Source organism: Dermacentor silvarum, chromosome 8, assembly GCF_013339745.2.
Source record: "Dermacentor silvarum isolate Dsil-2018 chromosome 8, BIME_Dsil_1.4, whole genome shotgun sequence".
NCBI classification, from domain to species: Eukaryota; Metazoa; Arthropoda; class Arachnida; order Ixodida; family Ixodidae; genus Dermacentor; species Dermacentor silvarum.
Window position 1 is genome coordinate 153,103,989 of NC_051161.1, and position 139,999 is coordinate 153,243,987.

The 139,999-nt window shown below is 47.9% G+C and overlaps 1 protein-coding gene and 1 long non-coding RNA gene across 2 annotated transcripts; one reads left to right on the top strand and one right to left on the bottom strand.

Moving 5' to 3' along the window:
• The first annotated feature begins 9,936 nt into the window (after positions 1-9,936).
• Positions 9,937-91,675, top strand: LOC119461772 (serine/arginine repetitive matrix protein 2). Its single transcript, XM_037723150.2, is given in 16 exon segments — positions 9,937-11,678; positions 22,882-23,011; positions 25,836-25,997; positions 32,957-33,036; positions 35,391-35,439; positions 41,632-41,723; positions 44,123-44,200; positions 48,711-48,804; positions 52,292-53,047; positions 53,049-53,183; positions 65,915-65,994; positions 69,611-69,655; positions 74,096-74,506; positions 81,612-81,902; positions 86,825-87,013; positions 91,317-91,675. Coding segments are annotated over 16 exon segments (4,368 nt in total). The 5' UTR covers positions 9,937-10,148; the 3' UTR covers positions 91,563-91,675.
• A 24,703-nt stretch (positions 91,676-116,378) lies between these two features.
• LOC125947440 (uncharacterized) lies at positions 116,379-119,998 on the bottom strand. Its single transcript, XR_007468300.1, has 4 exons — positions 119,666-119,998; positions 118,405-118,607; positions 117,864-118,024; positions 116,379-116,604 (listed from the first exon to the last, which is right to left on the bottom strand). It is a non-coding gene; the product is annotated as an uncharacterized LOC125947440 (long non-coding RNA).
• Positions 119,999-139,999: the final 20,001 nt, after the last annotated feature.

Consider the following 139,999-nt stretch of genomic DNA (forward strand, 5'->3'; position numbering starts at 1 on the left):
CTTTGTGTTCTGTCATATCGTTAAAGTACCACACGTTTTACATAACGAACTCTACGTGCAGCTGCGCAAAGTACCGCTTGCTGCCTATTGGCTATAGGGTGCCTGCGGAGAGGGCATCGTAATGGCGGACGCCGTAGCAGACGACGCGGTTGTCTCCACCCTCCACGGCGGCGGAGGGGGCGCACGCATCGAGGAACACTAAACAAACGCTATGGCTAAAGCACGGTGGCTAGAGTTAAGCTACAGTGCCTTATAAGTATATTCTAGGTAGAGTGTACTAGAAAAAAAATGTCACAGTTTCGCCCTAAGGGCGAAGCAATGAATGCGATAGCTACACAGCAATGTCATACGAAGTAAGGTGAGCGGCCTTGGTAGCAATATGAATTGTAGTAAACATGAGCTGATTAAGTAAGCAGGTGTGCTGCGGCGTAAGTAGACCGACACGAAGAGAGACTCGATGACCACGAGAAGGCGCGTGTGAAACGGTGGTGTTGATGAGAAGCGCTTACCGTGGGCAGCGCGTGCGAAGGGACACACCTGTAGTGCTGCACTGCCGATCTGGGCAGCATTGCATGTGTAGCGTGCGTTGGAAAATGTGGCCCGACTATTACTAACTGAATGAACAAGCGTGGTGTGAGCGCGCACCAACAAACATGAATAGATCACACTGAATGACTGCAGCCAACGACGGTCAAAACGCTGGCAGCGAGCGCATACGCCGCGCAGCGGGCGAACGTACGTGCGGTCTATCGCTTCAACGGAAATTGAGCGGCGAATGCACGGCGCATAAAGGTCAGAGCCGTGTGGAGATAAGAGACGGTGCGGTCGAACGAACGACGAGCGCGGTTGTTGGCAGCGTTGAAGTGCCCCCCCCCCCCCCCCCCCCCGCTCCCTCCGGCGCTGGCTTCCCGCTTCCTTGCTTGCGCGTGGGAGAGATAAGAGACTGTGCGGACGAGCGACGAGCGCGGTTGTTGGCAGAGAAGTGCCCCCCCCTGCTCCCTTCGGCGCTGGCTTTCCGCTTCCTTGCTTGCGCGTGGGTGATTGAAGATTGAGTGCGTTCGCTCTCCGTGGTAGCGCGCGTCCCCGCACGCTTCCGCTGGGGCATACGGCGCGCGGCGAAGATTTTATCTCTACGGAACCTCACGGCGACGGTGACGGCAGAAATCCGGTTGAAGTGTCCATATTGTTACGGAGAGGAAAACACAACAGGAAAACGTATTTACAGTATATTACAAGGCGATCAAGCGTCAACCATATGGCGGAGAGCGCGCGCCCGATCATCAGCGTCTTCTTCATCGATGTTGGCGTGAATCATATCGTGACATGACCCCCGGCTGCTAAAGCACCGTCACGGTGCTTGCAATGATCCAGGCGAGTGGTAAGGTTTCAGGCGGGATACGTGAACAACGTCAGTAGGTGATGAAACGGTTGGCGAGGAAGACTCGAGCGGGCCAATCTCATACGTGACGTCTGTTACACGACGTAATACACGGTAGGGTCCGGAGTACCGCGAAAGCATTTTTTCTGAGAGTCCAACACGCCGAGTCGGAGTCCACAGAAGCACAAGGGCACCCGGAGTATAGATAGCGTCGCGATGACGGGAGTCGTAGCGGTGCTTCTGGTGGCCTTGCGATGTAGTAAGGCGACGGCGAGCAATTTGACGTGCCTCATCAGCTCTAGAAATGGCATCACGAGCGTACTCAGTTGGCAAATGGACGGCATCGGGGAGGATAGTGTCAAAAGGTAACGTTGGGTCGCGGCCAAACAGAAGATAAAAGGGTGAGAAACCAGCAGTATCATGACGGGAGGAATTGTAAGCGAATGTAACGAAGGGCAACGCAACATCCCAGTCTTGATGGTCAGATGAGACATACATAGAAAGCATGTCAGTAAGCGTCCGGTTGAAGCGCTCAGTCAAGCCGTTAGTTTGCGGGTGGTAAGCCGTCGTAAATTTGTGTTTGGTGGCGCAGGAGCGAAGCAGGTCATCGATAACTCTGGAGAGAAAGTAACGGCCACGGTCAGTGAGGAGTTGACAAGGGGCTCCGTGATGTAAGATGACATCGTGTAGTAGGAAATCTGCAACGTCCGTAGCACAGCTGGTAGGGAGAGCGCGTGTAATTGCGTAGCGGGTGGAGTGGTCCGTAGCAACGGCAATCCATTTGTTTCCAGCAGTAGAGGTCGGGAAATAACCGAGGAGGTCAAGGCCAACTCGGAAGAAGGGGTCAGCTGGGACGTCAAGGGGCTGAAGGAGGCCAGCAGGAGGCTTAGGTGGTTTCTTTCGGCGTTGGCAGGGTTCACAAGCAGCTACGTAGCGACGAACGGAGCGGTAAAGACCGGACCAAAAGAAGCGACGCCGAACGCGATCGTAGGTCCGGGAGACTCCAAGGTGACCAGCGGTCGGGACGTCATGTAGCTGGCCGAGAACGCTCAATCGCAGATGCGTAGGAACGACGAGCAACAGTTCGCGTCCGTCCGGGTGGACGTTGTAGCGATATAACGTGTCATCTTTAAGCACGAAGAGGCGAAGGGAAGGATCGGGCGTGGCGGAATCCAGCTTCTGAATAAGCTCACTTAAAATGGGATCACGGCGCTGTTCATCACGGATGTGGCTTAAAGCGGAGAGCGAGAGTACACATGCAGGCATGTCATCCGAGGCTTCAGGCGGATCCACGGGATTGCGGGACAAACAGTCAGCATCCCGGTGCAATCGGCCAGATTTATAAGAAACAGAGTAAGTGTATTCTTGGAGCCGGAGTGCCCAGCGACCAAGACGCCCAGTGGGATCCTTAAGCGACGAAAGCCAGCAAAGTGCGTGGTGATCGGTAGTCACAGTGAAATGCTGGCCATGTAATAGGGGCGGAATTTGCCCACCGCCCAAACGAGAGCAAGACACTCCCGTTCTGTAATAGAGTAGTTCTGTTCGGCTAAGGAGAGGAGACGGCTGGCATAGGCGACAACACGGGCATGCCCATTCTGATGCTGGACTAAAACAGCGCCGATTCCGTAGCCGCTGGCATCGGTGCGGAGTTCTGTTGGAGCGGAGCTGTCGAAATGAGCCAGGACAGGTGGTGTAGTGAGCGACGTGATGAGGGTAGAGAAGGCGGCAGCCTGTGCAGCACCCCAAATGAACGAGACGCCTTTCTTCAGTAAGTTTGTGAGAGGGCGTGCGATTTCCGCGAAATTCCTCACAAAACGACGGAAGTAGGAGCACAGTCCCAGAAAGCTACGAACTTCCTTTGTGCAAGTCGGAACGGGGAACTGCTGCACAGCTCGAACTTTGTCAGGGTCGGGGCGAACACCGGTTGAGTCGACGAGATGACCGAGCATGATAAGTTGCTGACGTCCGAAATGGCACTTAGATGAATTAAGTTGCAGGCCGGCTTTGCGAAAAACAGAAAGGATAGAAGAAAGGCGGTCGAGATGCGTTTCAAAGTTCGGGGAAAATACAATGACGTCATCAAGATAACACAGGCAAATGGACCATTTAAAACCGTGTAAGAGAGTGTCCATCATGCGTTCGAAGGTGGCCGGGGCGTTGCATAAGCCGAAAGGCATGACTTTAAACTGATAAAGGCCGTCAGGGGTAACAAAAGCGGTCTTCTCACGGTCCATGTCATCAACGGCTATCTGCCAGTACCCTGACCGAAGGTCGATGGAAGAAAAATACTTGGCGCCGTGAAGGCAATCCAGGGCGTCGTCTATGCGTGGGAGCGGGTACACGTCTTTTTTGGTGATCTTGTTGAGATGCCGGTAGTCCACGCAAAATCGCCAACTGTCATCTTTCTTTTTAACAAGAACCACAGGAGAAGCCCAAGGGCTGCAGGATGGCTCGATTATATTTTTGGCAAGCATCTTGTCGACCTCCCTTTGAATGATGTGGCGCTCAGCTGGAGAGACGCGGTATGGCCGTCGGTGGATCGGATGGGCATCGCCAGTGTTTATGCGGTGCTTGACAGCGCAGGTGTGACCCAGAGGACGGTCGCAAAGGTCAAAGACGTCCCTATAAGAGAAGAGGAGGCGAAGGAGATCGTCAGCGTGATGGGGCGAAAGGTCTGGAGCAATCATTTTCTTCAGGTCGGGAGGAGACAGATCTGGCGAAGAAGACGGGATATCAGTGGTGTGCGACCGACCAGCATCAGGAGGAGACAAGGTCGAGATAACGTAATCGTAGGAGGGCGTCAGCATAGCGAGTGAAATGCCTTGTGGGAGCACTTGTGAACACAGTCCGAAATTAATCACAGGAAGACAAGTAAGATTGTCCCGTAGAGTGATAACAGTGTGAGGCAAACCAACACTGTGCGTCAACAGAACGGCGGTGATGGGAGCGAGCACATAATCACCGTCGGGGACTGGTGGAGAGGGCGTCACAGCAACACAAGTAACGGCTTGTGGCGGCAAACGGACGTGCTCAGCAGAACAGAGCCGACTCTTGAATGGTCCGGGTGGATCAATCACACTTGGTAGGTCAAGCTGTACAGTACCAGCGGAACAATCGATGAGGGCGGAGTGGGCGGACAAAAAGTCAAGACCGAGGATGACGTCATTGGAACAGCAGACGAGGACGGTGAACAAAACAGAAGTTTGACGGCCGGCAACACTGACACGTGCGGTACAAAGGCCAGCTACGGGAGACGTACCACCGTCGGCCACACGGACAACACGTGATGGGGCAGGGGTCATAACTTTCTTCAACTGCCGGCGGAGGTGAGAACTCATAACAGAAATATGGGCGCCAGTGTCAATCAAAGCAGTAACAGGTAGGCCATCCACTTCAACGTCGATCAAGTTCTGATTGGTAGGGAGCGTCAACAGAGGAATTGGAGAGCAGGTCGGAATAGCAGCATCACCTCCAGGAGCTGCAGCCGTTAGTTTCCCGAAGGAAAACGCCGGGAGTAAGACGGGGACGGGGAACGGCGTGGTGGGGGTGACCGAGAAGGTCGGCGTCGTGGGGAGGGCGAGCGGCTGTAATGGGCGGTAGTAGTAGTGGTCTCGGCAGATGTTTCCTGGTCAGGTTGGCTTGGTACCTGGTGCTGGCTTCGGGGTGGGTAGCGGAAGCTGGATGAGTTGGGTCGAGAAGACGAGGGCCAAGGACTTCGGCAATATCGTGAAATGTGTCCAACACGTCCACATCGAAAGCAAATGGGCTTGTCGTCAGGCGTCCGCCACGCATTCGGGTCGCGATAATTCGGAGTGGTGTAACGGCGTTGGAGAGGGTTGAAGGTGGCCGAAGGGTAACTGTCAGGGTGGTTCACAGAGCAGATGGTTTGAAGGCCCACGTTTGCCAGTTCTTGACGAACAACGGATTGTATAAGGGATATCGTAGGTGGGGCATCACAGGTCTCTCCTCGCATTAAATGTGCGGGCGATGCGGCTTCAATTTCGCGTCGAACGATTCGGGTGATGGTCTCCGATGTTAAAGGCTGAGTCGGCATACGAACATCCTCACACGTTGATGTCGCTGCCGTGTTCGGAAGGCGGGCGAATTGGTGGGCGATACGTCGGCTTTTAGCATCTTCGAAGCGTCGGCATTCAGTAATAATCTCGTTGACTGTCGAAGAGTTTTTAAACACGATCAGGTTAAACGCATCGTCCGCGATCCCTTTCAGCAGGTGCGCAACCTTATCGGCTTCTGTCATCTTGGCGTCAACCTTCCGGCAAAGGGTCAGCACATCCTGAATATACGTCAAGTACGACTCAGTAGGCGTCTGCACACGCGAGGCAAGCTCTTGCTTGGCAGCACGCTGGCAGCCTGCAGGTTGGCCAAACAACTCGCGAAGTTTAGTCTTGCATACGCTCCAGCTTGTGAGCTCCTCTTCGTTGTTGTCGAACCAGGCCTTCGCCGTGCCCTTTAGATAAAATGTGACATTCGCCAACATCATGGTCGGGTCCCACCTGTAATGTGCGCTTACGCATTCGTAGAGTCGAATCCATTTGTCGACGTCGTCGCCAGCAGTGCCGGAAAAGGTCCCAGGGTCACGGGGTGGAGCCAGGACGACGGTTGGCATGGCGGCTGCCGCTGACGCAGTTTCACCGCTGGTGGACATGCCTAGAGTGGCGACTTGGCGGCCGCTGCGGAGCTCCGTCTTGCGTTATACCCCCAGCACTTCCACCAAGATGTTACGGAGAGGAAAACACAACAGGAAAACGTATTTACAGTATATTTACAAGGCGATCAAGCGTCAACCATATGGCGGAGAGCGCGCGCCCGATCATCAGCGTCTTCTTCATCGATGTTGGCGTGAATCATATCGTGACAATATAATTGCTACGCAATAATATGGTTGAGTGGGACGAGCCGCTGGGGCGGCGCATGCTTTGCAGTGAGGCGCCCGACGTGGAAAAATACTGTGGCGGCGCTGCGATCGAACTGGATTGGGCCGCATCAAGGTCGCGCCGTTGGAAACTGCTGGCGATACTGCTCGGCAGGGTCATTCGCACTACTTCGCGCGCTGGTATTTGCGTTCAGACCTCTCAAATGGTGTTCATAATCGAATATGACCTTTATATATGTCTTAAGAATAAATGCCTTTCTTTCTCTTCATTTTATTTTTTAATGCCGCTCGGTGATTGCCCGTGCATTGCGGCCGCAGTGTCGGCTTTCATTCTACTATATGTTATTGTACGGTTCCTTTGGAGAACAAATATTTTTCTCGTTCTTCAAGCAGCATGTATCTCTCGTGTGTATTGTTCCGCATATAGTTTTTCATCAGTAGGTCTTGCGAAACGCAAACGGAGAAACATATGTAACCTTCCTGCTCGCCGCTTCAAACAAGTAAAGCATATCTGCCCCATCCGGCACCTTGCACTCAGATTTATTTCTTCTTTTGGGGTTTTTTTACGTGCCAAAACCAGTTCTGATTATAAGGCACGCCGTAGTGGAGGGCTCCAGATTAATTTTGACCACCTGGGGTTCATTAACGTCTACTACAATGCAAGCACACGGGCTTCTTGCATTTCGCCTCCATCGAAATGCGGCCGCCGCGGCCGGGATTCGATTCCGCGAACTCGTCCTCAGCAGCGCAACGCCTTAGCTAACTGAGCCCCCGCGGCGGGTACTCAGATTTACGGGAAGCATTGTTATTGAAAAAAAAAAAAAACTGCAGCGCAACATTCTATTCAAGTTTCCGCCTTAGTCGAATAACAGAATGCGGAGTAATTGGTAGGGGGTCATTTATCGCGGTCGGTGTCATTCTGGTGTCATTCTGGAAATTCATTTCAAGTGGATGCGTTTTGCAACGTCACCGGCTACAATTCGTAAATTGCGATATATGTCGTAAAGTAATTAACTAAGCAGTTCATTAATCAATTTTGTTAATAAGTGGAATAGGTGTTTCGATGCTCGTGCTACTAATGTCCGCCTCTTCGAATAACCCAGCTCATCAATGAGCTCATCAATGATTTTTAAAAAATTCCCTAAACCTTAATTTCGAACACCCGGTATAGTGGATACGGCGTTGCGCTGCTAAACTGGAGCTCGCGGGTTCAATCCGTCGCGGAATTCGATGGGAACAAATGGAAAACACTCGTGTACTTCTATTTAGGTGCACGTTAAAAAGCCCCGGGTGGGGAAATATATATCATACTCATATCGTGGTTTTGCCACGTGAAACCCACAAATTTGTTTGAACTAAAAAAAAGAAAAGACAGGTGGCTGCGTTCTTCGTCTTTTTTCTAGGAGTGTAAACAAAATAAATTATTCTCGAGTCTGATTTCCGAGAAAAACATGTTACGCTTATCCTATATTTGATACATAAATGTAATGCCATTCCCAAATGTCTGTCAGCTCAACTGAGCAGCTTGTATATTATAAACGGCTGCTTTCAGTTATTCGACGCACTATCATAACGACAACAATGAAGCAATTAAAAAAAACGGCGTACCTCACATACACGTACAGATATGTGTAGATCTGCTGCGTTCGTTCAAGAAGATAAGTGTGGTACCACATGGGGCACCCAGTTTTAATTGGTTGCAAAGATGGTGAGACTGTCAAAAAAAGTTTTCCTTGCCTGAATCAAGTTAGCAGATTTACAGGCTGCCCCAAAACGGGGCATTTATATTGAATGACAGCTTATTACACTTATTAGCAGGGCTTATTCGCAGCTTATTAGCCGGACTTATTAACACCTCTGTGTTAATTCTCTCAGGAAGTGCGCCTCTGCGCAACAGCCACAACTCTCCAGCAGCACAATCATTCGGAATAACAATCCGCACTTGCATCGGTCACTCACCTTTGAGACTGCAATAGTGCGGTTATGCGTTACATTCGTACGGAAACGACTGTCGTACAGCATATCAATAACACTTGCTTATATATATAGTTTTAATTGCCTGCTATGAATATTATTTCTGCGAATGAGAGTTTTATGTGCAGTATTCACTAATACGTGTGTTTCGTATGCAAACGTGCACGGTCGGGAGTTCTCACTGTACCATTTGTATCATTCTCAATGTACCCTTTGATTTAATTACGTAGAAATACATCGGTCATTCGTCGCGCCACGCAGCTAATAAACCTGGTTTATTTCACTTTAATATTGTTTTCTTCGATCATTGTTCCTGATCAATATCCACCGACAAGAAGCGCGCGTAAAATGACACGCTATCAATAATAAAATTTTCGTACGTAGCTTCATATGTTGCAGAGATGCCAGTTGCTCTTAGAAGACAGCGTTAAAAACAATGGTTCACTTGGCTAAAGCTACCTTTGGTACCCGCCGTCAAGAGTTATGGGCGCACCAAAGCAACTAAAACATAAAAAAAAAATGTACTACACAGATGTTCTGCGAGAAAAACTGGGCGCCGCCAGCATCCGCGTAGCGAACGCGCGCTCGCTAGCAGACGACGCGCTTGACAACGACAGCAAAACTGAAGACGACGCGTTGTATAATCCATGCCTCAAATATATATGTTTGGCAAGATGGTGTGAACATAAATTTGCAGTTGAAATAAAGCACTATTTTAAGAGCGTACTATGCGCAATCGGCCTCGGCGCCCGCAGCGAAAGTACGTTGAATATGCCGCGGAGCGCGTCTCCGCCCCAATCCAGTTCGCTCGCAGCGCCCTCGCACAATTTTTCCACACGCGGCGCCTCAGCGGGAAAGCGCCGTTCGGCCCACTCGACCATTATCTAGTACACTCTAATTCTAGGCACTGTAGTGTAGCTAGAGTGTACTAAAATGGGGGAGTGGGTCCAGCGGACGCCTTAGCAAGCGCCGAGGGTGAAGCAAGCGCCGAGGGCTGTTTCGGCAGCGCTCATTGGCTGAGGTGAGCTCGCGGGCTGAGTAGCTGTCGTCTGCTCGACGCACCGTCGTTGTTGCGTCGTTTGCGTTCTTTCTGCCGCTCTTTTTCCATTTTGTTTACTATAAATCGGTGGGGAATAATGTCAGTGTTACTGCCACCGAGTATCCGCCTGTTGAAGCTCCATGCACCACGGTAGGGTCTCCGACGCGACAAGTGTCCGGCCGGCGAGCGGAGCCGCTAATTCGGGAGAGAGCGACGGTGGCGCCACCTGGATTTTCAATAAAAAATGCCTCAGCGCAGAGTCCTCGTTGGACCCACTCCATAGAATAAAGAACCAACTTTACCAACTGAACCAACTTTACATATAATAAAGAACCAACCAACTTTGCCCACTCCCCCAATCTAGTACACTCTAGTGTAGCTATGGATGTGCTATGGATCTAGCCACCGTAGCTATGGCGACAGGTGTAATCAAAAAGCAAACTGGATGTTTATGACGTATTTTTGCCTTCAAAAAATTGCTTCCACCGCATTTAACAAGCAAAAGCATGGCCTTTAAGATATGCATTTTAAATCTAGAGGGCGTCACATTTCAGAATGTGGATTTGGATACCACTCATCACAAAGGCTATCGAAAAAACTGCAACGCGTTGTGGCCGAGTTAGTGCGGGGGCCTCGAAGCCGTAAGTAGCCGATCCAACTCCGCAAGCGCTGCGCCATGTTGTTTCAGCGGTGTATGTGTGTGATGCGTTCTATCGAATTTTGGGCATAGAAGACCAACAAAACGGCCGTTTTCGTCGTTCGTACTGTGCTCCAGGCGCTCATTCCGCTCACTCAACGGTCAGTGAAGGTGAAGAACTGTAGGCTCTTCGGAATTAGGAGTTACACGTTTGTGAAATAACGCCATGCCTCCGCGCAAAAATATTGCGCGCCGGGGTCGTAAGTCGGCGACTCAGGGCAGATGTGCGGGAACGCCAGCAGCGTCCGCATCCGGCACAGCGGAGCAGCTGGAAAGCAGCAAGCTAACAGCTGCGGTGGTAGTCGTGGAGAAGCTATCAGATTCTGTGGTTGCCCAAAAGACGCCGGCGTTGCCACGCAAGGCGCCCGCCGAGGCTTGCGCCGCCATTGAGCCCAGTGCCAAGAAGAGCAAGCTCTCGGCCGCCCCGGCTGCAGAGCCTGAACCTGTGCCTGAACCTGTGCCCGAACCGACGGAACCGGAAGACGGGACAGCCTACGACGACGTATCAGAAGACGAAGAAGCCGAAATCGAGGAGGAAGACGCCACGTGCGAAGCGCTGGTTCTTGACGTCGACGACGACGAGGGCGGGTCGCCGGGGCCTAGCGACGATCAGAAGGCGGACGACGAGGACCACAAGAGTGGCGCAGAGGAGGACTCCATGCCTGCCGAAGCTGAGAAGAACGCCGAGGAGGACGTCGAGGAGAACGCGGATGGTGCCGCCGACGCGGATACCTCTGCGGACGCGGAGGAAGTGTGCGACGAGGCGGCACCAGACGACGAGGAGTGCGGTGTCCAGGACGAGAGCGCGGAGAACATGAACGGCGAGGAATACGCGGAATTGGACGAAGAGGAGATTGTCGAGGAAGAGGACGGCGAAGAGGAGGTCGCCGAAGTCATCGAGGAGGAGGGAGAGGAAGAGAACGCCGCGGGTGGTGGCGAAGATGGCGTGGAAGAAGTAGACGGCGCTGAACATTGGGAAGAAGCAGCCGAAGGCGCGGACGAAGAAGTCGAGGAGGGCGCAGAATATTACGAGGAGGGCGAAGGCACAACCCAGGATGGGGAGTGGGACGAAGAGGTGGAATGCCTAGACGCTGACGATGCGGAGGTCGTAGATGACGTGTACGATGCCGAAGGTGCTGAGGGCGAAGGCGGCGAAACGTACGCTGGCGAGGAAGAGGGACAGGAAGGCGACGACGCAGAGTGTGCCGAAGATGGACAGGGTGACGGGGATCACGTGATGGATGCGCCCGCAGTACACGATGAGACAGCTCGTGACACTCCAGCAGTGTTGCGTGACACTCCACGTGACGGAGCACCGACAGAAGGTGCTGGTGAGAATGAAGCTGAAAGCTCTTGCGTGTGCAACAATATCGAGGAGCAGGAAGGTGAGGGCGCAATGGAAGACGGGGATGGAGAGGCGCCGACAGACGAGACAGTGGCAGCTGATGACGGTGCCGAGGGTGAGAGTGCCAAGTGTGAAACGGCAACATCTGAGCCTACTTCTGTTTCAGAGGAGACAACCGTGGAGATAACACAGCTGTCGGAGCTGTGCCCCACTGTGGTCTTCGAGCAGCCCGAGACCATCACTGAATCATTTCGCGACAGCATCCAGAGATCGGTACAGCTATTCATTGAGCGGCTGCTGCGTGATGCTAAAGAGTTGGGCCCAGTGGCACAGCATACAATGGCCGACCAGGTGAGTGTTGTTGGAGCTTCCGTGTGCAAGCGTACCTTTCTGGACAGAATTTGGGGCATTTTAAGAGTTGGTAAAGGGCCTTCGAACAGAAGGTATTGTTAAGCAGCTTAAAGGAGTACTGGTAGAACATTTGTCTTGTATTTATTACTTTATTGGATTGCCGTAAAACCCAGTAATTACGCTATAAAGCTTCAATTCACCGAGACTGCAACATATAAGCTCTATACATTTTAATGTGACACGTTCAAAATGTGGGCCAAGAGCAGCGGGGCTGAGGACGTGAAAAAGGCAACCCATACACCACTGAAACCTAGTATGACGGTCTCGTGGTACCAGATGAAACTTACGTGTACACGCACGCTAGGGCCATGCTGCAAAAAGTCGTCCTTTCAGTACTACTCGACGAGAGAAGAAAAGAAAGCATGTCTTCCTGCATTTCCAGGAGAACCTTTTTGGCAGTGTTCGGTGACACAGGCATTGTATGGCCTTCAACCACCATACCCTGCCGCCTCCATTTTTGCTGACGTCGATGAGTCTGCTTTTTCACATCTGTAGCCGTGCACTGCGTATGACGCGTGTTTTGAACAGGTAGCACAAAAATTGCTGTAATTATTTGGGGTGCTCTCGAGGAAGCGAGGCTTCATACTGTGGAGTCGAGAGCTACTTTAACAGGCAAGAAAAGCGGCACACAAACTTTGTGTTAGTGCTCATTTAATCTGTTAGAACATGAGCTGGGCTCACAATAGCCGACTCGGTACCCCATGCTTTATTGAGAAAACTGAAATGAGGCCAGCAGCAAAGCTACTGTAGTGCTGGCACAATAGTCGCTCCTGCCCATATGTTCTGTGCTCCGCTGTGCCACTGAACAGCGGCACTTTATGGTATTGGTTGAAGGTTTCACCTGTTCCAGTCAAGAGCAGCATGGTACTTGCGTAGGGATACCATTGACATTTTGTAGCTGCTGCTTCAGGCAATTTGGCTGCAAACTTGTTTCTTCAATTAGTTTGGTAAGGTAAAAGTTAAAGCAATTAGGGTGCCATCAATGAATCCAACCCTAATGCCATGAATTTGAAAAAAAAAAAAAAAAACCTTGCTTGGGGGGGGGGGGGGGAGCTGAACTCATTTACTTTGGCATGTTGAGAATTTGGGCTTGCATGGCACTGCGAGCCGTTGGTTGTACTCATAAGCATTGCCTCAAGATATATCTCTTGTGAAATCACAGGCTTGGACATGAGCATTGCTGTGAAACTTGGACTTCCCCTTAGTTCGCTATTATTCGTGTGAAAGCCTTATGTGGCTTATGAGGTAGAAAATCCGGCGTTGGCGTGACTACGATGGTCCAAATTGAGCCACTCGGGGCATTTGATGACGTCACTTAAGGCAAAGTTAATTAAGGCAGGTTTAATTGAGATAGTTCTTTACAGCACTCGAACCCACAATTGTTGATGTTAAGGTGAAGTTAATTAAGGCACATGTAATTAAGATAGAGTTAACGCACTCGAACCCATGACCTTTGGTTGGAGTTGTACCCACGACTTTGGTGTTAATGCACCATTAATTAAGGTAGAGTTAATTATGGTACATGTTTAATTAAGATAGAGTTAATTAAGGCACTCGAACCCACTTTCTTTGGTGGGGGACGAACCCTCGACCTTTGGTGGTTGCAATGCTTTCGCATTCATCCACTTAGGGATAACTAGGCCCCTTGAATTTTGTAGTGCTTCTACAAAGACATACTTGCTGCCATTGGGTGCAGACATACACAAAAACAATAAGGCTCTTAATAATTTTATTAATGCAAAAAGCATCCTTTGCCAACTTCAGCTGTTTTGAGTCTATCTATCCATCTAGCCTCTTACGCCGACCTAGCGGCCTAAGCTGTCTACTTGCTTGGGCAGCTAGGTATGTGCTCTTGGTCGTGATGCTGTCATTGTTCCATTGTCGTCATTCCAGCCTCGTAATCTTACTCTCATCATGGCGTTGTCATCACGCCTTCTACCCTGACCCAGTTGCCGAAGTTGTCTAATAGCTTGTGCCTGTAGGTATGAGCTCTTGGTCGTAATGCCGTCATGGTCGTTACTTCGCCATCATTCCAGCTTTCTCATCTGACACCCGTCATGCCGTTGCTGTCATGCCATCGTCATACAGTCGTCATGCATTCGTTGTCACACTGCCATAATGATGCCGTCGTGGTCATTCAATAATCGTCATTCCAGCTTCATGACCTCTCGTCATGCTGTCGTCGTCAAGCCTTCTACTCTGACCTAATGGTCCAAATAGCTTAGGTCACTAGGTATGCGATCAGGGTTGTGATGCTGTTGTGGCCATTGCATCGTCGTCATTCCAGCTCTGTCTTCAGACTCTCGTCATGCTGTTGGCCATCATCGTCATCAGTCGGCATCATGTCGTCATCGTGCAGTCGTTTTATCATTGTCATACTTCAGTAACGTCATACCGTTGCCGTCATGCCATTGTCCTCATATCACCTTCGTCGTTTCGTTGACATCAGCCTTTCTTCATTATTGTATTGTAATTATACTGTCGTAATTCAATTGTGATTCTGGTGCCCTCGTCTTGTCGTCATCATCAGTTGCTGTAATGCCTCCATTGTCAAACCTCTGTCGAGATGTCACTGTGGTCGTGCCGCCATCGTCACTCCAGCTATGTCGTCCGACTCTCGTCATGTCGTCAGGGCATCGTCGTCATACAGGCTTCGTGGTACAGTCATGCCATTGTTATTATGTGATCATCATCTCATTGTCCTCATGCAGTTGTCTGGCCGTTGTCGTCACTGCATCGTTGGCGTACACTCGTCATGCAATCGTCGTCATACCATTATCGTCACGCTGTCATTTCACCATCGCCATCACTTCAGTATCGTCATGCCATTGTCTTCATGCCGGCGTTCTCATACCACCTTCATCGATCCATCGACGTCATTCCTTGTTCATCTTTCTATTGTAATCGTATTTTCTTCATTCAATCATGATTATGTCATTGCCATTGCATTGTCGCACTGAAGCTATCATGCATCCGTTGTCATATCGACGTCGTCATGACGTCTTGGTTGTGCAATGGTCGTCATTCTTGCTTCTTCATCCAGTTTTCGTCATACCACCATCGTCATAATTTAAAAATTCATACCTCATTGTCGTTGTTATATGCCTTTGTCGTTCCATCGATATCATTCCAGCTTCATTCCATCATCACTGTGTTATTGTCAAACAGTCGTCATGCCTCCATGCCCATGGGTGACCTTGGCAATCGAGTGCCTTAGCAAAGTGGGACAATATCGGAGTATGTGGCATATAGGCATAGTAACAAATGTTTTGTTATTACCACTACAAGGGTTAAATAAACGGGACTTCAGGAATATAGTCTGTCGCTACATAGTTCGATTGCTATTCGCATCACCGTCGACAGCCATTGCGAGACGAGTTCTGCCATAATTTTCATGTGGCAGCAGCTTACCTTTACTACTCAGAGAAGTTTATTTCATACTAGTATTAATTAATTTTTGCTTATAGGTACAGTAAGTGAGAATGGTTAATGAAGCTGGACTGTTGAGGTGCTTGAATTGTGAAATTTCTGAATCGAATTCATATATTAAAAAAAATTGCCTTAGAATATGGAAGCGAATATCAAATATATTCTCTTTACTAAAAGTGAAATATGAAGCTTGTGTGGGAGTCTGCTTGTTAAAAAACAAAAAGGAATAGGCTCGTTTACATTATTTTTTCAAGTACTGCTGTTGACAAGTGGACATCCAGTCAATTGAGGAGCTTGCATATGAGAAAAGTGATTGTATCTGCTGCTCCATTAGAGTGACAGTAATGAAACACAGAAATGTCACATGACCAGATGTTTAACGAGCAGTGCACATTGTTTTAAAGGGGCCCGGAACCACTTTCAATCGAAGTCAAGAAATGCATTTCAAGTTAGACAACAGTCGGCAATACTAAAATAGTCGTACTTCCTGAAGTACATAATTATTCTTGAAATTCGAAAGCAAATTTTTGCTTACTTCAGCCTGTTTATTAAACTATGTCAATATGCACAGTAACAGTAGGCAGAAGATCACTGATCCAAACACCCTTCTTGATTGATGTCAACTATTGGCCAATAGCAGCCGTGTATGGGAATCTGCTATACGACGATATATAGTAGCTGGAAAAGGCTTCAGTTGAAAACAGAGTGTTTGAGAGAAGTGACTTCACGCTACGCTTGTGAGCTCCATGCGTCGCGCACGACGGCAAAACTTAAGCTGAGGTGTTCACAGCAGCATATGTAATCCGTGGACTGTTTTTCTGCCAAGCCCGACGGGTGGTTCAGGGCCCCTTTAGAGGAACGCAAACATGTCTGTCCAAATTGTGATGCACTTCGCTTTAATCGAGAAGGCTAATTTTTTAGTCTGCCCGGAGGCCAGTCTTATTAAATTACTGGAAATTATTGCACAGAAGTTAGCTACTTCATGCATTTGCATAGCAACTGATGCCTCTCCGCAAGAAGCGCAGCTTACAAAGCTGCAACAGAATCATTTACTAATCTTTCTCCCGGTAGACTCCTATAATGGTTATCATTAATATTTGCACATAAACAAATATTCAACAGCTTTAACTAGAGAATTATAAAATTGATTCTGATTTGAATAACAGAGTGATTCACATTTGAAATTTTATATATTTGTACACGCATGCTGGATTTTATGGCTGAAAAGGGCATTTTGATAAAGAATTTTGTGGAACAACAGTGCACTCTGCCAAACTTTGAGCTTTCTTATCTCCTATATAATTCTTCCGAATTACTGATCAGTTGCGTAATGTTCTTCCCAGGCGATTAGTGACATTGTTAAATAATGAATTATCCAAGCAGTTACTTACTGTGGTATCCATAGCGTGGTACTCTAGATTAATTTTGACCTCCTGAGGTTCTTTAACATGCACTCAATGCGGGGCAAACGGGCGTTTTTGCATTTCGCACATATTCATATGTGGCCGCCGCAGCTGGGACTCTCGTACCTGTGACCTTGTGCTTAGCAATGCAATGCAAAGCCTCGGCGACGGGTTGTGTAATCTCATGCACTTCATATCCGCCCCCTTTAGCAATCTACTGAAGAGTTGTACGATCCACCACAGATCATTTTTAATAATTCTCTTATATAAATTCCTACAGGGCTCTCACGGGTGTTATTGCAAAGGGGAAACAAAGCAAGTACATCAAATGCTAAGGTAATATGCACTGCAGGTGCTTGACATATGTATATTAAAACTGTAAGCCCATACCACAATAAAGCAAACAGATAAAAATAACCTGTCAATTGAACAATTCTCAGCGGTGCAAATATATGCTTGCAGTAAATGTTATGAGACACATAGATTAAAAAAAAGAGATGGAGAACAAACAAAAATGAAAGAAGAGTTGAGAAGATCTTAGGAAAGTTGCCGAAGTTAAGGAGCCCATTAGATACGCCATATAGCTCACTACATATGCTGAGATACGTAGCTGAGAACAAGGACCGCACAAAGAGCGATGGAACGAAAAATGTTAGGCCTAACATTAAGAGACAGGAAGAGAGCGGTGTGGATCAGAGAGCAAACGGGGATAGCCAATATTCTAGTTGACATTAAGCGAAAGAAATGGAGCTGGGTAGGCCATGTAATACGTAGGATGGATAACCGGTGGACCATTAGGGTTACAGAATGCATAGCAAGAGAAGGGAAGTGCAGTGGAGGTCGGCAGAAAACCAGATGGGATGATGAAGTTAGGAAATTTGCAGGTGCAAGTTGGAATACGCTAGCGCAAGACAGGGGTAATCGGAGATCGCAGGGAGTGGCCTTCGTCCTGCAGTGAACATAAATATAGGCTGATGATGACGTAGCTGATTGGTGAGCTCTGTTGGCTAATGCTGCGATACGTGTGGCTGCTTCAACGTGTAGATATGTTGGAGTGTACTTGGCAGTATTTTTGAGCCTGACTACGGGACAAGACGAAGCGATCTACTGATGTGCTCACTATCCCTGCACCTATGGTTGTGCCGTCACCTAAGCTGTGACCAGCGCCTCGAGAAGAGTTGGCAGTGCTGCAAGGGGCTCTTTTTTTTTTTATCCTGCATCCATGTGGCAAGTACTCCAGCATAGTGCGTCATGCTGAGCAGAGGAATGCTGTGCATAGCTTATGCAGAATGCCAGTTCTCCATTTTCTATCATTGCCTGAAGTGGATTGCAGGTAGCTGCAGTCCTGGATATATCTGGGACATTGGCGTTGTCAGTGTCATATCTGGGACAGAACGTCGTTGCCACAACTGCAGCTGGAGTATAATAATGCAGTAGAAACACACCTGGCTATAAATATAATGCAAGTATGCGCGCACATTGCTGCACCCAAAGCAGAGGAGAAGAAAATACATTTATTGTAAAAAGAAAGAAAAAAAACAAGCAGGTGTCTTTGCTTGTGCGGGGCTGTTCAGTCTGTTTGGCGCAAACTATTTTCGGGTCACACTATCCCATGCGTAGGAGAGATGTATGACACGCTGCATGTGCTGTGTGCAGCTGCAACCGCGTAGCATTGCTAGCATTTCAGTACAGATGGCTGCATAAAGACTCGCTTCCTGCTTATTAACCCCTTTAACATTGGCTATGAAGTATCACACATGCCGTGTGCGTGGCCTTTGTTTATGGTTATTTGTGCCCCTAATGCATTTTAGGCAATCTTCTGCTATCGGGTTCACTATGTAATGCTCTACAGTAATGAACACCGAAAAGTATGAAAAAATATGTTTTACTTACAATATCAAGCAGGAATTATAATTTCGGACCCCTATCTGCCAGTCACAAGTTGATTTTTATGTGGAAAAGCAAGAAACACTCTGAGGTGTAAACAGCGGCACTTCACTTTTTATGCTCCAGCCAATAGTTATTTTTTTTTGCACTGTACACTATGGGCTCTGGCGACAGGTTTTGTTGGCCAGGGTTTGGTGGAATGGGAAATGTGCTCATGTCCTGCTTTTGCGCAAAGGTTCTACAAATGTCAACCAAACATAGATAAATTAAACGAACCATCAAGTGAACGCATAGTACCGTCTATTGACATTTCTAAACTTTACAGCGTATATTGGCTGCTGCCGCGTCTACAAACAGTTTTAAAACAAACAATACCTCTCGCCTGGCTAATCACCGGCTTTAGCAATATGACTCTTGTTCTTCTGCCCAGTGGTTCTTTGGCTGTGGCCACCAATGGGTTAAGAGTTCCGACACAAAAATTTTTATCGCGTTTCTCTTGCTTTATTGGTAGTGATGGTACAGTGCCAGAATTCCTTAAAGATGTGACCAATCATGATTTACACCATCTTTTAAAGTGACTAGTTCAAAACGTGTACCAATAGGCTCCGTACAGTGAACAGAGGGCGCTACAACCGAATACGGCAAAACGTCGTGCAGCGCCAATGGTGGTAGGAATGTGAAACACTGAGACGGCCGCTCCGAGCCCCGCAGCAGCGACTGAACGTGTTTCAACACGCGCGTGACGTTCAATATGTCGCGTGTGTTGTTTTGCCGCTTTAAGCCGATAAGCTGTATTGAAAATTACTTTCGTGCGTCTATACTCGACAAAGGAGACAAGCTGTATGTGGCGGGTCACGTTTACGACGTGAAGGACACCGACAGCGCCGACTTGAGGGCGCCGTCGGTCACTCTCAGCAAGGGAAACAAGTGTACAACGTTTCCTTGCAGGTAGGGAGAACATGCATGCATTTGTATATCAGCAAGTGGTTTTGACGCATAAGCGAAAGCGCACACGCTACCACGACTTATTGGCGGAAAATCTGCGGTGCAATTTTAACAAAGACGAAGAACACACAAACAGGACGGGAGCTTGCGGCGCATTGCAACTAGCTCAAACCAAGATTATGCTACCGCGACGTTTTTTGAATGAGAACAGTCCCAAATTGAAAAACGTCGTTTCTGCTACGTTGCCAGGTATTCCGGTGCGTGGTCACAGAAATGTCCAACTGCAGTTCTGCTATTTACAGTATTTCGTTCATTTCGTGGCCGAACGTGCGCAGAAACGCATTTTTGCTAATCTATAAATGAAGCATTTCTAGGTGTTGATTTTTCCTTTATTGGCTACTCCGCCGTTCACGAAGTGTTTGGAGCAGATCCTGCTCGTCTGCTTCGGCATCCACGGCGAGCCGTCATTCTCGCCGAAGAAAAGAAGAGGAGCATGATTGTGAATACTACGCAGTTCATACTGACGACACAGTGCCCTATGCATGCGGCCGCAAGCAAGAGCGCACATGCAGTAACCGAATGACTTCTTCACGAGACGGTAAACGAGGCAAACACGCCACAATGCGCTGACGAGAGAGAGCAGTCTCACAGCGAGCGCCACTTGGTGAAGGCATTTGAAGTTTAGATGTTACACGTACCATCACTACCCCGAAAATCAACGCAAACCGAGTTTACTTACTTCGCTGAAAGTATCACAGAAAAATGCAACTTAACAGTTATTACCGGACTGCAAGCAATCAACAAAGATTCGCATGCAGCCTACAAGAGCATTTGAGACGCAAATTCGCACGCAAAATTTCGCGCTACGCGAGCTTGCTGTGCAAAACGTGCTCCATGCACTTCCAACCACGCTAAGCACACAAATGCAGTTGCAGAACCTCAAGCAGCTAGACCTGGCTAGACCTTAAAGCATATAGTTACATTGACACTAGGAAAACGCTGTTTTCACAATTACTTAACTCTTCGAACAGCAACAATCCATCTTTTTCGTCGTTCTTGCTCCCACGGGCGGCCAGGAAATCGGTATACAATTTCACGCCAGGCTGGCCTTCATGGCTGTAGCAGTTTTTTACGCAGCAGTACCGGCACTTCGTCCTTTTCCGTACGCTTTCAGTCGATGGATTCGAATTAGTCGAGCTGAAGGATGACATTGTCTCAACGCCAGAAAAGACCGAACAGCACCATCGACGCCGCGCCTACGAATACCCCCGCGCGCTTTGGCCGTCTCATTATTGTTGGCGGCGCTGCGACAGATGGCGCAGCAATCGCAGCAAACTTCACTGTACGGAGCCTATACAACGTGGATTCTTGGCGAATGACAGGGGTAACTCTACAACTGCGATTGTTCGGCTAGATTGGAGTATAATGACCAGCACATGTATGTGTAAACTTTGCGTTTCTGACTTCAGATGTTCTTGCAGCATTATTTATGAGACGAAACTTTTTTTCTAAATTTCCATGAAAGCACATTTGTCTAAACACACAGAAGCAGTAAGTTTTTGCACACACATATGATCATTGCGAATTGTTGCCCTGATTATGCAATATTTTGTAAAAATGCCTTCATTTGTAAACTCACAAAGCCGTTTGAAGCTGGAAGAACATGGGAATGGAGAAATTGTTGTGCTTTACATCTACTAAACGAATTTCGACGATGCTTGTTGCATTTAAAAGATGTTAATTTCACTGAATGTTGTGAGCAGATTTTTTTATTTAAGCTGCAAATTTTTTTCCAAGAATTGTCAGAATTTAAAAAAACCTGAGAAAAATGTAAATTGTAAAACATAAAATGTAAATTGGCAGTAAGCTAATAATGTTACAGCTCTTTAAACCCAAGCTCTTCGAACGTCTCAGGAGGACAAAACTGATATTGTGTGCACCGTTCTGAATTATACCAACAATAAGCAAATTTAGTATTTCAGCTAGACTCGCATAGAAGCTGCCACAATTTTATGTAAGCTGTAAACTAATTACATTGTGTTTGTTCACTTTAGATGAACGCACTGCTAATTGTATCTGTTTTGGTCCAGCATAGATATGGAGTTTTTGCATCATTTTATTTTCATTTTTCAATTTTTGCAATAATTGGGGCCCTAGATCAAGATTTCATGTTCATCAGTTGGTAGAATTGAGATTTCTCTCTCGAACGCAACAAATTTCATTCAGATATGTCCAGCGGTTGCCTCATGACAGTATTTCCGCGAATCACATGTAAATTTATCTACTTTAATGCAAACAGACTTTTCAAAGATCTCCTGTGGTGAATATTGTGATTCTGTCACATGAGCTAGATTACTTGAAAAGATTGATGCTACTTAGGAAAAATTGTGACATTACATAATTAAGAAATTTCACTCAGTAATTATATTAACATTATAGCATATGTTCAACTTGTAAACTTCAAGGAATATGTCGGCGTGGAGATGCATTGATGTCCCAGTTAGCTCTTATCAACACTGTTTTCCACAGTGGTCGGTGCTTCTTTAAAATGAGTTGGCAAGAAATTTTATGGTTATGGGCTGAAAAATTATCAAATTCCTTTAGCAAGCAAAAAGCTATTGTGGACTGTTGGGTTTGCCCACTCCTGGAAACAGCTTTAATGCCAAAAATTTTATGTGGTTGACTGAACTGTGGTTCTTGTAATGAATGTGAGCTTGTGGACAGAGTGTTCTGACTTTTTGATGGGCAAGTGGCACCGACTGCTGTGTGCCAACAACCGTGGTGAACCACACCATGTGCGTGTTGTGCAGACAGTCTACTGCCAACTTTAAGGCACTACAGAGCAGTATTGCTTATTGCAATTGCAATTATACAGACGCTCAGGGCGCATTTGCACCAATGCTGTCGTCCTGCTATCACTGGCGCATGCACGGTCTGTGCGTGGAGGGTTAAAAGGTCTCCATAGTTGCGCAGTGCGTTTGGCTCCAAACGCAACAAAGCCAAGTGGCTCCGCCTGGCTCCACTTAATTGGCTCCGCCGGAGCCAGGGTGCAGCATTTTGGTTTCCACTGGTTGGTATGAGCTCTCTGTGCACACAGATTAGTGTTCCCGCTGAGCAGCTGTGTGCATACCACACCATGGTGCATACATGTCTGAAGGGAACGGACAGTAAATGTCAATCTAAATTTATGTATTCCTTTCTTTTGATGCTGACGTATGCCAGAGGCGCTCCTTCAGTCTTATCCCATGCACCATCGATGTGTGACGCCTGCAACGTCGCCGGAACGCCAGCGTTCTGAGACATCATTGTGATGCTAAACTGTGCTGTCGCTTTGAAAGCTTCGCCTTCGGGTGAAAAGGGAAAATTTGTAGTTTTTAGCTCGAAATGTTGGTTATGCCAGTTAGTATTGCCATTTTTTTTTGGCTTGGCATAGTTTAAGGCTTGGTCGAGTCCGCTTCTGTCTTTGCACCTCGTTGCAGGGTGAGAAGGTGGCATATGGCTGCAGCCTCTGCAACGTCCAGATTGACCAGCCCGAGCAGTTTGACTGCCACGTTGAGAGTGCGCGGCACATGAAGCGCCTTCGTTGGATGTACTTCATGGGTCTCAACAGTGAGTCGACTCTCCTCTGTTATGGGCACTACCTACTGACTTCCATGTTTGTGGCAGCCAGTGTTGCTGCTAGAGCTCAAGTGGTCATTCGTGTTTGTACGTGCCTCATAGTTTGCAGGAAATTTTCTAGTTGTGCAACAAGTTTTATTTATTTCGAGATACTGGAGACCAGTTGGCCTTAAGAGGAAAGCACATGTCAAAACAATCCCATCAGTCCTTTTATCGCTATTGGGGATGCCAGCAGGGTCTTGCAGGACATCACCAGAGTAAACGCTGTTGATTGGTCGGTTGATGAGGGAAAGTAATTGGCCTGTAATACACTTATCGGACCCATCCTGGAATACGAAAACACTGCTTGGTTTCCGTACACAAAAAACACTGCAGTGCTATGTGCCCCAGTAAAGCCACGAATTCAAAAAACAATCCCATCAGTCCTTTTATCGCTATTGGGGATGCCAGCAGGGTCTTGCAGGACATCACCAGAGTAAACGCTGTTGATTGGTCGGTTGATGAGGGATGATAGCACCAGTGTGACGGCAGCCAGCTGCATTCTGAGAGATAAGAGGGGGTGAGGGTGGTTGGGGAAGGAGCTTGCCAATGTGCGCCACTGATCGTGCCTTGGCTGTGGTACGCCAGTGGGACGTCAAAGATTGCAAAGCAGTTTCTCACCTTTCACCAATTATAGGTCAGTCAAAGTTTTTGAAACTTGCCATGTTCAGTATTTGGCATGCTTGAGTACAATGTAGTAAATTTTTACTGATGAAGATGGAACTACCCACGAGCAGACGGCTTCAAATCTAAAATGTGATAGTGAGCTGGCGCATGAACGTCAATGTGGTGTGTGTTTGCTTTAAGTTTAGCAAAGAGAGGCTGAAAGGCATTTTTTTAGATGAGGGACACTAAAGAGAAACACTAAATCAGTTCAAAATTGATAAAGTGATCTTGAAGAACCCTGCTTTCATTGATTTTGCCGTAATAAGTAGATTATTACTAACATGACGGTCAAAGTTTTGTTTTTGAATTTCGTGCCGGAGCCGTGGAGCTGGTACGCCAGTGGGACGTCAAAGATTGCAAAGCAGTTTCTCACATTTCACCAATTATAGTTCAGTCAAAGTTTTTGAAACTTGCCATGTTCAGTATTTGGCATGCTTGAGTACAATGTAGTAAATTTTTACTGATGAAGATGGAACTAGCCACGAGCAGACGGCTTCAAATCTAAAATGTGATAGTGAGCTGGCGCATGAACGTCAATGTGGTGTCCCCACCCATCTTTCATTTTTGCATCTTTTTTTTCTGTCTTATTTAAGTGTGGTAAAAGTGGCTGTTTTGGTATTGTAAAAGGCTAATTTACTAACAGAGTTTTTCAGTTTAGTGTCTCTTTGAGATGGATAAAGGGCTCTAAACCACCTCTGACATCTTGAACACAGTTTTAAACCTGTTTTCTAAAGCTTTTGATTGGGTGTCACATAACCAAACTTATTCTGAAACTTCAATTTACCCTGGGCAAGGGACAAATTCTTGACTAGATCACCAACTTCCTTACAGACAGATCAATTCATAGAACTCAATCATGTGAAATCCTTTGTTGTACCGGTGACCTCTGGTGTACCAGAAGGTAATGTTTTGGCACCTGTATTATTCTTACTTTTTGTGAACAATCTGCCTTCATCTGTTAATGTTGGATGCAGGTTGTGTGCAGACGACTGCATCCTGTACAAAGAAATCAATTCTCATGATGACCACATCACCACATTGAAACTGCCTGAGGCAGTTTCAATGTGGGGCAGAGATTGGCAAATGCACATCTACAAAAAAAGTCTGCTCTGTTATCCATAACTACAAAATAACATGCATACAACCTTAATTGCACTATTAATTCAACTACCCTGTCTAAAGTTAAGGAGCACAAATACCTTGGCGTCATATTGTCACAAGACGTACGATGGGATTCTCATATTCAATACATCACATCATCGGCACTAAAAAGACTGCTCTTTCTAAAAAGACGATTACAGCTAGCACCACCAGACACAAAGTAATTGGCCTGTAATACACTTATTGGACCCATCCTGGAATACGAAAACACTGCTTGGTTTCCGTACACAAAAAACACTGCAGTGCTATGTGCCCCAGTAAAGCCACGAATTCAAAAAACAATCCCATCAGTCCTTTTATCGCTATTGGGGATGCCAGCAGGGTCTTGCAGGACATCACCAGAGTAAACGCTGTTGATTGGTCGGTTGATGAGGGATGATAGCACCAGTGTGATGGCAGCCAGCTGCATTCTGAGAGATAAGAGGGGGTGAGGGTGGTTGGGGAAGGAGCTTGCCAATGTGCGCCACTGATCGTGCCATAACGCTTCCATTTAGTCGACGCCGTGCAGACGGCAGTTAGGGGTGGACAATGGAAAAGCCTTTCTTCTGGTGTGTTGATATGAGCTGTAGTTTTCACAGCACTGCGCGGAGTTGGTGAGAATGGGTGGTGAGGAGGAGGTGGTGCCTATGTGAAGGGCAAGCAGGAAACCACCGCGGTGGCTGCTTAGCCGTACATCAAACACCTCTAACTTTGCTGTTACGGCATCATTAAAAAAAAGTTCATTGCAACTGTACGTTCCTGGCGGACTGGTACACAGCTACCATTGCACAACACATTTTCGAGCTGGGGGGGGGGGGCTTTTAAGATGTGATGGATGCGGTAAACAAAATTTTTTACAAGAGGTTCGAATGTGCTACCTAGTATACCAACGTCGAGATATTCAAAGTGTCCCATGCTGGTTTTCCACGAGTGCCACTCTCAAGATGTTGCAATGCTACTGGTCGTGCAGAGGACCTGAGCCAGTTCTTCTGCCGCGTGTGCCACATTTCAATGCCCTGCCGGGACCACTTGATCGGACACCTGCGCAGTGAAAGACACGTGTGCCTTAGCAAGGCGCTCAATGTGCATCCGGGCTATACAGAGTACCTGCTGCTCCAGCACTTCACCAGAGGTGAGTCAGCCTTGGCTCGGTGCATTCGGTGTCACCGCTCTCGTTGCGTCATGCCCTCTCTTTTCACCTTTGCAAACGATAACTAGACTCGGGTGTCCTTAACATGCTGAACCTAGAAGTGCAGTGGAAGAAAAAAAACCCTCGGTGGGGCTTCTAACTAAGGACACACTGCTTGAACACTAAATGTTTTTTTCAAGCCTTTAAATAAACAACTGGTAGGAACGTGAGGATTTATGGCCGTTGTAATGGCTTAAAGTAAAGTGGAATATGACAGCACTACATTAAAGGAACCCTGCAATAACTTTTGGAAGCCATCATTTTTGCTCCGTTTCTGTACCCAACGAGTCGGGAGAAGCTTACCACAAATAAAAATGAAAATTGTACTTGCAAATGGAAGTTGTTCGTTCAAGAAGCGCTAGGAACGTGAGCAAGTGAAAGCCTACTCTCAAATTGGATTTTGGTGCCTTTTACTAGTGCATTCCTTTCTCCCGATGACGTTCTACCGTGTAAGCTAGTTGCCGGCGATTACATCACAGTTGTCTTGAAAAGTTGGTGTGCCACAGTGTCGAATGCCTTGGCACACAAACTCATAGCTGACTTTGAAGTGTGGGCACGCAAGACTGACGGCTCTTTTTTTTTACACAGGACTTGTAACAGCACATGAGCTTCAACTATGCATTATAGTATTATTATCCAAACCTCGCAGCCTCTATCGTGTGATGTCTTCCAGTGATGAAAAATAGCTGCGTTATGACACAGTCATCAATAGCACATGTTTTCTCAGACACATTGCAGGGCCCCTTTAACGGCATGAAAGTTAGCCCAAGTATTATAAATGCTGTCATACCTTTAGTAAAAATCACATGCAGTTTCGTAAATGAATTTCCAGCACATCTTGCACAAGCTCTAGTTATAATTAACATTTACAATGCACTGCATAATGGGCAACAGCTCTCGCAAAGTAACTGCTACTGATGACTTGCCTAAACTGGATTTTACTCCCATGCAGATGATCTCCTGACACCGATTACTTTTTTAACACTGACACGCAGAGCAAGACGTTGCTTTTGTTGTTGTTGGCACTCGGACGGACCTACAATTCTAGCAATGCTTGAAAGTCATCCTCCTGTGAGGGCAGGCATTGGTCTTTATCACTGGCTTTTGCCATTGTTTGGAGCTGATTGTTTGAAGGGTGAATTCATTACCAGTGAAGCCACCCTTGTTCGAATTGTGGCATGGGTCGTCAAAGCTTTCGTTCTGCATTACAGTTTTTGATTTGTGGTAGGTCTCCACAAACAGTTCTCGATCCAGAAAGCACGCTTTTTTTCTACGTTGCACTTGTATGTCAGAATGAGAAGCTCCTTCGCATGGTTTGGTTTCCACTGGGGGCAAATGGTAAGGTGTCTATATTGGCAGTTTTGTGGTACAGTAAAACCTCGTTAATTTGGACTTCATGAGATTAGAACAAATGTTTGAAATAAGCAAAGGTTGAATTATCGAATGTGTCAAAGAAACAAACATGCTTACTACATCAGCGTGCCTTTATTTACTGAAGAAATCTGCAGCCCCCACTTCTACTTAGTACAAAATTAGTGCAGACGCTGCAACTCTCGTCATCTCGCGACTCATTAGCCGCTTGCAGATTTAAAGCGCATGCCCCGCTCCAGTCTAACCGAGTCAGTGATACGGCCTTCGAGATGAGCAAGTGACTGGCGCACCGATCTCGGAAGCTACGAAGATGGTCTCAAGCTTTCAAGGCACAACTCCATACAGCATGGAACAGCATGCCGCGGGGTGTGCACTGGCACGTACGCCGGTGGAATATTTATGCCACGACGGTGCACAATTGTCCGTGCAACACCGCATGTATTAGGCCTGTTTCAATGATTTAGAATGACCTCTAAGTCCTTCCATCATGGGAGAGATTGCCGCTGGAGCGTTCTTGTTGACGACGCCCGAGTCGGCGAGAACGCTCCACCACACGCTGCTGCCACGCATCAATGGCTACTATGCAGTTACCAGGAGATCACGGTTCAGCGGCAGATCACGGTTCAGTGGCACTTCACTTATGCATTGCCGATTGCTGATAAAGGTTCGCGGTGGTGTTTTACTTTTCGAACATCACATTTTGTTCGCCCTAGCGACACAGATAATGTAATCTTACAGCTCTTGTGTGGCTGATCCATAGAGCTTTATACAATTATTACTGGAGGGAATTGTGGCGCTAGTGTCTATGGGAGCTGGAGACGGGGCATTTCAGCCTGCACGAGAATGATGGGTGGTGGTACTTGGATGTGCCTAAAACTTCATCCTTCTGGCATTAAATGGATTTGTGGCATTGCAAATGGACCATTTTTAAGAAAGTGTTGCGCTATAAATAATTCAATAAACCCTAATAAAATTGTCTGACGTAGGATTTGAACACAAGGCCTCTGGCACGAAGCCGGATATTGAAACCATTACTCCACGGACGCATGGACAACTGGAACCACTCCAATTAGCACTGATTCTGCGTGCTTGCGGAGACTAATAACCCTCTGTATTTAAAACAAATAGTATAAATTGCTTTAAAATTTAGGCCAGTTTAGACCTAGATAAAGAGTAATAAACAAGGCCATAAGAAGGCCTGAAACCCCAAGACTGTACTATACCCATCGTTTTCATCGTGGCTGTACGATCTCAGTGCCAGGGTTCCCTCTAGTAATTGTAGGAAACACTGGGACCGACGCGCAGTTGTCATGCCGAGACCTTGGCAGAATGGCAGCATGCCGCATAGTTTGTGACGTTTACGCTTGCGGCCAACTAGAATGCTTCACTCTCGTGAAGAATACAGTGAAGTCCCGCTGGTAGTAAAATACATCACAAGCTCCCGGATGAAAACCGGTGGCTGCGCTGGCAGTTTCGAAATGACAGGCGATTGCAACCGGGCACCGTTTTGGGAAAGCTACACGATGCTACATTTCGTTTTGTAAGGAAGTTTGCTGCTATGTGCGGGAACGCACCAGAAAGAAAAATGACAATGAAAATCTGGTTTTTGGACGGAAGTGCTGCAGAATTGTAACTGCTGGTGCCAGCTTCAGTGCGGTTAATTTTTGAGCGTTTTTCGGGGCGTGTCCATATATAATGAACTACTGATATAACAACCAGTTTTCGCACAACTGTCAACTTCGTTATAAACGGGTTTGACTCTATATGAATGAGGAGAAGTAAAACAGAGGGGCTAAATGTTTGTTAATCACCTATTTTCCAGACCTATTTTCCAGACGCCCGATTTTTCGGACGTGCCTGATCATTCGGACGCATTCGCGGCACTGCCACGCACCCCATGGAGTCAATGTACTAAACGTCTGAAATTTCGGATGCAACAAACGTTTGCCGTCAGATTTTTCGGACTTTTTGCCACGACCACAGTTTCGAAACGGCATTAATCGAAACCACCACAATTTTGATTGTCTCGCCACCTCGAACCGGCGCTCTCGCACGCAGATCCGCTGGCAGCCGTAGCCACCACCGCGTCAACGCTAGGCCTAGCTGCTTCGACGTTCGCTACCAAGCTTCTTGCTGTTCGGTGTCGTGTATTTGTGTAATCCTCGCCTGTAGCTTCAAAGCTCGGAAAGCACGACGCGTTGCAGAATGCCGGTTCCCGAAAGTCAGCTTTGCCTCAACACAGCAGTGTTACGCGGTGAAGCACACCGTGAGTGGAAAGGGGCAATTGTCATGGGACACGGTATGTATTGCTTAATTATACACGCGTGCACCCGGCGTCTCCTATCACAGTAGGAGCACCGATATGCCTAATAAGTGTACTGGCAGACCTTCAGAGCTATTTTGGACGTGATTGCGGCTATTTGAGCCCTTGGGGGCTGTAAAAGGAATATATTCATTTTAACACTGCCTGACATTTCAGACGTTTTCGCGTCCCCCTAGGGAGTCTATATATAATCATCAGTTGCACTTTCAAGGGAAAATGAGACCTGCTCCTCGAAGAGACGGAACGTTTGTTCAGTGAAATTTTGAACAACACTTTGCAATGTGGTGAACGCGGTTTAAATCATGCATACTGGACCTCAAGGACGTGCGATGTAATGTTATCACATTTCTTTTGCATTTACCACTAAATTGCCCCTGAATTTCTTTTGCCAGTGGGCTGGTCGGCAACAGATGGTCCGTCCAATGCCATGTAGCTGCCGGGTTTGACACCAGCGTGGGGGCCGCAGGAAAATTGCGCTTTATCAAAGTCAGATTTCACCATGTTTGTGCGTGCACGATGCCCTAAATGAAAACATAATTGCTGCTCACCAAAACTGCTGCAGATGAATTTGTTGTCGCTCCCGACGCAACCATGGATGGGGAACACGTATTTCGCCAAAGCGAATAATGCGAGATGGTAAGCAGGGTAAACACCAGTGAAGCATTCCAGCTCTCCTTTTGTTTCCCCATGATTTGCGCTGATGGCTATAGCGATGCTGACTTAGCCACTTAGCTTCTATTAAATGTTAGCACCTCTTCTGCGTCGAATATTTGCTGCGCTCGGCACGTTTGAAGAGTCATGTGGATTAGCCGGCGTACTGCCAGATAGTCCAAATTTAGGAAACTTCAATGCCAATAAATACTTCCTATGTTTGCTGGTACCTGAGGGCGAGTTCAAATGATCTGATTTTCTGAACAAACGAAGGCCAAATAAACAAGGTTTTACTGTACAATGTACTTTTGCTCACAAGCAACTCCTGGAAGGAGCAATTTTTTTGCTGGCGCGCTGACTTTGGCATGTAAGCATGCTGAATTCTGTTAATCTGTATTCAAGTGGTAACATGTGTGGGTTCTGAAATTAGATCCATGGCAGCTGCATTTGGCTTGGAGGCGGAGGCACGGACAATGCATTTTTTTGTGCCGGCGTTTGAGCTTGTGGAAATTGCCATGAAGGTGACTACAGTCACATTTATTAGAGAAGCACCAGTAGCGGAGCAGCCCGCCGTACCACGTGTCCTTCTCCACGAACTGGCTTGCATTCTTAGCTCGAGGCTCTCTTCATCTTCCTCGGTCCTCTGGTGAGCCTTGTACTGCGGCCAATAGTTGCGCTGCTACAAGCTCATTGCTGCTGTTTTGTCCAGGAATTCAGTACAAGGTGTCACATTAAAAGCTGCCGTGGCTTTCTTGGTGCTGGACCATGAGAGGTGTCAGGGTGTTAATGTGTGGGCGTCTTGGTTCGGTGCTTTCAATGTGGTGTCGCCAAGTTCTTATCACTGTCATTGTGGAAGCAAAACCACGATTCTTGCTTGACTGACTAATGTCCTTCCAACCGGTTGTCAACCCATACCTATTGTCAGCCAGCTTTGGGGTGTAAAAGCTCAATGAGAACATGTTTCTTTTTTTGTGTGACACATTAGCCTCACAGGTCGTCATGCAGTGAAACATTTACGATGCTTGTGTGCTCAAGTAGGTGTCGATTGGCCAGAAGTATGTTTTTGCAAGGGCTGCGTAAGTGAATAGTAAGTTTGAGATCATTACTGCTGTTTCTTGTTTTGTCGCTTCTTCACAGATGATTGGTAATTCATTTCAGGTCGTCTGAACAGAGGGAATTCGTGCTTTGTCGTTTTGCTAAATTGATGTCCTTGAAATATTTCAAACTTTAAGCTTTTTATTTTTCCACGGTCATATTGTTCATTGGCACAGCTGGCTTAGTCAATTTAGTACATTAGTGAGGCTAGTTTCTATGCAGCTGGTTTTCATCTTACAAAGAAGTCAATGAATGTTTTCAAATTGTTATCCAATTAGGGCTGTTGTGCTCTTGAGTAAATGCTGTGTCAAGTTTATTTTATGGATTCTGAATGTTTTCGGCTTTGGTCCTTGTTGCATCACGATTCAAGCTTCTGAAAATGGGTTCAGTCCACGTTATAGTGACTCACCAATGCTGGCCGCATGCACCATCGCCACTCAGGCAGTAAATGCCACACCCTTATGCAGGGCTGCTTCTGTTGTCTCTGAGTCTCTTTCGTTTGATACACAAAGCATTGTAAGGGTGCAGTTATACACGGCATCTGACGTGGCAGTGATGAATTGCTCATCCTGTTACCAGTGCAAACCACTAATGGATTGCTGATATCCTGTCAGCATTGAATAAGTATGCCACTGTGCATAGGTTTGCGGCTGTGTTCCATTTGTTCTTGCTTCCTCTGGTGTGGCTTTCTTGTGTCCTGCTGAAACTCTATGGTTGTCTCGCAGAAGGATGCGAGGTGATCTTGATCATGTACCTACCATGCTGAAGGGTGAGCCGACATTGATTGACACCTTGTCTCTCTGAGAAAATAAAAATAAACATTGAGCCATCATCACTTCATCTTACTGGCAAGCAAGGCCAGATGCTTTCATCCTATGTAGCAGGGGCTTCCAGATAGCTGTATGCTTGCTGGTGGTCAACGCAAGCCCTTGGAGTTGGCCATCGCAACTGCAGTGTCGTCTGCCCCCAGCCACCACGGATCTAAACCTGCAAGTTAGGCATCATCGAGGAGGCAAGACACGGCACAAGAGCTTAACCGCCAGTATTGGGGAACGGGTGCGGGCTCTGGGTCCCTAACAACCAATGTGGAGCCAATGACACGAGGTCGTCGAGGCACTGTGCGGTCCATCGTCTTGCTGGGAAGCCACCACAGGCGGCATCGTTGAGGACATCGGAACAGAGGGAGGCCACGAGCTGCAGCAGGGTCTCGGGTGCCTGAAAGGTGTTTTCCTGAAAGGTGCTTTCCCCCTGGAAACAAGCCCCACGGTCCTTTAGGTTCCGTGGGTGCCTTTCCTGGATGTAGACTCCGTAAGAAACCTTCACCGACAGCCCTGGCGGGGAGCAAGCCTCATTACCCCCCTCTGCCGTGGTGACCGTGTGCCGCGACTGCGCCTTGCCGCACAGACGACTGTCGTCTGCGGGGAGCTGATGGATCTCCTCCTCCTGCTTTTGTTTCCAACAGCCAAGGTGGAAAGCATGCTCCAGTCGCTCCAGCAGCCTGCCGCCAGAAGTCAGCAGGCGGCCACCACCGATCAGGGGAAGGTAAAGCATGCCACTCACGTGTTTCGGGGAGGGGTGGGTTTTCGAGAGCTGCGATCGTCACCCGTTGATCTCGAGAGCGCGGCCCGGCGCTGCGCGCCATGTGTTGGCAGCCTCTTCCTGGTCCTGGGTGATTGCAGTGCTCCTTGCTCTTCACAGTCGTCTCTATTGCTGTCTCAAAGTGTGCGCACATTGAAAACCAAACTGCATGGCCCCCTCTTCCTAGTGTTAATCTAAAGCGAGAGATACTATCTGAATAAACCGCTCGTTAGAAAATGATGCGATAAATGACTTTTGCACCCTTTCTCTAGATTGTCTGTTCACTTTCATGTATTGTCGGTGTTTTTGGATGATACTGTTAGCGTGCCACTCTCGTGTTCTTGGCTGTACCAGTTCTAGCACCAGTCACGCAGTAAGATATCTGGGCAGTACCTTGAATTACAGAAATATTTTAGAAAAAGTTATGCTGCCTTACATAGTTTATCAGACATAATATCCACAATTAGTTTATCATACATAATATCCACAATGTGTAATGACGCCTTTAGTGGTACATTTATTTTACCACATGAAAAGGTTAATGAGTAGCCTGTAGGGATTTGCTTGCTTGCATAAAAAGAGCTAAATAAACCTGTGGCAGCAGTTGAGATATTAGCACTACTTTGTGAGTTTGTGCTTTTTGTTATCTTTTTCTGCATTTATTCTGCTTAGCTATTAACCAAAGCATTTTTAAAGGAAGTCTTTTAAGAGTGCCCGGCGTGTCGGAACAATGTCACCCAGTGTGTGAATTATTGGTCTCGTTACTGAAAAATTGAAGTGCGTGACAAACTTGTATGGGAAGGCATTGAACATTCGTGATGTGAAGTCACTGCGGAGATTTTTCTAATAGCCATGGATGCCCGAAGATTCAAGATGGCATACAGCAGACACTGGCCTCCTGTCATCTGGGTACCAAGGCCATGTGCAACACAAACCAGCCAATCATCTCGGGAACTATTTAATTAGAAGCTATGGAAGTGTGACACCAGACCTTGCCCTCTGCTTTCAAGCTGCTGTTTGCTGATCATCCTCATCCAAAAGGCCATTCCCCAATGGAGCTGCATCACCAGGCTTCTCTTCTATGGACAGTGATTCGGCTAGTCGTCAGTGTTCATCAACACTGTTTACTCGTTATTGGCATTACTGTGGCATTTCTCCTTTACCAAGTGCCCTCCTGTGCTCAACGTGGAGAACTGGACCCCTTGGTTTCGTCATACAGTTTTCCTTTCGAACCACCTGAAGCATCCTCACTTCATGGACAGTGCCTGTTCATCAGTTGGGGAGTTTTACCTTCAGACAATGAAGCCTGCATTGCATACCACCATTGTGAAGTACAGCAAATGCCTGTGCATCGGCCAGCCACCATCAATGTCCATTTTCTGGAACAAGCCTTCGAATTTGAGACGAGTGAAGAGCGTGTTGCCGTTCCAAAAGCAAAGAGGTCTCCAAAGCAACTCATGGTCAACCACCAGGAACTGTCACAGGCAGCATCATCAGCTCTTGAATTGGAGGAGTACCACTAGTGACGGGACACTACAGACCACATCCGAAATGTTTCCGTAAGCCTCGCATCGACTGGCCCTCGAAACCATTCATCGAGAGGACTATTCCGCGGAGTTCCAGCAGAAATTATCTTCAGCCTAGTGTGCTGTGCATGTCTTCTGGCCACAACCAGCTTGGTACGACTTCACCTGGTGTCTTAGTACACGCCTACTAGACCTTTGCTACAAACTGTGCCCTTTTGTAGCCCTGCTAAATCTCTGGAGCAACACCGTGCTTTGTATCTGCTGGTTGTGCATCTTGGACACCCTGTGCATCTCGGAACCATCTCACCTCAACATTTACTGTGGTCATCTTTTGCCTCCTTCTGGATCTTCACTGCGAATAGTGTTCAGCCTAAATCAGTGTTTTGTGTGGCAGATGCTGCGATGCAGTCACACTTGGCCAACCTGTCCCCGATTCGTGGAACAACCATGGCCTACTCATTACCATGTCCAGGAACACTCATAAGCAACTTTGGAAAGACTTGACAGTGGGTTATTAGGGACAGCATGAGAGAGTTTATGGTCAGATTGTGTTGGTGTCATACTGTCTCGGTTTTTTTGCTTTAGGAGAGCGCTTCACTTGTTTTTTGTTTGTTTTTTCTTCCAGTGTTATTTTGGTTAAGTATTGTGCTAATTAGGCACAGCGCTTTATAATCTGTACCTGTACCATAAGCAGCAGATGTTGCACACATGTTGTAATAAGAAAGGTGCAAGGTACACTTCTTTCTTTTCTTTATTGTTAACCTTTTCTTGGACTGAATTTTCTAAAACCAGGACCAGAGAGGAGCGGATACGCAGCCGGATACGAGCGGGGTGAATGCAGGCAAGTTCCATTGTTTGTACAACCTCCAGCGAGAATGTCACCGTAGTGAACCTGTCTAGTCTTACCCATGTTTCTACAACTGTTTGGATCGTGTACAATTTAAATACAGACAAGTTAGTTGAGCATATTCTCTTGTTTCTACATTCACCAGTATGTCTAGTAGCAGCACAATTTCGGCTTGTATGTTTAACCCTTTAACTGCCACTACCGAGATAACTCGTGAAACCACCCACGCTCACCCCCTGCTACTCCCGAGTATACTTGTGTTGCTTTTTAAACTCACTCCCTGCCACTCCCGAGACTCCCGAGCGTTCCATGTCCCGCCATTTATGGAGAGGTCCCCTAAACACATAGAACTTGTAAATTAAATTTTACACAACAGATGGAGCGCACGTGTTTACACCCGCGTCGCTTTGTGTCGGCAGAGCGCAGGAGCCATGGTGAGTCAGCGCGCCACGTGTGTCCGTGCTTTGACGGATGAAGAAATTCAAGAACTGCTGATGAATATCTTTACATGTCCTGTGGAGTATCATAGTGCATTACTAGCATGAAATTTCCACTGAACCAACTTGAAAAAAATACCCGGCAGGGGGTGAGGAGCAGTCAGAAAAAAACCCGGCAGTGAAAGGGTTAAAGTTAGAGCTGTACAGTCTTTTGTGACCAGATAAAAATAGGTACGAGGTCATGCCCTCGTGTTATTATGTGCCATGTACATTGTAATTTAGCTCTAGTTTTTAGCATTAGTTCTTTAGCTGCATTGTGCAATTTTACTGCTGACCTGGGGCCGTATTCTGTAACGCTTCGGTTTTCGAAGGATTCGGTTTGCGTGCAGCGATTGGTCGCCGCCTGGGTGACGCCATCGCCTCAGGGCGCGAACGCATTTTTTGATGACATCACGCACATGTCAATCACGCGGAAACCGAATTTGTTGTCTGCTACGAAGCGAAGCCGCGCGCGCTGCTTCGGTCTGATCCGAAGCGCGGTGTGCCGTGTGCAGAGCCTGTGCGTGCCGTGTGCATGGGCGAGATCGCGGCACTCGGAGCAAAATGACGGCGTGTGCGGTGCCTGTGGCGCCTGTTATCGTGCTTTTAGCGAGCCTCCGTGATAGACAGCGACAACCTCGACATCGACAAGACGCCTTTGAGATGACAGACGAGGGATTCCGGCGACAATTCAGATTATCAAAAGAGACAGCGCTCCGACTGTGCGAGGAACTTGAGTGTGTATTTTGGCCGCAACGCGAAGTTAGCGTACGACGTCCCACCTAGCGGCATAAATGGGTCAACCGAAGTAAACAAAATTCGTTAAGTCACTCACCGCCAGTACAACTCACAGCACGTTTCATGATGAAAAACGTAAACCTCATCAATACCATGAACAAATTATTTTTATTTACCAAGAAGCGCTCGTAAATTGCTATATTTTTACTCGGTTTGTGACGTTCACTGCCACAAAACGAAACCTTCGCGCCGATTGGTCTCTGTCCTTTCACTTGTTTTCATTACGTCAACGGACCGCCCCAACGTGACGCCACCGCCAAACCGAATCCTTCGAAAACCGAAGCGTTACAGAATACGGCCCCTGGTCAGCACTAAAGTCACTCAAACCTGGAAAGTACCGCAACTGCCGGAGCGCGTGCAGGCAACACTGTGCTGTTGTTGCCAGATGTGGTCCAACGCGTCTCTCGGGCGACAGCAGCCCAGCTATGTAGCTTCGCTTTGAGCGGTTTGTATTATCGCAAATCGGCACATTTCATTGTCCTTTACATAAAAGATGCGATGGTGCATCTACTGTGCGTGCGAAGCTGTACGGATAAGTATGATCGGAAGACTTTTACAGGCGCCAGATTGCATGAAGCGAGACCAGCGACAGGACGGGTGCTCAAGTGGCCTCCTTTCTTTAGTTTTCTTTCGCGATAAGTTTTGTGCTCGCTGGGAAGCTATTCAAGGCGTATACTAAATTGCTTAACAACAACATTACTCGTGTTTTAAGCATTTTACAGTAAAACCCCGTTGATGCGGTCACGGCTGATACGAATTCGTAACATTCCCCGGCCGAAATACATTGCTCACAATAAGCAAAAAAAAATGCGTTGCCGCGCCGCTGTGGATCATACGAATGCATGAGCAACAGCAGCCGCGGCCTAGCCAGCCGAGCGACTGGCACAGCCAAGCTGGCATGGTGAGATCTGGGCGGGATCCATAGTCCACGTCACGTGGCTGCGAAATCTCTCATTGGTCCCCACGTCGAGCGGACTGGACCAAATCACAGTCTAGCTGATGCTTTGACTAATGAGAAAGTGGACGAGGACCGCTGCAACAAAGATGACTGCGGTAGCAGCCCCGACGACTTTAACGCTCCCTGCACTGGACGTGCCGAGGTGTTCAGTGGCGTACGAAAACATTCGTAAGATCACGTGCGCGTACTTTTACGCCTTCCAGAAGGTGATTCTTAAAGATTTGGCCAAGAAGGTAACGCGCACGGATAGTAGAACCCCGTTGATACGCTTTTCAAGGGACTGCGAAAAAAATAAAGTCGCAGTTTTGCCCAAAAGGTGAAGCAACGATTGTGATAGCAAATTAGTAGACAGCTGTACAAAGTAAGGATAGTAGCTTTGCTGGCCGTATAATCTTCTAAACATTCGCTTACTATCTCTCGCATAGGTAAACTGAACACATCTCGCTCGATGACCGCAGAAACTCACAGCCAAAATGCTGGAGTGAGGAAGCGCGGCTGCAGCAGCGAGCGAATTGCCCTTCGCGCTGTCTCTCGCTTCAACGGGAACTAAACGTCGGAAGCACAGCACATACGAAGCTACCGGCACTATGCACACTTTGTCAACATCGCAGATCGTTTTGACAATGAGGCCTGCACGGGCGCGCCCTTTGTGCACGTTGCAGGTCGGTGCACGTTAAGCGAAACACAGTTTTGCAACAAAACTGTGTTTCGCTTAGCTAGATAAAATATACGTTAGGTGTACTCGGAAAGTGAAGCATTGAACTGTGCGCCACCCGTTCTAAATGCGAAACGCACCCGATGATCGTGTGTCATGCAGGATTTTTTAGGCTGACTAGGCATCAAGCGCTGCCACGCATTGTTTATAAGTGTAGATGTAATCGCTTTCAAACGTCGCTACTGGCTTACCCGCTCTCGAAACTATTGATACAAATTGACTTCAACGAAAATAAACAGTCCCTGACTGCAGTACAAGAAAAGGGATGTTAAAACAGAGTTATCCATGTCACGTTCCCGTTGTTTTAAACAGTAATAAACAACAATAAACAATATTCAAGAAGAAGTATTCAAGCTCTTAGACTGGGAAGGCTTAGGAGTGAGGATCAACGGCAAATATCTCAGCAACCTTCAATTTGCAGATGACATTGTCCTATTCAGCAACAATGGAGACGAATTACAACAAATGATTGAAGACCTTAATCGAGAAAGTGTAAGAATTGGGTTGAAGATGAATATGCAGAAGACAAAGATAATGTTGAATAGCCTGGCAAGGGAACAAGAATTCAGGATCGCCAGTCAGCCTCTAGAGTCTGTAAAGGAGTACATTTATCTAGGTCAATTACTCACAGGGGACCCTGATCACGAGAAAGAAATTTACAGAATAAAATTGGGTTGGAGTGCATACGGCAGGCATTACCAAATCCTGACTGGGAGCTTACCACTGTCTTTGAAAAGAAAAGTGTACAATCATTGCATTCTACCGGTGCTAACATATGGGGCAGAAACTTGGAGGTTAACGAAGAAGCTTGAGAACAAGTTAAGGACCGCACAAAGAGCGATGGAACGAAAAATCTTAGGACTAACGTTAAGAGACAGGAAGAGAGCGGTGTGGATCAGAGAACAAACGGGAATAGCTGATATTCTAGTTGACATTAAGCGGAAGAAATGGAGCTGGGCAGGCCATGTAATGCGTAGGATGGATAACCGGTGGACCATTAGGGTTACAGAATGGATACCAAGAGAAGGGAAGCGCAGTCGAGGTCGGCAGAAAACCAGATGGGATGATGAAGTTAGGAAATTTGCAGGCGCAAGTTGGAATACGCTAGCGCAAGACAGGGGTAATTGGAGATCGCAGGGAGAGGCCTTCGTCCTGCAGTGGACATAAAATATAGGCTGATGATGATGATGAAACAACACACAAGAAAATATATTTTAATATTCGACATTCACAGGTTGATTGGCCTTTATTGCAGTGATTGTCTCTACATTGTTATTTTTGACACAGCGGCCCGCATTCCGACGCTCTTCTAGCCACATTTTGCTCGGATCTGCATATTTCTGAGCATCTCCTCGCTTTGTTTGCGCAAGGAAACCACAGTCTTAAAAGCAAATGTGCAAAGAAGCTTCTAGATTACATTATCATCTGATTATTATCTGATCACAAATCGGGCCTCTTAGTTCCCTTTCTTCTAGATCACATTATGGCATTTAGGCAGTTCGATAATACCTCAATGCTTCTCAACTTTGCGGTATCATAAAATTTACCTAGTGGGAGTGAAGTTGTCGTGCTTTATTCGGTGCAACTAGATAGCATGGCACTTGCTGTCGCTCTTTCCACTTAATTGGTATCGCAAAAAGCGCTTTGCCGGACTTCCGGCAGTTGCTGCATCTGAAAGTGCAGCACCTGGGCATTTCCTTTCATTTTGTTTAAGTCTACGAAAGTTGCATATGCCCTAAATTACACAAAATGTAAGATCTGACCTCGTCAATGGCTCATACGTTCAGCGTGTGTGAGCAATGCCTTTGTCTGCTTGTCCACTCCGGCGCAGCGCGGACTATCGATGGCGGAAAGTGATCACCTGACGGCAACGGACCAATTGGTGGTGCGACAGCGAAGAGAAAAGGGCTGCGGTACTTTCCAGGCTCCAGTGACTTTAGTCAGCACGAGATAGGCCCATTTTGTGATGTGGTTTAGTGTAGAATGCATGTAGCGGACCGTAGTTACTGCAGAAAGTAATTTTTTCCCATTTGCTGCTGTACTTCATCATGTAGGAGTGGTCACCTCTGTGGTTGTTGCTTGTGTGACAGTTGCAGAATTGCAAGGATGGGCATTTGATGACACATGGGTGTACCATGCCATTGAGTGGAATAAGTTTGTGCAATATTATTATTGCGTTTCATTCATTTGTTGACATCCATGTCACAACTGTTTTCTGTGTTATCTTTCTTGCGAGTCGTTTTCAAATTTTACAGAAAGTCTGCAATATAATTTTAAAAAATAACATCACTGTGTGCTTGCCCGTTTGAATGGCAGCACTGTCAGTCACGTTTTAAAGAACGAAGCCCGCATACTCATCAAAAAAGAAGAAATTGATTGGCCACACTGTCCAGTGTACGTCAGCACCTTCATTGTGAAGATTGAACTTGTCCTCGTTCGTAAATGATAACAGTTAGGCTGGCTTCGAACAGAGATGCAAACACACTCGTTAGATTTCAACAAGCATGCTGTCTTCGTTCTTTAGAAATACGATTGAGAGCACTGCAATCCAGACGAGTAAGTGAGCAGTGACGTCAATTATTTTCTTATATTTTGTGGCCTTCTTTCAGAACTCTGAAAAAAGTCTCGCATGAAAGGTAACGACACAGAAGCAACTTCATTGGGTGTTTCTGAGCACGCTGTACAACCTTTCAAATGCAAATAATGCTCTAAAACGAATGTTTAAAGGTTTGCATAAAAAACAGCTAATTAACTATGTGCTCGCACCTCAAAAAAAGTCTGCATAACTCAAGATGATTACTAACAATATGCCATAGGTCTCGCTTGTCTAAGCTGTACCATTTCACTTTTAATGTTTGGTCCTAGTTATGTAAAACAGTATTAGGCATGAAAAACTATAACCATAAGGTAAAACCAAAATAAAACTTTTAAAAATGTTAAGAGTTCCTTTCTGAAATAAACTACCATCTATGTGTTAGTGCCTTTTCGTGTTTGTTTTGCACTGTCTGTTTATATAAGTATAAATCTGTACCAGCTAGCTCAGATGTGATCCCTCATGCTGAAGACGTCCCCCAGTATATCCCTCATAAAGAACAGTAAATGTCACCTTTGTTTATTGGCTCGAATGAGCTACGTGCAGTTCCGTCTAACAGTGGGTGACCGTGCACAACTGCAGTAGTGGTATTGTGTAGGCAGTGCGATGCAGTGCTCACACAAGTTTATCTCTTGCGGCTGGGCAGGCGGTGGACAGCAGCAGCAGGTCAGCCAGGTGTTCCCGTACCGCTGTGACATGTGCCAGGTCTTGGTGCATCACGAGAGCCAGCTCGAGACGGTGAGTGCATGTTTGTGCAGAAGCAGTGGGCATTGCTGGGATGAGGTTTAGAAATGTGGTGTCACCCGAGGGGCTATGTGGTGACAGTGATGGCAAGGTCTGGCGTGGCGCTCGAAGTCCTCGGACGATGTTTGAACTGTACACGAGTCCCTCATGTTGGCACGATGCAGCGCACAAGGCAACTGCTGCTGAGCAAAAGGAACAATGCCGTGGCCAGTGGCTTTGCAAATGTCTCAGCAAATGAGGCTGGCGAGAAACCAACGGTGTTAGTCAGCATCCAGTGAAATATTAGATAACGTTAGCTTGATGTTTACTGGTTGTTCTGCTCGGAGCAGTGCACACGCTCAGCAGCTCGGCAGGACCGCTGGTGTGCTTGATTGTACGCGAGCACGCAATGCTTACGCCAGCAGTGAAAGGCAGGACGCCGTCCTGGCTCCGCCACCGAGGCAATTGATCGGAGCGTTGACGGTGCGGCCACTTCGCTTCAGCGTTTTTTGCAGCCGAACACACACCATGTCTCTGAAGACCCTCTAACTCTGGGGTGCATAGCAAGACAGTAATACCCCTGTCAAGCGGACAAGTTAAGTGCACTTACGGAGAGTGTCACTCGGCTTAAGTGCACTTTGTCAAATCTAAACGTCGCAAGTGGAGTGTCACTCGCTGCAGAGTGTACTCCGGTCAAAGTGCGTTCACAGAACGCACTTTGCTGGCCGAGTGCGTAGCCTCGTCGCCAGCGTTTTCAATGGTATAAAATGTAATGCATAAAAAAAGGACATAGAAGTTCATTTTAGTGGTTGAACACCTCTTGCACACAAATAATAGCCTAAAACGCGTTCATATTCTGTTCGAGCAGGATCAAATGCCGCCTCGTCGCACGCCGCTATGTCGCTCTGGATTGGCTAGGCATTTTTCTTGGCCGGCATTGACTTGCCACACTCTTGAATAAAAAATATTTTCGTTTTTTGTTGAAAAAACATAGATTAAGTTTGTTTTAATTAATGATACAGCGTAAGACAATCACTTTTTAGAAGTACTTTTCATTTAATCTACGTTTTCACAAAACGCGCTCCTAGTCTGTTAAGACGACAGTGCGAATTCGCCTTGAGCATCTGTACAATCGCCATCGCGATAAGCAAGTTGGTAGGCATTCATTATGTGATTTGTACAGTGCTCGCGAGAAAGCTGAGACAACAGGAAAAGAAGAGCATAGGACAAGCGCTTGTCCTGTGAACCTCATTTCCTGCTGTTTCTATATTGCTTTTTCTTTTCTTTTTTTTCGTTAGTGCTGCGTAGATCCGGAGATGAAAGCATTGTTGGAAGTTGAACTTCTTGTGATCATGTCCGTCTTCACTTTACCATCGCGCTAGAGAGGCTGAAAATAGGATGATACCAAATAAATTGAGGGGGAAGAATAAGTAATAAATTCTGAGGTTTTACTTGCCAGAACCACAATATGATTACGAGACACGTGGTAGTGGGGGACTCCGACTCCGGATTATGTTCAGCTACCTGGGCTTCTTTCATCATCATAATCAGTCTATTTTTAAGTCCACTGCAGGACGAAGGCATCTCCCTGCGATCTCCAATTACCCCTGTCTTGCGCTAGCGTATTGCAACTTGCGCCTGCAAATTTCCTAACTTCATCATCCCACCTGGTTTTCTGCCGTCCTCGACTGCGCTTCCCTTCTCTTGGTATCCATTCTTTAACCCTAATGGTCCACCGGTTATCCATCCTACGCTTCACGGGCTTCTTTAACATGCACCTAAATCTAAGTACACAGAGGCATTTTGCATTTTGCTCCCATCGAAATGCAGACGCTGGAGCCGGTATCTGTAGCTGTTGAGCCATTAACTCGTCAAGCTGGTCCAATTATGTTTTACTTGAGGTATGTCACCACCTCTCCAAATGCCCCTTTTTGTTTTTAATCTATATCTCATTTAGTGTCTGTATTCTGTGGGATGACTTCCACTTGTGAAAGAATGGGGAAAAATTTGCTACTAATGTAGTCAAGTGAGTGACCAGTGCGGGGAGCTAGGACGTTTGCCACCTGATAGCGTCGTATATGTTACATTGAGATAGGTTTATTTGCAATGAAGGTGCCAGTGGTCGCATAGGAAGAAAGTGGAAAAAAATTGGGTATTAAAAAAAAAAAGAAGCTAGAATGCCATACAAAAGCATTTGTTTGCACTTCGATAATTGCCTGTAACTTTGGAACAATGCAACATAATTATTTCTGCAGCACATTTACGAGTGCTGCGATGTGCTTAAAATGCCAGAAATTAAAAAAAGCTGCACTAATTTTGCAAAACAAGCTTATTTTCAAAGTTGGTCCCGTACGTCAATTTGCGTGTGGATTCCATTTGTTCTCTGAACTGAAGTATTTTTGGCTCTGGTGCAGCACTTCAAGGGTAAGAAGCATCGAACTAAGCTTGAAGAATTGGTGAAGCAAGGAAAACTGCAGCAAGCCACCGACAGTGTAAGTTCTGTGCTCTTTGGCTCTTATTTCTCTGGTAAGCACTTCCAAAAGCTTTTAAGTGTGAACTATTTCTTGGCCTACATACAGTTAAACCTGCTTATAACGAACCTCCATATAACGAATTCCTGGATATAACGAAGTTTTTGATTCCCCGCCGTTACTCCATAGAAGCACATGTATTTGAGACCTCTACGTAACGAAGTGGCAGCGGGAGACCCCCTCGATATAACGAATTTCCCCCTCCGACCACCTAGAGATTCCGCCCCAAATTTTGTCATTTTTGCGCGAGCAGCAACCGGAAGCACCTTCTCCGCCGCGGTGGAATGCGAAGCGAGCGCACGTGTGCATGCGTGCGTGTGCTAGGCGGCCCTGGATCCCTCGACCCGGCGATCTTGCCGCCGCGGGCGTGACCTTTCCCCCTCCCTTCATTCAAATCTGATCCTGCCGCTTGCTGCAGCTGGCCTAGCCCGCCAAGCCGGCACTCTCTCCTTTTCCAGCTGATGTTGCCGACGCACTGGTACACGCTGTGGCACATCAGACTCGATGAGCGCGGACATGCGCTGTCAAACGCTGGCGGCGTGTGGAAGCGCCGCTGGAGAAGCGAGCGAAGTGACCTTCGTGCTGTTGTCTATCGCTTCAACGCAAACTGAGCGCCAAGAACACACAGCACGCAGAAAGCTACGAGCCGCCGACGCACCTACACTGCTAGACTCTGCTCCAATGCAGATCGCTTTCAAGATACGGCCTGCGCGACCGCGCGCCGCCCCGCTATCCCTCCCCCCTCGCTCCCTCGCAGGTGCCTCGAGCGCAACGGAAGAAGGCACGCTTCCTCCCTGCTTTTCTTGCGCACGCGAGATTAGACGCGGTCGTCGGCTCCCCTCGCACGTTTTCACTCGCACATACAGCATATGGCGCGCGGCGACTGCGTTATCGCCCTTGGACTTTAGGGTACGGCCACGCTAGCAGCATAAACACGCAGCAAAAACGCGCGGCATCGCGTCATGCCGCGCGCGGCAAAAGCAGCAGGAATCGGGGGGTCTTGCGGCGCGCCGCGCGAAATGGGTTCTGCGGCAAATGCCGCGTGCCGCGAGGTGAAGAACCAATCAAGAGCGACGAGGGTGACGTCACGGAGCCATCACAACCGGAACGCCGCCGGTCCGCGCCGGGTCTACAATCGACGATCGTCGTCTCTCGCATGAAACAACGAGCTACGGTGTCTGTAAACGAGCGCTCGCGGTGTTGCTCGCCCGTTCGGAGAGCGCGGGAGATCTTATCGCGCTGCCGCGCGGCGAGACGCGCGTGCCACGGTGGCCTCGAGGCAAGGCGCTGACGCGCGGCAACTTGCCGCTTTGCTGCATGACGCGCGCGTTTTTGCCGCTAGCGTGGCCGTACCCTTATATACGGAATATCTATGAGCCAAAACCAGTTTTAGGGCCACAAAGCGTCATGAACACCATCTTTATATAGCAAATACGGATGGATCTCAAGGGCCATACTTTTGCTGGCGGAAACCGAAAATACGTCATAGTTGTCGCCCCCGGCGCTTTGGGCAGCCAATGCCATCGTCAAGCCACCAAGCCAAGCGACATGAAAAGTCAAAATGGCCGCTCGGGCCGGCGCGGGGTGCCAGTTCGCAACGTATGATGCGGGAACGGTCCCACAGTTGCGACGCAACAGTGGGGTTACCAATGCATTGAGTTCTATGGGAGCTGTGCCGGGACCGGTCGAAAACGACGTAACAGCCGGGAAAACGCAGCCCCCGGGAACGTAACAGCGAGGTTCTACTGTAACACTATACGACGCTACGACGCCATCGTGACGCTCGCTCTTCGTTTCCGATGCCTCGCGCTTGTGCGAAACGGCACGCGTCCATGCATCCGGTACCTGGTGTGACATTCCGAGGATGAGTGCTTCGACGAAAACGGGTGCGCGTTACAATTGAGGGCGCGTTAGAATCGAGCTAAATACGGTAAACGTTTATTTTTCGAATTTTCGTGCCGAACCTGCATATATCGAAATCCTCTTTATAACGATTTTTTTCGGGAATTTGTCAATTTCGTTATATCCAGATTCAACTGTACCAACAAAACCGTTTCCAAACTCAAGTAGAATGGCTCACACTTAAAAAAGACCCTCTGTTTGCAGTAGCGCGTTTTGAGCCCATGCTACCCACACTCAACCGCCCATTGTCTTAACCATTATGCTATGTGCACAGGCCTTGAATGTGTGAATGAATTTGAGCCATATGCACCAGTGGCTCATAATAAAAGCACAGTTGCAATGACGTAGGATCACGTAGCGGTTTATCGTAAAAGGTGCAGGCATGGTTACGTAGTGTGGGGGCTGCATATAGCAAACAAAGACATAGCAAATGCAGTTGTGGAGATGAAGCATCCTACGTAGTTTCTTGTAAAACAAAAAGTGCTGGTGTGCTGATGTAGTGTTGCGTTGCTTGCTTTGCACTGCAGTCACTCCTAGAAAAGGTCCCTATGGGTCACAGTCGCTCGTAAAAAATGAGAAGAGATGGCACATACAGGGGCAGTCATGTAGTGTCTCGTAGTGGTTTCTCGTACCACAGAATGCAGTCAGGGTGGCGTAGTGTCGTGCCACTCACTTTGTGCTGCAGTGGCGCAGTACAGCTAGGAGCATCACGCAACATAGGGCCTCGTAAGTGACCACCACATTCTGCCGAAGAAGGAAAGAAAGAAGAATGCAGAACAAATGAATAAAAAGTTTTCACATTACATTTGTGTCTTTGTAGTAGTATTCAGAAATGCTAGTCATCGTAGATGGAAATCCTAGTCATCGTAGAACGCAGGAAAATACACTTTCACGAGAATTTTGTGGCGAAATTAGCCAGCACAGACAGGAAATGCACTGAAAAACGAATGTTTACTGTTAAAATTCTCTTGGCCTGCTATGGTGAGCCTTCCAGAACTGCATTGCCGACAGCAGAAAGCGCGCCCCATGCGTTGGCTGGTGATAGTGACACTGGCACTGCTGTGGAGTGGTATTCTCGATCACTTTCAGATGGGATAGCAAGATTATTGTGAGATTTCATGTGAGTTGGCACCAGATGTGTCAGCGTCTACGAGCAAAAGCATTGTTGCAGTGCTAAGCACACTGTCTTGGTGTCTGGAGCACTGTTCCCAGCTTGCATGGAACACTTGCCCGTACATGCCGAGCAAAACGGAGCAAAATGTCCGATGTGGTCTCGCACTGTTTCAAAGTGTGACGATACAACGGTGGCCCCTCATTTCCTGACGTCGCACAGTCCATGCCTCAATGGCTATTGCTGTCGATGGAAGGGGTTTAGAAGCATCGACTTCAAGTTGAAATTTCTAACTTAAAATGTTCGCTGAGAGCCCAGTTTTTCTTTCTTGTTTCATTTTTAGAGCGTAGCTCTTAGGTGCCCGTTCCTGCGTTGAGCGTCGGCGTAGCCGAGCGAACGAGCACAGCATGAAAGAGTGAATGCGGAGCGCAGTGGGCAACGAAAGGCAGTGATAGAAAAAAGAGAGCTCAAGGAGGAAAGTGGAGGGGGAGGGTATGGTGAAAGCGTGAGAAGAAAAGCGTAGTGCTGCATAACACGGGCGATGACTGCTACGAGATGGCACCAGAGTAGTGCGCCGTCATCTGTGTACCGATGGTGCGCATCGAATGTGTCCAGTCATATCGTATGTGGAAACAAAGCGCAGCATGAGCGGAGGTCTGCCTGAGGCGGCTGCTGGTGAATCGCGCCCATGCGTCACCCACGCGCTGCCTCTCGCGGTCTCCCGATTGGTGAGGCAGTCATGCCACACTTCGCTCCGTTTGCAACGTGCCGTATGAGACAGATTGTCCGTGCCAGCCAATATATTGTGAAGTGAAAACACATATAGAGCTGCATTCAAATTTCGCATTAGGGAGCTTTTTTTTTTCTTTTTCTTTTTTTTTGTATAACCATATCGGCCCTCTACTCTCAATTGCAATGATAAACCGAGAATAGTCAAGACGACCATGTATTATGGCCCCTTTAACCTTGTCTGCATTGCTCAAAAGTGGTCCTTTGGGAAAATATTAACTGGTACGTTTTCAATTCGGCTACTATACGTAGTCCTGAGATTCTTATTAAGTGTACATGGCCTCGAGTATCGATTTCAATTCCACAATTCGAGCATATGTCTTAAATTAGGAAGTTGACTGATTTTTATTAATAAGTGGTTATTATACAGCTGCTGATCTTCACCTCTGTTAGTATTGTGTTGACAAGAAAAAGGTAGTATCGCCCCTGCACATGTCTTTAAAATGTTTTGATATCAAAAATTGAACATAACATTTATGGGTTTTTTTCTTTTCCCAATTGAAACACATGGTATCAAGGCAGCGCTTGTATCCTGGAAAATTCAGTAATGCTCTGCAGTCGCTTCAGCTGGGAAGATTGTCAGAATGTGTCACAGTCTCAGCCACATGCGGTCTTAGACACATAAACCACTTTCTGAAGATCAGCTACCAATTTTGCTGTGTTGTGCAGGGTGAAGGCGCTGCCAAGGGTTCCAAGGATGCTGGCAAGCATGTACATGCCAGCACTGACAGCTCAAGCACGAGCAAGCAGACCAGCGGGAAAGGTGAGCTTGTGAAACACCCCAACTGTTGTATGTATACAGTAGACGTCAATTAATTCAACCCTGTTTAATTAGTTTTCTCGGTTGGTTCGATCCCGACCCAAGGTCCCGGCTGCCACCAAAACTTTTCTTACAGTAATACCTCAACTCGAGTGGTAAAAACCTGAAAAAATTTTGAGATAAGCGGATTTTCGAGATAGGCAAAGTTGCGGGAATTGTAGTGAAAAGTCTAGTTTTTTCTCAAAGTTCACCACTACTCACCCGCTTTTCACTAAAAGCTGGCTCTTCGTAAAGGTTTCAAAGACAAAATAAAAACATGGAGCTTGGGCAGTGCTCACAATGCTCCGCCTACTGAATGTCATGGTGGCAAGCAATTCAAATTTGATTTTGAATGTTTTGAACTTAACTTCATTTTAATCACAATTTCTGAGACTTGAACAAAACATAGTCATTATGTTCGCTCATACGAGTGCGTCGGCAGCGTGCACATTGGCTAAGCGATGGATGCCGCTCTCCGAACTCGCATTAAAAAGATTCCGAATGTAACGAGCTTCGACCACGATGGCAACACACCGTGAGGGTATGCAGCTCGGGAGGCAGATGACCTGTTCCAGTCAGATGTCGGTACTCGGGCCGGCAAACTAGTTGCCTGAAGCCACGTCACCGACAGAGACCAATCGGAGCATGTGTTTGTCCCCAGCAAGCAGCAGCGAGCGGGCTCATCGCGGCACCCTGCGACGCAGCATTTGCAGCTGCATAGCTCCACGCAACTGTACTGGCTAACTGCAGTGCCTATAGCCCGTACTGTGCAGTGTTTGCAATGTGCACAACAGGGCTGGAGTGCGGGCTTGCGCTCATGTGCTTCGGTCTGGCCGCGCTGTGAGTTGCGGACCGGCTTTGTTCTGCACCCGCTAGACTGCCGAATAGTAGCCACATCCAAATTGTACATTTTGAAGCTCTTCAATAGCTCAATATGAAACGATGTTCGCCAAGGTGTCTAACCAGGAACAGCCAAGAGTGAGCATCCGCTGGCAAGGTTTTGTGAAGTCTGACCTTAAGTACTTCGTTGTGCAAGGCTAGATGAGTGTACAGTAGAACCCTGCTGTTACATTCCTGGGTGCTGCGTTTTCCCGGCTGTTACGTCGTTTTCGGCCGGTCCCGGCACAGCTCCCATAGAACCCAATGCATTGGTAATCCCACTGTTGCGTCGCAACTGTGAGACCGTTCCCGCATCATTCGTTGCGAACTGCCACCCCGCACAGGCCCGAGCGACCATTTTGACTTTTCGTGTCGCTTGGCTTGGTTGCTTGACGGTGGCATTGGCTGCCCAAAGTGCCGGGGGTGACACTTATGACGTATTTTCGGTTTCCACCAACAAAAGTATGGCCCTTGAGATCTGTATTTGCTATCTACAGATGGTGTCTGTGATGCGGTGCAGCCCTAAAATTGGTTTTGGCTCATAGATGTTCCAAGGGCGATAACGCCGTCGCCTCGCGCCGTATGCTGTATGTGTGAGTGAAAGCGTGCGAGGGGAGTCGACGACCTCATCTAAATCTCACCCGAGAAAGAAAGAAAAGCAGGGAGGAAGCACGCCTTCTTCTGTTGTGTTCGAGGCACCGGCGAGGAGGGGATGATAGCGGGCAGCTTTGTGCTCTGGCATCAACTGCGTACTGCGCGGCGGCGCGCAGTCATGTGGGCCGTATCTTGAAAGCGATCTGCGTTGGGGCCAGAGTCTACGCAGTGTAGGTGTGTCTGCGGCTCATAGCTTTGTGCGTGCTGTGTGTTCTCGGCGCTCAGTTTGCGTTGAAGCGATAGACAACAGCACGAAGGTCACTTCGCTCGCTTGTGCAGCGGCGCTTAAATTCCTCACACCGCGCTCATCGAGTGTGATGTGTTCATGTTTGCCTGTGGGCGCTGACACCATGCTTGTTAATATAGTTAATAAGCGAAGGTTTACAAGTTTATACGGACGATAAAACTAGTATTCTTACTTTGTATAGCTGTCTACTATTGCAATCGATACTTCGGCTGTCGGGTGAAACTACGACTTTCTTTCACACGTAATAATTAAAATAATATGGTGTGCAGTTCAGCACCACTCCCATTTCTCAATTCTGCCTGTTTCCCAGCTCTTACGTTTTTTTTTTTTTTTTTTTTTACGGTCCCGTGAAAAACGCATCAGCGAGGTTCTACGAAACTAATTGAAAATAGCAAGACCCGACGGCTACGATACCGATAAGCAGTGAAGCTAAGTCTCCTTCCTACGCGGGCAGGCGCGGTCAAGTGTGAGCAGACGATTGTCAGCTTCTTTCGGAACTACACAATTCTTACTGAAATTCAAAATGCAGATTTCACTTTTCCCTGTTTGGTAAACTGTGTCAATAAAATAATATACATAGTAACAGCAGGAAGAACTGCGCTGATCTAAACACCCTTGTTGATTGATGTCAGCTATCGGCCAATAGCAACGCTCTGGGGGAATCTGCCTGCTGATGTCAGTAGCAAGCCGCCGGTAGCCCCAAAACAGGTGACGAGAAGGCCTCTGTCGAAAAGTAAGTGTTGTGCTCCACTTGTGAGCCTCAGGCACAGTGCGTGAGTGCAAAATTTGGCTAACATGTTCACAGCAGTGTATGCTTTTCACAGAATGTCTTTTTTTCACCAAGACGGAGGGGAGGGGTGGTTCAGGGCCTCTTTAGCTGGACCATCAGCAGGGCATTTTACCACAAAATCTGTGGATGTATTTCTCTATAAACTTGTGCAAAATCTTTTCTAAATCAATTCACTGCTTCACTTCAGTTCCATAATAGGGAAACATGCTCCAACATGAATGTAATTATTTAGTAATACTTTGCCAATTTATCTAAAATCAGACAACAATTTGCCATGCAAATAATGTTCACATTTTTATGGGATCCAGCTTATGTGACAAAATTGCATCATCAACAAGGAAGGTTTGAAAAATCTTCTTTCCGCAAGTGCATGCTTGCACACACACACATCCCTATCTGTGAGCAAGAACGAGGGGAACGGCGGGGCTCGATGTTTTCTCAAGTAACAACCATATGAAACAATCAGACAATGAAACCAAGGAAAGCGCAGAGGAAAAATGGCTGCACAATTGTGGATGTGGCTTCCCCAAGTGGGAACTTGCCTCTCCTAATTTCCCCTTTTCTGTTTCATGAATAAGATTTTTATAGCAAAACTTTACCTATAAATAATTAGTTCTACACTTCATAAGAGAACCGTTAATTTCCCTCACATTTTCCTAGGAATCATTGTCTGTTTGCTTCATAGTCTTGTTAATTACGCGCTAATGTCAGTGTTTGTGTGCACAGATACTAGCCACATTATTGCTCGTCTGGTTTTTCAATAAAATCACTTACTTCGTGTATTTTAAACAATATTTTTTCTGCTTGTAGAAGTCTTTTGTCATCCTTCTGAGAATGTTCTTGTAGCTGTCATGTCCCAGGTTCTACAATTACTTCTGCAGGAACAGCAAGCAAAGCGACAGACAAGGACCGAAAGGGTGGCCATCACTCGAGAGATCGGCATTCGAGGGACCACTCCCGCAGCGACTCACGGAGGGGTCGGAGCAGTTCGAGGGACCGGAAGGCCCATACCAGTTCCAGGGACAGCGCTTCCAGAAGGGGTGACCGCAACCGCAGTGCCGCTCATGGTAGCTCCGGCCGTAGCCATTCCAGAGACGGTGCATCATCGAGGAAACCATCTGGTCGAAGCACTTCAGATGCCCACAAGGATGGCGTTAAAGGGAGCAGCAGAACTTCCAAGAGCGATGCCAAGGACTCGGGAAAGCCAGCTTCACAGGGGGAAGCGAAGCCCCACGACACCAAGAAGGACGCACCCGAAGGGGGCCCGGCTGAAGATGGCACCAAAGTCGAAGGCACTGAGGAATCTACGCCTGCTGGTGCAGTGGACAGCACCGGAGAAACCAAAGAAGATGCCACTGTCGTCAGTGGCAACAATGCGGCTGCAGCATCAGAAGCCAAAGGTGCTTCGACCAATGCCGAAGCCAAAGGTGAACCAAAGACCGACTCTGAAGGCACCACCACGAAAGACCAAAAAGAGGTAAGAAGTGAGGACTCCAAGAAAGACCGGGAGGGCAACTCCGGCGACCGTTCGAGAACAAGGCGTAGGCGGCTGTCGCGCAGCCGTAGCCGCAGTCATTCCAGAGGCCGGCCCAGAGCTGGACTTGGGCCGAGGCCGGCCCCGAGCCTAAGAGACCCGAAAGCATGACGTGCGCCGGGACTCTCCGCCACGCAGACACGTGCGGCGAGATTCTTCGCCAGTGCGGAGAAGGCCCGAAATCCACAGCGAGTCATCCCGAGGCTCCAGACGGTCAAGGTCCCGTTCCAGGGATAGAGGTATGATGCGCTTGTTTTGGGACACTGGCATCAGCACAGCTAATTCTACTCCACTGAATATACATCCCTGAGCACACATCTGCTATAAAGAGAGCCAGGGGTCCAACGCCTTTTTCATGCAAGTCGTGCGCCTTTGTAGCCTGGGTACAGAAAAACTTGTTCTATTGTCATCTTTTAATGACAGGGGTCATTACACTGGCTCTGAGAGCAGCCAATGGCATAAAGACTGTTTTGCTTTTGCATGTAACTATAATATGCAGCAGTTTTTAGACCCATTTTCATTTATAATATGTGTGCATTTATGGCTTGTATGGCTAAATATAATTAACTTAACTGTCTTGATCCTGCTAAAGGCTGAAATTTTCATGCACAGTGAATAAGAAATGATGAACATTAGTGTCATAAGATATACAATCTATGGAATACTTCGAATGCCACCCATTGCAAGCTGATGATCGCAGCGTGTAGTTCACGTGGTTGGCGGTCGTGTCTGCAAAGTGTTATGCTGCTGCATGCTGCAAAAAGCAGCTGAATATTCAAACACAAGACCACACGCTGTTATTTTGAAGAGAAGCACTCCAGCCACGAGCACGGTGTCATCCCACGCAGTGCATCATTGCAGGTGCTTCTATGGGTAGCCTTATATCTGCATTCCGCACTTTTCGTAGTCTTTTGCACCCATTGACTGTTTGAAACTTGTCCATCTGTGCACTCGTCAAATTGCACGCTACGAAGCAGCTTCGCGGCAGCAAAGTGAACAGATCCTCTTATCCTGTGCAAATCATGTCTCCATCACCATTGTGCAGAGGCTAGGACAGAGCAACTGAAGAGATGTGAGATAAACAAGCAGATCTTGAAATGTCATCAAGAGGGAACGATGAGGACGGAGGGAATGGCAACAAAAGGCGGTGCATATTTTGGAAAGTGCAAAAGCATGCGACAGGCACGCATCATGCTGGATACGCAGCGACGAACTTCGCCGAGCGTCGTGCAAGTTTGCCGTGACCCTCCAGATTTCAGAATCTTTGCCAGGTGGCAAATCACGCCGAACCTGACAATGAAACGGCGCTGACGGCGCCTGTCTTTACTACGCGTGGAACGGTGATCGAGTCACACGATGCACGGTCTTTTCGTCTGTCGCGCAGGCTGGCCTTACGATAACCCGCCTGCCTTAAAGTAGGGAAGTAGGAGTGAGTTGTGTATTATTGGAGAAAAACTGGATAGGAAATCTTCCTATGCAATAAATAAAAGATTGCCACAAAACAGAGGTCCGCTATTAAACTGAGAACCTTGCGGTATTCAGTACAACAGATTATCACTAATTATTAAGTCAGTGGGTAAAGAAGCACTCGATTCTATTCAACAGAAATTCTGTTCATAAAAAAATATTTTCGAGACCTTCATAACTGAGCTGGAATCGGAGCTGGCGTACTAATTTTGTGTTCCCTTTGTTATGTTGTGTTGTTGCTGGAGCGAGTAGGACACACGGCCAGCGAAGTTGAGGGCAGAAGTGGAATTGTGTTTATTCACAATGTACAGATTCAAGGTTCGTTACATCGGTGGCGCGAGCTTTCCTTTAATTTGAAGGACGTCACGTAGGTGGCAGGAGAACGAGAAGCAATGCGCATATACAGTAAAATCTCGGTGATACGAATTTCACAGGGTCACGTGAAATATTCGTAACACCCAAAATTCGTATCATCAAAACATACACAAAACTTTTAAAAATGAATTTATTTTTAGCAGCAAAAGCTCCTAATAGTGGAACTCCATTAACACATTCCTCGCTGCTGCGTTTTCCCGACTGCTACGTTGCGTTTTCGCGGTCCCGACCTAAATCCAGGGTGCGCACAGGTCCTTGAAATCCTTGAAAACCCTTGAAATTGAAAGTTCCATTTTCAAGGCCTTGAAAGTCCTGGAATTTCTTTTCTGTCCTTGAGAACGCTTGAATTCTTAGGGTTTTCATGGGGTCCAACTGTGCGACTCACATTATATGGCGGTTGAGGGTGGTCTTGGCAAGCTTCATTGCTTTCCGCAACGCCGGGACCACGAAGTAAACTTCCTGCGCGAGGAAGAGGCGAGCGCACGTCTGCCGCACAATTTTTTTTTCCCTCTGGCTTGCTTCGACTTCGGGGTTGGCCAAAAGCCATAAGTTGCTGGCCACAATGAGGCTAGAGCCTCTCGATCTCCTCTGAAAAAATACAAGTTGTGCCATCATGCTTATTTGTAACGAAAAAGTAGTTACAACAATCTGAACAGTTGAATTTGGTAGTGTTGTTTGCTTTTTCCCCTGTTTCGGTTGTGGTGCACACAGTTCAGAATAATGCCTGGGAAATGTAAATTCCAAAGCGCCTGGCTCGGCAACGACGATTACAAACTTTGGGTTGCGCCGGATACATCGGACCCTGTAGCATAGCCATGGCGTGCTCGCAGTAAAGCCAGATCTCTGTAGAGAATCTGAATGGTTTGTCATACATTTCACAGCGCATTATATATGACACAGTGGACAGGGCAGGTGGAATTTTGAATGTTCCGATAACAAAAGAACTCAGAATAGCCGTGTCCGCAGCGAGGCAGCATTACGGTGCACACTTGGAAACCGAAACGTAATGTTACTAGGAAAACTCAAAGCACACAAAAAGGCGCACAATCATGGAAGAAGTTGAAGGGTTGCAGACGAAGAAAAAGAAGCTTGAGGCAGTTGTTGCCGATTTAACAGCCTCTGCAGATGGATATGCAGAAAAGGCTGAGAAAACTGGTGACATCACGAATGTGGTAAAATCAAACAGCTTGAGAAAGACCGCAAAAGCGAAAGCTGAAGAACTGAGCAGAAAAGAAACTGAAAGACCTGCCCTGGAGCTTCAAAATTTCATCTAGTCGAATGAAACTGTATGTGCACTAAGTGAAATCACTTTCCTTTGTTCTGTCCAATAAAATGTAACGTGTGTGAACTACCGTAATAAATATTAAAATTTTTGAAAGGCCCTTGAAAAGTCCTTGAATTTTTTTCTTGGAAACCTGTACAAACCCTGTAAATCCCATCGACTTCCATGTATTAAGTTCCCCTTGATACGTCGCCAATCTGTAATGTTCCTGCATCTTACGTTGCGTTTGAATGTGGAAGTCATGTAAATTTAACGGTGCTGCCAGTTGTACATTGGAACAAGAGACCGGTGTGTTGCAGATATGGCGTGGCCACGCTGGCACCGTATCTTGAAAGCAATCTGCACGTGCGCAAAGTGCGCACCCACGTGGGCCTCATCTTCAAAACGATCTGCGATGTTGACAAAGTGTGCCTAGTGCTGGATAGCTTCATATGCGCTGTGCTTTCGGCGTTTAGTTCGCATTGAAGTGAGACAGAGCACGAAGGTCAATTCGCTTGCTGTTGCTGCTGCGCTTCCTCGCTCCAGTGTTTTGACAGAGTTTCCGCGGTCATCGATCAAGATCTGTTCATGTTTACCTGTGTGCGCGTGTCACCGTGCTTGTTAATTGACTAAGCGAATGTTTCCAAGTTTATACGGCCGATAAAACTACTATCCTTACTTCGTGTAGCCGTCTGCGCATTTGCTGTCGCAATTGTTGCTTTCCTTTTTGGGTGAAACTGCAACCTCTTTTTTTTTTTGTGGTCCCTTGAAAATCGTATCACCGGGATTCTACTATCCCTGTGTGTTTTCTTGTTGCCCAAATTGTCAACGATCGCCTTCTGGAAGGCGTAAAAGTGCACGCACGTGATCTCGCGAATGTTTTCGCACTCCACTGAATGCCTCGTCACGTCGACTACAGTGAGCGTTTTGGCCATCGTGGCTGCTGCCGCGGTCGTTGCTGCAGTGGTCCTCTTCTTCTTCCTCGTTGGTCAAAGCATCAGGCTGTGATGCGGTCCGGTCCGCTCAACGGTGGGACCAATGAGAGATTGCGCAGCCGCGTGACGTAGCCGGTTGCTTGACGACTATGGATACCGCCCAGATCCTGCTATGCTGGCTTGTCTGTTGGCTGTCGCTCCGTTGGCTCGGCCGCCGCCGCCGCCCTTGTTGCTCAGCCATTCGTATGGTCCGCAGCGGCACGGCAACACGTTCAAAACAGCCGATGTTTTTCGTATTGTGAGCAATGAATTTCGGCCGGGCAATGTTGCGAATTCGTATCACACCGAAATTTGTACCAGTCGTGATCGTATAACTGGCGTTTTACTGTATAACACGCCCTTTTTTTTTTAACGAGAATCGGCTTTCTAGCTAACAAATGAGTTTACATAAAGTTGATTTGATAGTTATTGCAAGTTAGGAAAATTTTAAGCGACGTTTACTCAAGTTACGTGAAGCCACATCTCAAACGGGGGTATTGCACGGAAGGTTTGATCCTTCTTCTGGAGTGAGTGTGTGGTTTGAGGTAAACCTGACCGAGGTTGAATCTGCTGAGCTGGAACTGTCCTTGGCTGTACATTGAAGTACTTGTCTCAGCTATGTCGTAGTCCTCTGGTGAAGCTTTAGTAACGGTCTGTTCCGCAGCTCTTGGTCGTGAATGGATGTGGTTTCTGAAGAGGATGCCTCCGGTGTCTGTCTTTACCACGTATCTATGCAAGGTTCTGGACTGACGTTGACCACCGTGGCTCCAGTTTTCATTGTGGTAAAGCCACACATGCTGACCTGGAATTAGTGGTGGGAGATTTGGTATGTGGCGGTCACCATGCTTGGTGCTGTTCCTTTTTTTGCCTTTGCTGGAGTAGCGTATGGTGAAGTGCGATTGGGAAGCTTGGTGTCAGGACCACGGTGTTAGAAGTAGAGGTGGAACGACGGAGCGCCACCGCCGCGCACTCACTGCGTCGAACTTCGGTACCTCCGCTCCATCACACCGCGAGATGGCAGGATCGATTGGTGGCCGACATTCGGGGAAGCCGGCCCCTATTGCAAATTTGTAGACAAGCGGTTGCTGTCTAGTAGAAGCAGTTTTCACCACGTTGCGCCCTTCTTTTCATTCTTTTTTTGCGAGGACAAGCTGTGCTATTCGTGTTAGCAAGCCGTGAAATAGGCAAGAAGTGGTTTGTGCCACGGTGCAAATCTGGCTGCAAGACCTGCACTGAAAAAGTGTCGCTTTTTGCTGCACCCCGAGAGGACCGCCTGAAGACGTGGCGCCATGCGATTTCATGCAAGGAGGGAGAAGAGAGAGAGAGAAACTTGGTGGGAAAGGCAGGGAGGTTAACCCAAAAAGATTCTGGTTTGCTACCCTGCACTGGGGGAATGGGAAATGAAAGACGGAAAGAATAGGGGAAGAGAAAAAGCAGGCACGAAAAAAAAATTCAAGGAAAAAAAGAAAGAGGAGGTTGGAAACGTCTGTGAGAAAGTACTTCGAGCCAAGGTACAAGACAAAGACGTGGGAAGCAGTCTACAAATTGCACATTCTTGTGAGTGCAGCACGAAAAGCACCTCTGACAAAAGACGCCGTGCCGACGAAGTTTCCCCGACTGCCCTGCTCACTTGACAAAGACAGAAAAAAAAGAAAGGCGCCTGCGGACCATTCACACCCTCCTACCACGAAACGTAGCCGTGTCAGACTGGAAAATTCTCTCCCCATGCGAGAGCTACGCTTTTTCCGTTTATCGGCATGGCCACTGCTTCTAGCCCTCATAACCGTGGCGCTCCCGGTTTTCATAATCGTTGATATCATCGACTGCGCGAGCTCATACTTCGAGTCTTGCAAAATTTGCAGCTTCGTCTCGAGAGACACAGCTTCGTGCTTCGTCGGTGCACCTCCCGCTGCTTCCGTGGCGCATTTCCCCACTCGCTGAGAGCGTAGGCGGCGCAGGTGCCGCTCGCTTATCGCTTTCTTCTCCCTCCTCTCTGGATGCTTGCACGACCACCGGCACCGTGGACGCGAAGTAGCTGGCGCCAACTTGGCTCCGTGGCTTGATGCGCTGCGCGGTAATGGAGGCAGATACGAACTCACGTAGGGCAACTTAGGAATGCGAATTTCACAATTATTCTGCATGAAAAACGCTGTTCAGAAACAAAATTTCAATCGTTATATCCGATATGCGATGAATAACATATCGTTATATGTAGGTTTTTTCTCCTAGCCCTAATGCATAAGTGGACACTCTTATGTCGACTCATCGTTATAACCGATATATCGTTATATGTGGTATCGTTATAAGTGGACTGCACTGTACAATAGAACCTCGCTAATTCGACCCTCGTTAATTCAAGAAATTGATAATTTGGACTAGTCCTCTGGTCCCGGCCGGCGTATGCATTGTTCAATGCAATCAATCTCTCGTTAATTCGGACGTATTAAGCCGCACATCGGTTAACTTTCGAAGCTCGGCGAGATAGAAGCAGCGCATATGTGTGATGCAAAAGAGCAAAAACAGCACTAGCGTCCAACCAAAACAAGGCGGCGGCTGCATCGCCAAAGTCATAGTGGAATTCGTCCGTGAATGACAGCAATGCCGGAACGCTTCGTGCCTATTTGTGTCTTTAAAGCCTGTATTCTTGCGTGTACCGCCTCGCATAACACCGCGTTGGCCGCGGGCTTTCATAATTGTGTAGTCGTCATCCACGATCGCGTCGATAGCAGCTTCTGTTTTCTCCGCAGCGGTTGCGGCGAGCAGTAGTTTCATTTTTACTCGGTACACGCGTCGGCCGCGTGCCTAAAAAAACTGCGGAGTCGCCATCGATGATCGCATAGATAGCGATCGCGGTTTCGTCTGCAGTTGTTGCAGCGAATGGTAGTTTCGTTCAGACTCGGTCCGTGTGTCGGGCGCATGCCTTCAGCACCGCAAACTCGCCATTCATAATCGTGTCGATAGCAGCTGTGGTTTTCTCCGCAGCAGTTGCGACAAACGGTTGTTTCGTTTTGACTCGGTGCAAAGCTGTCGAGAATGAAGAGCATCAGCTACATCGCGATAGTACAAAGCATGTCGCAAATGAAGGCGCGCACAGCGACTTTGCTGCGAAGAGAGTCGCGAGGCCTCTATTGCTGCTGCGAGAGCCAATGAGTCACGAGATGACGCAAATTTCAGCTTCCGCTCGGCTTTTGTGCAAAATAGCAACAGTAGTTGCTCACTCATTCACTAAATACAGTTAAACCTGCTTATAACGAACCTGCATATAACGAGTTCCTGGACATAACGAAGTTTTTCTATTCCCCGCCATTACTCCATAGAAGCACACGTATTTGAGACCTCTATGTAACGAAGTGGCAGCGGGAGACCCCCTCGAAATAATGAATTTTCCCTGCCGACAACCTAGAGATTTCACCCCAAATTGTCATTTTTGCACGAGCAGCAACTGGAAGCACCTTCTCCGCCGCGTCAGAATGCAAAGCAGCGGCGTTGCGCTTGGCGCGCTCGAATTCACAGTGATTGCGAGGCGAGAGCGAGCGCATGTGTGCGTGCATGCGAGCGTGCACGAGGCAGGCCTGCATCCCTCGACCCGGCGGTCTTGCCGCCGCGAGAGTGACCTTGGCCCCTCCCTTCATTCACACCTGATCCCGCCGCTTGCTGCAGCTTGCCTAGCCCGCCAAGCCGGCACTCTTATTTTCCAGTTGATGTTGCCGAAGGAAAAAAAATCTTTTTTTTTTTTTTTCAACGCACTGGCAGTGCCACCCTTTGGTTACTGCGCAAGTCTCTTCACTAACCTGACACTAGGTGACACTATACGACGCTACGACGCCATCGCGTCGCTCGCTCTTCGTTTCCGACGCCTCGTGCTTGTGCGAAACAACACGCATCCAATACCTGGTGTGATATTCCAAGGATGAGTGCTTTGACGAAAACGGGTGCGCGTTACAATCGAGGGCACGTTAGAATCGAGTAAGTGCTGTAAGCATTTATTTTTCGAATTTTCGTGCCGAACCTGCATATAACGAAATCCTCTTTATAACGAAGTTTTTCAGGAATTTGTCAATTTCGTTATATCCAGGTTTAACTGTAAAAGCCGTTGATGTAGTAAGCATTTGCCTAATGTTTTCTGCATGCCCTCGATAATTTGACATTTGGTTAATTCTGAAATTTTTTTTCGGTCCCGTGAAATTCGAATTAACAAGCTTTTACTGTACGCCGAAGTTTTATTTGTCATTTCCAATAGCGACAGTCAAAAGGCAGATACAGGGGACTAAAGGCCACACATTCGCAGCCGACCACTTCGATGCAACAAGAAGAAAAAGTGGCAGCAGATGCTGAGCAGACTGTTGCTAGAAACGCGGTTGAAAGTGGCGGCACCACTGGCAGCACCACTGGCAGCAAAATACGACGTATGGTAGCCATTTCACACTTACATGTAGCGCCCACCGACGCCGCAGCACGGAGCGCTTCGTTCGGCGCTCTCAGCTGGTGCCTTGGCGCCGGCTGTCAAAGGAGAAAATAAAAGAAGCGCAGCGCGTGCTCGAAGCGCAAGCTCGGCACGCGCAGTGCGTTCCAAAAGCCAGCCACGCTGGTTGCCGCAGCCCCGTCGCTCGGCTCGCCGCCTTCGCCCTTCTGAGTAGGGACGACGGCACGGCTCGTACAGCCGCCGTCACGTCTCTCCTACATTGGTGACCCGGGAGAACGTGCGTTTCACCAAGCGACACGATGCCATGGCTCACTGGCCGAAGCCGCAGTTCGACCCACCACTGCCGCCGTTCTCGTCCAGCTACGTCGGCGCATGGTTCGCTCAGTTTGAGGCGGCTCTGGAGCTTAACCACATCTGGATTCAGGAGTTCAAGCACGCGGTACTCCTCGACGTCCTGCCGCTTGCTCTCCAGCTCCACCTCGGCGTTCCATCGCCTGGCCCGCGACCGTACGACGAACTGCGGCAGCGCGTGCTCGACTTCTTCGGTGCTGTCTACCACCCTCTTCCAGAGGTAGACCGCGCGGTGCGCGAGTCATCTCTGCCGGCGCCCTCACCGCCAGCACCAGACGCGTCTGCTCCTGCGCCCGTTAGCCACCATCAGGATAGCCTTCCTCCCTCGACTTGCCCCGATACCGTCTCGGCGACCACCCGATGCGCTACCGCAGAGTCCCCGGCCTCCGGCTCTCTCCAGGGTTCTCTGTCGTGCGAGTACGCGCATCATGGCGTCGCCGAGGGTATCGTCACGACCATGACACCGGCCACGTCATCGCCTTTCTCGCCCCCAACGATGGCAGGCGACAGTGGAGACATCGCCGACCCAACGCCGGCTACCGTGCCCCACGCCATCGGGTCTGTCTCCAACGCCATCGCTCCTGCAACAATGGCACCCGACCCTTCCACGCGGTCTGCTGAGCCGGTCTCCGAGGCGGCGCGCGAGCTCGGTACCGCGCCGATCCCACTGCCTCCGACTCTGCTGGCTACCACCACCGCGGACACGGGTCACGACCTTCACTGCATCCCACGTCAGGCGTCCTCAACGAACCACCGGACGCTCCTGCAGGCCTTGACCCTCCTTTGCCCGGTCAGCTCGTGGCTCACTCGCGACGTATTCCGTCGCGATGTACCCCGCCAGGCTGCGCCGCGTCCACCTGCACTGCTCGCGTCGTGGTCCGCTCAGCACTTCAACTCCATCGGTCGTGCGCGCACCCTACGCGCCACGTAACGGTGCGGCACGTAATACGCCGCCGACAACGCTCGCGCGGGTACCGCCGGCGCACCATTCGCCTCACAGGCCTCCCCGTTCCTCCTTCAAGTCGCATGGGCCGATCACTATATCGTCGGTTGGAGGCGCCCCTCCCAACAGCGTCCGTTCAGCGAGTCCCTCGACCCTTGCGGAGCTCCCAGTGCCGCCCGCCTGAATGGTGGCAGTGACCCGATGCCTTCACGTTGACGACTCGGACTGGCCACGGACATTTTTCAATCAGGACTCAACTGGCTCGCCATTTCGACGTTCCGTCTGGGCGGGGGGCCCTGTAGCGCCCACCGACGCCGCAGCGCGGAGCGCTTCGTTCGGCGCTCTCAGCTGGTGCCTTGGCGCCGGCTGTCAAAGAAGGAGAAAATAAAAGAAGCGCAGCGCGTGCTCGAAGCGCAAGCTCGGCACGCGCAGTGTCGTTCGAAAAGCCAGCCACGCTGGTCGCCGCAGCCCCGTCGCTCGGCTCGCCGCCTTCGCCCTTCTGAGTAGGGACGACGGCACGGCTCGTACAGCCGCCGTCACGTCCCTCCTACATACATGCACTCTCGATTGCGGGAGAGCCAGCAATTTTTTTTGTTGCAGTTTCACTTGTAGATTCAGTTGCTGGTTCCTTGGATGTTCCTGGTTATAGTGAGTTCCATTTGAGTTATTTCTGATTTTGTGTGGCTTCTACTTTAACTTTCGACTCTTCAAGCTCTTTTATGTACCTCTTAGAAATTTCTGCTGCCTTGCACACGGTTATTGCTGTCAAACCTCCATATAATGAACCTCGATTTAACGAAATTCGCGATGTAACGAACTAGTACTTTCATTTCCCGATCTTAGTTCTATTGAAAACTGTGCATTTAAAAAAAATTTAACCAAATAATTTTGTGACATGGTTTCGATTTAACGAAGTTTTCGGCCATTTCAAGCATGTACTTGGCGCCTTTATGGCTAGTTAATGTAGCAAAGAGCTATAAAAATGTTGGCCAAAACCGAAGTTATTTCAAACGTCCTTCTGCATGAAAAGTTTGAGTGGTCAAAACGACGTCTCCTTTCCTAAAGCAAGCGCTTTAGGAGAGGAGACGGCAGAGGAAACAGTAGTTGGCAGTACTTTTACGATAAAGGGACTTTAGTTTATAGTCCAACTTAACGCGAGCACGCGCGCACGCTGCGTCACGTTGGCGAAAACGACCCCGCACCGACGCAGCCAACGTAACCGGCGGCTTCCCACGGGCCTGGCGCCGAATTGACTCCTGACCCATTCGCGCGCGTTGGTCGCGCCGACTGCGCCGACCCACAATGCCATTTCGCGCGAAGAAATAAAGGCACCCACGCCGCTTCGCCGACGGCCACAGACAAGCCATTCAAAGCGGCGCACGGGCTTGGGATTGTTCTGCGCATGCTCCGAAGATAACAGCCGACGGCGCGCACGTTTGAGTATTGACTCTTTTCCCGGCACTCCCGTGGCCGCTGCCATGTTTAATCACGTGGTAACGCGTCCATTGCTTGCCTCAGCTGCCTCCGTTGCCTCCGTGTTTACTGTAGCGGCGCAGCAAACCTTCGTTTCGACTCATATCATAGACGGTGACTGTGTGGACGACACGAAGCTTTGGCCACAGCTTTAGAGGGCATGCAAGTGCTTTCAGAGCTCATTACGCCTTGTCGAAAATGCGCGAGCAGTTGTACTAAAAGCGGGGCTAGAAATGTATTCCAAGCTGTCCAAACTTTCCGCTTATGAATTAAATTGGGATCAGTGTGCTCTATTTGGCAAACATTTTGAAGCAGCGAGCTTGTCATTTTTCTGACTCAATAAAGATGAAACTTGTGGCCACTATGTGATTGTTTATTTCAGAATCGCACGCGGGTGTGCTCTGCTGTGATAGGTTTTTTCTTGCTGCGTACAAAGCTTGGAATGCAAATGTTCTGCACTTTGTCTTAGCTTGTAGCAAAGACGTATTTATCGCTAGTCCCTCGCTTATTCTGTGGGCCGTCGCGAAACGTTCAGCTTCCAATATTCGTGTCTTGTCGGTGTAGTCGCCGTCACTTATGCATCGGCACATTGATTTAAGTTAGCGCTCATTCACTTATTATTGATACGTTGGTGATAGCGTGAACGTAAGTTCGTGTGCGAGTAGAGGTAGATGTGTGTAGATAATGTGCGAGAAACTTACTATGCCAGTAAGTGGCGCTACTTCCTTTTGTAACGAGCGGTACTCACTCCTAAGCGCCAACATTTCGGAGTTGAAGTCCTTTCTTTGGAGGTTAGCTATACAGCGCTGGCGCATGAATTATCTTTTTTTTTTTTTTTTGTCCTCGAGGAAAGCCGTACATCGCGAAGGGCGGGCAACACAGGCAGTCCTTATGTAGCAGCGGCGACACAGGTTGATTCCGTTCCTTATATATTCCTTATATTCGCATTCTTTATATGCGAATCACTATTTTTGGAGCTAACTACCGCACACGTCTTTTCTTTATCGTTACACATTTTGCAGCATGAATCGGGCACAGTGCACTAGTGAACACTCAGTTGCATTTCCGACAGCTGATCGCACAGAAGCAGGGCAGAAGCAGTAACGGTTTCGTATTCTTGCGCATTCTCTGAGGCAACTTATGGCACGCCACCGAAAGCTCCGTCTCGTTACTCTAGAGCAAACTGCTCCGTGAAAAGGGTCAATAGAGGAGATAGCGTTTCGGCTGGCGCAGCGCAACCGGCATAGCGTGACTGGCCGCAAACGATGTTGGCCCGCGCGCCGATAACATCGGACTATAAACGGGCCTTATACGTCGCTACGATGCTATCGGTAAGCGGTAAGAATCGAGTAAATACGGTAAGCGTTTCTTTTTCGAATTTTCGTGCCGAACCTGTATATAACGAAATCCTCTTTATAACAAAGTTTTTCGGGAATTTGTCAGTTATATCCAGGTTTAACTGTAGATTTAGGTGTACATTGAAGAACCGCAGGGGGCGTCGCGTCCCCCTCTACAGCAAGCCTGGTAATCAGATTTGTGTTTTGGCACAAGAATTCCTGAATTAAATTTTTTATGTGATACACACACATCCATGGAGAGAGCTCTATTTTGAAAAGAAAGTCAAGGTTGCTGTTGACCAGTTCAGTTTCTGTCCTGAATCTGATTTTGTAACTCAATTGTGCTATGGCGTCTTGTTCTTCCAGGACCGAGGGGGTCTTCGCCTGGGACGTACAACTGTCACACCTGCAACATGGTGCTGCACTCGCATCAGGAGTACCACGAGGTGAGTGTGGGACCGCAGTGACAACGGTGGCGATAAGATAGAGAAAGCATAGAGCTCGTACTTACAACACTGTAAAGAAATCTAGCCTTAATAGACAGCCTCAGAATAGCATGTGGGCCCTTACCTACATTCCACGTGAGCAGTTTGCATAATGTTACGCATGCCCACCATACGGGAATGCAAGTGGGAAGAGAACAAAGCAGGGTGTTGTGCCATGTGGTTCCTCGTGTGAAACCAGTTTAAAGCAAGGCAAACTACTAGCCACAACATGTTTTCTGTGTCGATGCATCTTGTGAGGCCTATGGATGCCAGAATCGCCAAACGATCTCTGAAATTGGGTGGGCTGGCTTCTGGTAACTTGTTATTCAGGTTGATTTCAGAGGAAGCAGAAGCTTACCTCACCATTTAATGGTAATCAACCATAGAAAAAGCACAGTCATCACATTAATTTTAAGCTGACGCAGAAAGCCACAGATACTGTTATGTTTGACACTGATTTCTAGCATGCATAAACGCTATGTATGCGAAACTCATAAAACAATAGATGTTACTATATCCTAGTAGCTCATAGTGTATATGAGCCACAGTAACATAACATACAAAGTGTGTGCAGCAAAAAAGAATGTTATTTCCTCACGTACACAAGACCTTCAAGTCTGTTTGCAAGTGCTCTTCTAAAACTGTCTTGTGTCTTGTGGGCACCACTGGTACAGTACTTCATTCAGCATGGGTTTGAAGGGACATTGATTTGTCTATACGGTTAAACCTGCTTATAACGAACCTCCATATAACGAATTCCTGGATATAACGAAGTTTCTCTATTCCCCCCTGTTACTCCATAGAAGCACACGTATTTGAGACCTCTATGTAACGAAGTGGCAGCGGGAGACCCCCTCGAAATAACAAATTTTCCCCGCCGACAACTTAGAGATTTCGCCCCAAATTTTGTCATTTTTGCGCGAGCAGCAACCGGAAGCACCTTCTCCGCCGCGACGGAATGCGAAGTGGCGGTGTTGTGCTTGGCGCGCTCGAATTCACGGAGACTGCAAGGCGAGAGCGAGCGCACGTGTGCGTGCATGCGAGCGTGCGCGAGGCGGGCCTGCATCCCTCGACCCGGCGATCTTGCCGCCGCGGGCGTGACCTTTCCCGCTCCCTTCATTCAAACCTGATTCCCCCGCTTGCTGCACCTCCTATGCACTTCGAGCCTAGCTCCCGTAGCTTCGACCATGTGCTGTAATACTTGTGCTTAGGCTTTAGTCTACCAATTTAGTTAAACAGCGAATGTTTACAAGCTTATACGGCCGATAAAACTACTATCCTCTGTATAGCTGTCTGCTAATTTGCTTTCACAATCAATGCTTCGCCTTTCGGGCAAAACTGGGACTTTTTTGTTCATCGCAACTTTAGTGTATTGGGAGTAAATCTTGAGCGATAGTTTTATTTCTGTATGAAACTATGAGGTGTGCGGTACTGTAAAGGATTTTTTTTCCTCTCTTTTGGTCACAGAAAACGGGTGCGCGTTACAATCGAGGGCGCGTTAGAATTGAGTAAATACGGTAGGTGTTTCTTTTTCAAAGTTTCGTGCCGAACCTGCATATAACGAAATCCTCTTTATAACGAAGTTTTACGGGAAATTGTCAATTTCGTTATATCTAGTTTAACTGGACTAGCAATTTGCCATATGAGCTTCAGGCAACCTTCTAGTTTCTTATTAATTGCCAATTCATGGTATGGCAATGTTTAGATTCATTCAGACTGATTTCTACCATGTTACATTTCACAGAACGTCACCGAACGAAAACCTTTAAATGAATCATTAATGGGGGCTACAGTGGAACACTGTTCATACATTCCTCACTGTTGCATTTTTCCAGGTGTTTTCATGGTACGGACCTAAATCCCATTGACTCCCATTTATTATGTTCCCCTAGGATATGTCACCACTCTGTAATATTCCTGCATCTTACGTTGCATTTAAACCCGTTGGTCACGTAAATTTATTGGTGCAGTACGTTGCAACAAGGGACCAGTGTTTGCAATAAGCAACCAAAGTTGCACATGCCTGGTGCCGCACTAGCGTATCGGGAGAAAGCACGCACAGAGCAGTTAGCGAAACATGTGAAGAACTGTGCAATGGTGAAAACTTACCGGGAACCATGCAAATTGGGCCAGATCCACCGAGCGCAGGGCTACATTTATTTTGGAGCTGGCAAGGGACTTGTATTCGTTGCATAATCGCCAGTTCTCTTTAGTCAGCTTTGCCGCAATAGGTGTTATGTGGTAAAGTGTGTGCAGTATATTGGAGTGAAGCATATGCATAGTTAAAAAAGGGACCACCATCGCAGAATATTGTACATGCCCTTTAAAGCACGCGCACTAGCGTTCTCTCCGGTCACACTGTGAGCGCCGAGACATCTAATAACCGTACTGGCAGCCATTCGTGGCAATTTGTGGCCTTCCTCACCGTTATGTTTTCCCAGCTGTTGCGTTTTTTTTTTTGTTTTTTTTTCGTGGTCCCTTGAAAAACGGGTCAGCGGCGTTCTACTGTATTATGTTGAAATGTAGTCAAAATCTAATGGCTTTTATACTTCCATATGCTGAATAATGAAATTAATTCGTGGATTAGTACTGCATGTAAAATGCACTTTTTAGAAGTAGCATTGCACAGCTAGGTAGCAGCACAGCCGGACCACAAGGGACGATAAAATAACTCCGAGTGCTTTCTTTGTGAAGTCATTTCAGATGTTCGAGAAATGATGTTCTGCCCATCGCATGTTATTCCCGCTACTGTTATATTAACTGCAGCACCCGATTTTGTTGTAATGATCATAGTGTGGAACTCTACAAATAATTTGAGTTCAAGTTATCGAGATTCGACTGTATCAGAAATGAACAAAAAGACTAGTAATAGCATTTTGCACAGTTGGTTTCTCCTAAAATATTTTTTGCAGTCATGCGCATCATTATAGCCCATGTTTCATGCTTGCTATATGTATACATAATATTATTTGCAAAGTTTTTTGTAGCTGTGTGTCATGTTTTTACAGTTTGTGTCTACTTGTGCAACTAGTGCCTGTTTCGAGATATTCATCTTCAAACTCTTCTCACAGAACGCATTTGTTTTCTTAGTTTTGTCCCGCATTGTGTGAGGAAAGTGCATTGGGAAGCAATATTTCGGAAGTAATAGTTTAAAAAGTGGCGCTATTCGAGGACTCCTACTTAGGGGGTGTTCGTTTAGCCCCTTGCATTATGCAGTTAGAATGTGTGCTCTTAGAAAGCTAATTGAGAAATTTATTTAATTAGTTAATGAGTGGTTATTATACATTAGCTCACTTCTGCCATTGTTAGTAGTTTGTTTGAGAAAAACACATTATCTCCCGTTCATTGTCTTCACAAAAGTTTAATCTTGGCAATTGAGGCAGGCAGTTAGATGCTGGCAGTATTGGTAAATCGTGAGAGTGCTGGAAAACACACCATTGACTGAGCGCATGCCACAGTTGCCGTTGTTTTAACGCGGTGATCGGAGACAATGCTGTGTGGTCTGTGTGTTTATTTCTTTCTCGAAGGTGCGTGACTAATGATGTTCATTTTCATTCTCTCCTGCCACTCGGAGCAGCACTTTGCCTCTCGGGCACATCGCCTTGCTCTTGGCCTGCATGGGGTAAGTTTCAGGGAACACTGTCCTCTGCTAATTTCCATCAGTTACACATCTTTCCATTTATTCTTTATTTTTTATTCTTTGTTAGAGCTATACTTCGTACCTACACAAGCTTAAAATGACGAAAAAGGTTTTTGAAAAGGAAGCATGTCTGATGAGAAAACAAATTTATATAAGATTAAGAATGGTTGGAGCGTGCACGGCAGTCATTACCGAGTTAACACTGGCAGCTTATTGCTATAGGAAAAGTGTATGGTCATTGCATTCTACCGGCGTTAACATATTGCACGGAGACCTTCAGGTTAACAAATAGGCTTGAGAAGTCAAGAAGGGTGCAGGGCACGATGGAATGAGAAATGCAAGGCGTGCCGTCAGAAGACAGGAAGTTAGTGGTGTGAATCAGAGACCATACGGGGGTAGCCAATATTCTAGTTGACATTAGAAGAGAAAAATGGAGCTGGGCAGGCCATGTAATGCGTAGGACGGATAACCAGTAGACAATTATAGTTGCAGAAAGGGTGCCGAGCGAAGGGAAACACAGTCGAGGACAGCAGAAAACTAGATGCAGTTACAAAGTTGGGAAATTTTCAGGCAAAACTTGGAATCAGCTAGCGCAACGCAGGGATAATTGGAGATCGCTGGGAGAGGCCTTCGTCCTGCAGTGGACATAAATGTAGGCTGATGACGACGATGAGCAGGCATTGCAGTGAAAGCTACACAAGTAGTACGTCCTACAACACGTGCTGTATTACTTCAGAAAATAGTGTTGCTGTTCCAGAGAGTACGCGCTTGTTTTTCAGCTTTCTCGAGTCGATGAGGTGCCCTTGCACAGGCGCCACTCAAGACCAAAGAGTGTGCATATACTTCCAATGTGTCACATCGATTTGGTTGATCGCGGTATATTCGCAGTCACTGTCACGATGTTGTTTTGTTGACATGTTAACTCCACATTAACGGTCCTTCCCGTTGAGCTTTCTTACAGTTCTTTATTTTGTAAAGCTTGATGCGCGTGTAACAGGTAAACAATGCTTAAAACATAGTACCGCAGAAGTTTTCGGAGCGTGAAAACCAGCAAAATGTGTTTCCCTCGAGCTTCGCTAGTTACCTGGATTGGGATATCTATGCTGGTGCAGCACAGAGGATGGCACATGGAGACACCTTCGATTGTTGTCACCGGAGTGATACCCTGATAGGGTTCAAGGCTAGGCATACAATAATAACGCGTTACGTGTATGTTACAATGTTCAGGCATGACTTCCCTCCTATTTCGATTGCATGAGTTGTGGCAGCGCCTCTAGGCCCATCGCCATTCGATACTGCGGCTATATCGAAGCTCAAGCTTAAGAATTTTTCCAATCGCAAAAACTTGTCGAGACCTCTCAGGGGAAAGTGAAAGCTTGCCGCTCGTCATCAACGGCACGTTCGCTGTGCACCCTCCGGTGCGCTCCCATGTATGCCAGCATGGCACCGGATGATAGATGGCTCTGTGATCACAAAATGGCAGTGTCCTCAATAAAATAATCAATATACAGTAGAACCCCGCTGATGCGTTTTTCACGGGACCGTGAAAAAAAAAAAACGTAAGAGCCGGGAAACGTGAGAGTCGAGAAACAGGAAAATTTGAGAGTAGTGTTGAACTGCACACAATTTTATTTTAATTTTTACGTGTGAAAAAAAAAAAGTCGTAGTTTCGCCCAAAGCCAAAGCATCGATTGCGATGGCAAGTTAGTTGACAGCTATACAAAGTAAGGATAGTAGTTTTATCGTACGTATAAACTTGTAAACATTCGCTTATTAACTATATTCACAAGCACGGTGTCAGCACGCACAGGCAAACATGAACACATCCCACTCGATGAGCGCACACACGCACTGTCAAATGCTGCCGTGAGGAAGTGCAGCAGCAGCTGCAAGCGATGTGACCTTTGTGCTGTCTTCTATCGCTTCAACGCAAACTGAGCGCCGAGAACACACAGCACGCACAAAGCTACGAGCCGCTGACGCACCTACACTGCCTAGACTCTGCCCCCAACGCAGATCGCTTTCAAGATACGGCCTGCGCAGTACGCAGTTGATGCCAGAGTAACACGCCACCTGCTATCCCTCCCTCACCCTCGCTCCCTTGCCGGTGCCTCGGGCGCGACAGAGGAAGGCGTGCTTCCTCCCCGCTTTTCTTTCTTCGCGCGCGAAATTCAGCTGCGGTCGTCATCTCCCCTCGCACGCTTTCACTCGCGCATACAGCGCGCTGCGACAGCGTTATCACCCTTAGACTTTATACGGAACATCTGTGCGCCAAAACCAATTTTAGGGCCACAACACGTCATAGACACCATCTTTAGATAACAAATATGGATCTCAAAGGCCATGCTTTTGCTGGCGGAAACCGAAAATACGTCATAGGTGTCGCCCCTGGCACCTCGCGCGGCCAATCCCATCGTCAAGCCACCGAGCCAAGCGACATGAAGTCAAAATGACCGCTCGGGCCGGCGCAGGATGGTAGTTCGCAACGCATGATGCGGGAACGGTTACACACTTGCGATGCAACAGCATGGTTACAAATGCGTCGGGTCCTATGGGAGCTATGCCGGGACCGGCCAAAAACGACGTAACAACCAGGAAAACGCAGCACCCGGGAACGTAACAGCTGGGTTCTACTGTATTTCTTTAATAGAAAAAGTGGTGGTTCCACTTGGATGTTCGAATAATTGAGCAGGTCCCCCAAAAGAAATTGGTTGGAGACCATAAACAAATTTGTCTTTGGCTTCCGTTGGCTATGAGTCATGTCAGTGACAATGCGGCTTGCTCACGGAAACTGATGCTGTCAGTTCCATATGTTTTCAAATTTATATTTGCTCCTTCTGAATACCATTGACTTGAGCAGTGCAAGGGCCTCTGCGGGAAGAGGAATGATATCTGCCCTGAAGGTCTGCAGCTTTCATTACTTCCCAAAGGGAGCTGATAATAGCCAGGTCGTTTTGGTGTCCTGGTGGACAGATCCAGTCCGTCTAGGCTCATGTTTCCGGCGACAGTCCAGACTACCCCACAGGAGATGGTTGATGTCGGGCTTGGCCCCTGTATCACAGGCAGCTCACTGGCTTGTACTGGGCACCCCCTTGTTTGTTGTCGTTTGTTTTTTTTTGTTCTTGTATGGCCACTATTCTAGGATGTTTTTGTGACCACAGCAGTGATGGCTGCTGTAGTCACAAGGATTTGGGTTTCCCAGGGGATCCCGTTCAGGATGGTTCGGAGTTCAGATTAATTTGGTCCATGACAGCTTTCTTTTTGACTCGTTTAATCCTCCCCTTCAGCTCTTGTAGGCAAATTCAGGTCTGCCCAGGGTAAGATGGTTGGAGCCAATGAGTGGGAGCAGTTGCTTAACGTGCTTGCTGCTGCGTACACCGTTGCCAGTGCCACCTGTGTGCCCTGGTGTCCACTCCACCTGTGCTTACAGCAGTTGAGGCAAAGCTATCGGTATAACCTAGGAAGCGAAGTTTTCAGCTGAGCCTTGCAATCTGCAAATGTAATGGTGTCTTTTGCTGGTTTTCTGAGTGTGAGCTTGACCAGGTGGTTGGGATATTACGAAACACATGATCCAGTCAAATCTGATGGTGCATCCAACCTGACTTGCTGTTTATTGGCAGTAGTTGAAAATTATGGGCTGTCATAGTAACTTTGCAAGCTATTAAGCTCCATTTTACAGTGAAGCCGTTAAAGGCAGTTCTGCACTGGTTTTCCTGTGGCGGCAGGATTGATATTAAGTGTAAATGCAATGCTTTGTGCGTCGGAGCCCCGAATTTGCTTTGAAATGTAATCATCAATTATTATAATGTAAAAATTACCTTGCATATGCCTCTTCCGAGTAGAATCTGCAATTTGTTTTTCACGTTGCATAATATTCGCTCTGCTTTTGAGGTCGGCAAGGAGTCTGTGCGGCTGCGGCAATGAAAACTAGTGATGCGCGACAGCCTGCATGGGAGTCGTCACTTAGTTCAGCTACCCCGATGCTCCCGAGGGGTGTGAGAACACTTAGTCGAGTGCCTCTACATTAAACACCTCTACAGCGAAATGACCTGTATAACAAAGGCATAATTGTGTCCCGGTTCTATTGTGAGCGATGCGGTGCAGAACCTTTACAACGAAGTAACCTGTATAACGAACAATTTCGGTGGTCCCAAACACTTTGTTATAAAGGCATCTGACTGTTTCGCCGTCTTTGATGTGTCACTTGTCAGATTGGCATACATCTGTGAAGAATTTCTTTTCTTGTAGTATTTGATGATTCAGTGTCATAGACTGCGAACAAATTTTTATAAAAGCAATCGGCGAAAACTTGAAAAAATCAGGCAACTCGAAAGTACCAGTGCAGTAGACCCTGTTAGTAATGTGAATTAGCCACCTGTGCAACTTGTGTTTGCTTTTTTTTTTTTCTTTTTGTGGCTGCAGCCTGGCGTGCCCGGCCGCAAACGATCACGCTCACCAATGCCCCCCTTGCGCCGGCGGTCGCCGCGAAGATCGCCCCGCCGGTCCCCACGTCGCTCTCCACGGCGGTCCCCTCGGCGGTCTCCACGCCGGTCTCCGCGCCGGTCGCCGCATCATTCGCCACTCCGGCCGCCGCATACTTCGCCACTCCGGCCGCCGCACACTTCGCCACTCCGGCCGCCGCACACTTCGCCACTCCGGCCGCCGCACACTTCGCCACTCCGGCCGCGGTCTCCCCTGCGGCAACACTGGGTGGGTGGACCGCCACGCAAGCGTTCTCCGGATGGGTTTGGTGACAGTGGATTGCCCAGAGACCTGTTTGCACAGAGCCAGAGTGCGCCTGGAGCTTTTCCCGGGGCCCTCTTAGCTACCCAGGTATGTGAACAATTCGATTTTACTTCCAATTTGCCATATTTACTCACGTAAGGCCCATCCTCACATAAGGCCCGCATCCCCTCTTTAGAGTGCTTAAATGTGGGGGTAAAAAACGTTTCACTATGCATCACATGCATACCCTTGTGGTGGCTTATTCCTGTGAGCCGCTACTATACTCTGTTTCAGTAGTTCTGTGTCGTACTGTGGAAGCTGTAGGCTTCTTTGGCTAACAGTGGGGGGCGAACACATCTTAAGGGGGGCCGCGGCTTTCGCATCACGAAAAATGGCTAAAAAATAAATTTTTTGAAAATCACATTTTCAGTTTCTGTAACTCTTATTCTATCTGATTCCGAAATATCATCACTGAAAACCAAGTAGAAGTGCTCTAAAAAAATTGTTGTATCAGCCAAGGTGCCGAAAAATTGCGCAGAAATTGCGTAAGAACGGCGTTTTTCAAGCCACGATATCTCCGGAACGGCACAGCCGAGCGCCGCCGTCTTGGTCTCGTTGGAAAGCGCATTTCTCCGTCTTCAAATCTGCCGCTTCAGCTATCTCCTCCATACAGAAACAAGCACACAAAAAGCAAATGATTGAAGGTCGTGCCGGAGCCACCGATTGGCCGCGCCCGCCACGTCACTCCAGCGCGATTCGCCATTGGTCCGGTGCTCGCTCCTTGATGGCGTCGTCTGCTCCGCTTGTTGCGGTCTCCTCGTGAGCTCCAGACAGTTTCCGTAATCTCGACGAGTGTTAAAGCGGGCGCTACGCGGACATCGCAGTAGCGTGGCCGATCCCGCTTTTTGTGGACGTCTCAGACTCGCGGCTAAGCATTCCGAGCATCGGTGATGCGAACTTCGCGACCGAGCTTCGGGCACGGAATGCTCGGACACGCGGCTAAGCCTTTCGCGCGTAGGCGTCTCCGACTCGGCAATGAAGCACATCGCGCGTGGACTTCTCGGATCCTTGCCTAAGCATTTCGTGCGTTGGCGCCTCCGACTGCGCGACTAAGCAAATCGAGCGTCGACTCCTCAAGCCCGCGGCTACGCATTTCGCGCGTCGGCACGTCGCTCAACAAGGGTCGACTCCTCGGACCCGCGGCTACGCACTTCGCGCGTCGGCACCGCGAGCGTCGACTCCTTGAGCCCGCGGTTAGGCATTTCGCGCGTCGGCACCTCGGACTGTGCGACTAAGCTAATCGAGCATCGACTCCTCGAGCCTGCGGCTTGGCATTTCGCGCGTCAGCACATCGCTCATCGAGTGTCGACTCCTCGGACCCGCGGCTAGGCACTTCGCACGTTGGCACCTCAAACGTCGACTCCTCGAGCCTGCGGCTAGGCATTTCGCGTGTCGGCACATCGCTCATGGAGTGCCGACACCTCGAGCGTCTATTCCTCGGACCCGCGGCTAGACATTTCGCGCGTCGGCACCTCGGACTGCGCGATTGAGCTTACCGAGCGTTCGGACCTGCGACCAGGCATTTCGCACATCGGCACCTCTGACTGCGCGACTAAGCTCGTCGAGCGTCTATTCTGCGGACCCGCGACCAGGCATTTCGCACATCGGCACCTCGGACCCGCGACTTAGCACATCGCGCGCCGACTCTGTTATCGTAATGCCACGATATCTCGTAACAATACCTATCATACCACCCCTTCATAAAGAGAACCTCATCATGAGCTCTGTTCACTAGGCCACTTGAGCTGGCACAGACACCTGGCTGCAGAAGTGAGGCATGATACAAAAGTACATGCTGGAAAGCACCTAGCAGCTGCATTGCTGCCTCTTTATCAGTGGCTCTCCTAACATCCATAGCCATTGTCAATGGAAGATGATTCAGAAGGCTGCTGAGAGCCTTCATTCAGTAACATGGTCGATTCTACCAAAAGAAAACAATGCCTCACTGACTGCACTAGAGGCTGCTATCAATGAGGCAGTCTGCAGATACAACGCTAGAACTACTGTATATTTATGCCCACATAGTTCTGCACCTCACTTGGTTTGAAACCCAGGCACCATGCTCTTTGTAGAGCAGCAGTAAAGAATGCCATACAAACATGAAAAAGGCAGAACGAAGACTCAGCATACCAGAGGCCACATGTCCAAGAAGCCCCACGTCACAAAAAACATCAAAGATTACAACTGTTGGTGCGTTTTAGAGAACTGAAGAGAAGGTGCAACTTTGAGAGCCGTTTTCTCAAAACTGTTTTTTCGCTTTTCTGCTCAGTTTCTGGAGCTGATTTCTTCGTTACCGTTTAGCCTATTTTGATTCTGTTTTTTTTTTTTGTCACGTTCCTTGGACTACTGTGCAGGTCGAGACAGTCTCGCATTTTTATGTTCACTTTTTATAAATTTATGGCGTGGCTATTCGTTCACCCCGAAAGTGTGCTTGGTGCGAAGGTAACTTGAAAAATGACTATCTAAAAAATTTGCGTTGCGAAAAAAAAAAGTAAGACTGTCACGACCTTCAGCACGCATTGAGCTATGCAGTCAATACTCAACAAGCCTTCCATCATGTTTTTTAAGCTCCCCAGGCCCTCCAGAAAGTTCAAGAGAGAAAAATTCTGCTCAATAAAATGTTCTCAAGGTATCACTCTGAAACTTTCATGGAAGTATCAGGGAGACATTCTAAACATTTGTGCCAATTTTCATCAAAATCCATGAAGAAATCAGGAAGTTGATTTTCAAAGCTACGTCCCCCCTTAAAGGTGCCCTTCCGTGCCCCGTCGTCTGCTAGCAGCGAGGGGTGCAGTGTAGGTGGCGACAGCATCTGCTAAATCTGCAACAGTGCAGCGAGATCAGCTGTTCTGATAGCAGTGGTAGACTATCTGTTCCATATTTGCTATGACATCATAAAGGCGTACTTCAAGATATTTCGAGATACAGAGGAGGAGGAGGATTGCAGAGACGACGGAAGTGGAGGGTTAAGAAAAGGGCACTTGGCCAGCGGGTTGCACGGGATGGTGACGCCATCTCTTGATCCCTTTTGTAGCATCCACGGTGCGCTCACTGACATTCTTAAGTACAGCCATGTTCAATTCCAACTTATTTGGTTCTTTTGCGAACAGAGCAGCTTGGAACGGTACTGCACAAGCCAGTCTCTGGATTCCACTTTTGCGAAGGACGAAGCACTACCCAGGAGGGATCCTCCGCGGTGTTGTGGCTGTGCCGACTACACATAAGAATTTAGCCACTGTCAAATTATTTGTTTGTACCTTTTAAATGTAAATTAATGTGTGTGCGGCAGCGTTGCATTCATTTTGTTCTTTGCACGTTTTCATTTGAACAAGGGGTGAACTCTATTTTCAGTAACATAGAGCCTCAATAAATATTTTATTAAAGAACAAAGCAAAATCGCGCAGTAAACCACCCTGCAACCAGCTGAGAAGCTTAAAACTAGACACCTGCAGACAAGACCACTTGTCAAGGCCATTTAATTGTCCAACAGGTTTCGAACTGTGGCATTACATCTCACTGTGCAAGGATCCACACTCGTGGGTCATGTAGCCTTGGCTCAGCTGCACGGAACTACTATAACAGTGTATACAGTAGCCGAGGCATTTTTCGGACTCCAAAAAAATTGACTTGATGGATGTTCCAGACTTCATAAATGCACTGTCAGGGTTCCCATAGAGCTAATGCATTTTTGCGACTGATTTTTCGGACGAACTTAGGGCCCCAAAGTTCGATTTTCCGGTCTAAATCGCTCGTTCCGAGCCATGCTACCTTATCGTGGAGGCTGCTATGTTGGATTTTCCGCTGGCTTGGCTTCCAGTCTTGAAAGCTCTATAGCTTCCAAGATTGGGAGGCGCACGGGAGCGCACGCCATCCTCAGGTCTCGGAGGCCATGCCCGCTCTTTTTTAGTTGACAAAACTCACCAGGGGACTGCACTTTTTCTTTTTTCATTCTTTTTTTCGGTCAGTGCTATCCAAGTATCATCATAATTACTTAATGCAGGAATAGTTTTTTTCTTTCTTTTTTTTCTTTAAATTTCACTTGATATTTTGCACGTGCTGTGTCCACAGAGCAGGCCTGAATCGGAGCTGTTGTCGCAACTTTGTGTGTGTTTTTGCGGCTTCGCATTTGTGTGATCGGCGCCACCTCCTGCGCCTTTGTGAGAGCCAAGTGGTGCGAAGTAACGTGGCTCATTTCATTGATCGACAACGCGGTGACGCTTTTGTGGACTTTATACGAAGACACTGTCACTCTTGAGCAAATCCAAGCAAATATGACTGCCTCCAAGCGTAGTATGAGGCAGGGCATTATTAGAGATTTTTTTTTATGCCACTCTAAGCCTAAGAATTTTTTTTTTTTTATTTAGTGAAACATTTTCTTGGATTGCTCGATTTTTCGGACTATCTTTAGGTCCCTGTGAGGTCCGGAAAATCGGTCGGCGACTGTATGCTGCAGCTTCCCACTGGCCCATTCTTCTGCGCCGTTTGTATTTACCGCTGGACCTTTGCCGGAAACAACCTTTATGGTCTCGTCACAGCTATTGCTAGACTCACTCTCGCCGGCAACGGCATCACAAATTATCTTGCGAGAGCAACGGGATCTCGCAAGGGTGCTCCGCTGTGGCCTCCAAGATAACTAGTCTGAGATTGTGTGCGGTGCGGCTAGGATGCTACGGCTCCACAAGAGCCACAGAGATGCATGCGTAGCTCGTACTTGATGCGCGCTCCGTGCAGAATCGGTTGGCCGTAGGAGCACGAGACGCGGCTGAGGAGTATGAAGGGCATGCGACAATGAGTAAATAGTACGCATTAAGTGACAGGTACACTGTGTACTGTTACGCCTTAAGCAGGCAATAAACGCATTAAATTAAAGGGTAACCGAGTTGGGGATTAATGAGTTGGGGCTTAAAGGGATACGTACACAAAAGTTGGCGGGTGGTTTTTTGCGTCGGAACAAAAGTTGAACTGTTGAAAATGACAAATACAACAAGCTGCTATGAAAAAAAGAACGAGAAACATCTTTGTTTTTTTGCGATTTTCTGTTGCACCTTGCCTCTAAGCGGCCACCAGAAGAAGCTTAAATTTGACGTCGTGACCCCCCACCGGCGCGCGCGCACGGCAAGGTCGGCCACAACCGTCGCAGTGTTTCCGGGAGTGTCGGTCCCTTGCAGCGTTTGTTTAACCCCTTTTGGCGATCTTCGCACGTGGTCCGTCCGAAACATTATCCCCGTCGGCGCCTACGCAGGTGATGCGTCTTACATGCGCCTTCCCGCGGTTGTCGCTCGGTATTGACGCGTTCGTCGCGGCAGAAGGAAATGCCAAGACATTGCTGTTATACCAGCATCGTCGGTCGTGACACGCCGTCGAACACGTTTCCCAGAGACGAGAAGGTGCGTAAACTTTGAATACCCGCCTGTTAGTCATCACGCACAGCCTGGAGACCTCTACAAATGACTTCATTTGCGCGGACCACTTCGTCGACGATGATTATGTGACCAGCCGGGCTGTGCTGAAAAGCCCTGTCATGCCGCTCAAAAGGCAATGCTTAAAGCCTGACGCTGTGCCATCGGTCTTCTCACGAAAACACAAGGCAGAAATGATCAGCTGCACGTTGGAAAAGAGGAGGCGAAAAGATGTCGGTACTGTTTTCGTTCACTTGCAGCCTTCTTGAGCAGTGTCAGGGCGAGGCTGGGGCAAGATGCCCGAAGCTGGGCACGAAGGCAGTAATGTCCTTAAAAATGTTGGCAAAGCATAGTAAAACAATACAAGGGTGGCGAGCGCGACTCACGAGATCAGACACACACACAGCTCTGCTTCTCCACAGAAAAAAAAACTGGGCAGAACGACGGACAGGTGCTGCCATCTGTCGGCATAAACTACTATTCAGTCATCCACGCAGTGCTGAAAAAAATAAATTAGGGGGTTTTACGTGCCAAAACCAGTTCTGATTATGAGGCACGCCGTAGTGGGGGACTCCGGAAATTCGGACCACCTGGGGTTCTTTAATGTGCACCTAAATCTAAGTACACGGGTGTTTTCACATTTCGCCCCCGCAGCTGCCTCGCAGCTGCGGGGGCGAAATGTGAAAGTACCCCGCAGCTGCCTCGCCTGCGTGCGCTCTTGAAAAAGCAAGTTTACAGAGGAAATGACAAACAATTCTTGCACAAGTGTCAGGTGCAAATCGAAATCTTCGCACTATGGTTCGCAAAAACCTGACCGGCACTTCCACGGCCGCCTGCTCTCCTTCGTTGCTTGACGCTGAAGGCTCGTAACCGTAAGCGGTAATATTTATTGCCAAGTTGGAATGGTCCTCGTCTTCAGACATGTTCTCATCGCTGGTAGAGGCACCAGAACTCGAATCCATGCTCGCGATGGCGGCGTCGGCGCGCTTCGAATGACCGCCGCCGGCCGGCTGGCTATCTGAAGAGTGAGTCGTGACGTCACGTCTTCCAACTCGCGCGGGTCGGGCGGCGAGGCGCGCGCTCACAAAAACGCCAAAAATAAAGCCATCGGCTCAAAAATGAGCTAAGTGACTACTTCTTTTCGATATAATCACACACGGAGGATTCATTTTCAGCATTTTCGTAAAATTTTCAGATTTCGTGTCCGTATCCCTTTAAGTGAGTACGGTTTAATGAGATTCCACTGGACGTGGTCACTTACCAGCGTCTGATACTTAGCTCTCTCAAACACAACATCGGAAAACAAATATGACGCGACCTACATGAAGAATGTCTGGCATTATGTGTAAGTATGGCTCTGAAGTACACTGATAGAGGAAGCCTGCACTGTGGCCATCGGCTCACAGTATGCGTATAACCTGCACCCTTAATTGAACCACACCATAAAAAAAAAACGCGTAACCTCTCGAAAGTACCTCCTGCATGCAACGGTGAAAATTTTGTAACAATCTCTCCATTGCAGTTGCATGGCTCGTCCACATATTTTTGGCCAGCAGGTCTGTTCCACACGCCATAGAACGACACTCGCATATAACCCGTACCCCAACATTGCTGTTCATTTTAAAAATATTAGGTCTATGTTATACATGCAAAGTCACAGTATCGACCATCGCTGAGCAAAAAGGCAGTTTTATCTCTCTCTGATTATAGCTCTAGGTAGACCCTACTTACCATGTCTTTTACTGCCACCATAGGCGGGACTCCTGGAAGACTACACAGAACGCCGTGGTGGTGTCGGGATGGCTGCGAGTGCAAACACTGTGGCGGCCACGCTGGAGACCATGATCCAGCTCCAGCAGAAGCTGCTCTCCATGACGGCTGCCCAGCAACAGCAGGCTGTGTCTACCGGCTTGGTGGGAGCCACCAGTGCAACTAGTGGGTCGGGGATGCCGGGGTCAGCAGGCTCTTACCGAGCTAATGACTTCTCGCCTTCGTCCGACCTGCAGAAGAGCCTGCAGCAGCTCAGGCAGAGCCAGCGCTACAATGTGAGTTGCTTCTCTGTTTTTATTCCACTCCTGTGCAGCCATGTGTTTGATGGAAGTTCATTGATTCAGGAAACATTTTGTGAAAAAGAAATTGTGGTCCCGAGTATGCCAAAGTATAAAAAAAGGCTTGTGTGTCGGAATCCTTTTCAAGTTCGTGTTTTGGAAGCCTTGTGTGTTCCTTGACCATCTGTGTAGCTTATGATTCTGAAACTTTGCGCTTTTTTATTATTGACTTAATCAGTGAGTGCAACTCCTTTGTAGCACTAATCAGGCATGGATCCTGGAGAGATGTCCGGATGTTCTGGCGCTGCTTCGTAGTACGTGGTGGTTCTTTAAAGTGGTCCTGAACCACCCCTTTGGCTTGGTGAAAAAACAGTCCGCAGATACCGTACGCTGCTGTGAACATGTTAGCGAAATTTTGCAGTTGTGTGTACTGCGTGGAGCTCACAAGCGGAGCATGAAGTCACCTTTTTCTCAAACACTATCTTCTTCAACTGAAGCCTTCCACTTACTCTTTTCGAGCTACTATATATAATCATATAGCAGATTCCCATACACGGCTGCTATTGGCCAATACAGTCAAACCTCGTCAATATGTCGGCCGGGAACAACGTTTAGGTACACACTAAACGATGTACGAATTAACCGCCAATGCCAGTTTAGCGGCTACTTACCGGCCGGAAAAGAACTACGTCACAATGCTCTCAAACACACGCACTCAGACAGGCTTTATTTGTGGGTAGGCAGCAAAAAATTTTTAATCTTCACTTGCTGCCGTGGCGGCCTCGCCGCGATGACGGCTTCCTCGAACTCGACAAGGCCGCGAGCCAGTTTGTCCATGAGACCCCGCTTACTAACTAACTAGCACGGTGTAACGTGCGCACAGGTAAACACGAACCTGTCTCACTCGATCACTGCGGAAATTCGCTCTCAGAACGCTGGAGTGAGGAGGCGCGGCAGCGAGCGTGCCATCTCTTGTTTCAACGCGAACTAGATGTCGAAAGCACAGCACATACGAAGCTACTGGCACTAGTTGCACTTTGTCTGCAGTTCGCTTTGAAGATAAGCCCGCATGGGAGCGCACTTTTTCCACGTCGCAGATCGCTTTCAAGATACGGCGGTCACCGCCAAAGTAAACTTCCTTTCTCGCCTCCCCCGCCGTGCCTTGTGCAGAAGCGCATTTCTGCCATGCCTTTCTCCCTCGCGCGCGCGAGATTAAGTCGGCTGACCCCCGCAAGCTTTCACTCGCACACACAGAGGATGGCGCGCGACGACGATGTTGCCGTGTTGGGACTTTATACGGAACCTCAAAGTGATGTCCACGGTGGTGGCACAAATGCGCCTCGCAATAAAATGTGCGTCTGCGTGGTTACTACTTTAATTGGATCTGACGGCGACAGCGAATTCGCACCCCCTACCGGCAGCTTCTAAGCGTTACCAGGAACTTATCTCGAAGGCCATGCTTTTGTGCGCGGCAATTGGCAACAGCTGTACGAGCAGGAAATACGTCATGGTGGCCATGTTTTAAGTTTACTATCGCTAGCGACTCTCTGGGCGTCGCAACTCTAGAATCGAACGTCTGCACACGTGAGATTTTGCCGATTTTGTGCCTATGCGTGTAGAACAAGAAAGAAAAATAATACGCACTAACCGTTTGGTGGGCAATGAGCGACTATGGCTTAAGTGGTCAGCCAATACTTGAGGTTCAATGGGGGCTAGGTGGGGGAATCTTCGCGACTACGTTTAAACCGCAATTACGCATTATGCGGGTACGTAATAACGAGGTTTGACTGTAGTTGACCTCAATCAAGAAAGGTGTTTTGATCAGTGTGCTTCTTCCTACTGTTACTGTGTATATTTACGCAGTTTAATAAACAAGCTGAAGTAAGTGAAAACCTGCATTTCGAATTTCGATAGGAAGTACGACTATTTTACTTTCGGCGTCTGTCGTCTGCTAGCGCTCACCTGCGTAGGAATTACACTTTGGCCACACTGCTTATCAGTGTCGTAGCCATCGGGTATCCATTAATTTTGAGCACTGAACTAGTCTCGAACCACGCTCAACTTGGGTCAGACCAGACGTATGCTTGCCAGAGCACACTCACTCCTGGTGCCGCTCGTGGGTAGACTCCTTAGCAGACTTCGGTTCGTAACCCGCCGCGGTGGCTTAGTCAGCTAAGGCATTGCGCTACTGAACAGGAGATCGTGGTATCGAATCCCGGCTGCTGCGGCCTCATTTCGCAAGAAACGCCCGTGTGCTTGCGTTGTAGTGCACGTTAAAGAACCCCAGGTGGTCAAAATTAATCCGGAGCCCTCCACTACACCGTGCCTCATAATCAGAACTGGTTTTGGCATGTAAAACCCCAGAAAGAAGAAGAAGAGACTTCGCTTCGTATTAGGCTATTGCACAAAACGCACAATTTGGATGTGGCTACTATCCGTTGGTGCAGGACAAAGCTGGTCCACACCAAATAGTACGGCCACACTGGAGCACATGCGTGCAAGCACGCACTCCAGCCCTGTCGTGCACATAGTTAGGCACTACAGTTGCGTGTAGATGTGTGTGCAGCATAGCGCAGGTGCCAAGCGCGCTCGCGGAGCTCGCTGCGGCTTGCTGAGGACAACAGCGTCCTCTGCTTAGTATCTTTAAGTGACGCGACTCAAGGTCCAAGTGCCAACATCTGGAAAACAGGTCGCCTGCTTCCCAAGTTGCACACCCTCGAGGTGTGTCGCCATCATTGTCGAAGTTCGTTACGTTTGTAAACATTTCTGCCCAAGTCCAGAATGTGGCATTCATCACTTAGCCGATGTGTGCGCTGTCGACCCTCAGAAATTGTGTGATTGCCGCAGAGACAAGTGAAGAAATCTGCTACTCACGTCACTCTGTGCAAGAGTAGCCGCACGTAGCAATCTTGTATACTGTAGCCCAGCAAAGGGATGACACACCATGAATTCAATCGTAAACTCATGCATAGCCTATGAGTTTGGGGCATTGTAGGTGCCAAAATCGGTAGTAGTGGCCTCTATGTGAACACCCAAAATTAAATTTGAACCGCGGGACACAGTGACGTTCAGTAGGCAGAGCATTGTTGGCACCACCTCGCTCCGTTGTAGCCTTCGCAGTGCATGGCATTGAAGACTGGGAGCACCGTGACGAGGATCACAGGCAATCTTTGATTGCCAGTAACTCCACCTCTTCTGAATGCATCGAAGTACTTTTTGCTGCAAACTATATCAGCAGTAGCCTGTGTTAACGCCGTGCATTTCTTGACTTGGGGTAAACAGTGTTTCAGGAGCCCTTTAAGCCATTTTTGGGCTATTAGACGCAGTTAATGAATGTGCAGCTTTACTGCACTGGTCATGAGACCCAACCACAGACCGACCTAGGAGGCACAGTGCTTCGTTGTTGTCTACCAGCCAGTCCCCACTGGCTGCTAGTGCCCACTGGCTGGGCCGTAAGTTGGCGAGTGCAGTGTCGAGTTGAGTTACTAGGCGGCACAGGTATTGGCGCATTGTATGCACTTTATGCAGCATAATTTCATATTTTGCATGTGAATACCTGTCAACCCTCCCGAATTTATCATGAAAGTTTACGCATTTGGTCACCTTTTACGATTTCATGAGTGTTGCATCAAGTTTTATGAAAAATAAATTTTGTTCATAAAAATATTTTAATTTCAATTTTCAAACTTTCTGATGGAAGTCTTATGATAGTGAAAGGATACCAGGGGGTACTTGCTTCAAGCTAGGTTATGCAGACAAGTCCCTAAAGCAGGCGAAATGAGCATCAGATTTGCTGGGAAAGTCAGTGATCTAAAAACAATGTTTTCCTTGTCAATCTGTGCTATTCCAAGTTTTCTGCTGCTTGTGTATAGCTCAAAAGGCATTTCATAGGGAGCCCCTCCCTGTGTGTCAAAACTGTGGGATTTTAGAAATTTTAATGCTCACAGGTTGGCAGGTATGTGTGTGCCTTGCCTCTGTGCCCGGTTTGGTGTTCTTATCGTAACCGATGCCCCCTGCCTCATTTGGCAAGTGACAAATATGAGTAGTGGTAGAGGCAGTAGTCCTAAAACATAATGCCCTCTCACTCCAGGACAAGGCTAGTATGCTGTGAGCGATACCTATCAGCGAGAGAAGAAATGCCGTCGCTTGTTTCGTGATACCAAAGGGCTCGCTCTTCATGATATTGAAGTTGAGAGAAGATATCCTCGACTCACTGAATACTGTGACAAATTTCCATCGAAAGTAATTGAAACATTGAAACTAACAAGTGCTTTTCCTGCAAATCAAAGCATTTTCTGTGAGTGCACGACTCCTGCAAGAAAGTTTGGACATAAGTAGCCGACCTAATGCGTGTTTCAAGCTCAGTGGGCTTTGAAATGCAGCTCAATGAAGCTTAACTATCTTCAAGAAAAGGCCACACACAGCACCTGAACTTGGCGGCTGGGGCTGGTGAAAGCTCCCGGCGTATTTCCTGCATGGCTCGCGTGTGTCTCGTATGTCCCGCGTTGTGCTTTTCGGCATCAAGGCACAGGTGACGAAGTGTTTTTTGACCAAGTGCTCTGCTTGTCTGAAGCCTTAGTGAACATGAAAAATACTACATATAAGCAGCTTGCGGAACTGCAGTGATGTGCCTGTGGAACCCCTGAGTTCCACGGAGCCCGCTTTGAGAGCCCATGCGTTAGCTAGAAGGACAGATAGCGGAGCATGTTAGCAGAGATTCGCTGTCTGGAAATGCAGACATGACACAAGAAAGAAAGAAAAGGACAGCACAGATGCTGAATAGCAATCGAAAACTGAAAGGTCAACAGCTGGTTGAAAAGAAGGATGGCACCAAACCTATCCGCGTGTGCTCGAGGAATAATTAAAAGGTGGAGGAGATGAAAAGTTACATGGCCCCTCCTTCTGCTCTATCACTGCAGGTGGGCTCCACAGCACCTTACAGTGGCACCCCCTCTGTTGGATCCCAACCACAGCACACGCAGCCAATGGCACCACCTTACGGAACTGGTTCCACAGTGGCACCCCTGCGGGACGTCGGTTCCAGCTACCAGAGTAGCACCATGGATGCATACTCCAGCAAGAAGGGGCCTCCTTATGGGGCCGCAGCTGTAAGTGAACGTTCCGCGAGAACTGCTTGCCTTGTGATGTCATAATACTAAAGCATTGGAAGCATATTGGCACATTGTTATTGACGGCGAAGAACCAAACACTGCCAGAGGTGTGAGTTCTTCACACACGAAACACTCAAATCACTGTGATAGTAGTGAGCACAGTTCGTAGTTGAATCTGATCTCGTAGGTCAAGTGCATCCACTGTTTATACTTTGTATCGCTGTACATTCCAGAAGTAATCGCTGATGTAGATGCACTGTCAAGAATGCGCAGCACTGTTCTAGTTGTTCGCACAGTTTTATTAGGCAAGACTTATTCGCTGTGGAATTGGCAATAACATTCAAGAAATTTCAGCTACACCAAGTGAGAACTTAATAACAGTGATAATCCAGCGAAAATAATCACTGGCTAAAAAGTACAGCAATGTATGTGTGACAATATTGGAGTGTTTCAGTTTCTAGAAGTGAGAATGCAAGTTGGTACGCATTCAACATGTTGGAGCAGCACAGAAACAGAGAATGGACTGAATGAGCACCAGCTAACAACTGAAGATGTATATGAAAAGCATGGGCTATAAAAAAGGCAGTGCAAACTAGCCTAAACAGCCATCTGGACCAGTGCGTTCCTGAATGATAAAACTGAAAGATAAAAGGTTTACTTGGTTAGTCACGTATAAACACTTTCTTTTTCACAGAGCGAAAGATGGTTGCCTAATGCACAAAGAATTGCCCTGTGCTTTCTTTCACAAGATAGGCTTCCAGTATTTTATGCGTTTTCTTGTCAGTGTGGCAATTTAGAATATCGGGCTTCTCAAGTACATCCAGATTTGCGACACTGAGCTGCGAGGTGGACATTTTTCTTTCACTTTAGGGTTGTATCCTGGTATTACCATTACTGTAATCGATAGTGCTACTAGTACTGGTATCCTGCTGGTACTAACCTATTGGCCTTGGAATGTGGTAACTAAAGGCCGTTCAATGCGCAGGAAAACATGGTCGCACCAGGAAGTGGCCCAAGTTTTCGTAAATAGTAAAACATAAGGGTGTGTAATGCTTACAAATTTTCTGCGAGAAAAAAAAAAACTGATACTGCACCTGCTAGGGAGTCTACTCTCATGACATAATAAGAATTTCGCTAGCTATCCATAACTTTGGAATCGAGATGCATAGTGTGGCTTACTCCTAATAAAGGGAATACCAAATTAGTATGCCAGCTCTGATTACAGCTCAGTTTATTATGAAGGTCTCAAAAATATTTATTCAATCAATGGAATCTCTTTTAAAGACAATGAAGCGTTTTTTGCTTCTGAAGCTGAAGAAATCGTGAAGTTATGTTGTAACAAATATTTTCAGTTTAATTTGGGCCCACTGTGCTTAATGGCAACCTTCCTGTCAAAAAAGCTGACATTTTCAGCCATCTTGCTAAAAAAGTCTTTGCTGCCTTCATCTTGTTGAGAAAATGCCCCAAAGTGCTTGAGAGACCTTTTCGGCTGCATCATGTGTGACGCCGCCGGTTCTTGTACCTCCTGGGCATTGTCAACACCATAATTGTCAGCCTCGAGGCCCTCCTCAATCATTAAATTATGATGTCAACCCTGCAGTTCTGACGTCATCAACACAGACATAGCTGTTTATGTCCACAGAAACACCATTTGGTTCACACATAACTGGGAGATTCGCTTCCAAATCTGGCGATTCAAGCCTTCGCACTGAGCCTAGAGTAGCAGGACTCATTGGCAGCAGTGGAAGTTCTGGTTAACTGAGTTAGTGGTTTAGGATAAGCGTAGGGCAGATAACAGGTGCTCTATTGGATTTACTGAATTTCTGCCAAAAGAAAAGAAGCCCAGTCGAGGACGGCTGAGAATTAGATGGTGTGGTCAAATCAGGAAGACCTGCAGCCACAAGATAGAATTGGCTGGTCCAGGACTGGCAATTGGAGATCGCCGGAAGAGGCCTTTGTCCTGCAGTGGACATAAAAATGTGCTGATGATGATGATGATTGGCAGATTTACAGTTGAACCATTTCATAAAAGCATCACAACCTGACATAAAAATACCTTTGACATATCTGATATTCGTTATATGCGTATATTCACTACACACTGATATTGGCGAGAACATTGTATATTTACTCCGTTATATCCGATAATATTCGTTTTATTTGCGTTCTTTAAATAGAGGTTCTACTGTATTTTTGCATTGGGGTCTATGGGAAACCAACTAAATTTTCGCACATTTTTCCTCATATCAAAACATTGGGCCTAATCAGGTTCATCAGTACAAGCATTGTACAGTTAAACTTGCTTATAACGAACCTCCATATAACGAATTGCTGGATATAACAAAGTTTTTCGATTCCCCGCCGTCACTCCATAGAAGCACATGTATTTGAGACCTCTACGTAACGAAGTGGCAGCGGGAGACCCCCTCGATATAACGAATTTTCCCCTCCGACCACCTAGAGATTTCGTCCAAAATTTTGTCATTTTTGCGCGAGCAGCAACCGGAAGCACCTTCTCCACCGCGATGGAATGCGAAGCGAGCGCACGTGTGCGTGCGTGTGCGAGGCGGCCCTGCATCCCTCGACCCGGAGATCTTGCCGCCGCGGGCGTGACCTTTCCCCCTCCCTTCATTCAAATCTGATCCTGCCGCTTGCTGCAGCCGGCCTAGCCCGCCTAGCCGGCACTCTCTCCTTTTCCAGCTGATGTTGCCGACGCGCTGGTACACGCTGTGGCACATCAGACTCGATGAGCGCGGACACGCGCTGTCAAACGCTGGCGGCGTGTGGAAGCGCCGCTGGAGAAGCGAGCGAAGTGACCTTCGTGCTGTTGTCTGTCGCTTCAACGCAAACTGAGCGCCGAGAACACACAGCACGCAGAAAGCTACGAGCCGCCGACGCACCTACACTGCTAGACTCTGCCCCAACGCAGATCGCTTTCAAGATACGGCCTGCGCGACCGCGCGCCGCCCCGCTATCCCTCCCCCTCTCTCCCTCGCCGCTGCCTCGAGCGCAACGGAAGAAGGCGCGCTTCCTCCCTGATTTTCTTGCGCGCGCGAGATTTAGACGCGGTCGTCGGCTCCCTCCCACGTTTTCACTCGCACATACAGCATACGGCGCGCGGCGACTGCGTTATCACCCTTGGTCTTAGGGTACGGCCACGCTAGCGGCAAAAACACGCAGCAAAAACGCGCGTCAGAAACGCGCGGCAAAATCGGCAGGAATCGGGGGTCTTGCGGCCTGCCGCGCGAAATTGGTTCTGCGGCAAATGCCGCGTGCCGCGAGATGAAGAACCAATCAAGAGCGACGAGGGTGACGTGACGGAGCCATCACAACCGGAACGCCGCCGGTCCGCGCCGGGTTTTCAATCGACTATCGTCGTCTCTCGCATGAAACAACGAGCGCTCGCTGTGTTGGTCGCCCGTTCGGAGAGCGCGGGAGATCTTATCGCACTGCCGCGCGGCGAGACGCGCGTGCCACGGTGGCCTCGCGGCAAGGCGCTGACGCGCGGCAATTTGCCGCTCGCTGCATGACGCGCGCGTTTTTTGCCGCTAGCGTGGCCGTACCCTTATATACGGAATATCTATGAGCCAAAACCAATTTTAGGGCCACAACGCGTCATGGACTCCATCTTTATATAGCAAATACGGATCTCAAGGGCCATACTTTTGCTGACGGAAACCGAAAATACGTCATAGTTGTTGTCACCCCCGGCACTTTGGGCGGCCAATGCCATCGTCAAGCCACCAAGCCAAGCGACATGAAAAGTCAAAATGGCCGCTCGGGCCGGCGCAGGGTGGCAGTTCGCAACGTATGATGCGGGAACGGTCCCACAGTTGCGACGCAACAGCGGGGTTACCAATGCATTGAGTTCTATGGGAGCTGTGCCGGGACCGTTCGAAAACGACGTAACCGCCGGGAAAACGCAGCCCCCCGGAACGTAACAGCGAGGTTCTACTGTAACGCTATACGACGCCATCGTGACGCTCGCTCTTCGTTTCCGATGCCTCACGCTTGTGCGAAACGATACGCGTCCACGCATCCGGTACCTGGTGTGACATTCCGAGGATGAGTGCTTCGACGAAAATGGAAAACAGGTGCGCGTTACAATTGAGGGCGCGTTAGAATCGAGTAAATTTGGTAAACGTTTATTTTTCTAATTTTCGTGCCGAACCTGCATATAACGAAATCCTCTTTATAATGAAGTTTTTCGGAAATTTGTCAATTTCGTTATATCCAGGTTTAACTGTACTGTGTTCATTTTTAGTGTCCGCTGTGAGACTGATGAAACTGTTGCTTTCAGGGTGCTTACTCACAGACCGGAGCCCCGGCAAGCAGCACGTACGGCACAGGCGCAGGTGCCTACGCCAGCAACCCTAGTGCAATGAGCAGCAGCAGCTTCACTGGGAGCAGCATCTCCAGCGCCCTCGAGCGCACCAACGAGTACCGCAAGAGCAGCCTTGGTCCCACAGCGCCCATTCCAACCAGCTACGGACGGCTGCCACTGGGTCACCTTGGGCGTGGTGGCCCCGGCATCAAACGCTACTGATCTCACTAAGTCAGCACGGGAAAAGCAGGATCCTTTTCCCCATCATTTGGTTGTTTCTCATTTGTGTACATATCCTTTACACTCAATAAAGAAAATGGTCATTTGTTGCATAAGTGCTGGCTGTTTCTTCTCACTTGCCATATTTGCATGGGAGTGCATAGCCTGGCAGCTAAGCTAATATGGCAGAGGGCTTTTTGAACACCAAAAAAAAAAAAGTAATGCGACCTAATGCTGCACATGATATAAACAGAGCCATGCAGCAAATGGAAACAGCATGCGGAAATGCATCTAAAACTGGAACCAACGAGCAGTTCGCTACTTCTGCATAGCCTTAAGAATATAAATCAGGTTGGACTGATAAAGTATTCTTTCAAAACAGTTTTCATTACTGTAAGGTAATGGGGTGATTGTCAATAGAGAAAATGTTTGAAGTTTAATTTTGTTTAATTTCATGCCCAAACTCTGCACTTGTATGTCAGTGTGACGTGACAGATTTCAAAGCTTTTTCTTTTCATACTTAGGCTGTGGTGGCTTGGCAAAAGTTTCTCAAGCTTGCTGAGGTACTGGCACATTTTTTTTTATATGTGAACCATTCTTTGTCTGGGCCATACCATGGTTTCTTCTAAGTCAGTCAATCTGTTGGTCGGTTGGCAGCTGGTTGGGTTTTTGCAGAGTAGATTCCTCCTCACTCTTAAAAAGAAAAAAAAAGCACATGTGGCTGGCAGGATTCGAACCTCTGACGCTTAGCACAGCAGCTTGACGTTCTAACCATTCGGCCACAATCTTTTTTTTTTCTTTCATGATATTTATTACATTAACATCTAATCCAACAAAACACTCGCCAATTGTGCATAGTCGTAGAATGGCGAGCACAATGAGTAGCCCAGAAAAACAGAAGAGGCACTGTTCCGCTTTAAAAGGGTGGTAAGGCTAAGCACCTCGCCAAAATGGGAAACCAGTCCGGTTGAACATCAAGTCCATCATAAACACGTTCTAGGTGCGCAGTCACCTGGATGAAATTTACCCTTGTAGGTACAACCGGTTCGGCGTTGCGGTCCAACATTCGCGCGCGCCTTCAGCAAACTGTACATTTCCATCAGAAAAAATCATGTCGAAAGGTACATTGTCATCACAGGTCAGCAGCAGGTAATCGCACTGTATGGGGTTGATTTCAAATTCTTTCTTTAGAGTCCGTTGGAAGATATTCCAAAATAGAATGGTGGTGTCTTTGCAGCCAATAAAACTGTTCAACTGTCTCTGGCACATCACAACGATAACAGTTAACAGAAGACACAAAGATACCCTTTTTCTGTAGCCATGTTTTTACCTGTAAAGTTTCACAATGAAGTTTATAAAAGAGTGTTGGTGCAGCATAGGGATATATACGAACTCGCCTTAGTACATTGTGGCCTCGCGATTAAATGTATAGTGATCGCTAAAATGGAGCTAACCTGCTTGGAAAAGGGCTTGTCGTTGACCTGCCGATTCTAGCATGAGGTCTTCCGAAGCCCAAGCGAAACGTCAGCAAATAGCCGCGGACCCAGAGTTGCGGCCACGCGATGTTGTGGCCAAACGTAAGCGAATAGCCGCCGGCCCTGAGTTTAAGGCAAATGAAGCAGAACGCCTGCGACACCGTCATTTTGCCACAAGCTTCGCTTACCCCCATTTTCTCAACAGGCGAACAGCTCTGCATTTTGTTTCTTTGTTTGTTTACTGAGAACAGCAGCCATGATAAAAGAGAACAATCTTAACAAGTCTTAGCACAATCTTAACGTTCATCCGTTCACAAGGATTTCGAAAAATTTGCACGAAAGAAAGAGAAGTGGTGCCTAGTCTGAAACCGAATGTAACTTTCTACCGAGTACTACTCCACTGCCGCACGCCCAGCTTCTATTGTGGTTAAAGCGTGATAGGTGGAGAAATAGGCTGAACGTATGTGGATTGAGCGGATCTCAAGGCTGCGCAGAAGAATGCAAAGGAGGAACGTAAGGGTCTAGCATAGTGCGTGCGACGCTATAGACAAGTACAAAAAAGCTTCGCGCCACTTATAGCTATCGATATGCCTCCAACGAAAAAAACAAAAACAAATTATGCACGCCGGTGTCCTCGCATAACTGCTGCCCGCAGCAATTGACTTAACATGATTAAATAGTTCTTGTTCTTATCTAGCGTACAATTTCTAGCCAGTCTAGTCGAACGCAACACATTCCATCTGAGCCAGCGTCGGGAAATGTTGCACCAAAGCGCGATATTTTCTGTCTTTGGCACCGCGGAATACCCTAATCTTGAAAACGGGTCTTATTTGATTTTTATGTATTTCACTTATTTAGATGTATGCTTAAGCTGAAAGCTGTGCTTTAACTAAGTTTCTAGAATTGACCTGGCAACTATAGCGTAACCATACGATCGCCTCATACGATCGCAGTTTTCGGCACTCAAAATAAAGCCATTGAAACACGCTCACAATTTTTTCTTGTAAACGTAAACATACCCAAGCTGTCGCAACAGCAAGTTGAACTAAAATGTCTATGAGAGTGAAGATCATGATCACAAAGGCACTTTTAATATCATTAGATTTTAAAGGAGTGTTTAATTCTGTTTGGCATCTGTTAGTGTGGGAATTCCTCCTAGAACATAGGTGCCCGCCCCATTTGGTCTACCTCCTCCGCTCGTTCCTATCGGAAAGATCGGTGTACTATCCTTCCCGGAAAGGGGCGGTGTGCACCCGGCCGACGCTGAGCAGTCCGCAGGACTCACCACTCAGTCCGATGTTATGGAATATAGTGATCACTGGATTATTAAATGTACCACTGCTTTCGGGTGTCACGCTCCAGGCTTACGCCGATGATACTGTCATCATCGTTCCTTGTAACACTAGAGCAGCCATCGAAACCACCTCTGCTGTAGTTCTATACAAGAGGTGGCTGAGTGGGCATCTAGGACGAGGGTCTCACTCAGTGTGGACAAGTCATTCTTCTTGGCGTTTTCAGATGGCAGCGCTGCAGTGCACGGTCCGCACCCACGGGTGTGCAAGTCAGTGTTGCCAACCATTTTTTGGGAAATACCCTACGTCATAGTTAAAATTACCTTACACAATATTTTATTACCCTACATTTTACCCTACGCCTGAAATAGCACAGTGCAATAATAATAAATTCCAGACTATACTTCACAATATGATGTGATAGATGTGTGGTGGTGCTAAAGTCAGTAGCGACTGTCATCAAACTAATTAGCAAAAAAAAGAAAAGCCCATATCAAAAGCGAGTGTACGCGCCTTAGCGCACATCCTCTCCCAGATGTGGAAGGAAGCGAGAGAGAGAGATTAAAGTCTTTATTGCGCAAAAGATTGTGGTGTGGCTTGCTAGTCCGGTGTAGGCTGTTGTGTTGCATATAGGAAAAGGCCATAACAAAAACAAAACGTAGCAAATCAAAGTATAAGCAAAGCAATACCACAGGATCGGTGCTCCGCGCTGTGCCGTCGCAGACAGTTCCGATTTTAACGGCTCGTAAGCTGTATAGAGGAAACTGAGAAGTGAAACTGAAAGGTGGGCGAGGTGGTTTGGTTTGATGATGTGAAAGACAGCGCAAGCAAACCATGTATAAAGTGAAGAACAACACAATAAAATGCAGTTGCGAGTTCAGCGCCCGTCTTGATCTTTCTGAAGGAAAAACAACAATGCTAGCACAGAGATATGTGAAGTTTGATCTTTCGGCTTTGTGCTATGCTGGTGAGATGTGAATTAAAACTGCTCCTATTTTATTCAAAGAAAGATTTAGTTTTTGGATCTGTGTCGAGAATAGCACCGTCGACGATGTCGTGTCGATCGGCTAGTTTTTGAAATCACTCGTCAACTGTTATTTTCCGCTGATCGTTGACGAACAAAAAGTTCTTTCTGGTGTTTTACGTGCCAAAACCAGTTCTGATTATGAGGCACGCCGTAGTGGAGGGCTCCAGATTAATTTTGACCACCTGGGGTTCTTTAACGTGCAAAACAACGCAAGCACACGGGCGTTTTTCAAAAAGTAGAAATTACCCTACACCTGATAAGAAAATCGCATTACCACCCTACAACCCTACGCTGCCCGAAACATTTCGAAATACCCTACAAGTAGGGTAATTACCCTACGGTTGGCAACACAATTTTTATAGTTTTGCGCTGTTGTAACCTGGCATCACCCATGCACACTGTACATGGGTGATGCCAGGTTACAACAGCGCAAAACTATAAAAATGTTGGCCCTTGTCTTTGACTCCCGTTAATGTTTTAAGGAACATGCCGATTACATTAGAAAAAAGTTTGAAATTTTCCTACTGTTATACGTGCAACAGTTTTTTGTTACTTCCATTACGGCGCGCCTTTGAAGATCTTGTACTATCGCTTACCAATGCAATCGTTATATTGTACGTATAAAGAAGAACCAAACGCAATATCGTTACTCTGAGTGTGAATACCAAAGAGCATGCTGCCGTAAAATGGGTAAACTGAGTGAGTGAAACAACTTTATTTAGACCAGTGGATTGAGGCCTGAGCCTAGGCCGCGCCAGGGGTGGTAGAGAGACCCTGTCTTCCGGCCGCCTCTCGAGCTCGCTGGATGGCCCACAGTTGATCTTGCAGATCTGAGCTGATCAGCGCGGCTTTCCACCGCGCCCCAAGCTGTTCTGGGGAGACTGCATATTCATCCTGAACATGTGCGCAATCCCAAAGAATGTGTTCTAGGGTGGCGTATTCTGTCCTACATAATTTGCACAAGTCATCTGGGTATAGTTTGGGGTAGATGCGATGTAGGTTCACCGGGTTAGGGAAGGTTCTAGTTTGAAGTCGCCTCCAGTCAACCGCCTGAGATCTGTCTAATTTAGAGCTAGGAGGTGGGAATATGCACCTCGACTTTTGGTAGAAGCAGGTGATGTCGCAGAATCTGAACATTCTGTCCCTCTCCTTCCAGGTCTCCCCTCCCGTTCCTACGGGGGAAGCTTCTTCGCGAGCGCGGTAAATGAGACCTCGCGCGACACGGTGGGCTTCCTCGTTGAGGTTGGAAGCGAGGGACTCGCAGGAGGTGTGGGCTGGGAACCAAATGATGTATCTGTCTTCGAATTCCTCTGATGATATTGTAACGGTATTTCGAGGAGTAAAATACAATAACTGGTTTATTGAGGGCGAACTTGTGCCCTGAAACTAACTATGTACACGAAGAGTTTTCAAGAACATTCCACACGAGCGTCTCTGCACCGAACGCTCTTCTTTCTCTTCTCCCGTGATGCTCCACGCCACTGCAGTGTGCGGGTGCACGAGCGGCATACATTGCGCCACCCCACGAAACCAAGCTGGCGCGCGAGTCGTAGCAGACGCTCTTTTGACAGAGTGGCTCGCTGGCTACCATCGTAGAACACATGTTTAGAAGCAGACTTGCAGCATTACTCACCCTCCCAATAAGCATCGTCCTGATCCAGGCAGGAGGGTAGCTAAGTTTGTCGGAGGCTTTTCGTTATCGCTCGTAGTACAGCTTCATGCGTACTATGTGGACAACGTCAGCAATGTTAGGGCGTTTAGTGCGCTCGTTTCCACTAGGGATGACTTCGTAAGTCAGGTCGCTTAGTCTACGGATAACCTCATACGGGCCAAAGTACCGTCGTAGTAGCTTTTCTGAGAATCCGCGACGTCGCACTGGTGTCCATACCCATACCTTGTCACCCGGCTGGTACTGAACTATTCGGTTGTGCCTGTTGTAAGAACATGCATCCTTGCATTGTTGATGACGTAATCGGCATCGTGCTAACTGGCGGGCTTCTTCGGCTCTATGTAGGAACTCGTCAACGTCGCACGGGTTGCCGTCGTCATTATCTGCTGGCAGCATGGCATCCAGCGTTGTTGTGACGGTGCGCCCATAGACAAGTTCAAACGGAGTGACGCGAGTGGACTCCTGTAGGGTCGTGTTGTAGGCAAATGTAGCGTAAGGCAGGATCTCGTCCCAAGTCTTATGTTCGATCTCAACATACATTGACAACATGTCAGCAATGGTGCGGTTCAGGCGTTCCGTCAACCCGTTTGTTTGGGGGTGGTATGCAGTGCTTTTTCTATGACTGGTGTTAGTCATCGTCATCAAGCACTGCATCAGCTCAGCTGTAAATGCTGCACCTCGATCTGTTATGACAACCATTGGGGCGCCATGTCAAAGCACTATGTTGTGAACAAAAAACTTGGCAACTTCGACGGCCGTTCCCCGCTCAAGGCAGCCAGTTTCAGCATATCGTGTCAAATAGTCGGTCGCGATAACGATCCACCTCTTCCCTGATCACGATGTGGGAAATGGTCCAAGAAGATCCATCCCAACTTGTTGAAATGGAGTCTTAGGTGGGTCTATGGGTTGAAGAAGACCAGCTGGCTTTACGGGTGGTGTTTTGCGCCTTTGACATTCGCAACATGTCTTCAGATAGTGCTGTACTGACGCTAATAAATTCAGCCAATAATATTTTGTATGGATTCTGGCGAATGTCTGGGTGACACCCAAGTGGCCTGATGACGGGTCATCATGGCAGGCTTCTAATATATCAGGCCACATAACTGACGGTACGACGAGTAAGAACTTTTCATTGTTGTTTTGGAAGTTTCTCTTGTAGAGTGCGTCATCTCGGAGGCAGAATGAAGATAATCCTCTCCTAAACACTCGTGGAACTTCAACGTTATGCCCTTCGAGATACTTTATGAGTGGGAGCAAATCTGCGTCGGCCCGTTGATGCTCGGCGATTTCCGCGGCTCGGATAACACAAAGAAATGGGAAATCGTCGTCTTCGGAAGGAGGAGGGCCGACCAGTGCGTGTGACAAGCAATCAGCGTCGTTATGCTTTTGCCCAGACTTGTATACAACGGTAATATCGTATTCTCGGAGTCTGAGGCTCCACCTCGCAAATCGTCCGGATGGGTCTTTCAAGCTTGCCAGCCAGCACAGTGAATGGTGTTCGCTGACTGCATGAAACGGCCTGCCGTAGAGGTATGGTCTAAACTTGCTGATGGCCCATAAGACTGCCAAGCACTCCTTCTCCGTCGCAGAATAGTTTCTTTCAGATTTTGAAAGGGTGCGGCTAGCGTACGCTATGACCTTCTCTTCTCCGTTTTGCCACTGAACTAAAACTGCGCCAAGACCCAGATTGCTGGCGTCTGTGTGGATTCTGTGTCTGCGGTCTCGTCGAAGTGAGCGAGAATTGGCGGGGATTGCAAACGCTTCTTTAATTCTTTGAAAGCAGTGTCTTGTTCGGTATGCCATACGAAGGGTATGTCTTCTTTTGTGAGTCTTGTTGGAGGTTCGGAAATTTTTGAGAAATTTTCTACAAATCGCCTGTAGTAAGCACATAAGCCCAAAAATCGACGCACCTCTTTCTTATCTCATGGCTTGGGAAATCCTGCGACGGCTGCAGTCTTCTCGTGGTCCGGCCTAATACCTTGAGCGCTGATGACGTGACCCAAGAAACGAAGCTCTTCAAATCCAAACTGGCACTTTTCCGGTTTGATTGTCAAGCCGGCCGACTGGATAGCCTGGAGCACTGAACGTAGCCTCTCCACGTGCTGCTCGAACGTTGAAGAGAATACCACAACGTCATCCAAGTAGACTAGGCATGACTGCCATTTGAGACCCGATAGGACACTGTCCATCATGCGCTGGAAGGTCGCTGGCGCGCAACAGAGGCCGAATGGGAGTGCTTTAAACTCATAAAGTCCGTCCGGAGTAAAGAAAGCTGTTTTTTCACGATCTCTTTCGTCCACTTCAATTTGCCAATATCCGCTTTTTAAATCCAATGAAGAAAAATACTTTGCATCACGCAGCCGGTCCAAGGTGTCATCGATACGTGGCAAGGGGTAGACATCATGCTTGGTGACGCTGTTCAGTTTCCGGTAATCAACACAGAATCGCATTGTGTTGTCCTTTTTTCTGACAAGAACTACCGGCGACGCCCATGGGCTGTTGGATGGCTGAATGACATCGTCCTGAAGCATCTCTTGCACCTGATCCTTCATGATCTCCCGTTCTTTCGGTGATACTCGGTATGGGTGTTGGTATACAGGTCTGGTTGCTTCGTCCGTTATTATACGGTGTTTAACAATCTGCGTTCTCCGTACTCTTGAGGAAGTAGAGAAACACTCTGCAAAAGCACCTATGAGGTCTCGTATGGTTTTCTCCTCGGTTGGCGATAGGTGTGGGCTTATTGTAACTGCTGCTGCGGCCTTATTCGTAGTTTTCTCAGGAGGTGGCTCCGACTCCAGGGTACATAAGCTTGTCACTGCAGTAAAACTGTGCAGGAAGGCGATGGCAGTGTTCTTCGCGACATGCTGAAGTTCATTTCCGAAGTTTGTCAGCAATAGATCGGCAAGCCCATCGCGTAAGCGGATAATGCCCCTAGCAATGCAAATACCTTTCTTCAGCAATAGCTCGACATTGCCGTCCGCTATACCCTCGGAGTCAACGAACCAGTACACTGCTTCGTGGTGGCACAGTTACGTCTGCGTCGAGAACTCGCAAGCCAGTGTAGTCCGGTTCCTCAGCTCCTCCATGTCAATGGCCAGCTTCGTCGAGAAGGAAACGCTAGAATTCTGCAGGTCAATTATAGCACTGTTTGCGTGCAGAAAATCCATACCGAGTATAACGTCTCTCGAACAGTCCGGAAGTACCATGAATTCGGTAACATAAGTTACACCTCGAATCAGAACTCTTGCAGGGCATATTCCTAGAGGATTAATGAGGTGACCCCCAGCTGTACGTACGTGCGTTCCATTCCACGGCGTCAAAACTTTCTTTAGCTGCTTTGCGAGTGCGTAGCTTACGACTGAGTAATCAGCACCCGTGTCTACTAAAGCATTCGATTCATGTCCATCCACGGCAATAAGTAAGTCTGAAGAAATTTTTCTGCGTACTTATCGTAGTCGTCGCTTTCTGCTTGTCGCAACTGCACTGCGACATTGACGGAGGATCTTCGCTTTGTCGAACGTCAGCGGCCTTGCCTCCCCAGGTTGCTGGCTTTAGTTTTCCGGGCGCGGGCTTTCTGAACGACGCCTTGGGAAACTTGAGAAGGGTCGTGGGCTTGGTGATCGGTAGCGAGCGGGCGCTGGTGACCGTGGCTGGTGTTGGTAACTAGCAGCTGCAAGTTGACCTCGCGACAATTGTAATCTTCAATATCTGTGGGTCCTTCCCCATTGCGGGGGCAAGGTGCATTGACAGCAAATCCACGAAGGCCGACTCACCGATATGGGCACCATCTGTACATGTGTCCAGCCTCTCCGCAATGGAAGCAGAGCGGCGTCCTGTCGGGTGTGCGCCACACGTCGCTTTTCCGTGGTCTGTACTCTCCCTGGAAAGATGCACTGCGCGGAGCCGGTGGGCGGGCACTGAGGGCTGCGAATGATGCAGTCTGCACGGCAGGCCGACGCACAGCGTCAGCGTATGTTGGTACGCGGCGTTCCTGCAGTGGTTGCCCGAGTGAAACAGGCTGCACCTCCGGTTGCGGTTCTAACATGGCATGCCTAACTTCATCTCGAATGACGGCGGCGAGCGAAGAAACATTCGACGCGACTTGCGGTTGCTGCAGCTTCCGAAGCTCTTCTTTATAACGATAGATCGCACCAGCTCTCTCAACTCTTCGGTGTTATTGCCCACGCCTACCGAAAGAACGTCGACAGGGCGCTGCTGACATCATGGTTGTAGTGGCGGGCGCGCTGCCGCAGGGCCTTCTCTATCGTCGTCGCCTCGGTGCGAAACTGCGCAACAGTACGTGGCGGGTTGCGAACCAACCCGACAAATAGCTCCTTCCTTCACGCCACGCATAAGATGGCGCACCTAATTCTTCTCCTCGGGCATGTTTGCATCGGCACGTTTGAACAGACGGGACATGTCCTCGATGTACATGCCGACACTCTCGTTGGTCCGCTGGTTCCTGGCTTGCAGAACATTCTCAGCCTTCTCTCGGCGATCGGAGCTTGCAAACGCAGCAAGCAGATGTCGCCGAAACTCTTCCCACGTCGTTAACACCGCTTCGTGATTCTCATACCATGTCCTTGCTGAATCCCCCAACGCGAAGTACACGTGGCGACGTTTCCGTGTCAGGTCCCAGCCATTGACATCTGCGACCCTCTCGAAGTGCTCCAACCAATCCTCGACGTCTTCGTACCGGTCGCCGTGGAACAGCTCGGGCATGCGCGGCGGGTACACGACGACCTCGGGTGATGTCGCCTGGCTAGTCATCGTTGTGGCGTCAGCGGAAGACACCGTCCGTGTGGCCGTAGCAGTGGGAAGCGGTACAAATTCAGGCGGGTCTCCCCGAAGTCGGCGGCTGGCGCGCTGGTGCACTGCAGTCAGCTCTCCAGATTCCAATCGCTGAGGATCGGGACTCCGGTCTCTGGCACCCAGGGGACTTCCAAACATACCCCGCACCTCCACCAAAATGTAACGGTATTTTGAGGAGTAAAATACAATAACTGGTTTATTGAGGGCGAACTTGCGCCCTGAAACTAACTATGTACACGAAGAGTTTTCAAGAGCGTTCCACACGAGCGTCTCCTGCGCCGAACGCACTTCTTTCTCTTCTTCCGTGATGCTCCACGCCACTGTCTCGTGCGCGTGCACGAGCGGCATACATTGCGCCACCCCACGAAACCAAGCAGGCGCGCGAGACGTAGCAGACGCTCTTTTGACAGAGTGGCTCGCTGGCTACCATCGTAGAACACATGTTTAGAAGCAGACTTGCGGCAATATGAACTGTGCTTTCCCGTGGAGTATGTTAGCGGCCTCGGGCGATATTCTTGCTCGCGCATAGTTTCTGATGGCTGACTGCGAATCGCTGATGACGTATCTACATTTGGGGGAAATTAAGGCGTGAGCGATTGCTACTTATTCTGCAATTTCGCTGTTATTGGAGCGTATTGAGCATGCGCTTATGCACTCGTGGTCGGAGTTTATTACTACTGCGACGTATGATTCGTGACTTGGGTACTCCGCTGCGCCCACGAACAACGCCTCCTTGTCTCTACCGTATCCCTTGAGTATAGAGCTTTAGCTCTGCTTTCCCTCCTTCCCTGATCAAGTTCGGGGTGCATGTTTTTGGGCAGAATGGGGACCTGGATCTTTTGCCTGATTACCTTGGGAACCGACACTTTACATCCTTGTTGATTGTGATAGGTTATCCCTAATTTGCTGAGGATACTCCTGCCCGTGCGCGAACCGGCTAGTCTCTCCAACTGAGCAATCTGTTGAGCCTCTATCAGCTCCTCTAACATGTTGTGTACACCCAGTAGTAGTAGTCGCTCGGTGCTGGCACTATCTGGAAGGCCTAGAGCTTGCTTGTCCTTTCGTATGAGTGCGTTGATCTTAGCTTTTTTGGCTGCATACCAATTGAGGTATGCCGCCACGTATATAATGTGAGTTATGGCGAAGGAATATATAAGTCTGACGACGTTAGCTTCTTTCATTCCCTGGTGTTTGTTTGTGACTCTCTTGATTAGCTTTATTGTGTTGGTGACTTTATTACTAGCCTCTTGACGGTTTCTCCGTTAGTGCATGCCCTTGGATTCGATGATGAGTCCTAGGATTCTGATCTGTTCCACTATGGGGATAGCCCTGCCGTTTTTGGTGCGAATTTGGTTTTATTCGTAGGCTCGGTTCCGGTTGTAGCCCTTGGGTGGTCTGCCTTTGAGCGTGGGTGGATAGAGGAGGAGTTCGGATTTATCCGGCGAGCACACGAGGCCAGTACCTTCGAGATACTCTTCGATCGTGTCGACGGCCTCCTGTAGTCTCTGCTCTATCTCTCCGTCGCTGCCTTCAGACACCCAGATGATATCACCTGCATATAAGGAGTGATGTATTCCATGTACAGAGTTGAGCCGTTGCGGGAGTCCTATCATTATGAGATTGAACAGCATGGGCGATATGACTGAACCCTGCGGGGTGCCAGCACTACCCATGTGTCTCTCCTCAGATCTGAGTTCTCCCACTACAAAGGATGCCGTTCTGTTCGTTAGGAAGTCCTTGACATAATTATATGCTCTCGATCCTAAGCTTAATTGGCTTATCTGATTTAATATAGCTGCATGCGCTGCTTTGTCGAAGGCTTTTTTGAGGTCTAATCCTAGTATCACCCTAGTCGATCTTGTTTTATTCTCTAGGATCTGCTGTTTAATTTGCAGCATGGCGTCCTGTGTGGATAGCTGGGAGCGGAACCCCAGCATGGAGTCTGGGTAAATTTCCTTCTCCTCGATAGGTATTGATTCTATTGAAGAAAGCGTGTTCCATCAGCTTTCCAGCGCAGGACGTGAGTGAAATGGGGCAAAAGTTCGACAGATCGGGTTGTTTTCCGGGCTTGGGGATAAGGATTACTTTAGCATCTTTCCATTGTGCTGGGATGACGCCTTCGGCCCAACATTCGTTTATATGTTGCGTGATGTTCTCTATTGCTTGATCATCTAGATTCCGGAGAGTTCTGTTGGTGATCCCGTCCGGCCCCGGTGCGGATTTGGTGTTTAGCTTCTGTAGCGCTGCCCTAATTTCAGCTACGGTGAACTCCTCGTCCAGGAGCTCGTTTGTGTCTCCAGTATATTGCCCGTGCTCTATGACGGGGTTTAAGGGGATATATATGTTGCTAGCCTCGGTGATAAAGTCCTCCTCGCTGCCTTTATACTGGTGCATCAGCTTACGCAAGGTTTGCGTATGTTCCGATTTGGTGTTATCTGGGTCGAACAGGTGTTTGAGCATGTGCCATGTCTGGCCTGCGTGCATTTGCCCATCCAGAGCATTGCAAACCTCGTTCCATTGTTGTTTGCTTAGCTGCTGACAATGTTCTTCAATCTGCTTGTTGGGCTTGGCTATATACGCTTGCGCAAGCTCCTATTGTGCGTCTGCCCCCGCCATATCTGTTCTGTAGTGAGTGTTTGGCCTCACACATGTGCACGAGACGGCTATCAATCTTTTCTATGGGGGGATCTGATGTGATCGTTTGCGTAGCCTCGCGGACGTCTTGTATAACGTCTTTGATCCATTGCGCAATATTCTTGATGGAAGCTTGTTTTTTGGCATCTCTGACTTTTCGAAACTTATCCCAGTCCGTCCATCTAACCTGTCGTCTATTGAGTTCTGCGTCTACCGCCTCTTCAATTTTGGTTTCTACTATAGATGATCGCTCCCCAAATCTTCAAATGTGTTTTTCCATTTGGCGGTCGCCGCGTTGCGAACTAATGTTAAATCTGGAGTTGTGTCCCTCGCGAGACCAGTCCCTATACGCGTGGGGGAGTCGGGGTCGGTGATGAGAGTTAAATCGGTTTCTTGAATATCCTGCCATAGCATTTTGCCTTTGGCTCGTGTGCATCCGCATCCCCATGCGCGGTGTAGGGCATTAAAGTCTCCTCCAATGACGAGTGTGTTGGGTCCCGCTATTACTACTGCCTTCTTAAAGAGAGAAAGGAAGCGTTGTCGTATGTGCGCAGGATTGCTATACAAATTTAGGATAAACGTGCTCGGAAGTTTTTTTCTTCTGAGGGGGAAGTTCTACAAGTATGTGCTCGACTTCTGTGATCTGGGTGTCGTGGCGGATTGCTACGAATCCCTTCCTTACCAGGGTGGTTGGTGTTCTATTATCCCCGGTCGTGGGGCCGATCGCCTTATATCCCGATAGCTTAGCTAAACTGTGCGTTTCCTGCAGAATTAGAATATCTGGTTTGGTTTTGCTCCTAAGGTGTTGTTGCAATACTGCTCTCTTTCCCTCATAGCTCCTACAATTCCACTGCCAAATAATTAAATCTTTTTTCCGGTACTTCCCTATTTTGGTTTCGGTATTAAGTCTTTTTTCCTGTACGTCCCTATTTTGATTTGGGTATTGAGGAGGGAGGGGGATGGAAGGAGGCAGGTCTCATGACATTAGTTGGGACAGCCGCTGTTGTGGTGCCCTGCAGTAATTGTGAATTGCCCACGGTGCTGATCGCCAGGGTGTTCGCTGGAGGTGCCGGAGATGCCCTAGGGTTGAGACTGGCTAGTTAGCCTCGAGTTTATCTAGTCTATTCATGATCATGGAGATTGCAAGCGAAAGGTTGTTGGTTACCTCTGCCTGTTCTTTAACTGCCTTCTGTATTTCGGACAATGTTTGATTCAGGTTTGAATTTTGCGTAGTGGTTTTGTAACTAGACACCTGAGCTTTTCTTTTCAGTGGCGGAGGGGTGCTGTCCTCTTCCATTCGATTATGTGGGATTTCCTCGGGTCTCTCCAGGCCCGCGGAACGTGTTTGGCTGGCAGTTCTTTCAGTATAGCTTTTAAGGTTTTGAATTTCTCTAGTGAGTTGCGATATTAATTCTCTAAGCTGAGCGTTTTCTTTTTCGATCTCGGCAATTTCATTGAGATTATGTGCAGTCTCCCCCGAAGACCCGGGGCGCGTCCCTTTAATCGCGTCTGACCAGCTCACCGCGAGTGGCGGATCGCCTCGATGGCCGTGGCCGCCCCTTGGTCTGGACCGGGATCTGGAGCGGGATGGAGTCCGGCCTCCTCTCAGGTTCGGTTCGGTAGACTGGGGGGGTGCGACCTCTTATTGTCGTGCGGGACCCAGATCGGGATCTGGACCCAGGCGTTTCCCTCCTCCTGGATCTGGACCTCCCGCGATCGGTCGGCCCAGTGGTAGGGAGATGCTCTTCCTGATGTTGCTGCTGCATTTGTCGGAGCCATTGGCGTTGCTTGACGATGTAGGGTTTTTTGAACTTGGCCTGACAGGCTTTGTCGGCCGTGGGATGATCCATGCCACATAGCTGACATCTTGGCTGACACTTGTGGTCCTGACTTGGGTTGGGCGTTGCACATCCCGCACATAGTTTGTCGTTTGGCCTCGGGCACACATCGCTTCTGTGTCCAAGTCTGCTCCAAGTCCACTGTCTGCAAAAGTCCAAGTGTCCAAGTCCACTGTCTGCAAAAGTCCATTTGCTTTCTGTATAGAGAACATCGCGTGAGCATTCCTCGGTATAGGACATATGACGGAACTCTGTAGCCATCGAAAAGGACTATGACCGTCGTGGTGTTTCCAAGACGTCTAGCTGCGATCGCCGTAGGATTTCTGGGTGTGATAACTGCCGCGTTGATATCTCGCGGGGTTTCTTCCAAGGGGGATCACCTCTGATTACTCCTTTAGCGGTGATTTCCGGTGCCGTCTCGTAAGCTCCCACCTCATACACCTTGTCATAGGCCTTAATGTGCTTGATCCCTTGGTATTTGTCTGCATGCTCTTGATTTGGGGTGCTGACGACCAAGATGTTCTGGAAGTTATTAGGGCAGATCGTGTCCATATCTCGTTCTTTCATAACGGATCTCGGCTGCTTCATACACAGCTTTGTCTAGCTCCGTTAAGCTTAGCTGGGATATCTGCAGTGCTCCTCTTGGCCTTATGACTATCTTGTAGTCTCCTGTCGGCAGTCTTGGCATTCTGCTGGCCCTGTTTATCTTGGATAGAAGTTGTGCGCCATGCCTTCTTGGCGTTCGGGTAGGGCTTGGGCTAGCACGGATATGCTGCCTCCCCTCCTTTGCACGTTTTCTGCATCTAACTTCTTTCCATCCGTTGTCTACGTCGTCCTCCCGTCGTGTGACTTCCTCATCCTGCTCATCATCCATCGTTGACGATTATTGCCTCCTGGGCGCGAGCGCCGAGACCTGGGTCTCGTGAGGCGGCTCGAGGCAGCTCGGAGCGATGGCGGGAACGGCAGGCAGCCGGCGCGAGGTAGTTTTCGGCCGTAAAATCTCGTAAAATGGTCACCCACCTCAGAATTTGGTATCTTCGGGTTCCCGGTGACGAGCTGAATCCGATATGGTGTATAATTCCGGGTGGTGCTTGGCTGCAGTGTTGTCGCTGCGAAATAATTTGATGAGCATCGAAACTTTTACTGAAGCTATGCTCTTCTTCTGCTTCTTCTTCCTCTCTCAAAATGGGTAAACTTTCGTGTCAATATTTCCTACCGATCGAGGGCCGGCAGGAACAAAGAACACCACAATATGGCTCAGAACCCGAAGCGGATATATTAAACACTTACTATATTAATCGTATGTGGGCACATTCTGCTTAAACATTATGCTTAAAATCCCTGGATCTTCGAAAAGCATCGGATGGATGGATGGATGGATGAGGCTGAACCCTTTAAATCGGGCGGTGGCATACGCCACCTAGCCATGACCATTAACATAATTTGTACTTTGTGGTGGGTGAAATTTCACCCCTGCCTTAATTTTATCCACCAATCAGATAACCTCTGCTTGGTCATTTCTACCCGCTTAAAGTCTATTTTGCCTTCACTGTCCCTAAACCCCAATGCTTTGAAAAAATCAGCCCCGTTGCTTTGCACTGTAGGGTTAAGCCCTTTAAACAAAAGTATGAGGTGTTCAGCCGTTTCCTCTTCTCCACACGCACAGCACAACGTGTCTATACCTTGGTACTTGACTCGGTACATCTTAGTCTGCAATACTCCCGTCCTGGCTTCAAACAACAAAGAACTTCCCCTAGAATTATCGTAGATATTTTCTTTGGCTATTTCTTGCTTGAAAGTTCTGTATGTTCCCAGTGCTGATTTCGTCTGCATCCCTGTTTTCCACAGACCCCTCTCTGTTTCCTTAACCGTTTTCTTAACCGCTGTTTCCTGGTTTGCACCCCTCCTGCAGTCCAAATATTTGACAGTTTTCTGGTCAGCTTCCTCCATTTTGTATTCGTCATGTACAAATAACTGAAAACTCTCCTTGCCCACCGCTTTTCTGCCATTTCTCTCAATCGCTCCTCAAATTCTATCTTGCTGCTGGCTTCCCTGCCTTCGAATGACGTCCATCCCATGTCCCCCTGTACCCCCTGATTTGGTGTATTTCCGTGTGCTCCCAGAGCCAGTCTACCTACCCCTCGCTGCTTAACTTCCAACCTTGCTCGAACCTCTGATCTCATGCACAGGACCGCATTGCCGAAAGTCAAACTAGGGACCATCACCCCTTTCCTAATCCCTCTCACAACTTCGTACCTATTGTAATTCCACAGAGCCCTATTTTTCATCACAGCTGCATTTCTGCTACCTTTAGCCGTCACATATTTTTCATGTTCCGTTAGGTACTCAGCCCCATTGTTTATCCACACTCCAATATATTTGTACTTATCCACCACCTCCAGCGTAACCTCCTGTATCCTATGCTCGCTGCCCTGATTATCATTAAAAGTCATGACTGCCGATTTTTCTTTACTAAACTTCAAACCTAAGCTATCTCCCTCTTTACCACAGATGTCCATTAATCTCTGCAAGTCTTCCTTGCTGTCAGCCATAAGTACAATGTCATCTGCATACATCAGTCCTGGTAATGACTGTTTAATCCATTCTCCCTGCTTGAAATAGGAAAGGTTGAAGCCAAGTCCGCTCCTCTCTAATTTTTTCTCTAGTCCTTGTAAATACAGCATGAACAACAGAGGTGACAGAGGGCACCCCTGCCTAAGCCCCTGCTGTATCTCTATAGGCCCAGATACCTTGTTTTCCCATTTTATAAGCACCCTGTTACTTTTATAGATATCTTTTAAAAGATTTCTTACTCCATCTTTCACCTCTAGAGTGCCCAGTATGTCCCACAAATCCTTTTGGATTACACTGTCATAGGCTCCCTTGATATCCAGAAAGGCAAGCCATAGGGGCCTGTGTTCCTTTTCTGCTATTTCAATACACTATGTCAATGAGAACAGATTATCTTCTAACCTTCTTTGTTTTCGGAACCCATTTTGTAGTTCCCCCAGCACCTCCTCGCTCTCCACCCATGCCTGCAGTCTGTCCTTTATAATCTGCATCACCACCCTGTAAACCACTGACGTCACTGTTATGGGACGGTAGTTGTTTATGTCGGCTTTGTCCCCCTTTCCCTTATATATCATGCTCATCCTGCTCAGTCTCCACCCGTCAGGGGCTTTACCGTCCATTATCATTTTGCTCACTGCCTCTCTTAATGCTTTCTTAGATTTTGGGCCCAATGTCTTTATCAACATAATTGGGATGCCATCAGGACCTGTCGACGTGCTACTAGGAACCCTCTTCTCTGCCCTTTCCCACTCGCTTTGTGCCAGTGGAGCCACTGCACTGACTAGTCCATCCTCACCTGATTGAGCACATGCTATGTTTCGTTCTTTTAAATTTTTTCTGTCATCATTGTTCTTATATGTTCCATTGCCTCATCTTCCTCTAGTCGAACACCTTGAGCTGTAACTATAAACCTCTGCTCTAGGCTAGTCTTATTACTCAAGGAGTTGAGGTGTTTCCAAAATTTCTTCGCTGCTTTTCCATCCTTTTTGTTTACTTCTGACAACCATTGGCTCCCCTTTCTTCTGATCTTCTCATTGATCAAATTGGATGCTTCCCTTCTACAGTTTAAGAAGTTCCATTTTCTGCCTACATCAGCTTCTGGTTCATCCCTCTGCTTTGAATATCTGTGTTCCCTGGATGCTTCCTGGCGTTTCTCTATGGCCTTCTTAACCTCCTCATCCCACCAGCTCTTGGGCTTACGTCTTCTGTTCCCTTTTGTCCTGACTCGTACCTTAGTAAGCTCTAGCTCAAATAGTCCTGTTAAATTTGCATATGTCCATTCTGTTTTTGTATCCTCTGAAATTACTTCCTCAATTTGCTGGGTTGCTATTTCAAGCTGCTTTTCCGAGTAAAATATCCCACCTGGTTGTTCATCTTGCCTCCTACCTACTTTCATTTCCCTTCTAAAATTCACCTTAATACGTTTGTGATCACTACCTAGACTTCTGGAGCCATATTCATCTATGCTCATTACATTTAGCCTATCGTGCATCCTATGTGACATTAGTGCATAATCTATCGTCGACTGCAGGCTCCCTACCTCCCATGTTATGTGCCCTTCACACTTCTCAATACTGTTGCATACAACTAAGTCATGCATTTCACACATATCCAGCATCATGTTGCCTGTTGAGTCTGTGTACCCGTCCATGTCTTCTATGTGTGCGTTCATATCTCCTAGTATAATAATCTCGCACCCTTCTCCTAGCTCATTAATGTCACTTGATATGCATTCCAGCATTTTTTTGTTTTCCTCTTTGGCATTTGCTCCTGTCCACAGGTGTACAAAGCCAAGGAGTGTCTGCTCTCCTGCAACTTTCCCTTTTAGCCATAAATGCTCCTTGCATTCCTGTTTGACCCTTTGCCAGTTCATACTTTTATGAATGAATGCACCAATTCCACCCCCTTTTCTGCTGCCCTCTGTTCTATTGCAATATTCCCATGCATAGTCAGGATTACAGGGAGGTTGCTCCATGTCCCTAAGATGGGTCTCCACAAACCCGTATACCATCAGCTTTTCTTGCCTTAGTTGCTCGTCTATCTCCTCCCACTTCAGCCTATTCCTGCCACCTTGCATGTTAATGTAACCTATGTCAGAATGACCTTGCCCCTGGTGCTTACGTCTATTTCTTCTACCGATTCTACGTTTCTTGAATCTGAATCTTGGAGCCTCTCTGGGTCCGTCTTCGTCTACACTGGTGGTCTTAGGGCTCTGGGTCCCCCCAAAAAAGCCGTAGCTTGGCGCCCTATCCTACTACCTACGCTCCCGCCCGTGGCACCACTGTAGTGAATGCCATCCTGTGCAAAAGGCTGGGAGCCAGACTCGTACACTTCCCGGTTTTCCTCCATTATACCGTACCCAAGTGGTCTGCTCAGACACCTAATGACCCGGTTAGCCTCAAGCACCCTCCATTCCATCGCGCTAGCCTGGCCCCGGACATGTGGGATTGTGCATATGGTCACATGCACTTTCGCAGAGGTTTCTCTGAGTTTACGCAACCCAACCTCTAACTGTCCGTTTAGGTTCTGGCTCCTTCCCTTCAGCACATCGTTGAGACCAGCATGGATAACGACCAGATGTTCATGCTCGAGGTTGTCCGATACCACCTTCTGAGCTTTTGCCATTGCGTCAACCATGCACTTCCCTGACTGGGCCTCCACCCTCACCCGCCCGTCTGCCAATTCGCAGACGATCCGGCAGCATCGACAACTGCCGGCAGCGCCTCCTCGTTTGTGCCAAAGAAAAAAAAAATTGCGCGAGCCCTACGAGCCGCGTTACATTAAGCGGCTGTGTGACATTAAGCGGCCTATATCAGCGAGTTTGGCGTCTCCTTTGAAAGCCGCTTGCTCCTGTCCCTTTTCATTTGCGAGAACAAACGGAAAAGAACCCGACCACCGCGAAAGCAGTTGTCACAGTACAGCTATAGAGTGCCACATCAGAGGGAGCAAAACGGTGAAGGGCGCGCGTACGTGAGGCAGATGTCGTCCTGGCCCAAACCAAGGGACGCGCTGAAGTTATCGTCCAATCGCACAGCTCGGCGGCGAGGTGAAAAGCTTTCGCGACTTTGAAGCCAGCGCCGGAGGGAGGGGGGGGGCACTTCTACTGTGCCAACAACCGCGCTCGTCGCTCGGCCGCACGGTCTCTTATCTCTCCCGCGCGCAAGCAAGGAAGCGGGAAGCCAGCGCCGGAGGAAGCGGGGGGGGGGGGGGGGGGCGCACTTTTCTTCTGCCAACAACCGCGCTCGTCGCTCGCCGCACCGTCTCTTATCTCCACACGGCTCTGACCTTTATGAGCCGTGCATTCGCGGCTCAGTTCCTGTTGAAGCGATAGACCGCACGTACCTTCGCCCGCACCGGCGTATGCTTCCTGCCAGCGTTTTGACAGTCGTTGTCTGCAGTCATTCAGTGTGATCTCTTCATGTTTGTTTGTGCGCGCTCACACCACGCTTGTTGCTTCAGTTAGTAATAGTCGGGTCACATTTTCCAACGCACGCTACACATGTAATGCTGCCCGGATCGGCAGTGCAGCGCTACAGGTGTGTCCCTTCGCACGCGCGCTGCCCACGGGAAGCGTTTTGATCTACGGTGACACCAGCGCCAGGACGCAGCTTGACGAGCAGTGGAGACAAAATGCGGGGGACGCTGTTCCCAGCCGCCAATTACCAGCTCGGGTCACTCATTATGAGCAAAGATAGCAAAATGTCCAAGTGAGCGCGCTCCGACTGATCATGCTTCGAGATACGCAAGGATTTTCTTATTACGTTTCATAATCGGGTGGCATGAGGCCAGGCTTTCGCTGTCGCCAGTATTATGCGACGGGTATAGAACTGAAGGAAAAGAATCTTCACATTTCTTCTTCTTCTTTCTGGGTTTTTACGTGCCAAAACCAGTTCTGATTATAAGGCACGCCGTAATGGAGGGCTCCGGATTAATTTTGACCACCTGGGGTTCTTTAACGTGCACTACAACGCAAGCACACGGGCGTTTTTGCATTTCGCCTCAATCGAAATGCGGCCGCCGCGGCCGGGATTCAATCCGGCGATCTCGTGCTCAGCAGCGCAACGCCTTAGCTGACTGACCCACATAGTACGGCCCTAAAGTCAAGAATACACCCAATTTTTTGCTCAGCCGACCTCGATCACGAAACTCGGACACGAAAATTTCGACCTGATAAAAAAAAAAAAATGAAAAAGGATGGAGACCCCTAGTGCCCACTGTTTTGACAGGTGGACTTGTCTTTTCCAAGGCGGCCGTGTCATCCCAGGTGAGTTAGTTTTATACACACGGTGATGATTAAATTTTAAGGAATTTCTAAAAATATCCCACGGCAGACATCATATTCACGTCCTTGAGCGGTATTATTTGAAGAGGCAGACATTTTTAGGACACAAAATCGGAACACATATTCAACTATAGATTGAGTTGCTCAATACCTGGTTAATACCACCGCTTAATACCACCGCTCAATACTCAATACTCAATACCACCGCTCAATACCTGGTTAATTTATTATTTTATGGCACATATTGCAATTTACGAATTGTAGCTGGTTATTTTGCAAGACGATTATACTTAAAGTTAATTTCCAGGATTACACCCCTTTCGAGATATTATTTCCAACGTGCGGGAGAAAATACATGGACGTTCCTGTTACCTTTGTGCTTCAATGCATGAAAGAGCGTTTTGTTGAAATGTAAGTGGAACAACGATGCGTTTTTACTTCGAGTTCGATGACGCATATCTCCAAACTGGTGTCATTCTGCAAATTCATTCGAAGTGCATACACCTTGTAAATTAACTCACCGGCTACAGTTCGTAAATTGCCATATGTGCCGTCACGTAATTATTTAGGAAGTTAATTCGTGAATTGTGGTTAATTAGTTGAATATGTTTTGATTTCTTCTGCTAGTATTGTCCGCCTCTCCGAATAATCCAGTTCAAAGACATGAATTATGCTATCTGCCGCGGGCGATTTTTCAGAATTTCGGAAACATATGATCACCCCGTATAGTGTTAGTATGTTGACGTCATGTTGTTGATGGTGCGACAGTGAGACAGAGAACGTCGCATTTGAGGGAGAAGGGATGGTCTGTGTGTCATAGCAAAGACCGTTAACAACCTGTTCAATGCATGCAGCGCATTCTGGTTTTAACCAGTATCCGACTAAGTTGTCGGTAGCTTAAGTGGGTTCCATTTCACTGCTGAAGCACGCCGCGAAAAACTGGGATTGCAGCTTTGACCGTCCGTCTGCACTTCCCGTCGCCGTCATCAACTTGTTTTGTCGTAGCGTCACATCTTCATAATATTATTCTATACATATGGCGAATCACACAAACTAAAAAGCTTCTCCCAGTACCGCTACTCCGTTGCTAGCGCAGAAAACGGGCTTATACATGGAACGCATTTCGATCGACCCGCACGAGCGGTGCCAGTGCGTGAATCTTTGCTCTCCCTAATTAACGAATCACGATAAACGCCCGCACTTCGTAGGCTGCTATGGGTTTCGCAAATGCTAACACAGCTTGCAAGAAACAGCGCATTAAATTTCATGGTTTCGTCATGGAGGTGTAGCATCCAATATGCTGTGTCACCTTAGTCGTTACAGCGTTCTCAAAAATGCCCCGATGGTATTAGCATACCTGCCAAGCAGGAACAATGAAATTCGCAAAGATCTCACAGTCATGACAAAGAGAGGGAGGGGGAGGTGAGGTACCTCTTGCTGCGGCGAGTGTCAGCGTCGGCGGCGTAACAAAGCGAACGAGCACTGCGAAAGATGAAAGAGCGAACGTGGAGCGGGAGATTGAAAGACGCCAATGGCGGAGACCAATGAGAGCGGCCCCTTCAGTGACGTGCGCGCGGGAAAGTGGTGTCATGCGGACCCGCCCGACCGCTCGATGCGTACTCGTATCTGGTCTCAGCAGGACCGCTCGTTTCATGCTTTCCTCTGCTCGCGTCGGCTTTCACTCGGACCTGCTTTTTTGGTCTCGTTCGCGCTTGTTTCGATTGTCACGGTTTGTGATCTTGTAATCTGATAGCATGCGCGACGCGTATTGTGTACTACTTTCTGGAAGCCACGCGGCACCAGCGATTACAGTGGAGCCTTCGACGAGTCATGTACGAAAGCCGACTCGCTCGATCCGCAGATCAGACTACGATCGCCGACTCTGCTGCATCTCTCTCTCAAATTCTTTGCCTCAGTATATCGTGAAATAAAAACACGCATAGAGCTGCGCTCAAATATCACATTTGGGAGTATCGTAATCGTCGGTGATTTTTTTTTTCTGTGCCAAGCTTCTGTCGAAAACATACGCGCTTTATTTGCGATGATTTAATTTTAGATGCGGCACACAAGCAGCAGCAAATTAGAGAGACCGCAAAGAGTAAAAAGCAGCACATTTTTACATCGCAGTTACTTCCCAGGTAGCACGAACCCATCTAAAAGACGTCTACATTTGGGCTTGTTCAAGCCAAGAAGTTGTCTACTATCCGGCTTCTACAAGCCGATTAGTAGCCTTAGAACTCCACAAGCACTCCTGAAGCCAAGCTAATGCTCCCTCCGTATTCGTCTTGGGGAAGTCTTGGCAAGCTGTTCGTTAGACTATCTGTAGAACTTTCGTATAAAGGATTATTTTGCTTGCCGGAGAAATTATGCAATCCACCTTGCAAAAGAAAAAGGTTAAATAATGCATATGTTAACCATGCACTAATGCAGATCGCTGGTCCTGATATGCTTTTCTTCTAACCAGTCTTGTGATACAGGATTTCTAACCAATGTAGATATATTGAATGTGACTGGCTTTACCTTCAAAACTAAAACACACCAAAGCTACTAAGCTGAAAAAGTTCAGTATAATGGTCTAAATGCATGCTTTTGAAAAGGCATAAATATTAAAAGGAGCCACATAGATTTCACAGTTTGTAATAAAATCTGTGAAGGTATAATGTTGAGAGGCCGTGTGTGACATGCAATTTCTACAGTGCTGTTCACTTGCAAAGTGTATTAATGTTCTTGCGAGTCTATTCACTTCGGAAGAATGTTATTTCAGTGCATAAATGACATTGTTGGCATATGTATGTATACATGTTTGCACGTCACAGATGGGCTCTCACTATTATACCTTGACAGATTTCATTACCAAACTATGGAATCTATGCAGCCTTTAATATTTATGCCTTTGGAAAAGCATGCATTTAGCACATAATACTGAACTTTTTTCAGCTTAGTAGCTTTGCGTGTTTTTATTTTGAAGTTAAAGCCAGTTGCATTCAATATATGTACATTTCCTAGAAATCCTGAATCGCACCACTGGTTCCAAGAAAACAATAGCAGTACCAGTGATCTGCATTAGCGCACGATTAATTTGGGTATACTGCTAACACAAGCAAAATTCATGCAGCACACAAGGGCACATTGAAATGAGGCACATTGAAGACATCTTGTAAAATGCCTCTTCTGTAGCCAGCATTTCATAACAATGTTTAAGAGGCAGCAAAATTAGCAAAAAACAAAATTTTATTCTTGCAAATTATGTACATGTGCTTGTCCTGCTTTGATTCTGACTAAATATATACATAGGAAATGAATGGCATGTAATGCCGTGCACTGATTGACTAGACTGCATATATTATGGATTGCATGTCTAGAAAAACTGAACCAACATCTTAACAGAACTAAGGAGGACGAAAGGCATGTCAGCTGGCGGCAGGTCCAGTATCCTTTGATGCATCTGCACCAGTCGAAAAAAGGGAAAAAAGACCAGACTCACTTATAGTAAGGCCAGTAAAAGCCAAATGCTTAGCATAAACATGACTAAGAAATAATCTCTACATATTAGAAAAATTAGCGAATACACTTTGTTTTCTCTCGGTGACTACTGTTAAGGGCATGTAATGCGCACACCACTTTCAAACATTATAGAACTGATGCACTCATGATGCATAGTTATACTTGTTATAAGCCTGGCCTTTCAGTGGCTGTCCCCACAAGACTGAACAATGGCATAAAAAAAAACAAATACAACACATAAAAAACTGCTTAAAATCTGCAGGCATAAGCATAGTGCCAGAAGACAGGTATAATTCATTCTATAATTTAAAGTGCCTTTTCACGTTCACCTAAAGCATCTCCCATGTCCTTTTGCTGCCTGGAAGTAAATATTTATATCTTTCTTTTACACTGCATCATGTAAGCAAGTGGCCCTGAACGCCAACTCTACTTGGGGTTCCCAGAATTTATTGTCTGAAGTAAAATTCTTCAGAATGTATACAAGTTTCCCTATGGCCACAGTAAAGCATGATGTCACAACATCATGCATAGATGGTCGTTGGAAGTTATCTGGCGATTGAGAACAGACTGATATAAGTAGAGTTTAGAACGCCAAGACAAAATATTAATCCCATACCATGCACTTCTGATCTAGAACCAACAGTCGATTTTAATGAGATGCAAACATGCTACATGATGCTGACTCAGTTAAAAATGTAAGTATATCTTAAATTTCTATATAAAATTACCTGAACACTAAGCTTAACGTAACGTGCTGGCTTTTTATCTGCTCGCAAACTGCAATTCTTCAACCAGGCAGTTGCTGCTTGGCGAATGGCATCGGTCATCACATTTTCCCACGTGGTATTGCTATGAATAGCTTCTGGAATACCAAACCATCTAGTCAAACAGTGCAAGTAGCACGTGTACACGGTATCAGCAGTTGTGGCTGATATCCGAACCATTGCTACATACGAACAGATTTGCAACTCGTAAATAAAATTTGTGGAACATCAGTTCTATGGAACTGCAAGGGGGAGGAAGGCTTATAAAAGAAAAAGATGTCCACCCGACTTAGCTACACTGGATGGATGATATTTTTTTTCAAATGTGTTCATGTTTTTATTTTATTTTTTTCATTCAAAATAGCATGTATTTTGTGAGTAAGAGTCACTGCACTTTATCTCTAGGCCCAGTCAAACAGCAGCCCTCTAATCTTACCTTCCATGACACTGTAGACATGCATGTCCCTGAAGCTCTTTTTCCGCTGCTGGCCTAGAGTCTAGCTTAAGTTTCCACCAAAACAGTCTGAAAATAGTGGGTAGGATGCCCGCAGTAAAGCTTCTTAAGTACCAGCCCCCCATAACAGAGAGCCGTTGTATCTGAAAAAAAATTTGGAAGAGAACAAAAGGGATTCAAAGCCGAAAACACCAAATATACACACTGTGGATATTACAGTGGCTGCATGAAGGCGGGTATTAAATCCGCAGAAAAGGTAAGGCAGATGACACTAGATGATTATGCATTCCAGAGAAATTACTGCAGCAATATTTACACACAATAACTGCCAAGATGTAAACAGCCATAGTATAAAAAAGTATTAACTGAAACTACTGCGTATACAACTCAAAAACATGAAGCCACACAATTTCAATAAAACAATGAAGTCAATTTAACATGCATATAAAAGGCATTAGTTACACCTGGCACGAGTTATTATAAAAATGTGCTCATGTAGTCAATTAATAAAGCTTTTACTTACAAGGTGTCATCAGAATGCAGGATTGGAGCTCTGCTCGGATTCTAATGTGGTCACGGTTTTTTTGTTCACCAAAGGCAGCTTGTAATCAGCCACTGCCATTCTGCCAGTTTCGTTGGGAACACTGAGAGCTGCTAGGAGCCTTTCATCTTGACGTCTTATAGTCTTCCCATGTCTGTGATTAGTACGTGAATGTCTGAAAGCACCTAGAAAAGATAGACAAGAGCCATGCACACTTTGACAGCTTGGACGGTAGCTAATAACATGTTGCACGACGCAACTTCTACATGCATGAGTATACTCCTATATAGCTGCACATGTTCGATCCTGTTCTGCTCGTTGTAAGTATTTCAAGTCCCATCCAAGCTTTTGGGAACTAGTGCCATCATTTCCTATCTGAGGTGCAACCTGGCTCAAGATTATGTCACTATGGTTGGTATTCTTCGCTGAAATCATGGCCTCACTGCACTACGGGTAGCATTCATCCATAGAAGTGCTTGCATTGGGCAGGCTGTCATACTTTTGCTGTTCAAGGCCTTGGGTACTACAAAAAATGAATCAAAGCGTATCTTATACAACGGGCAACAAGGGAGTTCGCACAAAGTCTCATTTTGTTTTTGTGCGCCGCTTTGCTTTTGGATAACGTAGGTACAGCGCAACAATTTTTGGAAGGGACCAATTAGACAGGAAAACGCTGGTACAGCGTATCCGTTTCCTTACAAAAGTTGTTGCGCTGTACCTACGTTATTCAGTATGTACCAACTCGCCCAAATCAAGCTGTTGTTTTGCATTTGTTCTTCACAAACTGAATGCAGCGGACGCACATAAAACGCACGTGCTTACGTCTCGATGCAATCAGTCGGGGACGCAGATATATTATTCGCATAGTGATGCAGTTCTAAGACCATCAACGAAGTAATATAAGTCAATAAGCGACATAGCTCGCGTTTATATAATTACAGCACCAGCTTAAAACATTCGCAACTTTCGACCACGAGGAAACTAGGCGGCGATTCCGCGAGAAGTGGTTCCCGATGTAACAATTTTAGCACCATCAGTCGATGCTAACAGCAGTGAATGATCCCACACCAACCAAAATGTAATCCCAACCTGACGAGCTTATATATAGTGTCCGTGACATCGGACGTGCCGCGAGGAAATTCGAAACAACAGCCGTTGCATGAGAAACAATCAACCAAGAGGGTCATGGTGCTACAATCGTGTGACAGAGCTTTCTAAAGAGAGAAAAACTTTAACCACTTACCAAAACGAAGCTGAGCCATCAACGCAGGAACACACAGAGAATGCGATGTGCGCACGAAAGCGACCCGCTGAATTCTTTGCAAAGTGCGGGCGCGCGGCCATGCGCGACACTGCAAGCGCGAACGGAGACAATGCACGGCAACGGCAGCATGGCAGGCGCGGGAGCTAGCGTTGGAAGCGGCCAAGCCATAGTAGCGCACCAACTGTTGTGCCACACCATGTTATACTAGCCTGTGAAACTTCGTTCAAAATGTTTTATTAAAGCTTTTACGAATTGTGTAATAACGGCACACATTTTATTGAAAGGTTTTGTTGTATTGCCATCACCCGCACACGAAACTATGGCGCGGCTTTCAGTTTGAGCTGACGCGGTAGGTTTGAATTGGCCATGGAGGAAGGTACCTTCCTCAATGGCTGATACTTAGTACGCGCGCTGTAACCGTCTAACTAGCGGCCTATGCGAAATCGACTCCAGCATAAACCTTGCAGTACGCTGGTAATACACTGTTTTGTGCGGAGAGCTGTTATATGACGATACCATAACGATGTAATCATTCCATTGATGGTGCTGTCGAAGGAATCGTTGCAAGCTGGTAGTAAAAATGTGCGCAAGTTTTGCTTGCAAGACTTGGAGATTGACTTTAAAAACGTCTACCAGAGCCTGTACGTCTCCACCAGGTCTTACAGCAGAAGTCTTCAAGACTAGACATATAAGCTATACAGAAGACGTCTAATTTGGAGCTTAACTTAGCACTAGCCGTGTCAAGCTGGGTCAAGCCGAGTCAGGAAGGCTTGTAGCCGACTTTTGCTTCCTGGGTTCTTCAGCAACAACCCTGCTGTAGATTTCGTCTGCTTCAAGAGCGCGTATAAATAAACTTGCTTGAAGGAAGTATACCCATGTGGTATGGTGTCTTGCGCTGCCATAAATGTGTAGCATGGGAACCATCGATTATTCCTTCTTGTATGCGCTTTTGGCACTGGTAAAGCGGCCCCATCCTTTGGCACCTTAAAAAAATTTTGCGCGTCTATTTTAAGCCTTGACGAAACATTTGTAAAATTGTAAATGCAGTGAAATTTGTTAAAAAAAGTTGTCGCAGTTTCACCAGAAAGGCGAAGCATCAATTGCGATAGCAAATTTGTAGAGAGCTATACGGAGTAATGATATTAGCTTTATCAGCTGTATAAACTTGGACATGCAGCAGCACCGGCAACACGCAGAACTATTGTCGACGCCTTCGGCGTTTTGCCCGCGTTCGCTCAAAATGCGTGCGGCGTTGGTGACTGTTGCCGGAGCCTCTGTTATAAATAGGCACTTGGTGCCGCAGCTAAACGTCGCCTCCCTTCCCTCCCCCTCCCCCCCTCCCCCTCCCCCACGGCCTCTCGCGCGTCGGAAGAAGGCGCGTTTGCTCTACATATATGGTGATTGTAAAGGAGGAAAGAGACGCTTACTTCTGCAGCCCTTCTAAGCGAGCACGGCGCAGAACGCGCGTTTGTTCTCCGCCGTGCGTTCACTCCCCTTGAAAGCGCGCGCCCCTCGCGCCCTTTCACTCGCACATACAGCGTTCGGCGCGCGGCGACGATTTCATCTCCATTGACGTCATACGGAACCTCACGGCGACGGCGACGGCGACGGCGACGGCAGAAATCTGCTTTTGAGTGTCCATATAATTGCTATCGCAATAAAAAATAGGGCAAATATGTACAGGCAAAGAAGCGATTACAGTCTAACCCGGATATATCGAATCTGAAGGATGGATGGATGGATGAATAACTTTATTAGTGTCCTTTAGGGCGCGTGCTAGCGCGCAGCGGGCCGCTCCCACCTCGGGACAGAAAGGCCGAGCCTCTCCGCCGCGTCGCGGGCCCGTTGGACAGCCCATAAAGATCACAAAAAATTTCGATATATAGGTAATTCGATATCTAAATAACTGGCCCTGAAACAAGCGACGGCTTACCGATTCGTGCGTCCGAGGGCCGCTATGTTACTGGACGCCACTCGGAAATAAAAGCAAGCACACTTTATTTACCTGCAAAAACATTGCTGGATAACTTTCAACTTCATTGCAAATTGTAAGTTAATCTTTTTCTTTACACTTGAAGCGGCCATCGCTTGCGGAAAATGAACTCACGAATAGGCACTCAACTCCGACGACGACGCCACGAAAATCGGAAAGAAGGAATGTTGACGGTCGAGGTAGCATGCATGCTAGCCGAACAGCTCGACAGGGCTCAAATTACTGCACATTCTCTTCTCCAACTCCAGGTTCCAGAAGACCTCAAAATGCACAAAGTGCACATTGAGGTCTGCGGTGTGGTGCCGCGTTCGGTATATCGAATGTGCTGGTGAACGGGCCTTCTATAAAGGCGTGCACCAGCCTTATACATTTGCATTCGATTTTCAAGGGGATTTTCCAGCTGTTTGATATTAACATCATTTCTGCGTCGTTATTCTCTTTGGTGTTGTCGCTACCTAACGCTTATATTCAAGAAATCACTATCAACTAGCACAGTTCCTTCGTCGTGGAAAACAGCAATAGTTATTCCGTTATATAAATCTGGCGACAAGAAGTGTCTGTCAAATTACAGGCCGATCTCTCTAACATCGTACTCCTGCAAAATGTTGGAGCACATACTACACGGGCATATTTCTGACTACCTTGCTAATAACAATATTTTATCTAACTTTCAACACGGTTTTCGGCGTGGTTACAGTACTATTACTCAGTTGATAGAATTTAGTCACGACATTGTCAGTACACTTGATTTAGGTTACCAAACTGATTCTATCTTTATCGACCTCTCAAAAGCTTTTGATACAGTTACCCACTCCAAACTTTTATGCAAGCTTGACTCGATATTTAACAATTCCTCTCTTGTTAACTGGATCACTAGTTTTCTCAGTGACCGTTCACAAAGCGTTCGTTTCAGGAACACCAACTCTGCCGCTGTTGACGTAACTTCCGGTGTACCGCAGGGTTCTGTCCTGGGACCCTTACTTTTTTTGCTGTATATTAATGATTTACCTTCCAGCATACCTGTCAACATACGCTTATACGCGGACGACTGCGTGCTTTATCAAACTATAAACTCACCTAAAGATCATATTCTTCTTAATGATTCTTTTGACTATTTCTGCCAATGGTGTAAAACCTGGCAAATGACTATAAATTTCAAGAAATCCGTGTACATGTCATTCTGTAGGCGTTTGTTTCCATCCACATTTTCTTATGCATTTAACGGTGGCGCACTGGAAAGAGTGTCCGAATATAAATACCTGGGTCTTTATTTTACTAATAACATGTCTTGGTCTCATCATATAAATTATATTTGCAACAAAGCACTTAAGAAGCTGGGCTACTTACGGCGTACTTTGCGCACAGCTCCTTTAAATACTAAAGTAGTCGCTTACAAATCAGTTATCCGGCCACATATGGAGTATGCTTGTGTGGTATGGAATCCGCATAAGAAATCAGACACCATGAAATTGGAAATGGTCCAGAAAAAAGCTATCCGGTTTATCTACCGTCGTTATGACAGCAACTTTTCTCCGTCTTCTAAACTTTCAGAGTTAAATCTAACAACTCTCAGCACCCGTCGCAACATAGAATCCCTAAAGCTATTGCATTCACTAATTAACTCATCGAACAATTCTTGCCTTAGCAAATACATAAAATTTGTGGAACCTTCCTCATCTAGGAGATATCACCATCTTAATATTGTACCTTATCGGTCACGAACAGATGCGTTTAAATATAGCGTTTTTCCTTTAACCATTGATTATTGGAACTCTCTGCCTGGTGCCATTCGCTCCCTTCCTCTGGACGATTTCTTGCTCAAGCTTGACTGTTATTGATTTATCTTTTGTGTTGTTTGTTCTTGCTTCGTGCTGCTTATATTTGCAATTTGTGTACGCTCTACAACTGTATAATTCCCCACTCCTGCCATAGCCCTAACAGGGCTGCAGTATGTAAAAAAAAAAAAATAAAATAAATAAATAAAAAAAAAATAAAATAAAAAACATGTGGGTTCGATATATCCGGGTTCGACTGTATGTGCTCCTTTGCAAGAACTATCTAGCGAGGATACGCCAACTATACTTCGTTTCACGGTGTAAGAAGACAGGTGATTCGACGGCGGTGCGAGGTTAGGTTAGGTTAAGTGACTGTTAGTGTGACTGTTACGCACGCCGCTGCTGCAAGGGGCAGCACCTGTTCTGGGGTCGTACATTTTCGCTCGATTTGCTGCCGCTTCTATGGGCGCGCGCGGCAGAGGTGCTTTATCTCGATCCACATATGCCGTTCGCCTGCATAAAACAACTCTTTTTGGTTGGAAGAACGTCTCTTTATATTTGCGCTGACATTCCGAGTTATAATTTGACTCGAGACCGCATGAGTGATTTATTAATTGAGGGCTCAAGCAGCTGTCATCTCAGCGTATGGCTGCATTAGACTCTAATTTTGATATTTACGAGAAACACGGGCAATATAATTGCCTACTTACTGAAAGTGCCAATGTGAGCACCGTGCAACAGGCATTCAGAGGAGTGCTAGAGCACTAGACACACACAGCTGCCAACATGTACAATTACCCGCCGTGGTTGCTTAGTGGCTATGGTGTTGGGCTGCTGAGCACGAGGTCGCGGGATCGAATCCCAGTCACGGCGGCCGCATTTCGATGGGGGCGAAATGCGAAAACACCCGTGTACTTATATTTAGGTGCACGGTAAAGAACCCCAGGAGGTCGAAATTTTCCGGAGTCCCCCACTACGGCGTGCCTCATAATCAGATCGTGGTTTTGGCACGTAAAACCCAATAATTCAATTTAACATGTACAAGTCATGTGTTGCTCAATCTGCAAAGTGTCCCGGCACAATTTGAAGCGTGCTATAATCGGTTTCTCAATTGTGTTAGGAGTGCAATAGCCAGAGGAAACTGCATTCGCTTTCCTCATTTTTATTGTAAGAGAAGTAATGCCCAGCATTACAGCAGGTCGTTTATCTCGTTTAAGGAAACACGTAATTATATAATTGAATGGTTAAAACAAAAAATTAAAAACAAAATAGAAGCAACGCAGAAACACAACCAGCACTACATCTATTTGTTCCCTTCAGCAGACGCTGTGTCTTCAGCTTCCTGTGTCTTGACGAGACACAGGAAGAGGCCATACCGCTCTCACGGTCCTACGCAGCCAGCAGACTTCGAGTGCTTGCACAGGAGATCACGCTCTCTTTATGGTGCACACCAAGCGGCCAGACCAACCGGAGCAATCGTCAATACCACCTGCCCTCTTTGATGCAGCTATGTATGCCAACTGGACTCCGCCGAAGAGAAGCCACTATGCTTTATCGCTTATGGCTAGGGGTGGCATTCACTAAATCTTATTCATTTCTTATTGGAATGGCCGACAACGCTCTTTGCAATGCCTGTCTTTGCGAGGAGACGCTGGAACACATTCTATGCGACTGTCCTGAATATAATGTTCAGAGACAGTCCCTGGCCGTCCGTTCTAGCGCAACTTGACAACAGACCAATGTCAGTTGAAGTGATCCTCATATGTCGTCAACAGAAGACATCGCAGCTGAAGGCGACGAAGGGACTACTTCGGTTTTTAAAAGAAACGGGCTGGGACGTACAAGCGTCTGTGACAGTGATGTCACGTACCACGCAAGAGTGACGGACTGTGACTGACGATGTGTGTGACGTGCTGTATGCTCTCTCTCTCATTTCCCCTCATCCCGCTCCCATGTGTAGGGTAGCAAACCGGTTGTGCTGAACTGGTTAACGTCCCTACCTTTCCTTCTCCACTCTTTCCATCCTTCAGCAGACGCGCACGGTTGCAAGCACCTTGTAAGCTTGGGCCGTATCGACTATCCGTTGGATCCCTGCTCGCGGGCCTTGTTCTGATCTTCGCGGACTTTCACAGGTAGCTGGGGCAGTTCGGAAAGATGGTTGGAACTGCATCTGATGAAAGAACCGCACGACGAGTTGTGCTGGCCAGCACGACACCACCACGTCTTGCTGATGTAACGACTGTCGAAATGTTTTTTGCAGACAGGGTCAGTGGATCGGAGAACACGGTCGCTGCTGGGAATGGCTTTTCGCCACGCTTCCACGCGAGCTTCTTTGGGAGCGCCGAAGAGCGATACCGGCTCCTTACAGGACGCGTAGCCGCTATTGCGCCCGACTACACGAAACACTTTTTGCCCATATTAAAGCACAATTGCGCACTTCCTGCAGCACCCACATACGCAGAAGATTCAGACAGCGGATCAGAGCACATCTCTGCAGTGCAGTCGAAGGGAATCATTAGACGGTCCCGCACATCGCCCTACACCTTGCAGCTAAGCTGCCGATCACCCAATCAGGGCGCGTCAGCGATTTGATACCACGAAACGGCTCTTCAACTGGCCAGACGGAGCAACAATTCGTAAGAAGCGCACCCGGTGCACGCTCCGATTGACTCCGATGCGGCGAGCAGCGGCTAGCAGCGGCAAGCCCAGCGCGCCGTCTGCTTGAGCAGACGACGCGTCTCTCTCGTGTGGGAAATGACGGTATTTTGACAGTAAGCGGCATGAAACCTACTACATGCTCAGAATTAGGCGTCTAAATACCGAAAAATGGCATATCATTAGGTATGGGTGTTTCAATGCTGACGGAGGTCGTAAATTATCCACGCTTGTGGCGCTGCTCCATAAAGCGCCAGCAAAATTGGCTGATAGCAAGGCCCCCTGAACACGTGCTGCCATTAGCGGCGGCGCTCACTTCCGGCCACACGAAGTGGCCGCTCTCTCGCCCCAGCGCAGGTGCGCCGTCGGAGCACCTCTCTTCTTACACGTGCTTCGTTTCATACTCGGCGCGCAGCGCTATGGAACCTACGCAAGAAGTTCCGTCATGAAAATGTATCACTCTGCAGGTCCCGTCTATGCTTCACTGTGCGCCAACGACGTTTGCCCGAGCAAACATACACGTGCGGATGCCGTGACGGGCTGCAAGTGAAAAAAGCCGAGGTTTCGCCCGAAAGGTGAAACATTAATCGTGATAGAATTAATAGAGAGCTATACGGAGTAAGGATAGTAGTTTTATCGGCTGCTTAAACTTGGACACATTCGCTTACTAATGGAATTACCAAGCATGGTGTCAGCGCGCACCAGCAAACATGAATATACAGCACACTCGATGACCGCAAACAACCACTGTCAAAACGCTGGCGTGAGCAAGCGCGGTCGCAGGAGCGACCGAAGGTTCGTGCGGTCTATCGCTTCAGCGGAAAATGAGCGGCAAAAGCACAGTGCATACAAAGGTAACAACCATGTGGGGATCGCTTTCAAGATACGGTGCACGAGACAGCCCGCAGCCGCGCACGTACAAGTATGCAGTTGGTGATGAATGTAGCGCGCGTTTTGTAGCGCAAGGGCCAAACATGGCCAAATAGCGCCAGGCCAGTGTTAATGAGTTCGAATTGGAGCGATGAATTACGAGTGCTGGATATGACGTGGCTGTAAGGGGGCCTTAATATAGTCGCTGTAAAGTGCATAAAATCTACATGTAATAAGATTATGGCAATGACTGATGGCGTGTGCTATGAGCATGAAATATGCATTGCGAATAAATTTTACAATATACAAAATATGTCGGATGCGAAAATTGGCATGAATCACTATTGCCGAAACACAGCTAGCCCTTGAAACATAAAGGCCTGGAGACATGTGCTATAAAAACTATAACAGCGGCATCCTCTGTAGAGAGGATGCGCTACGAACTTAATGTGCAAATAACACGTAGCACAACATCATTCAAGAAATCGAGGACTGATTTGGTGCATTGGCGGTTCTTCACCAATAAACATAATGGAATGGACAGGGATATGATAGCGGTATGCTACAGGAAAATGTTTCCTTCTCTCCATTTCGGCTTCCCGACACTCCAGCAGGACGTGGAGGGCGGTCAGCCTCTCACCACATCTACCACAGGTTGGTGGTTCATCACCAGTCAGCAAAAAAACTATGGGTGCCGTACGTGTGTCCTATTCTGAGACGACAGATAGACGACAGAACGCCGTGTTTTTGTTGTGGAGGGCCAATAACCTAACTGTGGCTTAATCGAGTAGAGCTGCTTATTTGTTACGGCGTCCCACCAGCGTCGCCAGTGGCTTCGCAGTTTCGGTCGCAAAAAAGGCTTGAGATTGGTGGCAGGAATGGTAGCGGTAAGATTAATAGCTTGAGGTGTAATTGTTGTGGTCATTTGGTCTGCTAGCACATTACCCTCAATACGTCTATGGCCAGGAACCCAGCATATTGTCACATGTCTACCGTGCGAATAAATATTGCACAAGTATGAGTAAAGCTCAATTAGAACAGGGTTTTTGCGTTTTCTTAAGGACATTAGTGCTTTTACAACACTTAAGGAGTCCGTGAATATTATTGCCTACTGTAGTTTTAATTTCTTAATGTCTTTAACCGCAGACAGTACTGCATAGGCTTCTGCAGTAAAGATACTTGTATAGGGGTTCAATACGTCTGATTCAGAGAAAGAGGGACCAACAGCCGCGTAAGATACACCACCACGAGTCTTTGACCCGTCGGTGTAGAATTCATAGCAAGAGTACTTTGAATGGAGTTCACGGAAATGCATTGTGATTTCGAGTTCCGGAGCGGGCTTTGTGACTTCTACAAAGGATACATCACATTGTATGACCTGCCACTCCCAAGCAGTGTTGCCAGGTCCGACGAGGCGGCGTAGCCAAGAGCTAGCGAAGTTGTAGCCCAAATATAGCCAAGCAGAAAAAAAGTGCAAAATATTTCGTAGCCAAATATAGCCATTTTTATTTGAAATTTTATTTGTGTATACATTTTCACATTCGTCTGCGGCAATCCTTTTTGCACAACCCGTCGTAACAAAGTGTCCGTGCCGCCGTGACGGTCGGCCTTTCACATCAACAACAGCGACATCATGCTTGCACTGAACACTTTTTGGTTGGCCCCGGAAGCTCTTAACTTCCAGCGAATCGCTGCAGAGGGCCAATCAGTGTTGTTATTTTGTGACAGATAGTACTAAGTTATTATTTTTAGTTATTTAGAGTAATAATAACTACGAACTATGCTATTTAGCTGCCGTGACCACAAAATACTGTTCAGCGTCATCGATCTCTCACGTTATCTCTGCCTACGGCGTAAAAGTTCAGCTGTCCAGTGATCTGCGATGTGCTCACGGCCTCTTTTTTGATGAGCTAAAACAAGTATTTCGCGCTATGATATCTTGCGTTATTTGTCTCATCATCCTTTCTTGTTTTCCCGTTTATTAGTTTTTTTTTGTTTTTCAATTAGCTTGGCCCGGATTAGCTGGGACAGACACTACCTATATAGTGTGAATTTACATCGACCTGGCCGCCATGTTAGGTCTCTAGCACGCCAAAAACATGCGTTAAGAAAAGGGACAGGCTACAGATGCCGCTCACTGTCTGAATCGGTGTAAACGGAGCTTTAAAAGATTACTGCGCAAACCGGCACACAGTGTAAGAAACGTGCAGTCGTTTTCGACGACGAGCACGTCCCGAGCGCAATTCGCTCGAAATGGTAAAAGCCGTGACGGCTCATAAACAAATTGATAACAGTGGTAATGCTTTCAATACGGATTAATGTCAAAAAGCAAACCATGTTGATGACTAATAAAGTTTTAGAATAGGGGCCCCTAACGTTTGGGGCCCCATATAGAGAGAGAGAGAGACAAAACTTTATTTTGATGACGCACGGAGAAGCGTCGATCTCCGTGGTGGGTGGAGCTTTCAGTCCAGGGCCCCAGCGGCGGTGGCAGCACTTTCGGCTCTGGCGATAAGCTTTCATTGATCCTCCAGTGCCGAGCCGGTCAGCACCATCTCCCACTGCTCGTGCGTTGCGTTTCGATTTGGGGAGTTATTGGGGATATTTTGGCATGCCCATGTGGTGTGGTAGAGGGTAGCTCGCTCTGTACAGAAAGGACAAAGGGGCTGATAAAGGGTGGGGTACATCGCGTGAAGGAGCGTGAGGTGAGGATAGGTGTTGGTCTGGAGTTGCCTCCAGGTCGTGGCTTCAGCTCTGGTGAGGGATGGGTGGGGTGGCGGCATCGTTCTTCTCGAAAGGCGGTAGTGCTCCAGTATATCGTAGTAAGTTTGTAGTGTGTCTGGACTTGGGTCTTCTGGCGTCTCTTGCAGTGCCCGGTTGCAGTGACCTCGGGCTATCGTGTGTGCACGATGGTTTCCGCTGACGCCTTCATGTCCCGGTGTCCAAATTATCGTGGTGCGGGGTATTTCGTTGAGGCGATGTAGAATATCGCATGCGATTTTATGTAGATGGCCGTTCGCGTAGGCTCGACATGCTGACTGACAGTCTGTAAAAATATATCGCTCTTCGTTTTGTCTCGATGCCGAGATGGCGAGGGCAATAGCGGCCTCTTCGGCTGCGGCGACGTTCTGCGTACGAACGGAGGCGGATACCAGTTCTTGCTGTCTGTGTCCAGCCACGCTGATTACCATGCCCTCTCCATTCGGGTACATGGCCGCATCTGTCCAGCGAGCAGTGGAGAGAGTGCCGTATCTCCTTTCCATTGTTATCGCTCGTGCTTTTCTCCTGCCCAAGTGATATTCCGGGTGCATGTTACGCGGAACAGGCGCCACCATTATTTGCTCGTGTAGGGTCTTGCGGAGTACTTCTTGATTGTTGGTTGTCGCCACGGGGTATTGCAACCTTCGAAGTGTTGCTCTGCCTGTTCTAGTGAGGTTGAGGCGCGTGATTTGCGCACATAGAGCTTTGCGGGTGTTAGCATTGGGGCATGCAGGAATGAAGAGTTATGGAATAGGCGTTTTGCGTTTGCGGATAGCGTGTTGTGTTTGCAGAGTCACTACGGCGTCAAAGAAAAGCTGTTATAAATATTTAAACAAAATATACCATTTTTGATCAGAAAAGTAATTTAGACTTTCGTGTTTTCGCCTTTAATTACAATTTAGAACTTATTCTATAAGCAGCATGCAGCTTGTTGGGCTTAGTTTTGAGTAACCAACTTCACTCACCTTCACCCAGCCAAGTCAATTCGTGATAGGCCTACAAGCCATGAAATCGACATTTGAATTCGGAATCAGCAGCGTATAATGAAGCAATCTACATTACACATGTTAGTTGAGAGAAATCGATAACCGCAATCACTTCTTCTAGCTTACGAACTACACGCGTTACCACGAATCGAGCCCAGTTTTGTGCTAGGTTAGAGCCGTCGCTTCGATGGTCGCCGCCATGTTTGTTGACGAAGGCTTTTGGGTTAGCTTTTGGGGCTCCCGCTAAATCGATGAAATAGCGTGCCCGACGCAAAACCCAAACACAGTTTCCGTCTTGCACATGCGCAGTGGCTTCGACGCTATTTCTTTGGGGCCCTAATACGTTTGAGGCCCCTATTATAAAACTCTTACAATTGCTGGGGTTTTACGTGCCAAAACCACGATATGATTGGGAGGCACGATGCAGTGGGGACTCCGGAAAATTTTGATCACCTCGGTTTCTTTAACGTACACCGAAGTACACGGGTGTTCCTGCATTTCGCCTTGATCGAAATGCGGGCGCCGTGGCCAGGAATCATCGAGCCAGCAGCACGACACCTCACAAGCTAAGCTAACACGGTGGGTGAAGTTCATGTTACGTGGTGCACTGATGTCATTGTGGCAACTATACTTCGATATTGGCAGAATGAGTATCTGCATCCGTGACGTTACGGGCAAACCATCTAGAAGTAAGAGCACCAGAACCACCTTTGGTTCGGGCTCTTGCTCCCAATCCTTTTTATACGTTCTCGCATACTTGGCCAACTTCCCCATGTTTGGATTCTCCTCTCTGAGGAGGATCCGATCTTACGTCCAACCTATCGAAATGAATCTCGAATCTAAGCACGAAGCAAAATTCATCTAGCAGGAAAAGGAAAATAGCAGTAAAGCTTCGTGCCAGAATCGTGGAGTAGTTCGAAAGCTGTGCCCGGCGCGATACATCATCCGGAAGACATGGCCATGAACACACTGGAGCGTGTCATCCACTAGTGCTTCCCTTCCTTCATGTCGGCGCCACGATCGCCCGACGACCCCGACCCTATGTTATTGCTCTCCCTTCCTGAGCATAGCCATGTTAGTACAGGGTACTGTGAAAAACCCACTACTCCCAGGTTAATCCCGATGCCCGGGGATCGGGTGCGTAACGGTAAAACAGGGTATACGTTTAAGTGCATCAAAGGTCAAAGCCACCAGCTCAGACAACAGCGCAGAGAGGGAAGGAAAGGCAAAGGGGCGGGGGGGGGGGGGGGCTCATTTCACGCACGCACACACGCGGCCGGCTCAGCCAGCTAAAACACAGCCTTCGAGATGTGCTTCTACCCGATCAGAGCCACCTCTGGAACGTGTATTAGGGCGCCACTTATAGCCCAAACACAGCCAAGTCGCAGATTTTCAGTAGCCCAAATATAGCCACATAGCCAACTCGTCCAAGTCGACGCCAAAAAAATTTTCACGTAGCTTAATTTGGCTATATATAGCCAAACCTGGCAACACTGCGAGTCCCAAGGCGGTCACAGCTTACCTGGAGGCACTGGGCGATGTTCGAGAAGTGGAACATCTATTTCTTCCAGTGAACATCCATAAGTGGAACAACCTATTTGTATGTCGTCTACGTAGACGGAATATAAAATAGCTGGTGGTAATGAACCACGAAGCGTGTTGATCTTCAGTAAACAGTGTGCAGCTGAGCACACCTCCTTGGGGTACACCAGTTTCCTCTATAAATTGACGCGACAATACATTGCCGATTTTCACGCAGTTGGTGGCAGAGTAGAAGCCGTGCCCCCTCCCTCCCGCGCTGCCTTCCGGTTTTCCTCCTTTCGCGTGGGAGGTTAAGTCGCCAATTCTCCTTGCGCCAGGTCGCAAGATACGCACTTGGTGCCGCAGCTAAACGTCGCCTCCCCTCCCTCCCCTCCCTCCCCTCCCCACGGCCTTTCGCACGACGGAAGACGCCGTCCTTACTCTCCGCCGTGCGTTCGCTCTCCGTGAAAGCGCACGTCCCTCGCGTGCGTTAAGTCGCACATATACAGCATACGGTGCGCGGCGACGATTTTATCGCCGTTGGACTTTATACGGAACCTCACAGCGACGACGACGGCGACGGCAGAAATGCGCTTGGAGTGTCCATATAATTGCTGTCCCAATAAAACTCCGCCAGGAAAAATAACGAGAAGTAAATTTATCTAAACCAGCGCATCAGCAGTCGTACAAACACACTTTCTTTTTTGGGGATTCATTCTGTTTCACTCACGTGCTAGTGAAATTAATTTCTTTTAAAATTCGCCGTTTTTCCCGCAGGGCGAAGCATCGATTGTGAAATTAATAGACAACTATACCATCTGACAACTGCTATCACATATAGACAAGTGCTGTCAATTATAATCCCCGTTCTTATATTATTAATAATTCCCTTCTAACTACGGTGACTTTGTACAAGTACCTAGGCGTTAACATTACTAATGATCTTTCGTGAAACTTGTATGTCGAATACATTACTAACAACGCCAATCGCATGCTTGGTTTCCTTCACCGGAACTTTTCCAAAGCCACATTATCCTTAATATTGCTACTATGCAATACCCTAATCCGATCCAAGGTGGAATATGCCTCGTCTGTCTGGGATACCCTAACTAGATCACTAATAACGTCCCAAAATCGTTCTCTAACTATTCGCGCCATTCCACTGTTTCAGACATGAAAAAAAAAATTCTCTGGCCTCTTCCTGACCTTTCTGCACGCCACCAAGCCCGACTGTGCGTATTTCACAAAATTTATTATTTTAATGAAAACTTGAAACAACTGCTGTTCACCCCCACTCATTGTGTATCATAGCGCGTTGACCATCATCTCAAAGTTGAGGTGTCGAATTGCCGTACTAAACGTTATTCCGAATCCTTTGTCCCAAAAACCAGCATCGACTGGAATCACCTGCCTACCTCCGTCATTTCCTTCGCAGCACCCGCATCCTTCAAAACTGCAACTGAAGAAAACTTGTGACCATATATTTATATGCCGGTTTTTTGGAAGAAAGGATTCGGAATAATGTTCTATATATATATATATATATATATATATATATATATATATATGTCAATTTTTGTTTCCACTACCACTCCTCTCTGTAGCACCTCACGGCGTTGAGAGCACCTGAATAAATAAATATGCGTACTAAGGCTAGTAGTTTTATCGGCCGTCTATATTTGTAACCATCCGCTTAATAACCAAATTAACAAGCAAGGTGTCACGCGTGCACAGGTAACCATGAACACATCTCGCTCGATGACCGCGGGAACTCTGTCAAAACACTGGAGTGAGGAGACGCGACAGCAGCAGCGAGAGAATTGACCTCCGCGCCGTCTTTCCCTTCAACGCGAACTAAACGCCGAAGCACAGCGCATACGAAGCTGACGGTACTAGTTTGTGGACACCGCAGATCGCTTTGAACATGGGGCCCTTTAAAGATAGGGCGCCTGCGCGGCCGCCGCAGGCGCCTCTCGTCTCCTGCAGACAACGCTTCTGGCGCTTAGCCGCCGCTTCCCGAGCTCTCACGTTCGGGGTAGCAGCTTGTTGTCGGCGTTGCCGCTTTGCCGCCGCTTCCCTCGCTCTCGCCTCCGGGGTAGCTTGCTGTCGGCGTTGCCGGCGAGCCGCCGCTTCCCGCGCCCTCAAATCCGGGTCCGCTTGGAATTTTTTGCCGCTTTGCGGATGCTTCCCGCGCCTTCAGTTGGAGTGGTCGGTGAAATATACATCCGCAACATGTCGCCAAGTGTGCGATTGAAGCGCTCGGTCAGGCCATTGCTTTGGGGATGGTATGCGGTCGATTTTCGGTGAATAATTCTGCACTCGGCGAGGAGGGCTTCGACACCCTCCTACAAGAAGACATGGCCCCCATCACTCAGTAGTTCTCGGGGAGCATCGTGGCGAAGAACAAGATTGCGAAGGATGAGAAACCGAACTTCACGGGTGGTCGTTGCCGGCAGAGCTGCAGTCTCAGCGTAGCGAATAAGATTATCTACGCCGACAATAATCCACCGATTTCCACACCCGCTGCATGGAAGCGGGCCGTAGAGGTCGATGCCGACGCGGTCGAAGGGACGAGCGGGGCATGGTAGCGGCTGCAATGGTCCGGTGAAACGGTGTGTAGGGCTTGCCCTGTTGGCAAGTAGTATAAGCCTGAATGTACTTTTGCACAAAGTTGTACACGCCTCGCCAATAATAGCGCTAACGCAACCTTGTGTAAGTTTTAAGGTCGCCGGCATGAGCGCTTAGGGGATCAGCGTGAAAAGACGCGCAGATGTCAGAGCGCATATGACGAGGTATAGCAAGGAGCCATTTCCGACCGTCGAGCATATAGTTGCGGTGATATAGAATGTTGTCTCGCACAGAAAAGTGGGTGGCTTGGCGACGCAGTGCTCGTGTCGAAGGGACATCAGACGGAGAGGCAAGGTAGTCAAGTAACATTGCAAGTGTTGGGTCCTTGCGCTGCTCTTTGAGCATGTCGGTGATGGTCAACGGTGACAGGGTGGACGAGGAGCCTGATAAAGACGTCAAGTGAGGCGTCAGTGGGGAGTGGGAGACCGCATCAGCGTCGAAGTGCTTGCGACCAGAGCGGTACATGACGTGGATGTCGTACTCTTGCAAGCGAAGCGCCCAACGTTCTACGCGCCCTGACGGGTTCCACGAAATCCGCCGAGCTGGGCTCCGTGGATTTTCACTGAATGCGCCGTGCCCACGAAATGGCGAACGCCCCCTAGAGTTTGAAGCCTACCTCACGGACGCCAGGACCTCGTTTGCCCCACAATTCCATGACACCCGGTCACCGGCACCCGCCCAAACAGGTCTTCCAGCCCCCTTTTCACGCCGAGCGCAACAAAGCGTCGCTCACCCAGCCCTGCTTCCCGGGAAAACTTAGTCCAGCGACCTGCGGAGGTGAGGTCGCTGACGTTGCGAACGCTGATGATCCTCCACTACGACGACCGCGATATGACGCAATTGAGACGCAGAGAAATCAGTGCAGTTCGGTGTCAGTATCTTGCGACGTACCAGTTACCATAGATGACCACGAAGTCACGGCGTTAGTCGACAGGGGTGCGGACACGTCTGTCATCAGCCAGAATCTCGCATGTATGCTGAACAAAGTTTCGACCCAATGGGCCGGAACTCAGATTCGTACTGCAGGAGGGCACCTCTTAACCCCAATGGGCCGGTACACGGCACGAGTCAACATTCGGGGCTTCACGTACATCGGCGACTTCGTCATTGAACATTCAGGAAGAATCCTGAATGTTCAAAGGACCTTATACTCGGCATGGATTTCCTTCAGGCGAACGGCGCTATCATCAACCTGCAAGAGTCTAGATTCAGCTTCGCTACTACGCAAGCCATAGCGCACAGTAATGACAACGACCGTGACATAGCGCTTTGCGTTGCCGACGATCACGTCACGTTGCCACCCAAGAGCAGTGTGCTTACCCTTGTCCGATGCGACATGGAGGACGTCGCCGAAGGAATTGCTGAGGCAAACATCCCCTTGCTTCTTGAGCGCCACATTTACATAGCCAGATGACTTCTTGAGGTGCAAAACAAATGTTCAGTCGTTTTGCTAACAAACTTTAGCAACTAGTATCGGCATGTACCGCGAAGGAACGACAATCGCATTTCTTCGAGAAATCATTCATGTTGCTGACATTGGCACATTGACAATCGCATTTCTTCGAGAAATCATTCATGTTACTGACATTGGCACATTGGAAATCGCATCGTCTCAGCAATCTGAGTTACCCAGCCTAAAAGAACGGATTCACGTTAACGCTACTCTGCCAGACCATCAGAAAGACCGACTACTGAGTCTCGTGAACGAGTTTGCCGACTGTTTTTCAACGTCGTCCAAAGTACGGCGTACGTCCATCACAAAGCACCGCATTATTACGGATGAATCCGCACGTCCTGTTCGCCAGCATTCTTACAGAGTGTCTCCAGTGGAAAGGGAAGCGATCAAGCAGCAGTTGAAAGAGATGCTCCAAGACGACGTGATCCAGCCGTCCACAGGCTCGTGGGCCTCCCCTGTAGTGTTAGTCAGAAAGAAAGACAACACGTTACGCTTCTGTGTAGATTACAGAAAGTTGAACCGTGTCACCAAGCGCGATGTTTATCCACTGCCACGCATCGACGACGGATTGGATCGTCTACAACATGCCAAGTTCTTTTCTTCGTTGGATCTTAAATCCGGATATTGGCAAATCGAAGTTGATGAACAGGATCGTGAAAAAACAGCGTTTGTGACACCTGACGGCCTTTATGAGTTCAAAGTTCTCCCCTTCGGTCTCTGTTCCGCACCTGCCACCTTTCAGCGGATGATGGATACCGTGCTTGTTGAAATCAAATGGCAAACCTGCCTCGTATACTTGGACGACGTCGTCGTGTTTTCGAGCACGTTTGACGAGCATCTCGAACGACTCGAGAGCGTCCTCGCTGCGATCCGTACTGCCGACCTCACCATAAAGCCTGAAAAATGATACTTTGGGTTCCAAGAGCTCAAATTTCTTGGCCATGTCGTTGGTCCTAAAGGCGTCCGACCAGACCCCGACAAGTTAGCTGCCGTCGTCGAGTTTTCACCACCCACAGACAAGAAGACTGTCCAACGCTTCCTTGGTTTGTGCGCCTATTATAGACGCTTCGTCGAGGGATTCTCGAGAATTGCTGAGCCTCTGACACGGCTTACACGCGACGATGTGCCTTTGATTTGGGCGGACGAGTAGCAGCAGTCGTTCAATGAATTGCGCCAGAGTTTGCAAGCTGCCCCAATACTTGCTCATTTCGACGAAGACGCAGACACAGAAATCCATACTGACGCCAGCAATGCGGGTCTCGGCGCAGTTCTTGTGCAGTGGCAAGATGGTGCTGAACGCACCATTGCTTATGGGAGCCGCTGTCTCAAGAAGGCTGAGAAAAACTCAACCACTGAAAAAGAATGCTTAGCGGTTGTAAGGGCAATTAGTAAATTCCGACCCTACTTGTACGGTAGACCCTTTAACGCTGTCAGCGATCACCACGCCCTGTGTTGGCTTGCCAACCTCAAGGATCCTTCAGGCAGAGTAGCCCGTTGGAGCCTGCGCTTAAGAGTACGACGTTACCGTTGTCTACCGATCTGGAAGGAAGCACAGTGACGCTGACTGTTTGTCACGCGCACCGCTCCCTATGACATCATCGGACCCTGACTATGACTTGCCATTTGTCGGCGTTGTCGACGCCGTAAAGATGGCTGAGCACCAGTGCGCTGACCCTGAGCTGCTGCCGCTGATCAAGCACCTTCAAGGAGTTGAAGGTGTTTTACCTCGCTCACTCGTGCGCGGCTTATCATTGTACTGTTTGCGCAACAACGTCCTTTACAGGAAAAACTGCGGAAGCGGTCCAAATACGTACCTCCTTGTCGTGCCATCGGCGCTGCCCCAAGACATTTTGCAAGCCTGCCATGATGAGCCATGCGCGGGACACCTGGGTTTCGCTAAGACATTAGCAAGGATACGACAGAAGTATTACTGGCCCCGGCTTTTTTCTTCTGTTCAACGCTACGTGAAGACCTTCCGCGATTGTCAGCGCCGCAAGAAACCGCCCTTTAAACCGGCTGGCTTTCTCCACCCTGTGGACCCTCCTCAAGCACCGTTCCAACAAATAGGAATGGATCTACTTGGGCCATTCCCAGTGACCTCTTCGCGCAACAGATGGATAGTCGTCGCTACCGACTACTTAACCCGGTACGCCGAAACCAAAGCTATTCCGCAAGCAAACTCGTATGAAGTGGCCAAGTTCTTCGTTCACCACATCGTTCTACGACATGGTGCACCTTCTGCTCTCATCACGGATCGCGGTACAGCATTTACAGCCGAACTTATGCAGGACGTTCTCCAGCTAACACATAGCTCTCACCGCAAGAGCACTGCCTATCACCCTCAAACCAATGGATTAACGGAACGTCTGAACAGAACGATGGCTGATATGCTCTCCATGTATGTCGACGTAGAGCACAAAATGTGGGACGAGATTTTACCCTATGTCACCTTCGCGTATAACACTGCTGTACAGGAGACTACACAGTTTAGGCCGTTCGAATTTGTATACGGGCGCCACGTCACGTCAACACTTGACGCCATGCTACCTGTGGATGATAATAGCCCGACCAGCGAACACGTGGAAGAGTTCGTACAAAGAGCCGAAGAAGCCCGCCAGCTTGCTCGGCATCGTATCCGGAGCCCACAGCATACCGACACCCTTCGATACAACCAGGGTCGTCGCGACGACCATTACAATACAGGCGACTTCGTGTGGGTCTGGACGCCCACCCGTCGCCGTGGACTCTCGGAAAAGTTGCTCCGCCGGTATTTCGGTCCCTACAAGGTTGCGCGCCGCCTCAGCGATGTAACCTACGAAGTCGTCCCCTGCAGTTCCGACCCCGGTTCGCTGCGTCGTCGTCCTCGCGCTGAAGTTGTTCATGTAGTACGCATGAAACCATACCATGCGCGTACATGAACGCCCAGATGCACCTGAGGAACTCCATTTCTTGTCATGGCTGAAAGAACTTTTTGACGCGACGGAGACGGTTGCTTTTGCACGGGGGGCAATTTACACAATGATGTGGGGCTCACGCACAGCGGGACGGCGCGCGCAAAGGTCGGCGCCATGAAAGACGACGAAGCGCGTAGGCTAGCTGCACGTTCTTCTTCTCGCCCACCATTCAAGAGAAGCATCTATTTTTCAAGACTCCGTCTTCGATCTACGTTACAATATAGAGGGGGGGGGGGGCATTGAGAATAGAGGAGCTAGAAGCAGTAGTCATCTTTTCATCAGCCTGGCTTGATGATCCATGCACTACCTGTTTTTCCGTCACCAAGAAGCTTCCCGTCATTATATGCCCTTTGGCAAATTTTGCACCAGTAGCCGTCACTGGTAACCTCAATGAAGGAGAGCACCGATGAACACCGGGAATCCCCTTTCGGCTGAGCGCACTCTTCGGTAGTTGGTTCCGGGCCTTCTGGCGGGAAACTACACTCAGATGCACTAGTGGAAGCGTTCCACGGTTTTACACTTTGATCTTGCTTCGACGTTTCCAAAGGAAGGAAGAAGCTCCGGATGCGTTGTTACCGCTTCAATGCTAGCGTAACCTATGCAACAACCATAAAAAAATTGTAAGCCTGATCATTGAATTCTGATCATGTGTGTTCATTACATCTACTGTATGATCTGCGGTAACGAGTCTGCTTCGCAGGATAGCCAATTTCAC